At 44.2% G+C, this 144,179-nt stretch overlaps 1 protein-coding gene and 1 long non-coding RNA gene across 2 annotated transcripts; both read right to left on the bottom strand.

Moving 5' to 3' along the window:
- Positions 1-48,217: 48,217 nt before the first annotated feature.
- On the bottom strand, positions 48,218-131,060 carry MYOZ1 (myozenin 1). Its single transcript, XM_077259259.1, has 6 exons — positions 130,874-131,060; positions 99,859-99,961; positions 79,321-79,511; positions 54,132-54,399; positions 52,395-52,578; positions 48,218-48,896 (listed from the first exon to the last, which is right to left on the bottom strand). The coding sequence occupies exons 2-6, from the start codon at positions 99,926-99,928 to the stop codon at positions 48,665-48,667; spliced, it is 945 nt and encodes a 314-aa protein (XP_077115374.1). The 5' UTR covers positions 99,929-99,961; positions 130,874-131,060; the 3' UTR covers positions 48,218-48,664.
- A 5,538-nt stretch (positions 131,061-136,598) lies between these two features.
- Positions 136,599-139,741, bottom strand: LOC143768510 (uncharacterized). The gene is made up of 3 exons (XR_013213908.1): positions 139,586-139,741; positions 139,035-139,076; positions 136,599-136,662 (listed from the first exon to the last, which is right to left on the bottom strand). It is a non-coding gene; the product is annotated as an uncharacterized LOC143768510 (long non-coding RNA).
- Between the last annotated feature and the right edge of the window lie 4,438 nt (positions 139,742-144,179).

The raw sequence follows: 144,179 nt of genomic DNA, 5'->3' as shown, positions 1-144,179 counted from the left end.
CAACCTCCCTGTAAGCAGAAGGTACTGATGACTCCGTAGCGCTGCGGGCCCCAGTCCTCCTCAGCCATCTGTCTGGCCTGGGCTTTAGCTTGGAGGTCTTTTTCCCGTTCAGCCTGACGTTGGAGTTCCTTCTTTCTGGCCCACTCCTCCTCCTGCCGCCATAGTTGTTGGCGATAGTCCCGCTGGTGGATGACCTCAATGCTCTCTCCTTCCGACTGGGCCTCTCCGGGGAACCCGATCAGGTTGGTGGTAGTGCGGGTCCACTTAAACGTCATCCACTCCCCCTGGAGATTTACAGGCTGCTTGGTGGGCTGCAATGGGACGTCGGCGGTCTTTAGAGTCTCCCAGGGCCTCTCGCATTCGATGCGGCTACACACCCGTCCGGGTGGTCGTGGCGGGGCTGAGTCCACGTCTATAAGCAGGGGTCCGTCGGTCAGCCGGGCAGGGTCAATGTCGTTACCTGCCTCCGCGGTGTCTCCGGCGTCGGCCTCCTTTTCCGCAGACTGAGGTGCTGGCGACAGGTGATGACGTGGCTCCTCGCTGGTGGCGGCCGCACGCTGACACAGGCTGTGGAGCTGACGGCATAGTTCCTCCACTTCTGCCCCGAGGATCTCCTGGTCCACGTGGCCTGGTAAGGGTTCACTCGGCTCCCATTGGCTGGGACTGGTGCAGGTTTTCTCCCTGTTGTGAATTTGGATTCTGGGCTCCCCCGGTGGCTACTGGTGGAATTGAACTGGTGTCTTCATCTTCTCTGTTCACCTGTTCCCATCAAGATGTGGGAGTCGCTATATAACCTTGCTGCTCTGTTAGTTGCTTGCCGGTCAACAATGTTATCAGAAGCCTCTCTGTGCTTGTTCCTGCTCCTAGACAACTACTAGATAAGTTGGACTCTTGTCCATGTTTGTTTTTGCATTTTTGTTCCAGTTCACAGCTGAAGTTTCGTTACTGTGTCTGGAAAGCTCTTGTGAACAGGAATTGCCACTCTGGTGTTATGAGTTAATGCCAGAGTTTTAAAGTAATTTCTGGATGGTGTTTTTGATAGGCTTTTCAGCTGACCATGAAAGTGTCCTTTCTGTCTTCTGCTATGTAGTAAGTGGACCTCAAATTTGCTAAACCTATTTTCATACTACGTTTGTTATTTCATCTCAACTCACCGCCAATACATGTGGGGGGCCTCTGTCTCCTTTCGGGGTATTTCTCTAGAGGTGAGCTAGGACTAATATTTTCCTCTGCTAGTTTTATTTAGTCCTCCGGCTGGTGCTGGGCATCTAGAATCAACGTAGGCATGCTACCCGGCCACTGCTAGTTGTGCGTTAGGTTTAGTTCATGGTCAGCTCAGTTCCCATCTTCCAAGAGCTAGTTCCTATATATGCTTATGCTATGTTCTCTTGCCATTGAGATCATGACAGTTTGACCGGCCTTCAAAGTGTTAATTGTTTGGGCTGAAGCAGGAGAAAAAGAAGTGTTGAAGGGAAATTTTTTTTTTTTTTTTTTTTTTCCCCCTCAGAGTTTTGCTGCCTAGCCCTTAATTGCTGTCTAGCTGCTTCTTACCTCCTCTTAACCCTTGAATGGCTCTGTGTCCACCTGTTTGTAATGGATCTTCAGAGTGTAACTGCAGGTTTGAATAATCTCGCCACGAAGGTACAAAATTTGCAAGATTTTGTTTGTCATGCACCTGTATCTGAGCCGAGAATTCCTTTGCCGGAATTTTTCTCGGGGAATAGATCCGGGTTTCAGAATTTTCGAAATAATTGCAAATTATTTTTGTCCCTGAAATCTCGCTCTGCCGGAGACCCTGCACAGCAGGTCAGGATTGTGATTTCCTTGCTCCGGGGCGACCCTCAAGACTGGGCTTTTTCATTGACACCAGGGGATCCTGCGTTGCTCAATGTGGATGCGTTTTTTCTGGCCTTGGGGTTGCTTTATGACGAACCTCATTTGGAGCTTCAGGCAGAAAAAACTTTGATGTCCCTATCTCAGGGGCAAGATGAAGCGGAAATTTACTGCCAAAGATTCCGTAAATGGTCTGTGCTTACTCAGTGGAATGAGTGCGCCCTGGCGGCGACTTTCAGAGAGGGTCTCTCTGATGCCATTAACCCCTTCACCCCCAAGGGTGGTTTGCACGTTAATGACCGGGCCAATTTTTACAATTCTGACCACTGTCCCTTTATGAGGCTATAACTCTGGAACGCTTTGACGGATCTTGGCGATTCTGACATTGTTTTCTCGTGACATATTGTACTTCATGTTAGTGGTAAAATTTATTCGATATAACTTGCATTTATTTGTGAAAAAAACGAATATTTGGCAAAAAATTTTGAAAATTTCGCAATTTTCCAACTTTGAATTTTTATGCCCTTAAATCACAGACATATGTCACGCAAAATACTTAATAAGTAACATTTCCCACATGTCTACTTTACATCAGTACAATTTTGGAACCAAAATTTTTTTTTGTGACGGAGTTATAAGGGTTAAAAGTTGACCAGCAATTTCTCATTTTTACAACACCATTTTTTTTTAGGGACCACATCTCATTTGAAGTCATTTTGAGGGGTCTATATGATAGAAAATACTCAAGTGTGACACCATTCTAAAAACTGCACCCCTCAAGGTGCTCAAAACCACATTCAAGAAGTTTATTAACCCTTCAGGTGTTTCACAGGAATTTTTTGAATGTTTAAATAAAAATGAGCATTTAACTTTTTTTCACACACAATTTATTTCAGCTCCAATTTGTTTTATTTTACCAAGGGTAACAGGAGAAAATGGACCCCCAAAGTTGTTGTACAATTTGTCCTGAGTACGCTGATACCCCATATGTGAGGGTAAACCACTGTTTGGGCGTATGGCAGAGCTCGGAAGGAAAGGAGCGCCATTTGACTTTTCAATGCAAAATTGACTGGAATTGAGATGGGACGCCATGTTGCGTTTGGAGAGCCCCTGATGTGCCTAAACACTGAAACCCCCTACAAGTGACACCATTTTGGAAAGTAGACCCCCTAAGGAACTTATCTTGATGTGTGGTGAGCACTTTGACCCACCAAGTGCTTCACAGAAGTTTATAATGCAGAGCCGTAAAAATAAAAAATCATATTTTTTCACAAAAATGATCTTTTTGCCCCCAATTTTTTATTTTCCCAAGGGTAAGAGAAGAAATTGGACCCCAAAAAATGTTGTGCAATTTGTCCTGAGTACGATGATACCCCATATGTGGGTGTAAACCATTGTTTGGGCGCATGGCAGAGCTTGGAAGGGAAGGAGCGCCATTTGACTTTTCAATGCAAAATTGACTGGAATTGAGATGGGACGCCATGTTGCGTTTGGAGAGCCCCTGATGTGCCTAAACATTGAAACTCCCTACAAGTGACACCATTTTGGAAAGTAGACCCCCTAAGGAACTTATCTTGATGTGTGGTGAGCACTTTGACCCACCAAGTGCTTCACAGAAGTTTATAATGCAGAGCCGTAAAAATAAAAAATCATATTTTTTCACAAAAATGATCTTTTCGCCCCCAATTTTTTATTTTCCCAAGGGTAAGAGAAGAAATTGGACCCCAAAAAATGTTGTGCAATTTGTCCTGAGTACGCTGATACCCCATATGTGGGTGTAAACCATTGTTTGGGCGCATGGCAGAGCTTGGAAGGGAAGGAGCGCCATTTGACTTTTCAATGCAAAATTGACTGGAATTGAGATGGGACGCCATGTTGCGTTTGGAGAGCCCCTGATGTGCCTAAACACTGAAACCCCCTACAAGTGACACCATTTTGGAAAGTAGACCCCCTAAGGAACTTATCTTGATGTGTGGTGAGCACTTTGACCCACCAAGTGCTTCACAGAAGTTTATAATGCAGAGCCGTAAAAATAAAAAATCATATTTTTTCACAAAAATGATCTTTTCGCCCCCAATTTTTTATTTTCCCAAGGGTAAGAGAAGAAATTGGACCCCAAAAAATGTTGTGCAATTTGTCCTGAGTACGCTGATACCCCATATGTGGGTGTAAACCATTGTTTGGGCGCATGGCAGAGCTTGGAAGGGAAGGAGCGCCATTTGACTTTTCAATGCAAAATTGACTGGAATTGAGATGGGACGCCATGTTGCGTTTGGAGAGCCCCTGATGTGCCTAAACATTGAAACTCCCTACAATTGACACCATTTTGGAAAGTAGACCCCCTAAGGAACTTATCTAGATGTGTTTTGAGAGCTTTGAACCCCCAAGTGTTTCACTACAGATTATAACGCAGAGCCGTGAAAATAATTTTTATTTTTTTTCTCAAAAATGATTTTTTAGCACCCAGCTTTGTATTTTTACAAGGGTAACAGAATAAATTGGACCCCAAAATTTGTTTTCCAATTTGTCCTGAGTACGCTGATACCCCATATGTGGGGGGGAACCACTGTTTGGGCGCATGACAGAGCTCGGAAGGGAAGGAGCGCCATTTGGAATGCAGACTTAAATGGATTGGTCAGCAGCCGTCACGTTGCATTTGCAGAGCCCCTGATGTACCCAAACAGTACAAACCCCCCACAAGTGACCCCATATTGGAAACTAGACCTCCCAAAGAACTTATCTAGATGTGTTTTGAGAACTTTGAACCCCCAAGTGTTTCACTAAAGTTTATAGCGCAAAGCCGTGAAAATAAAAATTCTTTTTTTTTTTCACAAAAATGATTTTTTAGCCCCCAGTTTTGTATTTTCACAAGGGTAACAGGATAAATTAGACCCCAAAAGTTGTTGTCCAATTTGTCCTGAGTACGCTGATACCCCATATGTGGGGGGGAACCACTGTTTGGGTGCATGACAGAGCTCGGAAGGGAAGGAGCGCCATTTGGAATGCAGCCTTAAATGGATTGGTCTGCAGGCGTCACGTTGCATTTGCAGAGCCCCTGATGTACCCAAACAGTACAAACCCCCCACAAGTGACCCCATATTGGAAACTAGACCTCCCAAGGAACTTATCTAGATGTGTTGTGAGAACTTTGAACCCCCAAGTGTTTCACTACAGTTTATAACGCAGAGCCGTGAAAATAAAACATCTTTTTTTTCCCACAAAAATGATTTTTAGCCCCCCAAATTTTTATTTTCCTAAGGATAACAAGAGAACTTGGACCCCAGAAGTTGTTGTTCAATTTGTCCCGAGTACGCTGATAACACATATGTTGGGGTAAACCCCTTTTTGGGCGCACGGGAGAGCTCGGAAGGGAAGGAGCACTGTTTTACTTTTTCAACGCAGAATTGGCTGGAATTGAGATTGGACGCCATGTCGCGCTTGTAGAGCCCCTGATGTGCCTGGACAGTGGAAACTCCCCAATTCTACCTGAAACCCTAACCCAAACACACCCCTAACCCTAATCCCAACGGTAACCCTAACCACACCCCTAGCCCTGACACACCCATAATTCTAATCCCAACCCTAATCCAAACGTAAATGTAATCCAAACCCTAACCCTAACTTTAGCCCCAACCCTAACTTTAGCCCCAACCCTAACTTTACCTCCAACCCTAGCCCTAACCCTAACCCTACCCCTAACCCTAACCCTAAACGTGACTGAAATACGTGGCACTGAAATACGTGGCACTGAAATACGTGGCACTGAAATACGTGGCACTGAAATACGTGGCACTGAAATACGTGATACATGGCACTGAAATACGTGGCACTGAAATACGTGGCACTGAAATACGTGGCACTGAAATACGTGGCACTGAAATATGTGATACGTGGCACTGATACGTGGCACTGAAATACGTGGCACTGAAATACGTGGCACTGAAATACGTGGCACTGAAATACGTGGCACTGAAATACGTGATACGTGGCACTGAAATACGTGGCACTGAAATACGTGGCACTGAAATACGTGATACGTGGCACTTAAATACGTGGCACTGAAACACGTGGCACTGAAATACGTGATACGTGGCACTGAAATACGTGGCACTGAAATACGTGGCACTGAAATACGTGGCACTGAAATACGTGGCACTGAAATACGTGGCACTGAAATACGTGATACGTGGCACTGAAATACGTGGCACTGAAATACGTGGCACTGAAATACGTGGCACTGAAATACGTGGCACTGAAATACGTGGCACTGAAATACGTGGTACTAAAATATGTGGCACTGAAATACGTGATACGTGGCACTGAAATACGTGATACGTGGCACTGAAATATGTGATACGTGGCACTGAAATACGTGGCACTGAAACACGTGGCACTGAAATACGTGGCACTGAAATACGTGGCACTGAAATACGTGGCACTATGACTGTCAGAAAATGTTCATTAAACGGTTAGGGGTGAGGTTAGGGGTAGAGTTAGGGTTAGGGTTTGGATCCCTTTATCACCTTGATGGTGGTGGGTGGCTTTTCAGTGTGTTTAAATGCATGCGTTTTTAACGCAAACAAACGCATGTGCTTAAAAACGCAAGAAAATACTGCAGGTTGTATTTCTGAAAATGAACGCATGCAGAAAAAAAACGCATGCGTTTGAAAACGCGACCAAACGCGTACAAAAAAACCGCATGCGTTTTCAATGTTAAATATAGGGAAAAAACGCATGCGTTTTTTTGTGCAAAAAACGCTGCAGACAAAAACGCAAGTGTGAAACCAGCGACGCTTTTTATAGCAAAAAAGTTTTTGCGTCTCCACATTTTGAGACCTATAATTTTTCCACATTTTGCTCCACAGAGTCATGTGAGGTCTTGTTTTTTGCGGGACGAGTTGACGTTTTTATTGGTAACATTTTCGGACACGTGACCGTTTTTGATCGCTTTTTATTCCGATTTTTGTGAGGCAGAATGACCAAAAACCAGCTATTCATGAATTTCTTTTGGGGGAGGCGTTTATACCGTTCCGGGTTTGGTAAAATTGATAAAGCAGTTTTATTCTTCGGGTCAGTACGATTACAGCGATATCTCATTTATATCATTTTTTTATGTTTTGGCGCTTTTATACGATAAAAACTAAAATATAGAAAAAATAATTATTTTCGTATCGCTTTATTCTCAGGACTATAACTTTTTTATTTTTTTGCTGATAATGTTGTATGGCGGCTTGTTTTTTGCGGGACAAGATGACGTTTTCAGCGGTACCATGGATATTTATATCAGTCTTTTTGATCGCGTGTTATTCCACTTTTTGTTCGGCGGTATGGTAATAAAGCGTTGTTTTTTGCCTCGTTTTTTTTTTTTTCTTCTTACGGTGTTTACTGAAGGGGTTAACTAGTGGGGCAGTTTTATAGGTTGGGTCGTTACGGACGCGGCGATACTAAATATGTGTACTTTTATTGTTTTGTTTTTTTTATTTAGATCAAGAAATGTATTTATGGGAATAATATATATTTTTTTTTTATTATTTATTTAGGATTTTTTTTTTTTTTTTTTTTACACATGTGGAAAAAAAATTTTTTAACTTTTTTACTTTGTCCCAGGGGGGGACATCACAGATCATTGATCTGGCAGTGTGCACAGCACTCTGCCAGATCGACGATCTGCTGTGCAGGGCTGCAGGCTTACCAAGTGTCTGCTCTGAGCAGACACTCGGTAAGCCACCTCCTTCCCTGCAGGACCCGGATGCCGCGGCCATCTTGGATCCGGGACCTGCAGCCAGGAAGGAGGTAGGAGACCCTCGCAGCAACGCGATCACATCGCGTTGCTCCGGGGGTCTCAGGGAAGCCCGCAGGGAGCCCCCTCCCTGCGCGATGCTTCCCTATACCGCCGGTACACTGCGATCATGTTTGATCGCGGTGTGCCGGGGGTTAATGTGCCGGGGGCGGTCCGTGACCGCTCCTGGCACATAGTGCCGGATGTCAGCTGCGATATGCAGCTGACACCCGGCCGCGATCGGCCGCGCTCCCCCCGTGAGCGCCGCTGATCGGTGATGACGTACTATCCCGTCGGCGGTCATACGGGCCCACCCCACCTCGACGGGATAGTACGTCAAATGTCGGGAAGGGGTTAAGGATGTTATGGTGGGGTTCCCTGTGCCTGCGGGTCTGAATGAGTCCATGACAATGGCTATTCAGATCGATAGGCGTTTGCGGGAGCGCAAACCAGTGCACCATCTGGCGGTGTCCACTGAGAAGTCGCCAGAGAGTATGCAGTGTGATAGAATTCTGTCCCGAAGCGAGCGGCAGAATTTTAGACGGAAAAATGGGTTGTGTTTCTATTGTGGTGATTCTACTCATGTTATATCAGCATGCTCTAAGCGCACTAAAAAGCTTGGTAAATCTGTTTCCATTTGCACCTTACCGTCTAAATTTATTCTATCTGTGACCCTGATTTGCTCTTTGTCATCTATTACCACGGACGCCTATGTCGACTCTGGCGCCGCTTTGAGTCTTATGGATTGGTCCTTTGCCAAACGCTGTGGGTATGATTTAGAGCCTTTGGAGACTCCTATTCCTCTGAAGGGGATTGACTCCACCCCATTGGCTAATAATAAACCACAATACTGGACACAAGTAACTATGCGTATTAATCCGGATCACCAGGAGATTATTCGCTTTCTGGTGCTGTATAATCTACATGATGATTTGGTACTAGGATTGCCTTGGCTGCAATCTCACAACCCAGTCCTCGACTGGAGAGCTATGTCTGTGTTGAGCTGGGGATGTAAGGGGGCTCATGGGGATGTACCTGTGGTTTCCATTTCATCATCCATTCCCTCTGAAATTCCTGAGTTCCTGTCTGACTATCGTGACGTCTTTGAAGAATCCAAGCTTGGTTCGTTACCTCCGCACCGAGAGTGCGATTGTGCCATAGATTTAATCCCGGGTAGTAAATACCCAAAGGGTCGTTTATTTAATCTGTCTGTGCCTGAACATGCTGCTATGCGAGAATATATAAAGGAGTCCTTGGAAAAGGGACATATTCGTCCATCGTCATCTCCCTTAGGAGCCGGTTTTTTCTTTGTGTCAAAAAAAGACGGCTCTTTGAGACCATGTATTGATTATCGGCTTTTGAATAAAATCACTGTTAAATATCAATACCCATTGCCGTTGCTGACTGATTTGTTTGCTCGCATAAAGGGGGCCAAGTGGTTCTCTAAGATTGACCTTCGTGGGGCGTATAATTTGGTGCGAATCAGGCAGGGGGATGAGTGGAAAACCGCATTTAATACGCCCGAGGGCCACTTTGAGTATTTAGTGATGCCTTTTGGTCTTTCTAATGCTCCGTCAGTTTTCCAGTCCTTTATGCATGATATTTTTCGCGATTATTTGGATAAATTTATGATTGTGTATCTGGATGATATTCTGATTTTTTCGGATGACTGGGACTCTCATGTCCAGCAAGTCAGGAGGGTTTTTCAGGTTTTGCGGTCTAATTCTTTGTGTGTGAAGGGTTCTAAGTGTGTTTTTGGGGTACAGAGGATTTCCTTTTTGGGATATATTTTTTCCCCCTCTTCCATTGAAATGGATCCTGTCAAGGTTCAAGCTATTTGTGATTGGACGCAGCCCTCTTCTCTTAAGAGTCTTCAGAAATTTTTGGGCTTTGCTAACTTTTATCGTCGATTTATTGCTGGTTTTTCGGATATTGCTAAACCATTGACCGATTTGACTAAGAAGGGTGCTGATGTTGCTGATTGGTCCCCTGATGCTGTGGAGGCCTTTCGGGAGCTTAAGCGCCGTTTTTCCTCTGCCCCTGTGTTGCGTCAGCCTGATGTTGCTCTACCTTTTCAGGTTGAGGTCGACGCTTCTGAGATCGGAGCTGGGGCAGTGTTGTCGCAGAAAAGTTCTGACTGCTCCGTGATGAGGCCTTGTGCCTTCTTTTCCCGTAAATTTTCGCCCGCTGAGCGGAATTATGATGTTGGGAATCGGGAGCTTTTGGCCATGAAGTGGGCTTTTGAGGAGTGGCGCCATTGGCTTGAGGGGGCCAGACATCAGGTGGTGGTATTGACTGACCACAAAAATTTGATTTATCTTGAGACCGCCAGGCGCCTGAATCCTAGACAGGCGCGCTGGTCATTGTTTTTCTCTCGGTTTAATTTTGTGGTGTCGTACCTACCGGGTTCTAAGAATGTTAAGGCGGATGCCCTTTCTAGGAGTTTTGAGCCTGACTCGCCTGGTAACTCTGAGCCCACAGGTATCCTTAAGGATGGAGTGGTATTGTCAGCCGTTTCTCCAGACCTGCGGCGGGCCTTGCAGGAGTTTCAGGCGGATAGACCTGATCGTTGCCCACCTGATAAACTGTTTGTTCCTGATGATTGGACCAGTAGAGTCATCTCTGAGGTTCATTCTTCTGCGTTGGCAGGTCATCCTGGCATTTTTGGTACCAGGGATTTGGTGGCAAGGTCCTTCTGGTGGCCTTCCCTGTCACGAGATGTGCGAGGCTTTGTGCAGTCTTGTGACGTTTGTGCTCGGGCCAAGCCTTGTTGTTCTCGGGCTAGTGGATTATTGTTGCCCTTGCCTATTCCTAAGAGGTCTTGGACGCACATCTCGATGGATTTTATTTCAGATCTGCCTGTTTCTCAGAAGATGTCTGTCATCTGGGTGGTGTGTGACCGTTTTTCTAAGATGGTCCATTTGGTTCCTCTGCCCAAGTTACCTTCTTCTTCCGAGTTGGTTCCTCTGTTTTTTCAAAATGTTGTTCGTTTGCATGGTATTCCTGAGAATATCGTTTCTGACAGAGGGACCCAATTCGTGTCTAGATTTTGGCGGGCATTCTGTGCTAGGATGGGCATAGATTTATCTTTTTCGTCCGCTTTCCATCCTCAGACGAATGGCCAGACCGAGCGGATTAATCAGACCCTGGAGACATATCTGAGGTGTTTTGTGTCTGCTGACCAGGATGATTGGGTTGCTTTTTTGCCATTGGCGGAGTTCGCTCTCAATAATCGGGCCAGCTCTGCCACTTTGGTGTCCCCGTTTTTCTGTAATTCGGGGTTTCATCCTCGATTTTCCTCTGGTCAGGTGGAATCTTCGGATTGTCCTGGAGTGGATGCTGTGGTGGAGAGATTGCATCAGATCTGGGGGCAGGTGGTGGACAATTTGAGGTTGTCCCAGGAGAAGACTCAGCTTTTTGCCAACCGCCACCGTCGTGTTGGTCCTCGGCTTTCTGTTGGGGATTTGGTGTGGTTGTCTTCTCGTTTTGTCCCTATGAGGGTCTCTTCTCCTAAGTTTAAGCCTCGGTTTATCGGCCCGTATAAGATATTGGAGATTCTTAACCCTGTTTCCTTCCGTTTGGACCTCCCTGCATCCTTTTCTATTCATAACGTTTTTCATCGGTCATTATTGCGCAGGTATGAGGTACCGGTTGTGCCTTCCGTTGAGCCTCCTGCTCCGGTGTTGGTTGAGGGTGAGTTGGAGTACGTTGTGGAGAAGGTCTTGGACTCTCGTGTTTCCAGACGGAGACTCCAGTATCTGGTCAAGTGGAAGGGATACGGCCAGGAGGATAATTCTTGGGTGAATGCATCTGATGTTCATGCCTCCGATCTGGTTCGTGCCTTTCATAGGGCCCATCCTGATCGCCCTGGTGGTTCTGGTGAGGGTTCGGTGCCCCCTCCTTGAGGGGGGGGTACTGTTGTGAATTTGGATTCTGGGTTCCCCGGTGGCTACTGGTGGAATTGAACTGGTGTCTTCATCTTCTCTGTTCACCTGTTCCCATCAAGATGTGGGAGTCGCTATATAACCTTGCTGCTCTGTTAGTTGCTTGCCGGTCAACAATGTTATCAGAAGCCTCTCTGTGCTTGTTCCTGCTCCTAGACAACTACTAGATAAGTTGGACTCTTGTCCATGTTTGTTTTTGCATTTTTGTTCCAGTTCACAGCTGAAGTTTCGTTACTGTGTCTGGAAAGCTCTTGTGAACAGGAATTGCCACTCTGGTGTTATGAGTTAATGCCAGAGTTTTAAAGTAATTTCTGGATGGTGTTTTTGATAGGCTTTTCAGCTGACCATGAAAGTGTCCTTTCTGTCTTCTGCTATGTAGTAAGTGGACCTCAAATTTGCTAAACCTATTTTCATACTACGTTTGTTATTTCATCTCAACTCACCGCCAATACATGTGGGGGGCCTCTGTCTCCTTTCGGGGTATTTCTCTAGAGGTGAGCTAGGACTAATATTTTCCTCTGCTAGTTTTATTTAGTCCTCCGGCTGGTGCTGGGCATCTAGAATCAACGTAGGCATGCTACCCGGCCACTGCTAGTTGTGCGTTAGGTTTAGTTCATGGTCAGCTCAGTTCCCATCTTCCAAGAGCTAGTTCCTATATATGCTTATGCTATGTTCTCTTGCCATTGAGATCATGACATCTCCCCCTCTTCCAGGCGACCTCCGCTCTCCATGTTGCCAACCAGGTTCAGCCTCGTGGCGTCCAGTGATCCTTGCTCCTCCTCGTCCGGAGGATGGCTCCTCCTTCCTCCACCATCCCAGACTAGGAGGCAGACTTTCCTTGTCGATGGGCATATCTCTCAGACATAGTAGTATCTGTGAGGGGCTGGCTCTACTTTCGTGCCGTTTTTCCAAGCTACTCCCACGACGACACACCCCACTCCTCCTGCACCCAACATGGTGCTGTAATGGCGGCGGTTTTGGCGGGAATCTCGGCGGTAAATGGCAATACACAGTTCTTTAGGCAAATCACAGTTCCAATCACAATTCTGGCACAGTTCTTAGGCACACATGACCCGATTTTCGGGCTTAAGTAGAACCTGTTCATGACGCCAAAGAATTGCAGCGCCCCCACGTGCAAGGGCAACGGGGTACTCGGTACCAGGTCTATCTCTCTCAGTTCTGGGGTTGTGACGGTGGCCCGGTCCGTGGCCCTTCTGAGGGGCGCCCAATTAAAGGTGTAGTTTGTACGGTGTTCGTGACGCCACCTGTGGTATTCGGTCAGAGTGACCGACGCTGCTTAGGGGTCCGCTGGGGTGATGGAATGGCAGCTTGATGGTGTACCTTCCTACAGGTGAAGTGTATCCCCAGGGCTTCCCAGATGTGTAGGTGGTGATGGTGAACGACGTAAGGCGCAATGAATAACGAGGACACAAAAGTTGCAGTCTCTTTACCTTTTACTGAAGACTTCAGCGTCCACAGTCCAGAGTACCGTTCGCAGGGCAGGCAGAGTCCGGCTGGTCCAGAGTTCTCTTAACCAGGTGGAAATCAGTAGCGTTCCTACTAGCGCCTGTGTGTTGTAGTACCTCCCTGCTGAGCACCACGGGATAGTCCTCACAACTTTCGTAGATGTTTCTGATGTTCTCTCTCTCTCTCTGTCCCCCAAATGGTATGGATAGGACAACCCGTATGACTGGGATAGCCTGGGGCTTGTTTGTAGGGACCCTAGAGACGCCCCGACCCCCACAATTTGCCACCGTGTCTTCTTAGGTATTAAGGTCGGGCAGCCAACTTGGAATTGACTGTCCTGCCGGTCTCTGAAGTAATGCGTAGAGTCAATTACTCCCTCAGTGTTCCGGCCACCGGCTACGCGCCTCAGAAGGAGGCTGCCGATCTTGGGGCAGAACTCCTCCCGGTATTATCTCCTTGTGCTGTGACTTCGTTTCTCACTCTCCACAATACAATTCCTTTCTTGTCCTTTCTTAGGATGCTGCCACACGTAGGGGCAGGCGCAGCTCCATAGCTTTCTATCTCGTGCTAGGCCTCTGTCAGGATCCCACCCCTGACAGGGACTCTCTGTCTGCAGCTCAGATGTTTCTCCTTTCCCCCTGTCTGCCTGACAGGTCCTCTCTGGGTCAAACCCAGGCAGCTTCTGACTGACTTTCTATCCAACCCACCAGTTTTACCCGTATGTGAGGAGTGCCCTAATAGATAGGAGCAAGGCTCCCCCTGGTGGACTGGAGTGTGAAGTGTAGTGTGTGACGTGTGATACCTGGCAAGATGAACTCCTTTAGTACCATCAGACGTAATATCACTCCCCCTGGTGGAAGAGCGACATTACTGCAACGACCAGGACTCTGGGGCGCTGCATATATATACACTGCTCAAAAAAATAAAGGGAACACTGAAATCCCACATCCTTGATATCACTGAATGAAATATTCCAGTTTTAAATCTAAAACATAAAAATGATCAACGTACATCACAACTAATATCTCACGGAGGTCTGGAGTTGGAATGATGCTCAAATTCAAAGTAGAAAATGAAGTTACAGGCTGATCCAACTTCAGTGGAAATGCCTCAAGGCAAGGAAATGATGCTCAGTAGTGTGTTTGGCCTCCACATGCCTGTATGACCTCCCTACAATGCCTGGGCATGCTCCTGATGAGGCGGTGGACTGTTTCCTGAGGGATCCTCTCGCAGACCTGGACTAAAGCATCCGACAACTCCTGGACAGTCTGTGGTGCAACAGGATGGTGCAAGGCACGATGTCCCAGATGAGTTCAATCGGATTCAGGTCTGGGAATGGGCGGGCCAGTCCATAGCTTCAATGCCTCCATCTTGCAGGAACTGCTGACACACTCCAGCCACATGAGGTCTGGCATTGTCCTGCAATAGGAGGAACCCAGGGCCAACTGCACCAGCATATGGTCGTACAAGGGGTCTGAGGATCTCATCTCGGTACCTAATGGCAGTCAGGCTACCTCTGGCGAGCACATGGAGGGCTGTGCGGCCCTCCAAAGGAATGCCACCCCACACCATTACTGACCCACTGCCAAACCAGTCATGCTGAAGGATGTTGCAGGCAGCAGATTGCTCTCCACGGCGTCTTCAGACTCTTTCACGTCTGTCACATGTGCTCAGTGTGAACCTGCTTTCATCTGTGAAGAACATAGGGCAACAATTGCGAATTTGCTAATCCTGTGTTCTGTGGCAAATGACAAGCATCCTGCCGTTGTTGGGCTGTGAGCACAACCCCCATCTGTGGACATCGGGCACTCAGACTATCCTCATGGAGTCAGTTTGTAACAGACATATGCACATTTGTGGCTTGCTGCAGGTCATTGTGCAGGGCTCTGGCAGTGCTCCTCCTATTCCTTCTTGCACAAAGGCTGAGGTAGCGGTACTGCTGCTGGGTTGTTGCCCTCCTACGGCCCCCTGCACATGTCCTGGTGTACAGGCCTGTCTCCTGGTAGCGCCTCCAGCCTCTGGACACTACGCTGATAGACACAGCAAACATTCTTGCCACAGCTCGCATTGATGTGCCATCCTGGATGAGCTGCACTACCTGAGCCACTTGTGTGGGTTGTAGAGTACGTCTCATGCTACCATGAGTATGAAAGCACAACCAACATTCAAAAGTGACCAAAACATCAGCCAGAAATCATTGGTACTGAGATGTGGTCTGTGGTCCCCACCTGCAGAACCACTCTTTATTGAGTGTTTCTCGATAATTGCCAATAATTTCCATCTGTTGTCTATTCCATTTGTACAACAGCATGTGAAATTGATTGTCAAACAGTGTTGCTTCCAAAGTGAACAGTTTGATTTCACAGAGGTTGATTTACTTGGAGTTATATTCTGTTGTTTAAGTGTTCCCTTTATTTTTTTGAGCAGTGTATATATACCGTATTTTTCCGACTATAAGATGCACTTTTTCCCCAAAAAAATTGTGAGGAAAATGGGGGGTGCGTCTTATAGCTGGAACGCAGGCTTACCGGCATTGTGGCGGCGACAGAGGTGCGGGGAAGATGTGGCGCGGTGACCGGTATGGCGTGAGCAGGGTCCCGTCCATATTTGAGGTGAATCCGCTGCCCGGTATTGAAGGAGAGCAGCAGAGCTGGGTGAGGTACGGTTTTCCCGGTGGCGGTGGCCATCTTCCTGAGGCCGCACGTGCGCAGATTGAGTTTTCTGCTTCCTGGGGCTTCAGGAAAATGGCCGCGGGAGGCCACACGTGCGCAGATGGAGATCGTGGCGGCCATTTTCCTGAAGCCGAGTTCACAGATTGAGATCTCGGCTTCAGGAAAATGGCCACCGCGATCTCCATCTGTGCACGCGCGGCCTCCCGCGGCCATTTTTCTGAAGCCCTGGGAAGCAGAGTACTGAATCTGCGCACGCGCGGCCTCAGAAAGATGGCCGCCGCCACTGGGAAAACCGTAACTCACCCAGCTCTGCTGCTCTCCTTCAATACCGGGCTGCGGATTCACCTCAAATGTGGACGGGACCCTGCTCACGCCATACCGCTCACCGCGCCACATCATCCCCGCACCTCTGTCGTCGCCACAATGCCGGTAAGCCCGCCGCCACCGGGAAAACCGTGACTCACCCATATACATATATAATGTATTATGACAAAGTCACTGGTAAGGTAATAGAGGGGAGATATGTGTCGCTGCGCTTAATGTCATCAGTGATATGAAACCAGAGTATGTTCCTCCAGCACACTACATGTTGTGAGGATTAAGTTAAAGTTGCATAATCGGCTGGCTTCATGTGGACCTTCGTAGAGCAGGTGGGAGGAGGTCCCCTTTATCTCCATCTGCAGAGCTGCCAGGCCCTCTGTGATGTCATGACCAAGTGGTCAGGCACATGATGGAAAGAGTCACATGGTCTGGGGTTTAAGTAAATGGGCTCTACAGGCAGACTGGGTTCAGCAAGACTAGAGTGTTGCTCTAGAGCGGGGTGCAACCCGCAACGTATGGACTGTGTTTCAACATTTTTGCTTTTTCTTTGTTGTTTTCCTGTTTTAGCCAGAAACGCTGAGTTTATTTCCCCTCATATTGGTTCATCCCACTTAGCAATAAAGCAAGCCAGGATTTAAAGAGATGGTGTTCCTATTTTTCTACCTCCGTATACCGCCATGTGTGTTCAACTACCACTATATACATATATATATATATATATATATATATATATATATATATATATATATATATATATATATATATATATATATATATATATATATATACATACATATATACAACTCTGGCAAAAATTAAGAGTCCACTGCAAAATGTTCAGTTTGTCTGATTTTTCTCTTCATATGTATATTTTTGAGTAAAATGCAAATTGTTCTTTTAGTCTATAAACTTCTGACCACATGTCTCTGAATTTCCAAGCAATACATTTTGTATTTTTTTCTGAAAAGGAGAAATGGCAAAAAAACAAAAAAAAACTGTGCTTTCAGAACTCAAATAATGCAAAGAAAACAAGTTCAGAATCGTTTAGAAACAACAATACTAATGTTTTAACTCAGGAAGATTTCAGAAATCAATAATTTGTGGAATAACCATGATTTTTAATCACAGCTTTCATGCGTCTTGGCATGCTTTCCACCAGTTTTTCACACTGCTTCTGGCGCAAAAATGTAAGCAGTTCTTCTTTGTTTGATGGCTTGTGACTATCCATCATCCTATTGATTACACTCCAGAGGTTTTGAATGTGGTTCAGGTCTTGAGATTGGGCTGCCTATGACAGGGTTTGATGTATAGAATATGTATGTAGTTTATTTATGAAGATTTTAGAATAATACATTGAATACACAGGATTGCGCCTGCTGCTAATTGTTCGCGGCTGGCCACGTAGTATTTAGCACAACCACGTAGTATATAATAGCCCACGTAGTAAATAGCACAGCCACGTAGTACATAGCACAGCCACGTAGTATATTGCACAGCCACGTAGTATACAGCATAGCCACGTAGTATATAGCACAGCCAGCCCACGGAGTATATAGCACAGCCCACGGAGTATATAGCACAGCCACGTAGTATATAGCACAGCCCACAGAGTGTATAACAGCCCACATAGCATATAACACAGCCACGTAGTTTATAACAGCCCATGTAGCATATAACACAGCTCACGTAGTATATAACAGCCCACGCACGCAGTATATAACACAGCCCACGTAGTGTATAACACAGCCCACGTAGTGTATAACACAGCCCACGTAGTATATAACAGTACATTTAGTGTATAACAGCCCACATACTATGTAGCACAGCCCACTTAGTATATAGCACAGCCACATAGTTTATAACAGCCCACGTAGTGTATAGCACAGCCAAGTAGTATATAACAGCCCACGCACGCAGTATATAACACAGCCCACGTAGTGTATAACACAGCCCACATAGTATATTGCACAGCCACGTTGTATATTACACAGCCCACATAGTATATTGCACAGCCCATGTAGTATATTGCACAGCCCACGTAGTATATTGCACAGCCCATGTAGTATATTGCATAGCCCACGTAGTATATTGCATAGCCCACATAGTATATTGCACAGCCCGCGTAGTATATTTTACAGCCCACGTAGTATATTGCACAGCCCAAGTAGTATATAGCAATGTGGGCATCATATCCCTGTTTAAAAAAATAATTAAAATAAAAAATAGTTATGTACTCACCTTCCGTTGGCCCCCGGATCCAAGCGAAGCGTTTACTGATGCTCCTCACGCACTCTGGTCCCAAAAGAGCATTGCGGTCTCGCGAGATGATGACGTTGTGGTCTCGCGAGACCGCTACGTCATCATCTCGCGAGATCGCAATGCATGGAGCGGTCACCAGAGCATCGCGAGGAGTGGGAAAGGCCTGTTCTGGATCCAAGGGGCCGACGGACGGTGAGTATATAACTATTTTTTATTTTTTTAATTATTTTTAACATTAGATCTTTTTACTATTGATGCTGCATAGGCAGCATCAATAGTAAAAAGTTGGTCACACAGGGTTAATAGCAGCGTTAACGGAGTGCGTTACACCGCAGCATAACGCGGTCCGTTAATGCTGCCATTAACCCTGTGTGAGCGCTGACTGGAGGGGAGTATGGAGCGGGCACTGACTGCGAGGCGTAAGGAGCGGCCATTTTGCCGCTGGACTGTGCCCGTCGCTGATTGGTCGTGGCTGTTTTGCCGCGACCAATCAGCGACTTGGAATTTCCGTGACAGAAAGAAAGAAAGACAGAAGGACAGACAGAAAGACGGAAGTGACCCTTAGACAATTATATAGTAGATATACATATATATATATATTGTAGCGTGGCTAAAGGTTGTATAGTCGACGGGAGGTATGTATCACAGAGAAGGCTTGTCGTTGTGATGTAACCCGGAGTGTTTTCTGTTTGCACATAAAGCAATAAGGAATTGCTTAGCATATTTGGGTCCGGCTTACGGGTAGCTATGACAGATGGGAGGGTCTGGCTACCCATATACCTCACCCCTGGGTAAGGGGCATAACCATGCCTATCTATGTTTGTTTCAGGACCTGTGGTGATGTCAGAACCACATGTCTAATCATGTGATGGGTTCCTGGGTGTGGTTTCAGGCTACATAATGGAGGTGTGTTTGGCACATGGCGGTGAGTGTTTGGGAATCCGTCAGTGTGGACAGAGATCCCTGTGTCCAGGCGGGACACTACAGACAGGAGTCTGTGTGTGTGGAGGAGAAAGCCCCCACGATGTGTTAAGGCTCCAGGACTGAGCCTGAAGGACTGGACTCTTGTATTTTCCTTTCCTGAGCTAAAGGCTATTTGTTTACCTGTTGTTCACGCTGTTATGTGGTTTATGGAGCAATAAACCCACTTGAACGCAGAAGAGAATGTGGCTCCTGTTTCCTCCTACGCACCTGAGCGAGTGAACCCCTACAATATATATATATATATATATATATATATATATATATATATATATATATATATACTGTATGTACACAAGTATGTACTAATACTTATTTAGACATGGAGCTTGACTTCTGTGCACTTCAGGGAGCCAGAACAAAAGATTCTGGAAGCTCACAGCAGAAACTAGCTGTGGAAATCTTTTGGCTGTGACAAAGTCTTTTGTGATGTACTTGCTATTTCCTCAGCATGGTGGCTATTCAAGAGAGCAGTAAGAGGTCAAAATACTTGGCACACTGTTGACACAAATGGGCTGAATAATTAAAAGTTTTAAGAATTGTTAACTAGTCATTTAACCCCTTCGCGCCATGCGCCGTACTAGTACTGCGCTGCCGGCACTGCATTTGTGCCAGCAGCAGTACTAGTACGGCGCACCGATCACCGCGGTCTCACGCTGAGCACCGCGGTTATCGGGTGCGGGTGTCAGCTGTATATGACAGCTGACACCCCGCAGCAATGCCCATGATCGGCGCTAGCGCCGATCGCGGGCATTTAACCCCTCTGATGCCGCTGCCAGTAGTGACAGCGGCATAGAGGGGGATCGCGCAGGGACGGGGGCTCCCTGCCCTCTCCCACCGGAGCAACGCAATGAGATCGCGTTGCTCCGGTGATCCGGAAGGAGTCCCCGGATCCAAGATGGCCGCGGGACTCCTTCCGGGTCATGGAATGACCTGGCTAGCCGGCGCCTGCTGAGAGTTGCTGAGAGCAGGCGCCGGAAAGCCTCCTGAACGTCCCTGTCAGATCGTTGATCTGACAGAGTGATAATGCACACTGTCAGATCAACGATCTGATCTAATACAGTGATGTCCCACCCTGGGACAATAGTAGAAAGTAAAAAAAAAAAAAATAGAATGTATAAAAAAAAATAAAAAAAATCCCCAAATAAAGGAAAAAAAAACATTTCCCAGTAAATCCATTTATTTATGTAAATTAAAAAAAAACAATAAAAGTACACCTATTTGGTATCGCCGCGTCCATAACGACCCGCTCTATAAAACTATCCCACTAGTTAACCCCTTCAGTGAACACAGCAAAAAAACAAACAAAAAAAAACAAGGCAAAAAACAACGCTTTATTATCATACAGGCGAACAAAAAGTGGAATAACACGCGATCAAAAAGACGGATATAAATAACCATGGTACCGCTGAAAACGCCATCTTGTCCCGCAAAAAATAAGCTGCCATACAGCATCATCAGCAGAAAAATAAAAATGTTATAGCTCTCAGAATAAAGCGATGCAAAAACAATTATTTTTGTTATATAAAATAGTTTTTATTGTGTAAAAGCGCCAAAACATAAAAAAATTATATAAATGAGGTATCGCTGTAATCGTACTGACCTGAAGAATAAAGCTGCTTTATCAATTTTACCACTCGTGGAACGCTATAAACGCCCCCCCTAAAAGAATTTCAGGAATTGCTGGTTTTTGTTCATTCCGCCTCCCAAAAATCAGAATAAAAAGCGATCAAAAATTGTTATGTGCCCGAAAATGGTACTAATAAAAACGTCAACTCATCCCGCAAAAAACAAGATCTCAAATGACTCTGTGGGCAAAAATATGGATAAATTATAGCTCTCAAAATGTGGTGATGCAAAAACTATTTTTTCCAATAAAAAGCATCTTTTAGTGTGTGACGGCTGCCAATCATAAAAATCCGCCAAAAAGAACGCTATAAAAGTAAATCAAACCCCCCTTCATCACCCCCTTAGTTAGGGAAAAATAATACAATTTAAAAAAATGTATTTATTTCCATTTTCCCATTAGGGTTAGGGCTAGGGTTAGGGTTAGGGCTAGGGTTAGGGTTGGGGTTAGGGCTAGGGTTGGGGTTAGGGCTAGGGATAGGGTTAGGGTTAGGGCTGGGGTTAGGGTTGGGGTTAGGGTTTCAGTTAGAATTGGGGGGTTTCCACTGTTTTGGCACATCAGGGGCTCTCCAAACGTGACATGGCGTCCCATCTCAATTCCAGCCAATTCTGCTTTGAACAAGTAAAACAGTGCTCCTTCCCTTCCGAGCTCTGCCGTGCGCCCAAACTGTGGTTCCCCCCCCCATATACGGGGTATCAGCGTACTCAGCACAAATTGGACAACAACTTTTGTGGTCCAATTTCTCCTGTTACCCTTGGGAAAATAAAAATATGGGGGCTAAAATATCATTTTTTGTGGAAAAAAAATATTTTTTATTTTCATGGCTCTGCGTTATAAACTGTAGTGAAACACTTGTTGGTTCAAAGTTCTCACAACACATCTAGATAAGTTCCTTGGGGGGTCTAGTTTCCAATATGGGGTCACTTGTGGGGGGTTTCTACTGTTTAGGTACATCAGGGACTCTGCAAATGCAACATGATGCCTGCAGACCAATCCATCTAAGTCTGCATTTCAAACGGCGCTCTTTCCTTTCCAAGCTCTGCCGTGCGCCCAAACAGTGGTTCCCCCCAATATATGGGGTATCGGCGTACTCAGCACAAATTGGACAATAACTTTTGTGGTCCTATTTCTCCTGTTACCCTTGGGAAAATAAAAATGTGGGGGCTAAAACATCATTTTGTGGAAAGAAAAAAATTATTTTTTAATTTTCACGGTGCTACATTCTAAACTTTAGTGAAACAATTGGGGGTTAAAAGTGCTCACCACACATCTAGATAAGTTCTTTAGGGGGTCTTCTTTCCAAAATGGGGTCACTTGTGGGGGGTTTCTACTGTTTAGGCACGTCAGGGGCTCTCCAAACGCAACATGGGTTCCGATCTCAATTTCAGCCAATTTTGCATTGAAAAGTCAAACGGCGCTCCTTCCCTTCCGAGCTCTGCCATGTGCTCAAACAGTGGTTTATCCCCATATTTGAAGTATCAGCGTACTCAGGACAAATTGCACAACAACTTTTGGGGTCCAATTTATCCTGTTACCCTTGGGAAAATAAAAAATTTTGGGCGAAAAGATCATTTTTTTTGAAAATTAACATGAAATTTTTTTTACAGCTCCACATTATAAACTTCTGCGAAGCACTTGGAGGTTCAAATTGCTCACCACACATCTAGATAAGTTCCTTAGGGGGTCTACTTTCCAAAATGGTGTCACTTGTGGGGGTTTCCACTGTTTAGGCACATCAGGGGCTCTCCAATCGTGACATGGGTTCTGATCTCAATTCCAGCAAATCTTGCATTGAAAAGTCAAATGGCGCTCCTTCCCTTCCGAACTCTGCCATGTGCCCAAACATTGGTTTACCCCAACATGTAGGGTATCTGCATACTCAGGACAAATTGTACAATGACTTTTGTGGTCCAATTTCTCCTGTTACCCTTGGTAAGATAAAACAAATTGGATCTGAACTAAAAATTTAGTGAAAAAAAAGTTAAATGTTCAATTTTTTTTAAACATTCCAAAAATTCCTGTGAAGCACCTGAAGGGTTAATAAAATTTTTGAATGTGGTTTTGAGTACCTTGAGGGGTGCAGTTTTTAGAATGGTGTCACTTTTGGGTATTTTCTGTCATATAGACCCCTCAAAGTCACTTCAAGTGTGAGGTGGTCCGTAAAAAAAATGGTTTTGCAAATTTTGTTGCAAAAATGAGAAATCGCTGGTCAACTTTTAACCCTTATAACTCCCTAACAAAAAAAATTATGTTTCCAAAATTGTGATGATGTAAAGCAGACATGTGGGAAATGTTGTTTATTAACTATATTATGTGATATAACTCTCTAATTTAAGGGCATAAAAACGAAAAATTGGAAAATTGCAAAATTTTCATAATTTTCGACAAATTTCTGTTTTTTTCACAAATAAATGCAAGTCATATCGAAGAAGTTTTACCACTATCATAAAGTACAATATGTCACGAGAAAACAATGTCAGAATCACCAGGATCCGTTGAAGCATTTCAGAGTTATGATCTCATAAAGTGACAGTGGTCAGAATTGTAAAAATTGGCCCTGTCACTTAGGTGAAAACAGGCTTCGGGGTGAAGGGGTTAATAGTATTTACAGTAAAGCTTATACTGAATGTGCGGTAGCTGGTATAAGTGAATGCAAGTCATAGATGTTTTGTTAAGTGGGAACTGTACTATCCAAACATTTTTCATAAATCAGTAGGACAGGTAAATATACACTCTGTAATATACTTTATCAGTGCCTTCTTTTCCACCCATGAGCCACCTATTTCCCTAATGAACGTGGGCGGGATGAGGGCATGGTTATGTCCACTTGGCCAATTCATGAAAATTTTCGCCACAAAAATTTCATTAGAAATGTACCTGGGGACTAATAATTCTGAAGGTAGCACACGAGGATGATGCACCTTTCTAATAAACCACATCTTACCACTGTGGTCCCGATTGTTAGGACTGGCCTGCACAACACCAATCTTAATGAATTCGACCCTTACTCTTCTGTTACTTTAAATTCAACTTTTTATTGAAAGCCAAGTAAATGCCAGTAAAAGCTATGTTGTAACAAACATGCTTTCTCATTTGCTGTGGTCTGGCTCCAGCAAATGCTTCAATAAGAGGCCTGAGAAGGTGTTCTATGTTCTCATCATTTATGACATTTGGCAAGAAGTTGAACTTGGCAGGACTTTTCAGAGTCTTGACGTAGTTGGTGTGTATTTTCTGACACCTTGAATTTTAATCCCTTTGAACATGTTGTTGATAAAACTCTTGCTTTTGTTTGCTTCCTAATAGAGTAGTCATCTATAGCTGCTTATAAAAAATCATTTTGTTCTTCTTCATGGCATTTCATTATTTGTGTTGCAGGGCTTCTTATCTCCTCTACAATTACTCTTTAGTAAACTAAACTTTAAAAGATTGTACAAAAAGTTGTATGTATGACAATAGTCCAGTGTATTTCATCTTCTCAGAAAAGATGTTAGATTCCTTTTCAGGCATTTGATTTTCTCATAGAAGTCAAAATTGTTTACTACAATGTAACACTGGTGAATGTGGATGGCGCCACAGGCCGAGATTACCCTGGAGGAGCCTGACTAAGCGACTACCTGATGTTCACTAGAGCCTCTGGTGGTGAGGTTAGGCTTGTCCACAGGTAGTCGACAGATACCACTCCAAGTCAGTCCCTGGGTCTGCAGCATCTGGCTGGAGGGTCAGAAGCGTGGTACAGGAGGGCAAAGACAAGGCATGGTCAAACAGTCCCAGGTCGGGGAAGTCAGCACAGGATCAGTATGAATTGCTGTGGTAAGGAGCCGAGAGGTCAGACAGGATAAGTATCTAGCTGGGTCAGTACCGAGACTCAAAATACAGGTTAGCATGCACAGGTACAAATGGGTCTGAAACTAACATTTGGGGGAGGAATGGTGGGAGGAGCTGCCTTAAATAGAACTTGCTCACATGGGATTGGCTGGTGAGCCAGATCTCTGTAGGACACAGCAGGGTTAAATTCCTGCACAGACCAGCCATGCCCTCTAAGGCCAGATGGAAGCACCATGCTGTGGCAGCCGTGCAGAGGAGTGCAGGAGAAAAGCAGTTCACTGGCACGGCCTGTTGCGTGGAGAAACCGCACAGTGAGTGGAGCGGTGCTGAGGATACATGTTAGTTGCCGCTGTGACATACAGCTTTTATTGTTACTTTTTTTCCTGCTTGCTTTCAGGATATTAGGTTCAGGTTGGCTTGTTACCGTGTTTCCCCGATAGTAAGACACCCCCGATAGTAAGACGTAGTGGGGGTTTTAGCGGGGTCGGCTAATGTAAGACGCACCCCCGAAAGTAAGACGTAGTACTGCACATTGGAAAAATATAAGCCGTACGACAATTCAGCTAAGGCTTCACTGGTAACCAGGGTAAACATCGGGTTACTAAGCGCAGGGCCGCGCTTAGTTACCCGATGTTTACCCTGGTTACCAGTGTAAATGTAAAAAAAAAAAAAAAAAAAAAAGTGAGGTGTCATATCTTGTTTTTTCCAGAGGTGATTTTGGAGTTTTTGGGCTGTCAGAAAGATACTGTTGACTTCCATCTCCGAGGGCGCCCCAGTGCAGGCTGCAGTAGGCCGGCTCTGGCGGCGGGTCCATGCGGGGTGGAGTAGATGAAGCTGGCCGCTGCTTGCTGCTCCGGAGCGCACAGTCCGTGCGGGGGATGGTGCACCGGGCCGGGGGAGGACAGGACGTGCAGGTATCCGCCGCCTCCTGCGCCAACCACAGCGCCGCCCCCGGCCACGAACCCCCCGGAGAAGCTGGAGCATTTGTCGGGGAGCAGCAGCTGGTCGTGCCCGAGGTGGCTTCCCTTTCTCATGGTACGGAGCCGCCGCCTTCTCCGCTCTCCTCCTTGTGAGGCGGCTTGTACGGCTGTGTGTGCTCGGGCCCCAGCTCCGACCTTCGCGCGTAAACCGCATCCCTTCATTCATTGTCAGCTTCCTGGAGTCATTTTTCAGCCGCGGCGGTGGCAGGGAGGTCGGAGCTGGGGCCCGAGCACACACAGCCGTACAATCCGCCTCCATATGCCTCCCCCGGTGCTCGATAGCCCTCCGACGAGCTCACCTCAGCACCGAGGGGACCTGCTCTAACTGCAGCCCCGGCTATTTGTAGGGTGCAGGCCGGGCAGTGCGGATTACTGGGGTCACAAGGAGGAGAGCGGAGAAGGCGGCGGCTCCGTACCATGAGAAAGGGAAGCCACGACCAGCTGCTGCTCCCCGACAAATGCTCCAGCTTCTCCGGGGGGTTCGTGGCCGGGGGCGGCGCTGTGGTTGGCGCAGGAGGCGGCGGATACCTGCACGTCCTGTCCTCCCCCGGCCCGGTGCACCATCCCCCGCACGGACTGTGCGCTCCGGAGCAGCAAGCAGCAGCCAGCTTCATCTACTCCACCCCGCATGGACCCGCCGCCAGAGCCGGCCTACTGCAGCCTGCACTGGGGCGCCCTCGGAGATGGAAGTCATCAGTATCTTTCTGACAGCCCAAAAACTCCAAAATCACCTCTGGAAAAAACAAGATATGACACCTCACTTTTTTTTTTTTTTTTTACATTTACACTGGTAACCAGGGTAAACATCAGGTTACTAAGCGCGGCCCTGCGCTTAGTAACCCGATGTTTACCCTGGTTACCAGGGGACTTCGCATAGTTGGTCGCTGGAGAGCTGTCTGTGTGACAGCTCTCCAGCGACCACACAGGTTTTTTTTTCAATGTAAGACACCCCCCCCCGATAGTAAGACATAGTGGGACTTTTGAGTGGGAAAAGAAAGTAAGACGCTGTCTTACTATCGGGGAAACACGGTAGATTGTAGCAGATAAATATCTATATAAATCTTAAGTCAAAGGAGTTGTCACCTTTCAAAAATGTTTGCTACAGAGGATTTAGAGCTGCTAAGCAGTATGAGGCAGTGCTGAACCTTTTTTGCCTCCCTTAATCTGAGGGGTATTTTGTAAAATGGACAAGCACTTTAAAGGAGCTGTAAACTACTTGAACAACCCCTTCTGAATCTCAATGTTTGCCCCTAGTAAAATAATAGCACTTATACTCCCTTCCAGCGCTGAGCCATTACAGTGATATCGGCTTTTGCTCTCCCCTGGATCATGTGATATTGTTGTCACATGATCACAGTGGCCAGTCAACATTAGCTTGACTCTCCCCTCATTCAGACAAATCAAGACATGTGGAGGAAGTAAGAGATGCTGCTGCTCTCTCACTTCCTCCATATGTCAATTACATCCGGTTGGGTAGCTATGAGGTTATACTTATTCATGTATTTTTGGTTCTCTTTAACTTTCCCTCTTTACTCTTATATGAATGTGTCTGTAAGGACTGTCGGAACGCACCAAGTTAATATAGATGTTATAATTGGTGCGTTCGCAGCCCGGGGTCCACCGTGCAGGAGAGAACCTGCTGCTAGAAGATGACGGCACTATATGGCGGTATAAGTGAACTCAGTTACTTCACTGAGTCGCACTGAAAAGAACACGCTGTGCCCAGTTAGCGTCACAGAGGAACACAGCTATCTGCTGAGCTGATGGCAGTCAGTGGTCACGCATACAGAGAAGCACACAAACACTCCTCTCTGGTGGAACCGGAATTCTAGTGGCTATTAGCCAGCCCTGAATACATACATACAAACTCCTCACCAGAGGTGGCGGTATTCTAGGGACTTATTTCAGCCAAACCCTATCCACATACAGGCGCGACCACAAATAGCAAGCTCATAACATGAAGTGATACTAGTGCATGGCCGTGCGGCCATGCAAACCTTTTATAGCTGCAGCAGCTTCAGGACCTTCCTAGAGGACAAATGGAAGCTGCTACAATACCAGAGAAACTTCAGGACCTTCCTAGAGGACCAATGGGAGCTGCAGCAGTACCTGAGCATGTGACCCCTGTCCTCCAATGAGAGGTCTTACCTTGGGCATGCTCAGAAGAGAAAAAGCAGGGCTTCGTCCCAGAGACATCTGCTCGCCTCTGACCAGTACTGGCTACAATGGCTGAGCCTGGAAAAGCAGCAGAAACCATCCACACAGTATCAGGCTGAGCCAGACACTGGGACTGACGTCTCCGCTGAGCAGGCTCCACTGTGGCTGGAGAAGAATGGGAGACCGCAGTGGAGATGGTTTGAGATTCCCCCTGTGCACAGGTGGGAACTTGACCCCTAACATGGCCCCCCTCCTTTGGCGTCGCTACGCTCGAAGGCAGCAATGAGCAGCGGAGCTCGAATATTCTCATCAGGCTCCCAGGACCTGTCCTTTGGGCCATGACTCCTCCAGTCCACCAAATAAAACTTTTTCCCACTTATCACCTTGCACCCCAAAATAGCGTTTACCTCGTAATCGTCCAAAGACGAACCCGATGTCCCGGCAGATGACTCGGAAAACTGGGACATGTGTACGAGCTTTAAGAGGGACACATGAAAGTTGTCGGTGATACCTAGGCATGGAGGAAGGGCCAGACGGTAGACCACAGGGTTAACCTGTTCGAGGGCCTTGAAAGGTCCCAAGTAGCGAGGAGCAAGCTTAGTGGACTCAACTCGCATTTAACTCAATGCTGAGTAAACGACAAAGCTCTCTCCCGAACCGAGACGCAAACTGGGGACCCAGATCACTGACAACTTTGTCCGGCATACCGTGTAGGCGGAAAATGTGTCTTATAAACAACGCTGCCAAGGCCCGTGCAGAAGGTAACCGTGGAAGCGGCACCAGGTGCACCATTTTAGAAAAATGGTCGGTGATTACCCAAATGATGGTGCATCCACGAGACTTGGGTAAGCCCACCACAAAGTTCATCCTGACCATCTCCCAGGGCTACTCTGCCACCGGCAGAGGATAAAGTAACCCAGCCGGCCGTTGTCGAGGAGACTTATTTTTGGCGCAGGAGACACACGCCCGAACATAGTCTCCGACATCACGGGCCATATGTGGCCACCAGTACGTCCTCGCCAAAAGCTCAGATATCCTCTTGGTCCCAAAATGTCCACCCACCCTGGATGAATAAGCCCAAGAGAGAGGTACAAAAGTCTTGCCCGGGGGTACCGACTCTAGCGAAACCGGAGCCACGGTTCTCAGGCTCTCAGAAGGAACAGAAGGCTCCTCTTCCTCCTCCTCAGAAGACACAACGGATTGAGAGAGAGCATCAGCACGAATGTTCTTCTCCCCAGAGAGATAATGGAGGGTGAAATAGAACCAGGAGAAGAATAAGGACCATCTGGCCTGGCGAGAATTTAGCCGCTGAGCTGTTTGTAAGTACACCAAATTTTTGTGGTCGGTGAAGACTTGGAAGGGAAAGCGAGCCCCTTCCAGGAGATGTCTCCACTCAGAGAAAGCCAAATTCATAGCTAGCAACTCTCTGTCCCCGATGAAATAATTCCTCTCTGCTGGTGTGAAGGTCTTGGAAAAGAAGAAGCAGGGATGCTTCCGACCTTGAGCATCCTTTTGGAAGAGGACTGCACCAGCACCAACAGATGAGGCATCCACCTCCATTATGAATGGCTTACCTACATCGGGGCGATGTAGGATGGGAGCGCTAGCAAAATGAGATTTTATAGAGAGGAAGGCCTTGGAGACTTCCTTCGACCAAAATTTGGGATTTGTTCCCTACTTGGTGAGGGCTACCAAGGGAGCTACCAAAGTCGAGAAATGTGGAATGAACTAACAGTAATAATTAATGAACCCCATAAAATGCTGCACCGCTTTGAGAGAATGCGGTTCCTGCCAGTCCATCACAGCCTGTAGTTTGGCAGGATCCATAGCCAATCCCTGGGTGGAGATGATATAACCAAGGAAAGGCAAGGACTCCTGCTCAAACACACATTTCTCCAACTTGGCATAAAGAGAATTTGCCATAAGAGGTCGAAGACCTTGTGAACCTCTCTCCGGTGGGAGTCAATATCTGGAGAGTAGATGAGTATATCATTCAGATAGACTACGACCGAGGTGGAGAGCATATCCCGGAAGATGTCATTCACAAAGTCTTGGGAAATGGCTGGGGCATTACAGAGCCCGAAGGGCATCACCAGATATTCATAATACCCATCCCTGGTATTAAAAGCCATCTTCTATTCGTCCCCCTCACGGATGCGAATCAGGTTATAAGCACCACGCAGATCTAAATTGGTAAATACCCTTTGCTCCCCGTAGCCTATCGAAGAGCTCAGATATCTGGGGCAAAGGGGTACTTATTCCTAACAGTGATGGCTTTAAGACCCCTGTAATCTATGCATGGACGTAGTTCTCCATTCTTCTTCTGCACAAAGAAGAACCCTGCCCCTGCAGGTGACACTGACTTCCTAATGAACCCTCTTGCCAAATTCTCCTGGATGTATTGGGACATAGCCTCCGTCTCCGGGAGAGAGAGGTGATAGACCCGTCCCCGAGGAGGTTCAGCTCCAGGCATGAGGTCAATAGGATAGTCATATGGGCGGTGAGGCGGAAGGGTCACCGCAGCCTTCTTGGAGAACACGTCTGCATAGGACCAATAGCACTTGGGAAGAGAAGTAAGATCTGTGGGTATCTCTGTAGTGGAAAAAACGAACGGTAATGGATCGATATAACAACTAAAGGTCATAATAGTTCAATGTGGTAATACACCAAATCCATACCAAAACAGGGGTAAGCAATAAATACAAAGTTTATGGAATAAACTTTGTATTTAATGCTTACCCCTGTTTTGGTATGGATTTGGTGTATTACCACGTTGAACTATTATGACCTTTAGTTGTTATATTGATCCAATACCGTTCGTTTTTTTCGGTTTACATGCATGGGCTCTGGGGGTTGTCCTTTGGTAGCTCTTAGGACTTCTTTGTAGGTTTCATCTCTGTAGTGGAAACCTGAATGGACTCCCTCACACATCTGCCCTTACAAGATTCACTCCAACCCAATATCCTCCCTGTGATCCACTCAATATGTGGGGAGTGGAAACGGAGCCAAGGTATTCCTAGCAGAATCTCGTCTATTCCCTCGGGAATGACAAGAAGGGAGATAATCTCCTGATGGGAAGGAGACATAGATAATGAGAAAGGGATGGCTTGATGTGTGATTTGTGAGGGCAGTGTCGACCCATTCACTACTCAAACAGTCACCGGTTTGGCGAGCATCACCAGGGGTATTGCGTGGTGCTGAGCAAAGGCAGAGGACATGAAATTCCCTTCTGCTCCATAGTCCACACAAAGCTCAACTGTTAGAGTGGACGAGCCTAAAGAGATTGTCTCTTTAAAGGACAACTTGGAGGAAAATGCAGCTGTGTCTAGTGAACCTCCTCCAATGGTTACTAGACGCAATTGTTTCCTGACCGCTGAGGACATTTATTGGCATAATGTCCTAACTGTTGGCAAATATTACAAACCACGGGTACTCGAGTGGACCAGGACTTAGGTCCCGCTCGAGAAACCTCCATGGCCTTATGGGCGTCAGATGCCTGAACAGGAGAGGGCTGGCGTAGGTAGGAGCCAACCAGAACCTCTGCCTACACTGGGTCCGCTCTAACCTCCGCTCTTTAAAACGGAGGTCGATGCGGGTAGAGATTGTAATGAGCTCCTCCAGTGTGGCAGGAATCTCCCTGGTGGCCAAGGCGTCCTTCACATGGTCTGCCAGTCCTTTCCAGAACACTGGAATAAGGACTTTATCCTGCCACTCCAGCTCTGATGCCAGAGTCCAGAAATGGACGGCGAACTGGCTGACCATGGACGAACTCTGTGTTATTGCCAACAGTTGGAGCGCCGTATCGTGGGTGACACGAAGTCCTAAAAAGACCTGTTTCAAAGTGTCCAGGAAGCGAGGAGCACTCTGCACCACACGATCATCACGCTCCCACAGCGGCATTGCCCACTCCAACGCCCTGCCCTGACAAAAGTGATATGATAAATCCCACCTTAGCCCGTTCTGTAAGAAAACGTGCAGCCAGAAACTCTAGATGTATGGTGCACTGGCTCACGAATCCCCGACATAGCTTACTGTCACCAGCAAATTTGTCTGGTAGCGGGAGACAAGATAAAGTCGGAGCAGGGGTGGCAGAGGATAAACTGGCTGCAGCTACACTAGCAGCCTGAACAGCGACCGCGGTAACATCCACAGCTGAGGTTGTGCGCTCAAGAGCCGCCAACCTACCCTCCAGCTGCTGGATGTACTGCTGTAGATGTTGATCGTCCGCCATTTTCTAGCCAGACCCTGGCGCTAGTATTATGTAAGGACTGGCGGAATGCACCAAGTTAATATAGATGTTATAATTGGTGCGTTCGCAGCCCGGGGTCCACCGTGCAGGAGAGAACCTGCTGCTAGAAGATGACGGCACTATATGGCGGTATAAGTGAACTCAGTTACTTCACTGAGTCGCACTGAAAAGAACACGCTGTTCCCTGTTAGCGTCACAGAGGAACACAGCTAACTGCTGCGCTGATGGCAGTCAGTGGTCACGCACACAGAGAAGCACACAAACAATCATCTCCGGTGGAACCATAATTCTAGTAGCTATTAGCCAGCCCTGAATACATACATACAAACTCCTCACCGAAGGTGCCGGTATTCTAGGGGCTTATTTCAGCCAAACCCTATCCACATACAGGCGTGACCACAAATAGCAAGCTCATAACATGAAGTGATACTAGCGCATGGCCGTGCGGCCATGCAAACCTTTTATAGCTGCAGCAGCTTCAGGACCTTCCTAGAGGACAAATGGAAGCTGCTACAATACCAGAGCAACTTCAGGACCTTCCTAGAGGACCAATGGGAGCTGCAGCAGTACCTGAGCATGTGACCCCTGTCCTCCAATGAGAGGTCTTACCTTGGGCATGCTCAGAAGAGAAAAAGCAGGGCTTCGTCCCAGAGACATCTGCTCGCCTCTGACCAGTACTGGCTACAATGGCTGAGCCTGGAAAAGCAGCAGAAACCATCCACACAGTATCAGGCTGAGCCAGACACTGGGACTGACGTCTCCGCTGAGCAGGCTCCACTGTGGCTGGAGAAGAATGGGAGACCGCAGTGGAGATGGTTTGAGATTCCCCCTGTGCACAGGTGGGAACTTGACCCCTAACATGGCCCCCCTCCTTTGGCGTTGCTACGCTCGAAGGCAGCAATGAGCAGCGGAGCTCGAATATTCTCATCAGGCTCCCAGGACCTGTCCTTTGGGCCATGACTCCTCCAGTCCACCAAATAAAACTTTTTCCCACTTAGATTCCCCCTGTGCAGAGGCAGGAACTTGACCCCTAGCTGTCTCTTACTTTCTCACCTTGGGTTTTCATATAATAATCTTTATTTTTATATAGAGCTAACATATTCGGCAGCGCTTTACAGTTTTGCACACATTATCATCACCGTCCCCGATGGGGCTCACAATCTAAATTCCCTATCAGTATGTCTTTGGAATATCTCTCCTCACACTTTCTTTATCCCTTGTTGGCAGTGTGTTGCATCCTCTGTTCTGTCCCCACATGAGGTGAATGGAGGTGTGGTTGATTAATGAGAGTTGTGAGAGAGATAATCGTACCTTCAGTATTTTCCTCGCTATAGGGCAGACAGGACCGATGCTGTTCAGCGTCCTGGAGAGATGATGCACACCAGGGATTGTGCAATCCAGACTTGTTTATTTTGTAAATCTGGACATACAGCGTATAACTGGTAATACAGTACTGCAGAAATGCAGGTGTAGACCAGGTACAGTAAGATGTAGCACCAAGTATGACTGGAAGTGTGAGCAGCAAGAGAGGTCGAAAGACTGATGCCTTCCTAAGCCCGGTTAAAGCGTGTCCTCTCACAACAGCATGAAACTGAAATGGCTGCCAGAGGAAGAGAAGACTTGACCCCTGAACCGGAAGTGAAAGACATGCCCACAAGAATAAATAACAAGCTGCCATACAGAAAAAGGCCATTGGGTGGCAGCAGAGTAAAATATAACAACATACATAGCATGAAGATACATACAGCACATCCTCCCTCTGGTTCCTTAGGTGGTATGAGAAACACCTCGACAGCTTTTTAGGGAGTTAGGTCCAAGGTGTTGTTTTTAGTTGTGTGGCTAGGGTCTTTCTAGTCAGTTGGGTGTAGGTGTGGCAGGTCCTGTGTGTGGGTGTATGCTTGTTCATTTCAGTCAGTTAATTACTGATTAGGTTTGCTCCTGTCTTGTTTCCCCGTTTCTTTCACGCATTAGAGATTCAGTCAATTTTACATTTCTACAAGTTCTTCCCTGTTGCTCATTGATCCATGTCACACAAGGGAATGAACCGAGGATTTAAAAGAAGGCCACAGCTTTGAAGAAGAGGAAAGGCAGAAAATCAGCTTCTCGCCCCACACTCCCCTTTTGTATTGGTAAAATGTTTGTTAATAGGGTTTCTCCCCCAGCTTTCCCTAGGCAAATAAAGTAGTCTGCTGACATCTTTGAAGATTTAACTTAGTATGGATGACTAAGCAATGTGTTAGTTAACTGAATCAGAATTATCTTAGCTGAATTATCAATCTGTGCGAGTTGTAAAGAAGCGCTCCCATGAAATGTGTTATTTATTTAATATATACAGTATGTTTATGTAGCGTAGTTTGAGATTATCAGTATACTCACCTTCAGCTGTGGTCTCCGGGATCCAGCGCCATTCTGCTCATATTCACTGTGATGTCACCGCTCTTCAGACGCTCCAGATGACACAGCACTCCCCATGACCCGGACGTGCCTTTTACAAAGCGAAAGAACGATGCCCCTAAGGCTTCCATTCTAAAAGGGACTTCCAGCTCATGCATAGAACATAGAGTGACCTGGTAATGTCACTGTGAAGAAGAGCAGAACGGTGCTGTAGACAAGAGAAGACAAGAGTAGGTAAGTATATTAAGACACTCAGACTGCACTAAATACACATGTACACAGATTTAGAAAAAAAACTTCAAGGGAGGACTTCTATAATAAACACTGCATATGTTTGATCCCTAGTTGGTGTTTCTCATTAAGTATGATTGTTTGAATGTGAATTGTGATTAATTCATGTTGTCCCGTGTGAGTGATACAAGGCTACTTTGGTTGCACAATTATGTACTTTTTTTGGATATTTATAAACACTTTTCTGTTTCCAGAAAATTGGTTCTTTGGACAGGACCCAGTAAATAGACCCAGGGGGACATTCATTCGCTCGTAATAATACTGTGCTCAGTATTGTGAAACGTATTGAACTAATATCTAATAAAATGACTATGTCACGGAGTTACCACGACAGAGCAATGCCAGAATACCGCAGCGTCTGATGGCTCCTGCTTTGCCGCTGAGAGCAAGCACTTCTTTGGTGTATTAAATGTGTTTGTTTTCTTTCAGCAGGATAGAGGTTAATCCTCCATGTGGAAATCCCTGCATTCAGCTGTGCTCGGTTAGCCACTCCTCTCTCGTATAAAAGCTAGGCCTTCTGGCCAGATCCTTGTCTGAGTTAGCATTTGCTAGATAGACCTGGAGAGTGAGGAGCTGGTGTCTGGAGAGCTGGAGGAGTTTATTGTCCGACCGTTGCTTGGTTTGTACGCTTGGAAATTCCTCATCCTTACCTGCCTTATTTTCTTCCCTCGTCCTTCACATCCTGATGAATACCTCTGTTATTTGTGAGAGTATATTTGTGTGAGTGAAATTTTCTTTTACCCTTTGTCTTTGTTTCCTTGTCTGTCAGGTTGGTGTACTGCGGGATGCAGGGCTGCAGCTAGGAGATGGCAAGGGTGGAGGCCCCGGCATCCTCACCATCTGAGGTATCCCAGGGCCATGACTTATGGCTACAGGTGGGGGCCATACACTCTGAGGTGTTGAACTGCTATATGCTTGAGGGCCTGCCCTCACCTGTGGTACTGGGACTTCCTTGGCTCACTCTGCACAATCTGGTAATTGATTGGCAGACACAGAAAGTGGTAAAGTGCAGTACATACTGTCAAGGACACTGCTTGGGTACCCAGTTGGCAGAGGTGGATGCCCAGTCCGTGCCTCATTACCTGTCAGACTTCAAAGATGTGTTTACTGAGCAGGGGAGCCAAGAGATTCTCCCCTCATCGTCCTTATGATTGTGCCATTAATGTTATGGTTTCCAATGGCAAGGAAACATCAGAAGCATAGAATAAACGGACAAGCTCTCGGGTGATGGAAACTAGAGCTGACCGCGATGCTAAACCTACACACCACACTAGAAGTAGCCAGGGGGCATTCCTGCGTTGTCTCTAGATGCCGCGCGCCAGCCGGAGAACTAACTACCCCTGGTAGAAGAAAACACAGTCCTGGCTTGCCTCCAGAGAATGTCCCCACAGGAGATAGCAGCCCCCCACATATAATAACGGTGAGAGCAGATGAAAAGACACACGTAGTATGAAAGCAGATTTAGCACAGAGAGGCCCGCTAACTAAATAGCAGAAAGATACAACAGAGGACTTCGCGGTCAGCTGCAAAACCCTTCAAAACACCATCCTGAAATTACCTTAACTCATGTGACAACTCATGCCACTGGAGTGGTAATTTCAGCCCAACAAGAGCTTCCAGCTGCAGAGATTCACATAAGTGCAAACTGGACAAAACATACAAAAATAGACTTAAGGACTAAAGTGTCCAACTTAGCTGAGCAGAAAACTGGGAGCAGGAACATGCAACAGAATCACTCTGGATACATTGATGGCCAGCATTAGAATGACTGAGGAGCAAGGTTAAATAGGATACTCCCACATCCTAATAGGAACAGGTGAACTGAGAAGGCAAAGCTTGCAGGACACCAGTACCACAAGAGACCACCGGGGGAGCCCACGAACCGAATCACAACAGTACCCCCCCCTTAAGGAGGGGGCACCGAACCCTCACAAGAACCACCAGGGCGATCTGGATGAGCCCTATGAAAGGCACGGACCAAATCAGAAGCATGAACATCAGAAGCTGTAACCCAAGAATTATCCTCTTGACCATAGCCCTTCCATTTCACCAGATATTGAAGTCTCCGTCTGGAAACACGGGAGTCCAAGATTTTCTCCACCACGTACTCCAATTCACCCTCAACCAGCACAGGAGCAGGAGGCTCAACAGAAGGCACAAGTGGTACCTCATACCTCCGCAATAATGACCGATGGAAGACATTATGGATAGCAGAGGATGCTGGGAGGTCCAAACGAAAAGACACAGGGTTAAGAATTTCCAAAATCTTATAAGGACCGATGAACCGAGGCTTAAACGTAGGAGAAGAGACCCTCATAGGGACAAAACGGGAGGACAACCACACCAAGTCCCCAACACGAAGACGAGGACCAACACGACGATGGCGATTAGCAAAACGTTGAGTCCTCTCCTGGGACAACTCCAAATTGTCCACCACCTGCCCCCAAATACGATGCAACCTATCCACCATGGTATCCACTCCAGGACAATCCGAAGACTCCACCTGACCAGATGAAAAACGAGGATGGAACCCTGAATTGCAAAAGAAAGGGGAGACCAAAGTGGCAGAACTGGCCCGATTATTAAGGGCAAACTCAGCCAACGGCAAAAAGGAGACCCAGTCATCCTGATCAGCAGACACGAAACACCTCAAATAAGTCTCCAAGGTCTGATTAGTACGTTCCGTCTGGCCATTTGTCTGGGGATGAAATGCAGACGAAAAAGACAAATCAATGCCCATCCTGGCACAAAACGCCCGCCAAAATCTGGACACAAACTGGGATCCCCTGTCGGAAACGATATTCTCCGGAATACCATGCAGCCGAACCACATTCTGAAAAAACAGGGGCACCAACTCAGATGAGGAAGGCAGCTTGGGCAAGGGCACCAAATGAACCATCTTAGAAAAGCGGTCACACACCACCCAAATGACGGACATCTTCTGAGAAACAGGGAGATCAGAAATAAAATCATAGAGATGTGTGTCCAAGGCCTCTTAGGAACAGGCAAGGGCAACAACAACCCACTAGCCCGAGAACAACAAGGCTTGGCCCGAGCACAAACATCGCAAGACTGCACAAAAGTACGCACGTCCCGAGACAGGGAAGGCCACCAGAAGGACCTAGCCACCAAATCTCTGGTACCAAAAATTCCCGGATGACCTGCCAACACAGAAGAATGAACCTCCGAGATGACTCTATTGGTCCACTCATCCGGCACAAACAATCTACCAGGCGGACAACGATCAGGCCGATCCGCCTGAAACTCTTGTAAAGCACGTCACAGGTCTGGGAAGACAGCAGACAATATCACCCCATCCTTAAGTATACCCGTAGGTTTAGAATCACCAGGGGAATCAGGTTCAAAACTCCTAGAAAGGGCATCCGCCTTCATATTCTTAGTACCTGGCAGATACGAAACCACAAAATTAAACCGGGAGAAAAACAACGACCAGCGCGCCTGTCTAGGATTCAGACGTCTGGCCGACTCAAGATAAATCAAATTTTTGTGATCAGTCAAGACCACCACCTGATGTTTAGCACCCTCAAGCCAATGACGCCACTCCTCGAATGCCCACTTCATCGCCAAAAGCTCCCGATTACCGACGTCATAATTTCGCTCGGCGGGCGAAAATTTTCGAGAAAAGAATGCACAAGGTCTCATCACTGAACAATCTGAACTTTTCTGCGACAAAACCGCCCCCGCTCCGATCTCGGAAGCATCAACTTCCACCTGAAAAGGAAGAGAAACATCAGGCTGGCACAACACCGGAGCAGAAGAAAAACGGCGCTTAAGCTCCCGAAAGGCCTCCACAGCAGCAGGAGACCAATCTGCAACATCAGCACCCTTTTTAGTCAAATCAGTCAAAGGCCTGACAACGCTAGAAAAACCAGTTATGAATCGACGATAAAAGTTAGCAAAGCCCAAAAATTTCTGAAGGCCCTTAAGAGAAGTCGGTTGCGTCCAGTAACAAATAGCCCGAACCTTCACAGGATCCATCTCAATAGAAGAGGGGGAAAAAATGTACCCCAAAAAAGAAATCTTCTGAACCCCAAAAACACACTTTGAACCTTTAACAAACAGAGAATTGGTCCGCAAAACCTGAAAAACCCTCCTAACTTGTTGAACATGAGATTCCCAGTCATCCGAAAAAATCAAGATATCGTCCAAATACACAATCATAAATTTATCCAGATATTCACGGAAAATATTGTGCATAAAAGACTGAAAGACCGAAGGGGCATTTGACAGACCAAAAGGCATCACCAAATACTCAAAATGGCCCTCGGGCGTATTAAATGCGGTTTTCCACTCATCCCCCTGCTTAATTCGCACCAAATTATACGCACCGCGAAGATCAATCTTAGAGAACCACTTCGCCCCCTCAATGCGAGCAAATAAATCTGTCAGCAATGGCAAAGGATACTGATACTTGACTGTGATCTTATTCAAGAGTCTATAATCAATACAAGGTCTCAAAGAACCATCGCTTTTAGCTACGAAAAAGAACCCCGCTCCAAGAGGAGACGAAGAAGGACGAATATGTCCCTTTTCCAAGGACTCCCTAATATACTCTCGCATGGCAGCATGTTCAGGTACAGACAGATTGAATAGACGACCCTTAGGAAATTTACTGCCAGGGATCAAATCTATGGCGCAATCGCAATCTCTGTGAGGAGGAAGAGAATTAAGAGTAGATTCCTCAAAAACCTCACGATAATCAGACAAAAACTCAGGAATTTCAGAGGGAATAGATGAAGCAATGGAGACCAAAGATGTGTCCCCATGATTTCCTTGACATCCCCAGCTTAGTACAGACATTGTTTTCCAGTCAAGGACTGGGTTATGAGTTTGCAACCATGGCAATCCCAGCACCAACACATCATGTAGATTATACAGTACAAGGAAGCGAATCACCTCTTGATGGTCTGGAGTCATACGCATAGTCACTTGTGTCCAGTATTGTGGTTTATTACTAGCCAATGGTGTAGAATCAATACCCTTTAAAGGTATAGGAACTTCCAGAGGCTCTAGATCAAACCCACAGCGCCTGGCAAAGGACCAATCCATAAGACTCAAAGCGGCGCCAGAATCCACATACGCATCCGCAACAATAGAAGATAACGAACAAATTAGAGTTACAGACAAAATAAACTTGGACAGCAAAGTGCCAATAGCAGAGGATTTATCAACTTTCTTTGTTCGTTTAGAGCATGCTGATATAACATGAGTAGAATTTCCACAATAGAAGCACAAATGATTTTTGCGCCTATAAATCTGTCGTTCGCTTCTGGACAGAAAGCTATCACATTGCATACTCTGTGGTGCCTCTACAGAAGACACCGCCAACTGGTGCACAGGTTTGCGTTCCCGTAAATGCCGATCAATCTGAATTGCCATTGTCATGGACTCATTCAGACCAGTAGGCGCAGGAAACCCCACCATGACGTCTTTTACAGCATCAGAGAGACCTTCTCTGAAAATTGCCGCCAGAGCGCACTCATTCCACTGAGTAAGCACAGACCATTTTCGAAATTTTTGGCAGTATATTTCGGCTTCATCTTGCCCCTGAGAGAGGGCTATTAGGGCTTTCTCAGCCTGAATCTCCAAATTTGGTTCCTCATAAAGCAACCCCAAAGCCAGAAAAAACGCATCCACATTGAGCAACGCAGGATCCCCTGGTGCCAATGAAAATGCCCAATTTTGGGGGTCACCCCGCAGTAAAGAAATAACAATTTTTACTTGCTGGGCAGGATCTCCAGCAGAATGAGATCTCAGCGAAAGAAACAATTTACAATTGTATTTAAAATTTAGAAAACAAGATCGATCTCCAGAAAAAAACTCCGGTATAGGAATTTTAGGTTCAGACCGAGGAGCATGTAACAAAAAATCTTGTATATTCTGAACTTTAGAGGCAAGATTATTCAAATTGGTAGCCAGACTCTGGGGATCCATATTTCAACAGATAAAGTCTGAGCCATTCAGGGGTTAAGAGGAGAGGAAAACAGGAGACTGCAATTAGAGCTGAAGTGCAACTTCAGAGGAAGGAAAAAAAAAAAAAAAGGTTTCACACAGTTCCTTTTCTCTCCTGCTTCAGCCTATAGATTAAACATTTGGGCTGGCCATACTGTTATGGTTTCCAATGGCAAGGAAACATCAGAAGCATAGAATAAACGGACAAGCTCTCGGGTGATGGAAACTAGAGCTGACCGCGATGCTAAACCTACACACCACACTAGAAGTAGCCAGGGGGCATTCCTGCGTTGTCTCTAGATGCCGCGCGCCAGCCGGAGAACTAACTACCCCTGGTAGAAGAAAACACAGTCCTGGCTTGCCTCCAGAGAATGTCCCCACAGGAGATAGCAGCCCCCCACATATAATAACGGTGAGAGCAGATGAAAAGACACACGTAGTATGAAAGCAGATTTAGCACAGAGAGGCCCGCTAACTAAATAGCAGAAAGATACAACAGAGGACTTCGCGGTCAGCTGCAAAACCCTTCAAAACACCATCCTGAAATTACCTTAACTCATGTGACAACTCATGCCACTGGAGTGGTAATTTCAGCCCAACAAGAGCTTCCAGCTGCAGAGATTCACATAAGTGCAAACTGGACAAAACATACAAAAATAGACTTAAGGACTAAAGTGTCCAACTTAGCTGAGCAGAAAACTGGGAGCAGGAACATGCAACAGAATCACTCTGGATACATTGATGGCCAGCATTAGAATGACTGAGGAGCAAGGTTAAATAGGATACTCCCACATCCTAATAGGAACAGGTGAACTGAGAAGGCAAAGCTTGCAGGACACCAGTACCACAAGAGACCACCGGGGGAGCCCACGAACCGAATCACAACACATTAATCTATATGTCCATAGAAAAGAAAGCGGATTGGCACATACCGTCCCGTGCAACAAAATCCTTAATTGTGGCATCATAATACCAACAGCAGGCAGATAAAACAGTGGAGCAAATACAGACAATGATGGTGTCCTGTTGAAGCGCAATGTAAGCGTGAAACGATCATCATCTGCCTTTGCTCCACTGTTTTATCTGCCTGCTGTTGGTATTATGATGCCACAATAAAGGATTTTGTTGCACGGGACGGTATGTGCCAATCCGCTTTCTTTTCTATGGACATATAGATTCTTTTTCTTTGGAAGTGGCACCCGTAATCCCTGGTGTGTGTGCAGCTTCATCAACCCGAGGTCACACAGCTGTGCCTTTGTCCTGCTTCTCTTCTATGGTATGTGAATTGTGCCATTAATCTGGTTCCTGGTGCCAAGCTGCCCAAGAGCAGACTCTATAACATCTCAGGTCCAGAAAGGCAGGTCATGAAGGACTATATTACGGAAAGTCTGTCTAAGGGTCATATCTGACCATCCTCTTCTCCCCTTGCTGTGGGGTTCTTTTTCGTCACGAAGAAGAATGGGGTTAGTTCCTTGCCTGGATTTCCGGGAACTTAATGCGATTACTGTTTGTGATCCGTATCCGCTATCTCTGATCCCTGACCTCTTTAATCAAATTGTTGGGGCAAAATGGTTCTCTAAGATGGACCTCGGGGGCGTACAACCTCATCCGCATTAAGGAGGGGAATGAGTAGAAGACTGCGTTCAATACGCCGGAAGGACACTACAAAAAATCTAGTGATGCCTTTTGGGTTGACAAACACGCCCACCATCTTCTAACACTTTATTAATGACATCTTTAGTCACCTAGTAGGCAGGTTTGTTGTTATTTACCTGGATGATATTCCTGTTTATTCACCTGACCTTGAGTCACACCAGCGACATGTCAGACAAGTCCTACACATATTAAGTGGCAATAAATTGTATGTCAAACCTGAGAAGTATATGTTCTCGGTTGAGGAGATCCGTTTCCTTGGGTATGTATTATCTGCCACCGGTTTTTCACATGGATCCGGCGAAAGTCCGGGCGGTATTGGAGTGGGATCATCCTGAGGATTTGAAGGCCTTACAAAGGTTTTTGGGTTTTGCCAATTACTACTCTAAATGCATAAAAAATAGTGATGATCGAATATACTCGTTACTTGAGATTTCTCGAGCATGCTCGGGGGTCCTCCGAGTATTTTTTAGTGCTTGGAGATTTAGTTTTTCTTGCCGCAGCTGAATGATTTTCATCTTTTATACAGCATAAGTACATGTGGGGGTTGCCTGGTTACTAGGCAACCCCTACATGTACTTATGCTGGCTAACAGATGTAAATCATTCAGCTGCGGCAAGAAAAACTACTCCGAGCACTAAAAAATACTCGGAGGACCCCCGAGCGTGCTCGGGAAATCTCGAGTAACGAGTATATTCACTCATTACTAATAAAAAACTTTTTGGTAGTAGCCAAACCGCTCACTGATATGACTAAGAAGGGGACGGACGTCTCCAGGTGGTCCAGTCCTGCCAGGGAGGCATTTGACACATTGAAAAGGTGTTTTGCTTCTGCACCAATTCTTATTCAGCCTAATGCCACTCAACCTTTCATTGTGGAAGTGGATACATCTGAGGTGGGAGTGGGGGCTGTATTGTCGCAAGGTGTGTCTCCTGGTAAATGGCAACCATGCGCATTCTTTTCTAGGACACTTTCGCCAGTTGAGAGAAACTATGATATTGGTAATAGGGAACTCTTAGCTATCAAATGGGCACTTGAGGAGTGGCATCATTTTTTGGAGGGAGTGGTTCACCCAGTGATAGTTATCACTGACCATAAGAATCTGGTTTACTTGCAGTTGGCAAAACGTATTACACATTGTCAGGCAAGATTGGCATTACTCTTTACCAGGTTTAACTTCTTTGTTCCTTTTAGGCCAGGGAGCAAAAATGTTAAGGCAGATGCTTTGTCCCTTTGCTTTCCTGGGGGAGGCGATAAGTGCAAACCGGTACCTTTTTTACAAAAAGGGGTAGTGATGCCGTCTATATGCTCCAATCTTGAAACAGAGGTTACTGATGCTCAGGGGGACGCCCCTGTTACCTGTCTACCTGGTAAACTGTTTGTACCAGTCAATCTCTGTCTTAGAATCCTCAGTGAACATCATGATACGGTGCTGGCTGGACATCCGGGGAATAAGGCCACAGCGAATCTACTTACTCAGTGTTTTTGGTGGCCAGGTGCTTATAAGGATGTTCAGGAGTATGTGGTCGCCTGCAATATCTGTGCGCATTCTAAGACTCACATACTCATCCATCAGGGGCTCTCTAACCATTGGAGATTCCCAGCAGACCTTGGACTCATTTGTCATTCGATTTTATTACGGATCTACCTGTGTCGGAAGAGAACACTGTAATCCTGGTGGTGGTGGACTGGTTCAGTAAAAAGTCTCATTTTATTGCTTTGCCTAATGCCAAAAGTCTGGCTCAAATCTTCATCAGGGAAATAATCAGACTGCATGGGATTCCTACCGATATTGTTTCGGATCGGGGGGGTGCAGTTTATCTCCAAATCCTGGAGGGCGTTTTGCACCCGTCTGGAGATCCATTTGTCTTTTTCTTCGGCTTTTCACATGCAGTCTAAAGGGCAGACTGAATGGTTAATCAGAATTTAGAGACATAGCTTAGATGTTTTGTGTCTGAGAATCAGGAGGACTGGGTGACCTACTTACCGTTGGCTGAATTTGCAGTTAATAATCGCTGTGAGGAATCAACCGGTAAGTCCCCATTTTTTTGAGCATATGGGTTCCATTCACAGTTTAGTTCATTCAATGGTGATCGCCCTTCTGGTTTACCAGAGGAGGAACGGTTTTCTTCTTCTATTTCTACTATATGGCAGGGGGTGATTAATAATTTGCAAAAGATGGGTTCCAAATATAAGAGTGTGGCTGATCGGAGTCATTTGGTGGGTCCGGACCTCTGTGTTGGTGACTTGGTATGGCTGTCCTCAAGGAACATTAAGCTGAAGGTTCCGTCTTGGAAATTGGGTCCCAGGTTTATTGGTCCTTATAAGATCTTAGCCGTCGTCAATCTGGTAATATTCCTCCTTGCTCTGCCACCTACTTTTAAAATCAATAATGTTTTTCACCTTTCACTTGTCAAGAAGTGCGTGGCATCTGCAGAACCTTCACCTCTGCCACCTTCTCCTGTCGTTCTCGATGGTAATCTGGAGTTCCAGATAGCTAATGTCTTAGACTCTCGTCTTGTTCGTCGGTCACTTCAATACATGGTACATTTGAAGGGGTACGGTCCTGAGGAGAGTTGTGGGTTCCAGCTTCTGACGTCCATGCGGCCAGACTGGTTCTGGCCTTTCATGTGGCACACCCAGATAAACCAGGCCCTGAGGTTCCGGAGGTCCCTTGTAGAAGGGTGGTACTATGATGGAGTTACTGCAACAGAGTTGTGCCAGAAAACCGCAGTGTCTGTTGGCTCCTGCTTCGCCGCTGAGAAGAAGCACTTCTCCGGTGTATTAAATGAGTTTGTTTTCTTTCAACAGGACAGGGGTTAATTGGCCATGTGGAAATCCCTGCATTCAGCTGTGCTCGGTTGGCCACTCCTTTCTCCTATAAAAGCTAGGCCTTCTGGCCAGATCCTTGTCTGAGTTAGCACTTGCTAGATAGACCTGGAGAGTGAGGAGCTGGTGTCTGGAGAGCTGGAGGAGACTAAACTTTGTTTTAGATTTATATTGTAAGGCCCAAAAGCATCTAACATGAAATTGTATTTTTACTCAATATATTAAAAGGGGTATTATATCTACCAAGTTATGATATGTGGATGTCCAACTACCAGAACCACCATGAATCCTGAAAATGGCTTAGCTTTGGTATAGAGAGTAACACTTCACAGTTTTTCATTACGCAATGGTGCTTACAGACACCTGCTATTTAGGGAACGGCAGTATAGCTCCTTCCAGAATAATTGGTGTCCTGTCAGTAGGATCCCCATAGATTAGAATGTAATAATGTATGTTTTGAATATGCCATCACTTTCTATGATGGGAAAAATGTTATTGATGTCTATGTAAACGGAATGACCCTGTCCACAAGCTATATTGACCTAATTGTTCTTGCCCTGTGCAACTAGTCACATTTCCGCTTTCTTTTTGCAAGATCTTAGACTAAAAGCAAGTGTTTCCGTTGAATGAGAAAAGCTTTATTTTTACTAAGTGCTCATTTTCTTTGTGATGATACACCATATCCGTTATATAATCAAGTGATATGACATTCATCATACACAACAAGGCCCATTTCTGTGCCCCATGAGGGTTCTTAACCCCTTAATGACCGCCAATACGTCTTTTAACTGACCTGAGATATAAGAGAATAGTGTCCCCATACAGAAGACAATCCAGCAGCTGTCGGCTGTACACTATTGCTGACAACTTGCTGCATCAGCCACGATCAGTGTTGGCACCGTTCAAATCTGTTTAACCCCTTAGATGCTGCTTTCAATAGTGACTACATCATTATAAATGGTTAACAGACTGTGGGGGCTTCCTCCTAATCCCAATTGGTGCCCTCAGATCATGATTTTGTGGTCCTGATGTTTGCGATTGGTAATTCTGCCGGCTGTTGTAACCTGTTCAGAAGTTAGAGGCATTTAGGTGGTAAAAATGCACATTTTCATTTCTGTCATGTCACTTTGCATTAATTCCTGAAAAGCACCTGAAGGGTTAATAAATTACCTGACAGCAGTTTTCAATATGTCAGGGGGTGCTGTTTTTAAAATGGTATCACTTTTGGGGGTTTCCCATTATATGGGACCCCTAAAGGCACTTCAAACATGGCTAAGTCCCTAAAAAAATAAATTTTGTAAATTTCCTTGAAAAAATGAAAAATTACTGCTACATTTTTAACCCCTTACTGACATCGGACGGGATAGTACGTCCGACGTCAGGTCCCCTGCTTTGATGCAGGGCTCCGCGTTGAGCCCGCATCAAAGCCGGGACATGTCAGCTGTTTTGAACAGCTGACATGTGCCCGCAATAGCGGCGGGTGAAATCGCGATTCACCCGCCGCTATTAACTAGTTAAATTAAGTTAAACTAGTTAAATTAACTACCGCATCCGGCCGGGCGGCCGGAAATGACGGCATCGCCAACCCCCGTCACATGATCGGAGGTCGGTGATGCTCCTCCATTGTAACCATAGAGGTCCTTGAGACGTCTATGGTTACTGATCGCCGGTAGCTGTGAGCACCACCCTGTGGTCGGTGCTCACAGCACACCTGATTTTCTACTACGTAGCAGTGAACAGCAGATCCCTGCTATGTAGCAGAGGCGATCGTGCTGTGCCTGCTTCTAGCCTCCCATGGAGGCTATTGAAGCATGGCAAAAGTAAAAAAAAAAAGTTTAAAAAAATGTGAAAAAAATAAAAAAAAATATAAAAGTTTAAATCACCCCCCTTTCGCCCCAATCAAAATAAATCAATAAAAAAAAAATCAAATCTACACATATTTGGTATCGCCACGTTCAGAATCGCCCGATCTATCAATTAAAAAAAAGCGTTAACCTGATCGCTAAACGGCGTAACGAGAAAAAAATCGAAACGCCAGAATTACGTTTTTTTTGGTCGCCGCGACATTGCATTAAAATGCAATAACGGGCGATCAAAAGAACGTATCTGCACCGAATTGGAATCATTAAAAACACCAGCTCGGCTCGCAAAAAATAAGCCCCCAACCGACCCCAGATCATGAAAAATGGAGACGCTACGGGTATCGGAAAATGGCGCAATTTATTTATTTTTTTTTTTAGCAAAGTTTGGAATTTTTTTTCACCACTTAGGTAAAAAATAACCTAGTCATGTTAGGTGTCTTTGAACTCGTAATGACCTGGAGAATCATAATGGTAGGTCAGTTTTAGCTTTTAGTGAACCTAGCAAAAAAGCCAAGCAAAAAACAAGTGTGGGATTGCACTTTTTTTGCAATTTCACCGCACTTGGAATTTTTTTGCCGTTTTCTAGTACACGACATGGTAAAACCAATGATGTCTTTCAAAAGTACAACTCGTACCGCAAAAAATAAGCCCTCACATGGCCAAATTGACAGAAAAATAAAAAAGTTATGGCTCTGGGAAGGAGGGGAGTGAAAAACGAACACGTAAAAACGAAAAATCCCACGGTCATGAAGGGGTTAAACCTCCTAAAATGCTAACAAAATAAAAGAATATTTTATAAATGGTGCTGATGTAAAGCAGACATGAGGGAAATGTTATTTATTAATGTTTTGCTGTGGTATGACTATCTGGATTAAAGGGATAATCATTCAAAGTTTGAAAATTGCTAATTTTTTTACATTTTTCTCAAATTTCTGATATTTTTTATAACTACACACAAAACATATCGACCAAAATTTATCATTATCATAAAGTATAATGTGTCACGAAAAAACATTATCAAATTCACTGGGATTTGTTGAAGCGTTCCAGAGTTATTACCACATAAAGTGACACTGGTCAGATTTCACAAATTTGGCCCCGTTAAAGCAAAGACTCCAGGATTTTGTAGATACTGTATGTGTTTATTGAGTCACACTAATGGAAAATTGTAAATCAAGAGCATGGATTGTGAATACATAGAATACATTTTACAGACTGCCCTTTCTGCCACAGTGCATATAACATTAAGCATTCAGTGTTCATTGCCTTCTGTCTTTTTACATTTTCTAAACCCTCTTACTGACTTCTTTAAACTTTTCTTATTTTCCATTAAACAAAACCATCGCGAAAAGCTATAGTTTACATCAACATACATAGGGAAGCCTGGCTGCTTTATAGAGAGCACATTAGGATATGGCATCGATGTGACCTGTACCATTGGCTGATAAGTAGTCACACCTCATTGCACATTTCCTTATGAGGTTTAGTGGCCATTGGAACAGGTCATATCTTTAAATTGTCATACCTACAGGCTACAGATTTTTTTTCTATTTTGGAAATCTACCACTTTACAGTTCTTCCGTTTCAGCATCAGCGGGAACGTTTAGTTCAATGTTGAAGTGTGCACCATCACCAGATCCCAACCATCCGATGGGTGTCCTGTTGAAGGATGGTCTGTTGATGACATTAGGGTTGAAGGCAGTTTCAGGCTCTGGTTCCACGGGCCCAGCATCAAATTCAGGCATCTGAAATGTCATCAGTTTGGATGCTTTCTCATACCCTCCGAAGGGCATTGCTGTCCTACAAAGATTGATAACCATAATTGGTGAAATGAGAAGTACAAAATCTTTTTTATTACCTACAATTTTATTAATTCTGCTCTTATTTAAAGGTATAATTATACTCTAAAGTACTTAATAATTATGCTCCTATTAAAGTCTTTTATTTACAAGGAACTTATCAGGAGCTTTAGGTTCACAATATTGATTATTTTGATGATTAGGGTAGTTGTAGTACGTTGTACTTGGAACATGGGGCATAAAAGTATATACTATATCCATTCTTTGTATGCATTTGGTGCGTTTACTAGGTAATTAGATGTGATGCATATGTATGTATGCATGTGCATGTATATATATATATATATATATATATATATATATATATATATATATATATATATACACATGGTGCTGCTTTTACTCCTTTTTGTCACACTTCAATTATTTTCTTATATATGAATGCACATATATATTATAGCACCTTTAAGTCTTTTACACTGCCTTTTACGGTATTTTTTATAACAAAATATTTATCTATACTTTTCTTAGACACTTTTTTCCTTTTTTGCACACCTTTTATAAAGTTACATTATTTATGAATTGGTTATATATGCACACCATTGTTATCCTCTTGTGATTAGTTTGTTTCACATTATTAGTATTTTTTTATGTTGTATATACATAATATACAGTACAGACCAAAAGTTTGGACACACCTTCTCATTTAAAGATTTTTCTGTATTTTTATGACTATGAAAATTGTAAATTCACAATGAAGGCATCAAAACTATGAATTAACACATGTGGAATTATATACTTAACAAAAAAGTGTGAAACAACTGAAAATATGTCTTATATTCTAGGTTCTTCAAAGTAGCCACCTTTTGCTTTGATGACTGCTTTGCACACTCTTGGCATTCTCTTGATGAGCTTCAAGAGGTAGTCACCGGAAATGGTCTTCCAACAATCTTGAAGGAGTTCCCAGAGATGCTTAGAACTTGTTGGCCCTTTTGCCTTCACTCTGCGGTCCAGCTCACCCCAAACCATCTCGATTGGGTTCAGGTCTGGTGACTTTGGAGGCCAGGTCATCTGGCGTAGCAGCCTATCACTCTCCTTCGTAGTCAAATAGCCCTTACACAGCCTGGAGGTGTGTTTGGGGTCATTGTCCTGTTGAAAAATAAATGATGGTCCAACTAAACGCAAACCGGATGGAATAGCATGCCGCTGCAAGATGCTGTGGTAGCCATGCTGGTTCAGTATGCCTTCAATTTTGAATAAGTCCCCAACAGTGTCACCAGCAAAGCACCCCTACACCATCACACCTCCTTCTCCATGCTTCACGGTGGGAACCAGGCATGTAGAGTCCATCCGTTCACCTTTTCTGCATCACACAAAAATGCGGTGGTTGGAACCAAAGATCTCAAATTTGGACTCATTAAACCAAAGCACAGATTTCCACTTTAGGCTAAACAAGTCTCTTCTGCTTGTTGCCTGTCCTTAGCAGTGGTTTCCTAGCAGCTATTTTACCATGAAGGCCTGCTGCACAAAGTCACCTCTTAACAGTTGTTGTAGAGATGTGTCTGCTGCTAGAACTCTGTGTGGCATTGACCTAGTCTCTAATCTGAGCTGCTGTTAACCTGCGATTTCTGAGGCTGGTGACTCGGATAAACTTATCCACAGAAGAAGAGGTGACTCTTGGTCTTCCTTTCTTGGGGTGGTCCTCATGGGAGCCAGTTTCTTTGTAGCGCCTGATGGTTTTTGCAACTGCACTTGGGGACACTTTCAAAGTTTTCCCAATTTTTCAAACTGACTGACCTTCATTTCTTAAAGTAATGATGGCCACTCGTTTTTCTTTACTTAGCTGCTTTTTTCTTGCCATAATACAAATTCTAACAGTCTATTCAGTAGGACTATCAGCTGTGTATCCACCAGACTTCTGCTCAACACAACTGATGGTCCCAACCTCATTTATAAGGCAAGAAATCCGACTTATTAAACCTAACAGGGCACACCTGTGAAGTGAAAACCATTTCCGGTGACTACCTCTTGAAGCTCATCAAGAGAATGCCAAGAGTGTGCAAAGCAGTCATCAAAGCAAAAGGTGGCTACTTTGAAGAACCTAGAATATAAGACATCATTTCAGTTGTTTCACACTTTTTTGTTAAGTATATAATTCCACATGTGTTAATTCATAGTTTTGATGCCTTCAGTGTGAATTTACAATTTTCATACTCATGAAAATACAGAAAAATCTTTAAATGAGAAGGTGTGTCCAAACTTTTGGTCTGTACTGTATATGCGCACCATTGCATGATTGTATAATACTTTATATTTATTATTCCTTGACCTTTTTACCTTTGTCCGTTTTATCATTTCTATTATTGGAAAATATATATTTTTTTTTAACCCTTGTGGTAATACTCCCAAGTACATGCACAGTTGTGCCATTGTTTGTCATAGTATATAATAAAGGCCTTTTTTTTATACCTATTATACTTTGTCTTATATTAATTTGCATATAATTTTTTTTTTTTTTATTCCCATATGACAGTTTTCTGTTTGTTGTACAAATTCCGAGTGGTTAGCCACTCTCTCTCTTTTTAGCAAACGTCAATTTCCTATGTCTGTTTTTTGAGATACACACACACACACGCACACGCACACGAACACGCACACACACATTTTTTTTTTACTATTATTATTGGCTGAGAAATAGGGTGCTATTATAACTAATGATTAGTCTCAAACACACCTTCCAATATGCTAAATTTAATAAATTAGGTAATGGATCTGAAATAAGATTTAGCCTCTTTTAGATCCCTCTTGATGGTATTTTGTGTTATAATTGGACATTCTGTTCAATGAACAAATAAACATAGATAAATGTGCCTACAAGATTGCGGAAAAAACACTGGCTCAGATACTCAAAGTGCCCTATGGATTTTATTTTGCTTCTTTGAAATAAAGTCCAGGATATTTACATTTAGCGCTGTTTTTGAAGCACTGATTATCTATTATAATATTATATTTATTATATGTGAGACCTCAAAGAACTAAGCTCTTGGGTTCAAATCCAACCAGTGTTAACATCTATGTAAAGCTTGTATGTTGTCTCCATTTACATGTGGATTTCCTCCCACATCCCAAAAATATTTCAATGGGTCAATATCTTCATATGGTGTATTTCATGGAGGGAATTTAGATTGTGAATCCAAAGTGATGACAGAAACTAATGTCCAATTTTTTCAAGGCATCAATCTTTGCGCAGATCTGGCTCTGCGGAATATGTTATTGTTAATAACAGTAGTAATAATAATAATAATAATAATAATAATGATATTAGTAAAACCTTTTTATTTTTTTTATTTTTTTTTTTATACAAAAGACACTACTCCTAATAACTTTCCAGTAAGGCAGTAAGGTCACTTACTTAATCTTGATCATTTCAATAGATATGATCCAATGACTCTTGAGTTATTCTGAAAACAAGCAGAACTGTTGATGGTTAGCTACTAACCTGTTGAACGATTTGTAACCGCAAAGTTCGGCCTTGCTACCAAAATCCAATAGATTAATGCTTAGTTTTGTTGCTTGCTGCGGGTCCACTCCCAAAGCTTTGTCCCAGGGAGAGAGGTAAGTCTTTATGACAGTGATCTGCTTTATACCTTCACCGCCAGGTTGACTAGACTGAGCATTGGAAACTATATATTAAGTGAAACAAGACAAAACATTTTCAGCCATAAATTATTGTGTAATTAAAAAAATATTAACGATACGCTGTTTCTCAGACTAATTCATATATATGTATAGTTGATATAAAAAGTTAGGTAACTTTGTGAATATACTGCATTTCTTAAGTTGTGTTAGCTACATCAGCCGCTATAGCTCGACTGTTGGAAACAGTTGACAAACTTGTTGTCAGTTGCATGGCTAACATTTAGCTATCATAGTGAAGTTCTACTGCTGGCTGACCTATTTCATAAGATTGTATAAAACAGAGTGAAGAATGCATTTCCTATAATGCAAATCATATAAATATGCTCTATGCAGTCAATGAATCTACAAAGTGTACTGGTTAATGATGAGCATATCCATTCAATGCTAAACAAATTCATTTCAAATTATTAAGACCTTGCTAAACACAGCAAATTTGAACAATTTATTATTTGTTTCATGTACAAGGCATGTACAGGTTCTTTCCATAAGATGTCCTCAAATCATGACCTGTTGAGAATCACATGGCATAGCCAATCAGAAGGGACTGTCATAAACTGTATAAAACAGAAGTAGCAGCACCCATTTTAGGGTGAATATGGTTAATGAGAGGATGTCGCAACTCACAGCTTAGCCATAGAGAAATGGAGAGAAAACAAGAACACAGATGGAACTATACAAAAAGTGTGTGTGATAGTACAGCAATGAAGACAATTAGTGTCTGAAGATCAGGCTGTTTATTACCACTGGTCACCATCCTTTCATTCATAGCCATATACCAGTATGTTGTGATCACTTTGAAATGACTAAATTTGTATTTTGAGCTAAATAGCTTGAAAAGGGCCGTTTACATCCTAGGAGGCAACAGGGTGTTACAGGCATCAATTTGCTGTGAACGGTAATTGGAAAAATGGTCAAAGCTGGCGAATTAGAATTTCAAAAGATTTGCTCATCTCTGATATTGGATAATATGGACTTTACACCTGCATAAATGTGAATGCAGCTCTTGAGTTTGCTGTAGACTATAATTCAGGATCTATACAAGGTGACTAATAAGTATAATTTAAATTATGTTTATTGATTTTATACAGATTGTGACATAATATTGTGTTAAACTTCCATTTGATAGAAATATGACTGATGAAAATGGCAATGCTTTATTTGATAAATGAATATTTGTTATCCGTATGTATTCTTCTGTTTCTATTTAGCAATAGCTACATATATATGTTTGACAAAAGGGAACATTATACCAAAGTCCTCGATTCTTGCCTTCATGCCACACAGTCTGATATTTTCCTTAATGGTATGCATGCCAATATAAGATAAAGTCTTATACTAAATGTCATGAAGATTTATTCTGAGAAATGCAGTCGCTGAGAGGATGATTTAGATGTCCTTATACTTTCCTTTTTTTCAGGACTGGATTTCTCAGTTCTGTTATTAAGTTAAAAGGCTAGACAGGTTAGATTGAACTTATAAAGTGATTTTATTTTTCAAATGTTTTTCAATAGAGTACATTTACTTTTGAAACAATTACCTTGTCCTCCTGCACCATCAACGCCCACAGAGCCCCCTTGTCCTCCACTGCCACCGATGCCTTGCTGACCTCCTGCAACACCTTTGCTCCCTGGTTTTGGTGGAGGAACAGGTGGGTGTTGACCTCCAGGCCCATGTTGTCCTCCAGACAGACTAGACACAAATTGTCCGCTGCCTTGTATTAACCCATAACCACCTCCTCCAACACCTGCTTGTCCGCCGACACCTAACTGTCCTCCAACAGATGGTATAAACTTCTGGAAGTGGTCCTACAGAAGACAGAAAGATAACCATTGACTGTTCACTCTTTAAACCATGCTTAACACCTATCTGTCCTAGATCTATTTTCACCCCAGTACTTAGAGAGGTATTAACTCATATTGAGTGTCGCTATATCACATTTTAACAAACTAAATACAATTATCTCACTTTTTAAATTATGACCTTTCAGCTTGGCAGTACATAATGGTTATTGCAACATTTATTCATTCTGTAATCATCGAAGTAAAACCTCAGATTTAGTTACAGCTATTAGCAGTGTGTCACCCCCCTACTCCACTGGTGTTACTGTGCCAGTCATTATTTGCACTTTCCCATAAGATCCATAAGACTGCAACCTAATGGGTTATCAAATTAGTTTGATTTATCATAAAGTGCCACTGCCAACAAGTTATGAGGAGCTCTACTTAGGTGTTGTCCTGCTGTACAGGTGTTTTCACAAGAATGAGGCCTAACAGAGGCATGAAAAATGTTATTAAAGGTCTACTGACAATTCAACATTTATTAAAGTAGACTGGTAGTGATGTATTGTGAGAGTCAAAAGATTCTGTTTAAGAGCTCAGACGCATATAAAAAAGGAAATAATTGATACTTGCCCTGGCCGATCACCTGCAGCCCCCTTTGATGCTTACCCAGAGCCTGCTGATCTTAGCTTGCTGGTTTCATCTCGAAACACTTGAAATGCCAGCTCTGCCATTCACTGATCAAAGGGGTGGCACAACTCAGCCAGTATATGGCAAAGTGGGCATCTCATACCATGTTTGGTATGTTGAAGCGGGACCTGGAAGCAGAGGCTATTGTAAACCAGGTGTCTGCACAAGAAATGTAGGATGTCAGTGAGAGTGAGTACTGATTCTTTTTTTATGGTAAAGAGAACCTATCAACAGGTCAAAAGTCACCAGTTTTTGTTCTTTTATTCTCGTTGCTTCCTTGACTATTGCATTTTTTTTAGGTCCACCAAATGATTTCAGAGACACTGGTCTTTTTATCTGGTGCTAATTTTGTGGTCTTTTCCAAACGGGCATTACTCACAGGGTAATTATGCAAAACTGCCTAAAGACACACCCTGAAGAATCTTGTGAGTGATATCCCCTCGGTAAAAAACAATAAAAATTAGCACTACATGAAAAGACCCATATTTCAGAAACCGTATGACATTAAAAGAACAATACTCATGGGAGCAAGAATAAAGCATAAACTGGCAATTTTGGATATGGTGACAAATCCTCTTTAAGCCCCTTTAAAAACATTTTTCATGTACTGGACAACTGATGTATAGATATGTAACATAGAACTTTTCCTTGCTGTTTCCTTGTATTTATCTATGTTGTATTTTGTACATTAATGAGGTTTACAAAATGCATTGCAATGTGGTTAGATTACTGCTTTATGTGTAAGTGACCCATAAACTAGTATTTTATCCCAGACAGTGTAAGTGCATGCTCTGCAGAGAAAATCTGTAAACCAGCTCCTACAACAGCTGTTCCAAAAGCTAAATATAGACAGAAATGTAAGAAGTAAAAACCAGGAGACTCACTGGGATTATATAACCCCATGTGCTTGGAGGCTTAAACAGCAGTATAGACCTTACCCCCGAGATAAGAAAAAGGTTCACTGGGTGTATAACCTGCACACAGCACCAGCAATGATGTTAATATCCTGCTTACACTAAGAATTCTTTATCTTCTAATATTCTGAATATTACTATAATGTGATATTAGTGTGAAAAAAGAAAGAAAGTGAAATATAATAGCTTCCAATATTTCAAATAATTCTTACTGGTGGCATTTTAATACCAGTATTAAGATGTTAATGCCATTGGGCAACAAAACCAGAACATTTTATGATGATTATTAACCACATGCATATGGCAGAGCCGCGTAGGTGCGCCAGTGTATCATGCTCTGTAAGGGAATATTCTCCCATACCAGCAATTCTCCAACATATGACATCTGGTAGCGTATGACACTTTTTCTGTAGGGTTCATATGGAAAAAACTCTGTATGCTCCATGTCAAATCAGACATATACAGATGTTCAGTCTTTTTATGCACTTCTACGATGCCCTGTTATGGCTTTGTACAAAGCAGAGCCAATGGATAATTATGGCCATATGCGTGAGGCCTGATGCCGGTTTCATGTATCTTTGTATCACAGTCCAAGTATGAACTGCGATTTACACACCAACCATAGGTTTCCTCACCCGAACCATGAGGTAGCTGAGTTCTGGTCAAGAGACCTACTGCCAGTCCGCAAATCGCAAATCGTGGACTCTCACAGATGTGTGAAGCCATTGTATAAATGAGACTGATAAGGGACAGTGCATCAGTTCCACTTATTAAACTGAGCTGTCAAACATAATTATTCCCTACAGTTAGGAAATATTTGCACTTTTTTCATAGTTTAGAAATTGCTCTGATTTTCTGAATACATGTTACATTTCATGAAAAATAGTACAATGTAATATATGACAACTGCCAGCAGTACTCATGCGCTCCATTCTGCACATAATCTAAGACGACTAAAATCCTCCATAATGCAAACCTCGCATCTCCGTCTCCAAGACTTCTCTTGTGCGTCACCAGTGTTCTGGAATGCACTACCCCAAATGATCCAACTAACATCTAGCTCTCTTTAGACAGGCCTGTCACCTCAACTCACTACCCTAACTCCCCTGTTCCTTCCTATTACATGTTAACCACAATCTGCTCCCTCCTATTCACCTGTCTCCACATCCTCTCTGCACCCAATAGCACTTGGTAACTGCACTAGACAGATCCTGGGTGATGACCGGATCATGCGGTTTCATATGAAAACCCCTATTTATTATAATGATGGCTGGACCATACATAACAAGCACTTTCTACCTATTTTGTCCCCTATTGGCTTACAGGTTGTAAGCTTGCATGCGGCCCCTATTCCTCCTGTAACTGTTGAACTATGTGTTACTTTGTATTGCTTCTTTTGTCTGCATGTGTCCTGCTTAATTGTAAAGTGCTGAGGAATATGTTAGCACTATAGAAATAAAATTTTATTATACAGTACAGACCAAAAGTTTGGACACACCTTCTCATTTAAAGATTTTTCTGTATTTTCATGACTATGAAAATTGTACATTCACATTGAAGGCATCAAAACTATGAATTAACGCATGTGGAATTATATACTTAACAAAGTGTGAAACAACTGAAAATATGTCTTATATTCTAGGTTCTTCAAAGTAGCCACCTTATGCTTTAATGACTGCTTTGCACACTCTTGGCATTCTCTTGATGAGCTTCAAGAGGTAGTCACCGGGAATGGTCTTCCAACAATCTTGAAGGAGTTCCCAGAGATACTTAGCACTTGTTGGCCCTTTTGCCTTCACTCTGCGGTCCAGCTCACCCCAAACCATCTCGATTGGGTTGAGGTCTGGTGGCTGTGGAGGCCAGGTCATCTGGCGTAGCACCCCATCAATCTCCTTCTTGGTCAAATAGCCCTTACACAGCCTGGAGGTGTGTTTGGGGTCATTGTCCTGTTGAAAAATAAATGATGGTACAACTAAACGCAAACCGGATGGAATAGCATGCCTCTGCAAGATGCTGTGGTAGCCATGCTGGTTCAGTATGCCTTCAATTTTGAATAAATCCCCAACAGTGTCACCAGCAAAGCACCCCCACACCATCACAAATCCTCCTCCATGCTTCACGGTGGGAACAAGGCATGTAGAGTACATCCATTCACCTTTTCTGTGTCGCACAAAGACACGGTGGTTGGAACCAAAGATCTCAAATTTGGACTCATCAGACCAAAGCACAGATTTCCACTGGTCTAATGTCCATTCCTTGTGTTCTTTAGCTCAAATAAGTCTCTTCTGCATGTTGCCTGTCCTTAGCAGTGGTTTCCTAGCAGCTATTTTACCATGAAGGCCTACTGCACAAAGTCTCCTCTTAACAGTTGTTGTAGAGATGTGTCTGCTGCTAGAACTCTGTGTGGCATTGACCTGGTCTCTAATCTGAGCTGCTGTTAACCTGCGATTTCTGAGGCTGGTGACTCGGATAAACTTATCCTCAGGAGAAGAGGTGATTCTTGGTCTTCCTTTCCTGGGGCGGTCCTCACGTGAGTCAGTTTCTTTGTAGCGCTTGATGGTTTTTGCCACTGCACTTGGGGACACTTTCAAAGTTTTCCCAATTTTTCAAACTGACTGACCTTCATTTTTTAATGATGGCCACTCGTTTTTCTTTCCTTAGCTGCTTTTTTCTTGCCATAATGCAAATTCTAACAGTCTATTCAGTAGGACTATCAGCTGTGTATCCACCAGACTTCTGCACAACACAACTGATGGTCCCAACACCATTTATAAGGCAAGAAATCCCACTTATTAAACCTGACAGGGCACACCTGTGAAGTGAAAACCATTCCCGGTGACTACCTCTTGAAGCTCATCAAGAGAATGACAAGAGTGTGCAAAGCAGTCATCAAAGCAAAAGGTGGCTACTTTGAAGAACCTAGAATATAAGCCATAATTTCAGTTGTTTCACACTTCTTTGTTAAGTATATAATTCCACGTGTTAATTCATAGTTTTGATGCCTTCAGTGTGAATGTACAATTTTCATAGTCACGAAAATACAGAAAAATCTTAAAATGAGGTGTGTCCAAACTTTTAGTCTGTACTGTATATTAAGTAAATGCTTCTGAAATAACAATTCTGGTCCATTCCTTCTTATAACTCTGCATTGCATTGTTCCTCTCTAATATATATAAATAATAAAACTGAATGTTACCATTCTCTTTGTCAAATGGCTGTGTCCCTCTCAGCACAGATTGGATAGTGTCAGAGTGAGTTGGAACATCCCTCTACTAGTAACGCCTAGTTGTCATTTAAGAAACAAAATGCTTAAGAGAAATTCTAGAGGAATGGCACAAATTCTAATAAAGAAAGCTATAGAGTTGGTATTTCAATACAAATATTTAATAAGCTAGGTGTTAGGAAAGCTCACTACTCCATTTTAATTAGATCTATACAGCTATTTCTTTTCAGCTTGGGATGATTGAGGAGGCCATATGTGTTTCTATTTCCACCATGCTGTTGAACTGTGTCTTAAAGCATTGCAGAGCCTCTTCTAAATGTTACTGTCTCTCAGCAACAGATGCCAGTAAAGTTAGTCAACTTTCAAGTAGCACCTTGTGGTCATGAACCAAAACTTAGTCTCTACGCAATACACATAAGTCATTACTGTTCAAAACAAAATGCCATTGCCTAATATGACTGAGTACTGTCACTAATGCCACATCTCAGCCTCATCAATTATTGCCAATTATTGTTTTTTTTTGCCAGACATGGGTCTAGGAATTACATTAAAATGTGGTCTGAAGAGCTCAAAAATAAAGACAAGTCCAGCAATACTTTTCGAAGGCCAATGTAATCTTCCATTACAGAGAAATTAGTGTTTGAAATTGATATGTAAATGAGGCTGTAGATCTGCAGCCCCTGTCACTGCAGCTCTATACCCTGCCCAGCAACACCTCCTCCTGTTAACTGTCACCCTCTATGCTGTGTGACTTAAGGCATAGGAGACATCAGTCACGTAGAAGGAGGCGACACTAAGCTGGAGTGACAGAGGCTTGAGATCTACCTTAGTCCATCAGTCTCTTTGCATATAATTTGACATGTCAATTCTTAGTAATGGAGGAATGGCCTGGCATGTAAAGGTATTGCAGAAGTTGTCTTTGAAAGAGCTACATGCACGTATAAATAGTTTGGGGTGTAAAATCCAGGTGACAGATTCCCTTTAATACAACAAAGTAACCACAACATATTGGGAACCAGTGTCTCCTGAGACTCATCATGGGATAGGTTCTTCTGGAAGTTTTTTCCTGATTATACAGCGGCATTTAAAAGTTTGGGCACCCCTGGTCAAAATTACTATTATTATGAACAGTTAAGCTAGTTGAACATAAAATGATCTCTGAAAGGCCTAAAGTTGAACAGGACACATTTCCTTTGTATCTTATGCAAAAAAATTGTCTTTTTTTTTTTTCATTTTAAAAATTACAAAAAAGGAAAGTGGGAAGATGCTAAATTTTGGGCGGTTAGTACCTAGCAGCACTCCATTTTGAAAGTGTTACAGCTTGTAAAAATTTTTATAGCCATCCAAAAGTCTTTCAATTCTTGTTTGAGGGTTTTTCATAGATTCTTCCTTGGAAAATTCTTCCAGTTCTGCGAGATTCCTGGGTCGTCTTGCACTCACAGCCACAGATTTTCAATGATTTTCAGATCAGGGGACTGTAAGGACCATTGTAAAACCTTCAGCTTGCGCCTTTAGAGGTAGTCTATTGTGGATTTTGATGTTTGTTTAGGAACATTATCCATGTGTAGTAGTCATCCTCTTTTCAACTTCAGCTTTTTTTACAGATGGTGTTATGTTTGCATCAAGAATTTGTGGAAATTTCATTGAATCCATTCTTCCCTCTACCCGTGAGATGTTTCGTGTGCCATTGATTGCAACACAACCCCAAAGCATGATTGATTCAGCCCCATGCTTAATGGTTGGTGATATGTTCTTTTCCTGAAATTCAATGCTTTTTTTTCTCCACACATACCATTGTGGCCAAAGAGATTTATTTTAACCTCATCGGTCCACAGGACTTGTTTCCAAAATGCATGAGACTTGTTTAGCAGCGGCATGCTATTCCATCCGGTTTGCGTTTAGTTGTACCATCATTTATTTTTCGACAGGACAATGACCCCAAATACACCTCCAGGCTGTGTAAGGGCTATTTGACCAAGAAGGAGAGTGATGGGGTGCTACGCCAGATGACCTGACCTCCACAGTCACCAGACCTGAACCCAATCAAGATGGTTTGGGGTGAGCTGGACCGCAGAGTGAAGGCAAAAGGGCCAACAAGTGCTAAGCATCTCTGGGAACTCCTTCAAGATTGTTGGAAGACCATTCCCGGTGACTACCTCTTGAAGCTCATAAAGAGAATGCCAAGAGTGTGCAAAGCAGTCATCAAAGCAAAAGGTGGCAACTTTGAAGAACCTAGAATATAAGACATATTTTCAGTTGTTTCACACTTTTTTGTTAAGTATATAATTCCACATGTGTTAATTCATAGTTTTGATGCCTTCAGTGTGAATGTACAATTTTCATAGTCATGAAAATACAGAAAAATCTTTAAATGAGAAGGTGTGTCCAAACTTTTGGTCTGTACTGCATATATATGCACAGTGGGGGAAATAAGTATTTGATCCCTTGCTGATTTTGTAAGTTTTCCCACTGACAAAGACATGAACAGTCTCTAATTTTAAGGGTAGGTTAATTTTAACATTGAGAGATAGAATATCAAAAATAACATCCAGAAAATCACATTGTATAAATTATATAAATTTATTTGCATTTTGCAGTGAGAAATAAGTATTTGATCCCTCTGGCAAACAAGGCTTAATACATACTTGGTGGCAAAACCCTTGTTGGCAAGCACAGCAGTCACATGTTTTTTGTGGTTGATGATGAGGTTTGCGCACATGTCAGGAGGAATTTTGGTCAACTCCTCTTTGGAAATAAAACATAACTTTTACTAGGATAATATAAAAGTACAAATCAAAAAAATAAATAAAAAAAAGCCACCCAAAAGTGATCTAAAAACACATGGGGTAAGGTCTCAACAAAGGGACCCCGCAAAAAAAACCCTGAAAGGATTCAAAAGACACCGCCTGCAGAGGCGCTTGCAGATGAAAAGCAGACCAATATATGATTCACAAAATAGCTACCAGAAACAAATACATATGAGTCATAAAGCAATAATACATATAATTGGTTGCATGTAAATAGACAAATATTGCACAATGGCAAAAGACATGGCACCTATACCACGGTGTCATTAATAAGAGTCAGGGTAAAGAAAATGGAACATCCTCACCAACTCCAGGATAAATAGGCAGGAGACCCGGAGCACCTCTTGTATAGGCCACAGTCCGGAATATGAAGAAGGGAACTGACAATACCCTGTCATTCCCTATGGGGCTAACAATAGTCTATCCCCAAAACTCCTGCCCTTACAAGGGCAGTCTACAGCTACCCCTGCACAAACATGCCCTGCACTCTCCCTGTGGTCAGTCCCGACGCGTTTCCTCCAAGCTAATCATCAGGGGACCTGCTTGATTGTAGAGATAAGTGCTCAAAAGGGAGACATAAGTTGCTGCCACCCCTTATGCTATCCTGCAGAGGATAGCATGGGGGGTGGCAGCAACTTATGTCTCCCTATACAAGAGGTGCTCCGGGTCTCCTGCCTATTTATCCTGGAGTTGGTGAGGATGTTCCATTTTCTTTACCCTGACTCTTATTAATGACACCGTGGTATAGGTACCATGTCTTTTGCCATTGTGCAATATTTGTCTATTTACATGCAACCAATTATATGTATTATTGCTTTATGACTCATATGAATTTGTTTCTGGTAGCCATTTTGTGAATCATATATTGGTCTGCTTTTCATCTGCAAGCGCCTCTGCAGGCGGTGTCTTTTGAATCCTTTCAGGGTTTTTTTTGCAGGGTCCCTTTGTTGAGAACTTACCCCATGTGTTTTTAGATCACTTTTGGGTGGCTTTTTTTGATTTTTTTTTTTGATTTGTACTTTTATATTATCCTAGTAAAAGTTATGTTTTATTTCCACTTGCGCTGTATCTAGTTAATTGTTCTAGTGGGTACATCTGTGTCGTTCATCTACATACAGAGTTTTTGCTATTTTTATCAACTCCTCTTTGCAGCTCATCTCTAAATCATTAAGATTTTGAGGTTGTCGCTTGGCAACTCGGAGCTTCAACTCCCTGACAAGAGAAAGCTGCCCACCAAAACTCTCAGCCCGGGCAAAAGGAGGGCATTAATCAAAGAAGCAGCTCAGAGACCAAAGGTAACACTGAAGGAACTGCAGACTTCCCAAGCGGAGACTGGAGTATTTGCCCATATGACCACAATAAGCCGTACACTCCATAGAGGTGGCCTTCATGGAAGAGTGGGCAGAAAAAAACATTTACTTACATACAAAAACTGTAAAGATCATTATGAATTTGCCAAAAGACATGGGGAAACTCCCCAAATGTATGGATGAGGGGCTGTGGTCAGATAAGGCCAAAACTGAACGTTTTGGCCACCAAGCTAAATGATATTTCTGCCATCAAACAAACACAGCTAATCACCCCAAGAACACCATTCCCATAGTGAAACACGGTGGTAGCAGCATCATGCTGTGGAGTTGTTTTTCAACAGCTGGGAAAGGAGAAATGGTCCAAGTCGAGGGGACGACGGATGGTTAGAAATACAGGGATATTCTTGAGCAAAACCTATTTCTGTCTGTCAGTCATTTGAAACTGGGACAGATGTTTACCTTCCAAAAAGACAATGACCCAAGCATACTGCTAAAGCAACACTCAAACGATTTAAGGGGAAACGTGTAAATGTTTTGGAGTGACCAAGTCAAAGCTCTTACCTTAATCCAACTGAGAATTCGTGGTCAGACTTGAAGATTGCTGTTCATCAGAGGAAATCATCAAAACTTGAAGGAGCTGAAGCAGTTTTACCTTGGGGAATGGGCAAAAATCCTAGTGGCAAGATGTGGAAAGCTCATAGAGACATCCTAAGTGAATTGCAGCTGTAGTTGCCACAAAAGATGGCTCTACAAAGTACTGACTTTAGGGGGGTGAATAGTCATGCATACTGATGATTTCAGTTATTTTGCCCTATTTGTTTGCTTCACTAAAAAAAGAAAACAGAATGTTCACAGTTGTAGGCATGTATTTTACATGAACTGATGCAAACTCTCAATAATTAGTGTAAATCCAGGTTGTGAGGTAGCAAAACATGGAATATGCCAAGGGGGTAAATACTTTTGCAAGACACTGTGTGTATGTGTATAGTCATGGCCGAAAGTCTTGGCACTCTTAAAATTGTCCCAGATGCTAAGGTATTTCTCCCAGAAAATTATTGCAATTACACAAGTTTTGTTACACACATGTTTATTTCCTTTGTGTGTATTGGAAAAACACAAAAAAACTGAGAAAAAAGGTAAATTGTACATAATTTCACACAAAGCCCCAAAAATGGGCCAGATAAAGTTGTTGGCACCTTTCCAAAATTGTGGGTAAACAATTTTGTTTCAAGCATGTGATACGAATATGAAATATGAAAATCCAACCTGAAACCAGATAAAAAGGGGAGAAGTTGTCTCATTCTTTGCATTGTGGGTCTGTGTGCCACACTAAGCATGGAGAACAGAAAAAGGAGAAGCAAACAGTCTGAAGACTTGAGAACCAAAATTGTTGAACAATATCAACAATATCAAGGGTACAAGTCCATCTCCAGAGATCTTGATGTTTCTTTGTCCATGGTGCTCAACATACAGTGGGGCAAAAAAGTATTTAGTCAGTCAGCAATAGTGCAAGTTCCACCACTTAAAAAGATGAGAGGCGTCTGTAATTTACATCATAGGTAGACCTCAACTATGGGAGACAAACTGAGAAAAAAAAATCCAGAAAATCACATTGTCTGTTTTTTTAACATTTTATTTGCATATTATGGTGGAAAATAAGTATTTGGTCAGAAACAAACAATCAAGATTTCTGGCTCTCACAGACCTGTAACTTCTTCTTTAAGAGTCTCCTCTTTCCTCCACTCATTACCTGTAGTAATGGCACCTGTTTAAACTTGTTATCAGTATAAAAAGACACATGTGCACACCCTCAAACAGTCTGACTCCAAACTCCACTATGGTGAAGACCAAAGAGCTGTCAAAGGACACCAGAAACAAAATTGTAGCCCTGCACCAGGCTGGGAAGACTGAATCAGCAATAGCCAACCAGCTTGGAGTGAAGAAATCAACAGTGGGAGCAATAATTAGAAAATGGAAGACATTCAAGACCACTGATAATCTCCCTCGATCTGGGGCTCCACGCAAAATCCCACCCCGTGGGGTCAGAATGATCACAAGAACAGTGAGCAAAAATCCCAGAACTACGCAGGGGGACCTAGTGAATGAACTGCAGAGAGCTGGGACCAATGTAACAAGGCCTACCATAAGTAACACACTACGCCACCATGGACTCAGATCCTGCAGTGCCAGACGTGTCCCACTGCTTAAGCCAGTACATGTCCGGGCCCGTCTGAAGTTTGCTAGAGAGCACTTGGATGATCCAGAAGAGTTTTGGGAGAATGTCCTATGGTCTGATGAAACCAAACTGGAACTGTTTGGTAGAAACACAACTTGTCGTGTTTGGAGGAAAAAGAATACTGAGTTGCATCCATCAAACACCATACCTACTGTAAAGCATGGTGGTGGAAACATCATGCTTTGGGGCTGTTTCTCTGCAAAGGGGCCAGGACGACTGATCCGGGTACATGAAAGAATGAATGGGGCCATGTATCGTGAGATTTTGAGTGCAAACCTCCTTCCATCAGCAAGGGCATTGAAGATGAAACGTGGCTGAGTCTTTCAACATGACAATGATCCAAAGCACACCGCCAGGGCAACGAAGGAGTGGCTTCGTAAGAAGCATTTCAAGGTCCTGGAGTGGCCTAGCCAGTCTCCAGATCTCAACCCTATAGAAAACCTTTGGAGGGAGTTGAAAGTCCGTGTTGCCAAGCGAAAAGCCAAAAACATCACTGCTCTAGAGGAGATCTGCATGGAGGAATGGGCCAACATACCAACAACAGTGTGTGGCAACCTTGTAAAGACTTACAGAAAACGTTTGACCTCTGTCATTGCCAACAAAGGATATATTACAAAGTATTGAGATGAAATTTTGTTTCTGACCAAATACTTATTTTCCACCATAATATGCAAATAAAATGTTAAAAAAACAGACAATGTGATTTTCTGGATTTTTTTTTCTCAGTTTGTCTCCCATAGTTGAGTTCTACCTATGATGTAAATTACAGACGCCTCTCATCTTTTTAAGTGGTGGAACTTGCATTATTGCTGACTGACTAAATACTTTTTTGCCCCACTGTATTTATTTAAGTTTATAACCTATGGCCCTGTAGCTAATCTCCCTGGATGTGGAAGGCAGAGAAAAATTGATTTGAAGGTTGCAACGCAGGATAGTCCAGATGTTGGACAAGCAGCCCCAATCAAGTTTCAAAACAATTCAAGTTGTCCTGCAGGCTCAAGGTGAATCAGAGTCAACGTGAACTATTTGTTAACATTTGAAAGAAATTAACTGCTATGGTAGGAGACCCAAGAGGATGCCACTGCTGACACAAAGACATAAAAAAGATAGACTGCAGTTTTCCAAAATGTACATAAGCTAAAATCCTTCTGGGAAAGCATCTTGTGGCCTTTTGGTAAAGCACATCATTATGCTGTTTACCGAAAACTGAATGAGTCCTGCAAAGAAAAGAACACAGTACCTACACTCAAATATAGTGGAGGTTCAATGATGTTTTGAGGTTGATTTGCTTCCTCTGGCACTGGGTGCCTTGACGGTGTGCAAGGCATCATGAAATCTTACCAATGGATTTTGGGTCGCAATATAGTGCCTAGTGTCAGAAAGCTGGGTTTGTATCTTAGGTCACGGGTCTTCTAGTAGGACAATGAACTCAACCAAAGTTCAAGAGACACCCAGATATGGATGGAAACAAAGCACTGGAGAGTTTTGAAGTGACAAGCAATGAGTCTGGATCTAAGTGCCATTGAACACCTGTGGATAGATCTTAAAATTGCTTTTAGGAAAATGCACCCTTCAAATATGGGAGAACTGGTGCAAAAGAAGAGCGGTCCAAAATTCCAGTTGAGAGCTTGATGATGGTTGTAAGAAGTGATTGATTTCAGTTATTCATTCCAAAGGGTGTGTAGCCAAATATTAAATTGGGGCTGCCAACAATTTTGTCCTGTCCATTTTGGTGTTTTTTTGTGAAATTTTGTCTAATTTGCCTCAGATTTTTTGTGTCGTTCACACGAAGGAAATAAACATGTGTATAACAAAGCAACTGTAATTGCAATAATTTTCTAGGAGAAATACTTAATTTTCTGGAACAATGTTAATGGTGCCAAAACTTTCGGCCATGACGGTATATATATTATATATATCTACCATATAATCCTCTAATTCTGTTAGTCTGTAATGGAAATCCCGTGTCGCTGATTGGTCGTGCCAGCCGCCCGCGACCAATCAGCGACAGGCGCAGTCCGGCTGCAGGATTTGAACCACGCTTCGCTGATTGGTCGCGCCTGGCCGGCCACGACCAATCAGCCATATTGGCGCAAAATTTAACCCCCACTCACAGTGCGACGTAGTTCACTCATGTTTACTGAACAAGTTCTGTTAGTCACAGTGTGATGTAGTTCAGTCACGTTTACTAGATAAGTTCTGTCAGTCACAGTGCCACATAGTTCACTCACGTTTACTGAACAAGTTCTGTCAGTCACAGTGCCACGTAGTTCAGTCACGTTTACTGAACAAGTTCTGTCAGTCACAGTGCCACGTAGTTCACTCACGTTCACTGAACAAGTTCTGTCAGTCACAGTGCCACGCAGTTCAGTCACGTTTACTGAACAAGTTCTGTCAGTCACAGTGCCACGTGGTTCAGTCACATTTACTGAACAAGTTCTGTTAGTCACAGTGCCACGTAGTTCAGTCACGGTTACTGAACAAGTTCTGTCTGTCACAGTGCCACGTAGTTCAGTCACGTTTAATGAACAAGTTCTGTCAGTCACAGTACCATTTAGTTCAGTCACGTTTACAGAACAAGTTCTGTCAGTCACAGTGCCACGTAGTTCAGTCACGTTTATTGAACAAGTTCTGTCAGTCACAGTGTGATGTAGTTCAGTCACGTTTACTAGACAAGTTCTGTCTATCACAGTGCCACATAGTTCAATCACGTTTACTGAACAAGTTCTGTCAGTCACAGTGTGATGTAGTTCAGTCATGTTTACTAGACAAGTTCTGTCAGTCACAGTGCCACATAGTTCACTCACGTTTACTGAACAAGTTCTGTCAGTCACAGTGCCACGTAGTTCAGTCACGTTTACTGAACAAGTTCTGTCAGTCACAGTGCCACATAGTTCACTCACGTTTGCTGAACAGGTTCTGTCAGTCACAGTGTGATGTAGTTCAGTCATGTTTACTGGACAAGTTCTGTCAGTCACAGTGCCAAGTAGTTCAGACATGTTTACTGAACAAGTTCTGTCAGTCACAGTGCCACGTGGTTCAGTCATGTTTACTGAACAAGTTCTGTCAGTCACAGTGTGATGTAGTTCAGTCACGTTTACTAGACAAGTTCTGTTAGTCACAGTGCCACATAGTTCACTCACGTTTACTGAACAAGTTCTGTCTGTCACAGTGCCACGTAGTTCAGTCACGTTTACTGAACAAGTTCTGTCTGTCACAGTGCCATTTAGTTCAGTCACGTTTACTGAACATGTTCTGTCAGTCACAGTGCCACGTAGTTCACTCACATTCACTGAACAAGTTCTGTCAGTCACAGTGCCACGCAGTTCATTTACGTTTACTGAACAAGTTCTGTCTGTCACAGTGCCACGTAGTTCACTCACGTTCACTGAACAAGTTCTGTCTGTCACAGTGCCACATAGTTCAGTCACGTTTACTGAACAAGTTCTGTCAGTCATAGTGTGATGTAGTTCAGTCACGTTTACTAGACAAGTTCTGTCAGTCACAGTTCCACATAGTTCACTAACGTTTACTGAACAAGTTCTGTCAGTCACAGTGCCACTTAGTTCAGTCACGTTTACTGAACAAGTTCTGTCAGTCACAGTGTGATGTAGTTCAGTCATGTTTACTAGACAAGTTCTGTCAGTCACAGTGCCACATAGTTCACTCACGTTTACTGAACAAGTTCTGTCAGTCACAGTGCCATGTAGTTCAGTCCCGTTTACTGAACAAGTTCTGTCAGTCACAGTGCCACGTACTTCACTCACGTTCACTGAACAAGTTCTGTCAGTCACAGTGCCACGTAGTTCAGTCACGTTTACTGAACAAGTTCTGTCAGTCACAGTGTGATGTAGTTCAGTCATGTTTACTGAACAAGTTCTGTCAGTCACAGTGCCACGTAGTTCAGTCACATTTACTGAACAAGTTCTGTCAGTCACAGTGCCACGTAGTTCAGTCACGTTTACTGAACTGGTTCTGTCAGTCACAATGAGATGTAGTTCAGTCATGTTTACTGGACAAGTTCTGTCAGTCACAGTGCCAAGTAGTTCAGACATGTTTACTGAACAAGTTCTGTCAGTCACAGTGCCATGTAGTTCAGTCCCGTTTACTGAACAAGTTCTGTCAGTCACAGTGCCACGTAGTTAACTCACGTTCACTGAACAAGTTCTGTCAGTCACAGTGCCACGTAGTTAACTCACGTTTACTGAACAAGTTCTGTCAGTCACAGTGTGATGTGTTGTGAATTTGCTTTTTGCTCCCTCTAGTGGTTACTAGTTTTTTGACTCTGGTTTTTCTGTCATTCCTTTTATCCGCACCTGGGTCGTTAGTTAGGGGTGTTGCTATATAAGCTCCCTAGACCTTCAGTTCAATGCCTGGCAACGTAGTTATCAGAGCTAGTCTGCTGTGCTCTTGTCTACTGATCCTGGTTCCAGTTATATCAGCTAAGTCTGCCTTTTGCTTTTTGCTATTTGTTTTGGTTTTGTATTTTTGTCCAGCTTGTTCCAAATCTATATCCTGACCTTTGCTGGAAGCTCTAGGGGGCTGGTGTTCTCCCCCCGGACCGTTAGACGGTTCGGGGGTTCTTGAATTTCCAGTGTGGATTTTGATAGGGTTTTTGTTGACCATATAAGTTACCTTTCTTTATTCTGCTATCAGTAAGCGGGCCTCTCTGTGCTAAACCTGGTTCATTTCTGTGTTTGTCATTTCCTCTTACCTCACCGTTATTATTTGTGGGGGGCTTCTATCCAGCTTTGGGGTCCCCTTCTCTGGAGGCAAGAAAGGTCTTTTGTTTTCCTCTACTAGGGGTAGCTAGATTCTCCGGCTGGAGCGTGTCATCTAGAATCAACGTAGGAATGATCCCCGGCTACTTCTAGTGTTGGCGTTAGGAGTAGATATATGGTCAACCCAGTTACCACTGCCCTATGAGCTGGATTTTTGTATTCTGCAGACTTCCACGTACCTCTGAGACCCTCGCCATTGGGGTCATAACAGTTTGCCAGGCCAGTATTAAATGTTTAATGCGTTGCAGAAGAGGGATTATAAGAAAGAAGATTCTGAGGTTTTTTTTGTTTGTTTTTTTTCTTTCTTCTTCCCCTTTACCTCAGAGTGGCTATGCTTGCTGCAGACATGAATGTCCAGACCTTGATTACAAGTGTGGACCAGCTGGCTACTCGTGTGCAGGGCATACAAGACTATGTTATCAGAAATCCTAGGTCAGAACCTAAAATACCGATTCCTGAACTGTTTTCCGGAGACAGGTTTAAGTTTAGGAATTTTGTGAATAATTGTAAATTGTTTTTGTCCCTGAGACCCTGTTCATCTGGAGACTCTGCTCAGCAAGTAAAAATAGTTATTTCGTTCTTACGGGGCGACCCTCAGGATTGGGCTTTTTCGCTGGCGCCAGGAGATCCGGCATTGGCTGATATTGATGCGTTTTTTCTGGCGCTCGGTTTACTTTATGAGGAACCCAATCTTGAGATTCAGGCAGAAAAGGCCTTGCTGGCTATGTCTCAGGGGCAGGACGAGGCTGAAGTGTATTGCCAAAAATTTCGGAAATGGTCCGTGCTGACACATTGGAACGAGTGTGCACTGGCCGCTAATTTTAGAAATGGCCTATCTGAAGCCATTAAGAATGTTATGGTGGGTTTTCCCATTCCCACAGGTCTCAATGATACTATGGCACTGGCTATTCAAATTGACCGGCGGTTGCGGGAGCGCAAAACCGCAAATTCCCTCATGGTGTTGTCTGAACAGACACCTAATTCGGTGCAATGTGATAGAAAAACCGCAAATTCCCTCATGGTGTTGTCTGAACAGACACCTGATTTAATGCAATGTGATAGAATCCTGACTAGAAATGAGCGGAAAATTCATAGACGCCGGAATGGCTTGTGCTACTACTGTGGTGATTCTACACATGTTATCTCAGCATGCTCTAAACGTATAGCTAAGGTTGTTAGTCCTGTCACCGTTGGTAATTTGCAACCTAAATTTATTCTGTCTGTAACTTTGATTTGCTCACTGTCGTCTTATCCTGTCATGGCGTTTGTAGATTCAGGTGCTGCCCTGAGTCTTATGGATCTGTCATTTGCTAAGCACTGTGGTTTTACTCTTGAACCATTAGAAAATCCTATTCCTCTTAGGGGTATTGATGCTACGCCATTGGCAGCAAATAAACCGCAGTATTGGACACAGGTTATCATGTGCATGACTCCTGAACACCGCGAGGTGATACGTTTCCTGGTTTTACATAAAATGCATGATTTGGTTGTTTTAGGGCTGCCATGGTTACAGACCCATAATCCAGTCCTGGACTGGAAGGCTATGTCAGTCTCAAGTTGGGGCTGTCGTGGTATTCATGGGGATTCCCTGCCTGTGTCTATTGCTTCTTCTACGCCTTCGGAAGTTCCGGAGTATTTGTCTGATTATCAGGATGTCTTCAGTGAGTCTGAGTCCAGTGCACTGCCTCCTCATAGGGACTGTGACTGTGCTATAGATTTGATCCCAGGCAGTAAGTTTCCTAAGGGAAGACTGTTTAATCTGTCGGTACCTGAACATACCGCTATGCGTTCATATATCAGGGAGTCTCTGGAGAAAGGACATATTCGTCCGTCTTCTTCCCCCCTTGGTGCGGGATTCTTTTTTGTGGCAAAAAAGGACGGATCTTTGAGACCTTGTATTGATTATCGGCTTTTGAATAAGATCACTGTCAAATTTCAGTATCCTTTACCGCTGTTGTCTGACTTGTTTGCCCGGATTAAAGGTGCCAAGTGGTTCACCAAGATAGACCTTCGTGGTGCGTACAACCTTGTGCGCATTAAGCAAGGTGATGAATGGAAAACCGCATTCAATACGCCCGAAGGTCATTTTGAGTACTTGGTGATGCCTTTTGGGCTCTCCAATGCGCCTTCAGTTTTTCAGTCCTTTATGCATGACATTTTCCGGAAGTATCTGGATAAATTTTTGATTGTTTATCTGGATGATATTTTGGTTTTTTCTGATGATTGGGATTCGCATGTGGAGCAGGTCAGGTTGGTCTTTAAAATTTTGCGTGAAAATTCTTTGTTTGTCAAGGGCTCAAAGTGTCTCTTTGGTGTACAGAAGGTTCCCTTTTTGGGGTTCATTTTTTCCCCTTCTGCTGTGGAGATGGACCCAGTCAAGGTCCGAGCTATTCTTGATTGGACTCAGCCCTCGTCGGCTAAGAGTCTTCAGAAGTTCTTGGGTTTCGCTAACTTCTACCGTCGTTTTATCGCTAATTTTTCTAGCATTGTGAAACCGTTGACGGATATGACCAAGAAGGGCTCCGATGTAGCTAACTGGGCTCCTGCTGCCGTGGAGGCTTTCCAGGAGTTGAAGCGCCGGTTTACTTCGGCGCCTGTTTTGTGCCAGCCCGATGTCTCACTTCCCTTTCAGGTTGAGGTGGATGCTTCAGAGATTGGAGCAGGGGCCGTTTTGTCGCAGAGAGGCCCTGGTTGCTCTGTTATGAAACCTTGTGCCTTTTTCTCCAGGAAGTTTTCGCCTGCCGAGCGAAATTATGATGTGGGCAATCGGGAGTTGTTGGCCATGAAATGGGCATTTGAGGAGTGGCGTCATTGGCTCGAGGGTGCTAAGCATCGTGTGGTGGTCTTGACTGATCACAAAAATCTGATGTATCTCGAGTCTGCTAAACGCCTTAATCCGAGACAGGCCCGCTGGTCATTGTTTTTCTCCCGCTTTGATTTTGTTGTCTCATATTTACCAGGTTCAAAGAATGTGAAGGCCGATGCTCTTTCTAGGAGCTTTGTGCCTGATGCTCCTGGAGTCGCTGATCCTGTTGGTATTCTTAAAGATGGAGTTATCTTGTCAGCTATTTCTCCGGATCTGCGACGTGTGTTGCAGAGATTTCAGGCTGATAGGCCTGAGTCTTGTCCACCTGACAGACTGTTTGTCCCGGATAAATGGACCAGCAGAGTCATTTCCGAGGTTCATTCCTCGGTGTTGGCAGGTCACCCGGGAATTTTTGGCACCAGAGATCTGGTGGCCAGGTCCTTTTGGTGGCCTTCCTTGTCAAGGGATGTGCGGTCATTTGTGCAGTCCTGTGGGACTTGTGCTCGAGCTAAGCCTTGCTGTTCTCGTGCCAGCGGTTTGCTCTTGCCCTTGCCTGTCCCGAAGAGACCTTGGACACATATCTCCATGGATTTCATTTCTGATCTTCCGCTATCTCAGGGCATGTCCGTTATCTGGGTGATATGTGATCGCTTCTCCAAGATGGTCCATTTGGTTCCTTTGCCTAAGCTGCCTTCCTCTTCCGATCTGGTTCCTGTGTTTTTCCAGAACGTGGTTCGTTTGCACGGCATCCCTGAGAATATTGTGTCAGACAGAGGATCCCAGTTCGTTTCTAGGTTCTGGCGATCCTTTTGTAGTAGGATGGGCATTGATTTGTCGTTTTCGTCTGCTTTCCATCCTCAGACTAATGGACAGACGGAGCGAACCAATCAGACTTTGGAGGCTTATTTGAGGTGTTTTGTCTCTGCTGATCAGGACGATTGGGTGACATTCTTGCCATTGGCTGAGTTTGCCCTTAATAATCGGGCTAGTTCCGCCACCTTGGTTTCGCCTTTTTTCTGCAACTCTGGTTTCCATCCTCGCTTTTCTTCGGGTCATGTGGAGCCTTCTGACTGTCCTGGGGTGGATTCTGTGGTAGATAGGTTGCAGCGGATCTGGAATCATGTGGTGGACAACTTGAAGTTGTCACAGGAGAGGGCTCAGCGCTTTGCCAACCGCCGCCGCGGTGTGGGTCCCCGACTACGCGTTGGGGATTTGGTATGGCTTTCTTCCCGCTTTGTTCCTATGAAGGTCTCCTCTCCCAAATTTAAACCTCGTTTTATTGGGCCTTACAAGATATTGGAAATCCTTAATCCTGTATCTTTTCGTCTGGATCTTCCTGTGTCGTTTGCTATTCACAATGTATTTCATAGGTCCTTGTTGCGGCGGTACATTGTGCCTGTAGTTCCTTCTGCTGAGCCTCCTGCTCCGGTGTTGGTTGAGGGCGAGTTGGAGTACGTGGTGGAGAAGATCTTGGATTCTCGCCTCTCCAGGCGGAGGCTTCAGTACCTGGTCAAGTGGAAGGGCTATGGTCAGGAGGATAATTCCTGGGTGGTCGCCTCTGATGTTCATGCGGCCGATTTAGTTCGTGCCTTTCATGCCGCTCATCCTGATCGCCCTGGTGGTCGTGGTGAGGGTTCGGTGACCCCTCACTAAGGGGGGGGTACTGTTGTGAATTTGCTTTTTGCTCCCTCTAGTGGTTACTAGTTTTTTGACTCTGGTTTTTCTGTCATTCCTTTTATCCGCACCTGGGTCGTTAGTTAGGGGTGTTGCTATATAAGCTCCCTAGACCTTCAGTTCAATGCCTGGCAACGTAGTTATCAGAGCTAGTCTGCTGTGCTCTTGTCTACTGATCCTGGTTCCAGTTATATCAGCTAAGTCTGCCTTTTGCTTTTTGCTATTTGTTTTGGTTTTGTATTTTTGTCCAGCTTGTTCCAAATCTATATCCTGACCTTTGCTGGAAGCTCTAGGGGGCTGGTGTTCTCCCCCCGGACCGTTAGACGGTTCGGGGGTTCTTGAATTTCCAGTGTGGATTTTGATAGGGTTTTTGTTGACCATATAAGTTACCTTTCTTTATTCTGCTATCAGTAAGCGGGCCTCTCTGTGCTAAACCTGGTTCATTTCTGTGTTTGTCATTTCCTCTTACCTCACCGTTATTATTTGTGGGGGGCTTCTATCCAGCTTTGGGGTCCCCTTCTCTGGAGGCAAGAAAGGTCTTTTGTTTTCCTCTACTAGGGGTAGCTAGATTCTCCGGCTGGAGCGTGTCATCTAGAATCAACGTAGGAATGATCCCCGGCTACTTCTAGTGTTGGCGTTAGGAGTAGATATATGGTCAACCCAGTTACCACTGCCCTATGAGCTGGATTTTTGTATTCTGCAGACTTCCACGTACCTCTGAGACCCTCGCCATTGGGGTCATAACAGTGATGTAGTTCAGTCATGTTTACTGAACAAGTTCTGTCAGTCACAGTGCCACATAGTTCACTCACGTTTACTGAACAAGTTCTGTCAGTCAGTGTGATGTAGTTCAGTCACGTTTACTGAACAAGTTCTGTCAGTCACAGTGGCACGTAGTTCAGTCACGTTTACTGAACAAGTTCTGTCAGTCACAGTGCCACGTAGTTCAGTCACATTTACTGAACAAGTATCTGTCTGTCACAGTGCCACGTAGTTCAGTTACGTTTACTGAACAAGTTCTGTCAGTCAGTGTGATGTAGTTCAGTCACGTTTACTGAACAAGTTCTGTCAGTCACAGTGCCACGTAGTTCAGTCACATTTACTGAACAAGTTCTGTCTGTCACAGTGCCACGTAGTTCAGTTACGTTTACTGAACAAGTTCTGTCAGTCAGTGTGATGTAGTTCAGTCACGTTTACTGAACAAGTTCTGTCAGTCACAGTGGCACGTAGTTCAGTCACGTTTACTGAACAGGTTCTGTCAGTCACAGTGTGAAGTAGTTCAGTCATGTTTACTGGACAAGTTCTGTCAGTCACAGTGCCACGTAGTTCAGACATGTTTAGTGAACAAGTTCTGTCAGTCATAGTGCCATGTAGTTCACTCACATTCACTGAACAAGTTCTGTCAGTCACAGTGCCAAGTGGTTCAGTCACATTTACTAAACAAGTTCTGTCAGTCACAATACCATTTAGTTCAGTCACGTTTACTGAACAAGTTCTGCCAGTCACAGTGCCACGTAGTTCACTCACGTTCACTGAACAAGTTATGTCAGTCACAGTGCCACGCAGTTCAGTCACATTTACTGAACAAGTTCTGTCAGTCACAGTACCATTTAGTTCAGTCACGTTTACTGAACAAGTTCTGTCAGTCACAGTGTGATGTAGTTCAGTCACGTTTACTGAACAAGTTCTGTCAGTCACAGTGCCACGTAGTTCAGACATGTTTACTGAACAAGTTCTGTCAGTCACAGTGCCACGTAGTTCAGTCACGTTTACTGAACAAGTTTTGTCAGTCACAGTGCGACATAGTTCAGTCACGTTTACTGAACAAGTTCTGTCAGTCACAGTGCCACGTAGTTCAGTCATGTTTAATTAACAAGTTCTGTCAGTCACAGTGCGATATAATATAGTTCACTCACTTTTACTGAATACGTTCTGTCAGTCACAGTGTGACGTAGTTCACTCACATTTACTGAACAAGTTCTTTCAGCCACAGTGCCACCTAGTTCAGTCGCGTTTACTGAACACGTTCTGTCAGTCACAGTGCGACATAGTTCACTCACGTTTACTGAACACGTTCTGTCAGTCACAGCGTGCTGAACAGATACTTCTTTACTGTACGCTATCATGATTTACGCTTCCTGTCTTCCAATGGGTCGTAAGCAAAAATACACCAATGAGGATGACAGAAAAGCAGCAGCGGCAAGGCAACGACAACGTCGAGAGCAAGAGACACTTCAACAAACTGCCGCCAGACAAGCCCAGGATGCGGAATCTCACAGACAACGTCGCCAACAGGAGACACCACAAGAAACTGCCACACGACGATGATAATGTATATATTTTACCCAGAAAATCCTGTGTATTCATTTGATTATTCTTAAATCTTCATTGTTAAACTACATACATATTCTAGAATACCCGATGCGTTAGAATCGGGCCACCATCTAGTATATATATATATATATATCACTTGTGTAAATGAGAAGTAAAAGGAAGGCACTCACCGATCTGTTAAAAATCTTCGTTAAAAATCCATGGCCGGGAGAGTGAGAAACGGACTGACTGACCCGTAGAAGTGCTTACACAGCACGAAACGGCCGTCGTCTACACCTGCTCATTTTAGCTCCGTTACTCACTCTCCCGGCCATGGATTTTTAATGAAGATCAAATAAAGCAAGGAATTTTTAACAGATCGGAGAGTGCCTTCCTTTTACTTCTCATTTACACAAGTGGACTACAATGTCATTTTCCCAAGAGCACCCGAGATCATGAAGCACAGTATGTAACCGCATGGTTAAAAGACACACCTGATAATTAATAGCTTAGCAGCCTAATGGTGTTGGCAGTGCCGTCTTCTGTCTCCTTTTCTATATTGATATATATATATTTATTTATATATATATAGTGACAGTGTCACTGGAGCTGTATGTGAGGGAAGATAAGTGTCATGAAGGTTGTTATCCTGCTTGACGTGAATCCCATAAGTTTCTATCCAGCATGTGCTGAGGGGTTAATCAGCAATTACAAAGGTTTGTTTTTTTGTGAGTAGATGTAAGAGATGGGCAGAACGCCTACTCACCATATCTCCACCTCAAGGGTGTGGTTGGGGAAGTTTAAATGTCAAGCTGCTGTTTTGTTTTTTTCTTTGCTGTGTGTTAGGAGGAAGGAAGTCTCGAGGCCCAATCTCTGATGGGAGCTAAAGTGTGTTGTGTCCCAGAAAGCTGCAACCACGTTGTGGAGGACTTTTGTATGAACTTTTTATTTTCATTTGTGCTAGAAATGCCATTTTGTGTTACTATTTTGCTTTGTAGTTTATGAAGTAATAAACCATCCAGAGACTTTAATGCAAGTGGTCCTGTGTCTACCTTGGGGAGCAGCTGAGTGAGCCGACCTACCACAATATATACATACTGTATATATATATCTCTTGAACAACTGTAGTCCTTCCTTTTGTTGTAAGTTTCTATTGTTTCTAGTCTCTTATGTTATGTTGATTTCTTTTTGATTGCACGTTTAGTCTCATGAAGTTACAGACAGAAATGTCACATTTGTTAGATTGCATTTCCTAATAAATCATGTTTTCCACTTGCATCATGCGACTGCCAGATAGGATACCACTCCACTAGCAATGTCGAAACACTATCTAAGCCCCGCATTCGCAAAGTGATGTATATCCTTATTCATTGCCACACTCATCTAGTTGGCACAAATCTGCAGTCACGTAGAGTGACAAGCCAGACAACCCCCTTTATTAAAAGAGTCTCCTCTGTCTTTGCTGTTTCATCTTTCTTGACTACTAGAACATGACAGGTAGCAGATCCTTCTGTTTGTCTATGTAGTCAAAGCCATTTTCATCTCACTTTTTTTGCACCACCTCAGTTTTACTCCTTATGGCAGTACTATACAAGTATTCCCATCACCCAACCATCACCACCAGGCACTGCACAGGACTATGCTGATGCCCACCTACTTTCAATTAGGAGCCAGTTACTAGATCGCTGGTGAGTCCTGACTATTCAGGTTTAGCCATCTTATATCTGAAATTTATGAGCACCTCAATTATCATCTGCACTTCCATAATGCACTACTCCTTGGTATAAAGAAACCATTATAACTGAATTTAGTGCAGAATAAATGGTCATATAATTATGAAGCTGTACAAGAAAAGTAAAGGATTTTCAAATATATTCAACATTTTATATAAATGTAAACTTTGAATTCTGTAAATGTTTTGTGACGGTGGTTTCTCACTGACTTTAGTGCATTTGTGCTTTGAAAATAATACAGTTAATAATTTCAAGCCCTGTTATCATTGACATTCCATATACATTTGCTGGATCTTCAACTTTACCAGAGATTTTTCCAAAATTGCAGTTTGCAGCATTTTTTTTAATGTATTCCTTATGTCGAAATGGAAATGATCAAATATGGGACTATGTTACCACCTTGGGATAATAACAAGCCTCTCTGCTTATAATAACTAAGACATATCTTTTCATCAACTTACCAATGAGTTGTCAGAGAACACGTCAGGATTGTTCTCATAGATGAATTTTTCCACTCTCTTTTGACGCAGTTTAAACATCTTGGAGCCTTTATTGCTTAATAAAGATAGCTCCTCCAGCATGATGTCCCTGGGAACGCTGATCTTCTTCCCTAAATTTAGCCTGGAGACCTCCTGCTCCCCTTCTCCTGATGCTAAAATGATAATAATAATAATATGTTAAACAGTTTTGACATCTTAGATGTTAAAGCTTTTTCCCAATGAATGTACTTAGCACCCATGTAGGGTTGAGTTGTGCCATGGACAGTACTTCTATTAATGCCATTGTCTTCGGATGTAACATAAATGCTTGAATTATTGGTCATACAGTGATGTAAGTAATATCATCCACTCAAAAACCTAGGGAATTCTGTGTAGCAGCCTTTCCAAAAAAATATGTTAAGAGTCGCAGAGGATGCAAGCTCCATGTGTCCTCCAGAGACTATTAGGCTCAATGCATGTTCAAGAGTGACAGGTGAAGAGTTGAGTGCAACTGCTTTGATCATGGTCCTGCCCTAAATTAACTATTAATAGTGCATTTATTTAGTTTAGATAACAAAATACTATAGGCACCCCTCAGCAAGTCTACTAGCAAAGATAGTTACATGGACAGACAAACAGATACTTGTTTTGTAGATTATAACCCATATCTTGGATACAATTATAGTGGTTTCATGCAGAACCCTATATTTCTCCCAATTTGCATTAAATGCAGATGTCCAAAATTAGGCATCACTCACTATTAGAAGTTCTCAACCAAAGTCCATCATGAATGAAAGCTGAACATGTGTTACAGTTATGCTTTATCCTAGAAAGTCATGTCTGCAGAATTCCGCATGAGAAGCAGCCATCTACCAGACAGCAAGATATACATACACAGAGAGTTGGTACGAATCAATTTGTTTGTCTCATTACATCGGCCAAGGCAGTGGTCTGCTGCCACTGGAAAGGAGAGGGGTTACTGCCTTTTACTTGACCTGCGCCACTTATTTTAATTAGCTGGCCTAGCTAATCACAGGAAGAGCTGCGAACATCGTCAGGTAATAGCCAGTACCCCCTCTCAATTTCAGCTGCCACAGACCACTGCCATGGTTGATGTGATGGGATATATAATATACAGTATATACTGTAGCAATTCCTTTATATAATTAGATTCTGCGAAGAAAACTAACACTTTTTTTTCTTTATATAGACAATGTACTGTCAGCAGGGTGGTGGTATTTAAAGCTGAGCTTCACAACTTAGGGTACATGCCCATGATCTGGAATAGCAGCGTTTTGGATACAGATCACCTGCGCTGCATCTAAAAAGCTGTGTTCTAGGTTACAAGCACAGTGGATGGGATTTATAGAAATCCCATGTCCACTGTGCTTTTATTTGACGCTACTGAAAGTCACCCGCAGTGCGCGTTTACGAGCCTCAGCATGTTAATTTCTGCAGTGGAGACGCTAGTCTCCAGTGTGTAGTCTCAAACATAACCATTCATTAGATGCGGTAAATCTGTGCGGTAAATCTGTGCGGTTCAATGAACACATGCGGATTTACGTGCATGATTAGAACGCAGTTTTGGAAGCAGGGAAAATACGTTGCGCCCAAAATGCTGCTATTACTTTACATTGTAGAGGGGACTTGTACAGACAATAGACTTTGCAGCATAACAATAAGCACAGTTCAAAACAGGTACCAAGAGGAATGAGGGCCCTGCTCACAAGCTTCCAAACTATAAGAAGAGCGAGCCAGTGATCGGATGTGGGGAATGAATGAAAGCTCGGAATCAAGTATGACCCCAAGGCAGCGGGCATGTTGCTTGGGGGTAATGGTGGAACCACACACAAAGATGGCAATGTCAGGCAAAGGTAGGTTAGTAGAGGGAGAAAACACGAGGAGCTCACTTTTTGATAGGTTCAGTTTCAGAAAGGGGGAAGACATGATGTTAGAGACAGCAGTAAGAAAATCACTGGTGTTTTCTAAAGAGGCAGGCGTGATATCAGGAGAAGAAGTATATAAATGGGTGTCATCAGCATAGAGATGGTACTGGAAACCAAATCTACAGATTGTTTGTCCAATAGGGGCAGTATACAAAGAGAAGAGGAGGGGGCCTAGGACTGATCCTGGAGGAACCCCAACAGTAAGGGGAAGGTGAGAGGAGGAGGAACCAGCAAAAGATACAGTGAAAGAGCGGTCAGAGAGATTGGAGGAGAACCAGGAGAGAGCGGGTGTCCTTGAGGCGGATGGAGTGTAGCATAGTGAGGAGGAGCTGATGTTCCACAGTGTCGAATGCTGCGGAGAGACCCAAGAGAATTAGCATGGAGTAGTGACTATTAGATTTAGCTGTTAGTAGATCATTAGAGACTTTAGTAAGGGCAGTGTAACGGGGTATACTGTGCTGTAGTACCTCTTTAGGTACCACCCCGTGTTTCAGGAGGTCCACTCTGCCTTGGCTGGATTCTGAATGAAGGACGCTGGCTGGAATTCCTTGATTACATGGGTGCATATAAAATCTCACTGCTTCTCCACGTATTTACAGTCTAACAACACTTTATTCACAGCACACAGAATATAGAAAAACAGCAGGCCAGACATACATTACAATAGCCGCAGGTGGCCGGAGCCTGCCGATATTTACTGTGGGAATTACAAAGGTGGGGAAGGTCAGAAAGAGAATATCTTGTCCAGAGGCGCAGCCTGTGGACGGATGCATTTCACATGGAACCTATTATACATACATATACTGCATACATATTCTTGGTGCTGGGGGGTTTTGTAACACGGCTCTCCTTTTCAGCGACGCGATCGGCATACACAGTCTGATCCTTAACGGATCGGTTTGGGGATGACCGAAGTTTATGGGTTGGTACAAGTTCTGGTTGTCGACTTAGGCAATCGGCGTTACCGTTTTGTTTGCAAGGTCTGTAGTGGATGGTGAAGTCCAGAGGTTGTAGGGCTAAACTCCACCGCAGTAATCAGGCGTTGTCTCCGGAGACCCGATTAAGCCAGACTAGGGGATTATGGTCCGTTAGGAGGGAAAACTGTTGTCCATACAAATATGGTTGTAACTTTTTGAGTGCCCATACTATTGCCAGGCACTCCTTCCCGATGGCCGCATAGCTCACTTCACGGGGCAGTAGTTTCCGACTCAGGTAAGCTACCGGGTGTTCTTGGCCGTCCGGCCTGACTTGGCTTAGTACTGCCCCCAATCCAAACATAGAAGCATCCGTGTGAACAAGAAAACGTTTAGTTGGGTCGGGTGCAGCCAATACAAGGGTATTGGTGAAGGCGTCCTTTAGCTGGCGGAAGACTTCCTCACACTCTGAGGTCCAGGTTACCTGGCGGGGTTGGTTCTTATGGGTCAGATCAGTGAGGGGCTTGTGTTATGGTTCTCAATGGCAAGAGAACATAGCCCAGCAAACATAAGAACTAGCTCTTGGAAGGATGGAAACTAAACTGACCATGAACTAAACCTGCCGCACAACTAACAGTAGCCGGGTAGCGTAGCCTGCGTTTTATCCCTAGACGCCCAGCACCGGCCGGAGGACTAACTAATCCTGGCAGAGGAAAATATAGTCCTGGCTCACCTCTAGAGAAATTTCCCCGAAAGGCAGACAGAGGCCCCCACAAATATTGGCGGTGATTTTAGATGAAATGACAAACGTAGTATGAAAATAGGTTTAGCAAAATTGAGGTCCGCTTTCTAGATAGCAGGAAGACAGAAAGGGCACTTTCATGGTCAGCTGAAAACCCTATCAAAACACCATCCTGAAATTACTTTAAGACTCTAGTATTAACTAATAACATCAGAGTGGCAATTTCAGATCACAAGAGCTTTCCAGACACAGAAACGAAACTACAGCTGTGAACTGGAACAAAATGCAAAAACAAACAAGGACTAAAGTCCAACTTAGCTGGGAGTTGTCTAGCAGCAGGAACATGCACAGAAAGGCTTCTGATTACAATGTTGACCGGCATGGAAGTGACAGAGGAGCAAGGCTAAATAGCGACTCCCACATCCTGATGGAAACAGGTGAACAGAGAGGATGATGCACACCAGTTCAATTCCACCAGTGGCCACCGGGGGAGCCCAAAATCCAATTTCACAACAGTACCCCCCCCTCAAGGAGGGGGCACCGAACCCTCACCAGAACCACCAGGGCGATCAGGATGAGCCCTATGAAAGGCACGGACCAAATCGGAGGCATGAACATCAGAGGCAGTCACCCAAGAATTATCCTCCTGACCGTATCCCTTCCATTTGACCAGATACTGGAGTTTCCGTCTGGAAACACGGGAGTCCAAGATTTTTTCCACAACGTACTCCAACTCGCCCTCAACCAACACCGGAGCAGGAGGCTCAACGGAAGGCACAACCGGTACCTCATACCTGCGCAATAATGACCGATGAAAAACATTATGAATCGAAAAAGATGCAGGGAGGTCCAAACGGAAGGACACAGGGTTAAGAATCTCCAATATCTTGTACGGGCCGATGAACCGAGGCTTAAACTTGGGAGAAGAAACCCTCATAGGGACAAAACGAGAAGACAACCACACCAAGTCCCCAACACAAAGCCGAGGACCAACCCGACGCCGGCGGTTGGCAAAAAGCTGAGTCTTCTCCTGGGACAACTTCAAATTGTCCACTACCTGCCCCCAAATCTGATGCAACCTCTCCACCACAGCATCCACTCCAGGACAATCCGAAGACTCCACCTGACCAGAAGAAAATCGAGGATGAAACCCCGAATTACAGAAAAAGGGAGACACCAAGGTGGCAGAGCTGGCCCGATTATTGAGGGCAAACTCCGCTAAAGGCAAAAAAACAACCCAATCATCCTGATCTGCAGACACAAAACACCTCAAATATGTCTCCAAGGTCTGATTCGTCCGCTCGGTCTGGCCATTAGTCTGAGGATGGAAAGCAGATGAGAAAGACAAATCTATGCCCATCCTAGCACAGAATGCTCGCCAAAATCTAGACACGAATTGGGTACCTCTGTCAGAAACGATATTCTCCGGAATACCATGCAAACGGACCACATTTTGAAAAAACAGAGGAACCAACTCGGAAGAAGAAGGCAACTTAGGCAGGGGAACCAAATGGACCATCTTAGAGAAACGATCACACACCACCCAGATGACAGACATCTTCTGAGAAACAGGAAGATCCGAAATAAAATCCATCGAGATGTGCGTCCAGGGCCTCTTTGGGATAGGCAAGGGCAACAACAATCCACTAGCTCGAGAACAACAAGGCTTGGCCCGAGCACAAACGTCACAAGACTGCACGAAGCCTCGCACATCTCGAGACAGGGAAGGCCACCAGAAGGACCTTGCCACCAAATCCCTGGTACCAAAGATTCCAGGATGACCTGCCAACGCAGAAGAATGAACCTCAGAAATGACTTTACTGGTCCAATCATCAGGAACAAACAGTCTACCAGGTGGGCAACGATCAGGTCTATCCGCCTGAAACTCCTGCAAGGCCCGCCGCAGGTCTGGAGAAACGGCAGACAATATCACTCCATCCTTAAGGATACCTGTAGGTTCAGAATTACCAGGGGAGTCAGGCTCAAAACTCCTAGAAAGGGCATCCGCCTTAACATTCTTAGAACTCGGCAGGTAGGACACCACAAAATTAAACCGAGAGAAAAACAACGACCAGCGCGCCTGTCTAGGATTCAGGCGTCTGGCGGACTCAAGATAAATTAGATTTTTGTGGTCAGTCAATACCACCACCTGATGTCTAGCCCCCTCAAGCCAATGACGCCACTCCTCAAAAGCCCACTTCATGGCCAAAAGCTCCCGATTCCCAACATCATAATTCCGCTCGGCGGGCGAAAATTTACGCGAGAAAAAAGCACAAGGTCTCATCACGGAGCAATCGGAACTTCTCTGCGACAAAACCGCCCCAGCTCCGATTTCAGAAGCGTCGACCTCAACCTGAAAAGGAAGAGCAACATCAGGCTGACGCAACACAGGGGCGGAAGAAAAGCGGCGCTTAAGCTCCCGAAAGGCCTCCACAGCAGCAGGGGACCAATCAGCAACATCAGCACCCTTCTTAGTCAAATCAGTCAATGGTTTAACAACATCAGAAAAACCAGCAATAAATCGACGATAAAAGTTAGCAAAGCCCAAAAATTTCTGAAGACTCTTAAGAGAAGAGGGTTGCGTCCAATCACAAATAGCCTGAACCTTGACAGGATCCATCTCGATGGAAGAGGGGGAAAAAATATATCCCAAAAAGGAAATCTTTTGAACCCCAAAAACGCACTTAGAACCCTTCACACACAAGGAATTAGACCGCAAAACCTGAAAAACCCTCCTGACCTGCTGGACATGAGAGTCCCAGTCATCCGAAAAAATCAAAATATCATCCAGATACACAATCATAAACTTATCCAAATAATCACGGAAAATGTCATGCATAAAGGACTGAAAGACTGAAGGGGCATTTGAAAGACCAAAAGGCATCACCAAATACTCAAAGTGGCCCTCGGGCGTATTAAATGCGGTTTTCCACTCATCCCCCTGCTTAATTCGCACCAAATTATACGCCCCACGGAGATCTATCTTAGAGAACCACTTGGCCCCCTTTATGCGAGCAAACAAATCAGTCAGCAGTGGCAACGGATATTGATATTTAACCGTGATTTTATTCAAAAGCCGATAATCAATGCACGGCCTCAAAGAGCCATCTTTCTTAGCCACAAAGAAAAAACCGGCTCCTAAGGGAGATGACGAAGGACGAATATGTCCCTTTTCCAAGGACTCCTTTATATATTCTCGCATAGCAGCATGTTCAGGCACAGACAGATTAAATAAACGACCCTTAGGGTATTTACTACCCGGAATCAAATCTATGGCACAATCGCACTCCCGGTGCGGAGGTAATGAACCAAGCTTAGGTTCTTCAAAAACGTCACGATATTCAGTCAAGAATTCAGGAATCTCAGAGGGAATAGATGATGAAATGGAAACCACAGGTACGTCCCCATGCGTCCCCTTACATCCCCAGCTTAACACAGACATAGCTTTCCAGTCAAGGACTGGGTTATGAGATTGCAGCCATGGCAATCCAAGCACCAACACATCATGTAGGTTATACAGCACAAGAAAGCGAATAATCTCCTGGTGATCCGGATTAATCCGCATAGTTACTTGTGTCCAGTATTGTGGTTTATTGCTAGCCAATGGGGTGGAGTCAATCCCCTTCAGGGGTATAGGAGTTTCAAGAGGCTCCAAATCATACCCACAGCGTTTGGCAAAGGACCAATCCATAAGACTCAAAGCGGCGCCAGAGTCGACATAGGCATCCGCGGTAATAGATGATAAAGAACAAATCAGGGTCACAGATAGAATAAACTTAGACTGTAAAGTGCCAATTGAAACAGACTTATCAAGCTTCTTAGTACGCTTAGAGCATGCTGATATAACATGAGTTGAATCACCGCAATAGAAGCACAACCCATTTTTTCGTCTAAAATTCTGCCGTTCACTTCTGGACAGAATTCTATCACATTGCATATTCTCTGGCATCTTCTCAGTAGACACCGCCAAATGGTGCACAGGTTTGCGCTCCCGCAGACGCCTATCGATCTGGATAGCCATTGTCATGGACTCATTCAGACCCGCAGGCACAGGGAACCCCACCATAACATCCTTAATGGCATCAGAGAGACCCTCTCTGAAATTCGCCGCCAGGGCGCACTCATTCCACTGAGTAAGCACAGCCCATTTACGGAATTTCTGGCAGTATATTTCAGCTTCGTCTTGCCCCTGAGATAGGGACATCAAGGCCTTTTCCGCCTGAAGTTCTAACTGAGGTTCCTCATAAAGCAACCCCAAGGCCAGAAAAAACGCATCCACATTGAGCAACGCAGGATCCCCTGGAGCCAATGCAAAAGCCCAATCCTGAGGGTCGCCCCGGAGCAAGGAAATCACAATCCTGACCTGCTGAGCAGGATCTCCAGCAGAGCGAGATTTCAGGGACAAAAACAACTTGCAATTATTTTTGAAATTTTGAAAGCAAGATCTATTCCCCGAGAAAAATTCAGGCAAAGGAATTCTAGGTTCAGATATAGGAACATGAACAACAAAATCTTGTAAATTTTGAACTTTCGTGGTGAGATTATTCAAACCTGCAGCTAAACTCTGAATATCCATTTTACACAGGTGAACACAGAGCCATTCCAGGATTAGAAGGAGAGAGAGAGAGAAAGGCTGCAATATAGGCAGACTTGCAAGAGATTCAATTACAAGCACACTCAGAACTAAAGGGAAAAAAAAAAAAAATATCTTCAGCAGACTTCTCTTTTCTCTCCTTTCTCTGTCAATTAATTTAACCCTTTGTGGCCGGTCAAACTGTTATGGTTCTCAATGGCAAGAGAACATAGCCCAGCAAACATAAGAACTAGCTCTTGGAAGGATGGAAACTAAACTGACCATGAACTAAACCTGCCGCACAACTAACAGTAGCCGGGTAGCGTAGCCTGCGTTTTATCCCTAGACGCCCAGCACCGGCCGGAGGACTAACTAATCCTGGCAGAGGAAAATATAGTCCTGGCTCACCTCTAGAGAAATTTCCCCGAAAGGCAGACAGAGGCCCCCACAAATATTGGCGGTGATTTTAGATGAAATGACAAACGTAGTATGAAAATAGGTTTAGCAAAATTGAGGTCCGCTTTCTAGATAGCAGGAAGACAGAAAGGGCACTTTCATGGTCAGCTGAAAACCCTATCAAAACACCATCCTGAAATTACTTTAAGACTCTACTATTAACTAATAACATCAGAGTGGCAATTTCAGATCACAAGAGCTTTCCAGACACAGAAACGAAACTACAGCTGTGAACTGGAACAAAATGCAAAAACAAACAAGGACTAAAGTCCAACTTAGCTGGGAGTTGTCTAGCAGCAGGAACATGCACAGAAAGGCTTCTGATTACAATGTTGACCGGCATGGAAGTGACAGAGGAGCAAGGCTAAATAGCGACTCCCACATCCTGATGGAAACAGGTGAACAGAGAGGATGATGCACACCAGTTCAATTCCACCAGTGGCCACCGGGGGAGCCCAAAATCCAATTTCACAACAGGCTTGACTACGCTGCTGTAATTGGGAACGAATTTCCTGTAATACCCCGCTGTCCCTAGAAACGCCATGACCTGGGTTTTAGTGTGTGGGGTGGGCCATTTGGCTATGGCCTCAATCTTGGCTGGTTCTCGTCTCTGTTTCCCACTTCCCACCCAATGCCCTAAATACTGAACCTCTTCTTTGCTCACGTGACACTTGTTTGGGTTCAGGGTGATTCCGGCCTTGTGGATCCTGTCTAATACTGTCTCTAGGTGATTTAGATGCTCTTCCCATGTCGCGCTGTAGATGGCGATGTCATCCAGGTAGGCACAAGCCTCTGGAAGGTCGCCGGGGCAGTCTTCATCCCGAATGGCATAACTCGAAACTGGAATAAGCCGAACGGGGTGACAAATGCAGACTTGGGAATAGCGTCAGGACTAAGGGGAATCTGCCAGTAGCCTTTGCATAGATCGATGGTGGTCAAATACTTTGCCCCTGCCAGCCGGTCTAACAACTCATCCACACGCGGCATGGGATACGCATCCGTCACTGTTTTCTCATTGAGCTTACGATAGTCTGCACAAAACCGTGTAGTCCCATCCTTCTTGGGCACTAACACTACGGGGGATGCCCAGGGACTATCTGACTCTTCAATGACCCCTAAATGCAACATCTCCTGTATCTCTTGTCGCATCCCTTCTCTTACAGACTCAGGGATGCGGAAGGGGGGTTGTCGCAGGGGGGTCTGATCCTGGGTCTCAACCTTGTGTTGTGCCAGGCGAGTGTACCCTGGTCTCCCTGAAAACATCCTCTGTTGCTGCCTCAACAACGCCTCCGCCTGCTGTCTTTCCCGGGGACCTAGGTCTTCACCCAAGTGAACCTGGTCCCATGTTTTAGTCCTTTCCCCTAAAACATCAGGCAAGGGAAGTCCGGCTAAATTCTCTGCTTCAGGTGCACAGATGGCCACTACCTCTTCAGGGCGCTCCCGGTAGGGCTTCAGCATATTCACGTGGAACATGCGGATAACCCTGGGTCGTCACAATTGGTGACATTATAGGTGGTGTCGGCTATTTTTCCCACTACCTGGTAGGGCCCCTGCCATGCAGCTTGGAACTTGTTCTGCCTAGTGGGCTCTAACACCAGGACCTTCTGTCCTATTTCCAAGGTGCGCTCTCTAGCCTTCCGATCGTACCATACACGCTGGCGCCGCCGAGCCTCCTGCATGTTCCCACGTACACCCTGGTTCAGCTCCTGTAGGCGATCCCGGAATTCCAGCACATAGGGTACAATAGGTACTCCTTCTATGATGCCCTCCCCTTCCCAGTGTTCTAGCACTAAGTCTAGGGGTCCCCTTACCCGTCTCCCGTATACCAGTTCGAACGGGGAGAACCCCGTGGATTCTTGGGGCACCTCCCGATAGGCAAACAGGAGGTGAGGCAAGAATTTCTCCCAGTCCCTGTAGGTCCTGGTAAAAGTCCCAATGAGTTGTTTTAACGTCCCGTTAAAGCGTTCACACAACCCATTGGTTTGCGGATGGTACGGGGCGCTTCTAATGGACTTTACGCTGCACAGCTTCCACAGTTGGTTGGTCACCTCTGCTGTAAACTGGGTACCCTGGTCTGAGATAATCTCCCGGGGAAATCCAACCCGTGAGAAAACCTGGAGCAGGGCAGCCGCCAGCGTCTCTGCCAGTATGTTTGGTAACGCAACCGCCTCTGGATACCGTGTGGCATAATCTACCACTGTCAATATATACCTTTTCCCTGACGGACTGGGTTTGGCTAACGGCCCTATCAGCTAAATGGTTCCTCCACAATGGGGAGGGGGCGTAATTTGGCCTTGCATCGATATCCCCTCTTGCCAATGCGCTGGCAACTGTCACAGGTCTGGCAGTACTGACGAACATCATAGGTTACCCCCGGCCAAAAGAAGTTTTGTGTCAGACGATGCCTGGTGCGACTGACGCCGAAGTGCCCGGCCAAGGGTATGTCATGAGAGATTCGCAGTAACTCCTGCCTGTACTTCTTGGGAACTACCAGCTGTCACTTTGTAGTGGGGCTCGTCCCTGTGTGGTATACATACATATACTGCATACATATTCTTGGTGCTGGGGGGTTCTGTAACAGGCAGATTCAGTAGAGTGTAACGAGTGGAAACCAGATAGAAGAGGGTCGAGAAGAGAGTTATCTGAGAGATAGCGGATGAGACGTGAGTGGACCAGGCGTTTGAGGAGTTTGGAGATGAAGGGAAGATTAGAGACAGGTCTATAATTAGTGGCCACTACTAGTGGCACAGTTTTTGTCGAGGGATGGTTTTTTTAAGTAATGGATGTATGATGGCATGCTTAAATGAGGAGAAAAAGATACCGAGAGAGCGAGAGAGGTTGAATATTTTGAGAGGTGACAGCAGGGGAATGTGGTTACTGGTGCAAGTGGTCTGGCGAGAAGATGCAAGGAGCCTGATTACTTCTTCTTCTGTGACTGGTTCAAAGTCAGAGAGTGAGCTAGATGCAGTGGGAGAGTGAGGACAGTGCATGGTATGAGGGGATTGGGAGATAATTTCCTGTCGGATGTGGTCAATTTTTTCTTTGCAGTAGTTGGCCAGATCGTCAGCGCGGAGATCCATGGTTGGGGCCTGCACTCTTGGGTTGAGTAGGGAATGAAAAGTGTCAAAGAGACGTTTAGGGTTATTGGACAGTGAGGTGATGAGGGTGTTGAAATAAGTTTGTTTGAATATAAACCCACTTCTTTATACTAACCAGTGAGAAATTATAATACACAAATGAATCAATTAAATTCCTGATATATCTTAAGGCACTTTACATACTGCATTAAAGGCTTCTAAACCCACTGATTTGGGCGAGCCCAGCTGACCATTTAATGAGTATTAGGGCCTCTCAGCACTCTCCATCAGATGTCAGGATCTGGAAGTTTAACTTTAAATCAGGGCCGGGACAAAATATTTTGGTGTCTTAGGCAGATTAAGCCAATGGTGCCCACCCCACCCCAGAGCAAAGGAATGGTTCAGAGACTAGGATTAGGTAGCAAACTCTGATGACCACTTCCACTAGAATTGTTACCTTTTTCACACAAAAAATGTTATCAAAAGAAAAAAAAAAGTGGTATACTCTAGGGATGTGACTTAACAGGGGGTGCAATTTCAAAATTAGAATCAATAATTTTTTCTGACCATTTACACAAAATGGGAAAAAATAGCGGTATTCATCCCTGACATCGTATATTTTTAATGTAGAAGCCAAGGATAGTTACGGAAATTAATAAAGTGTAACTATATAATAGGGGCTGTTTGGTGTCAATTAAAGTGTCCAGCATTTGACAAATATCCTAATGGAAAATAAACAGACCCTCATTTAAAATAAAGGGATATGTCTGATGGTTTTTACATCCATCATGCGACAAATACAGCTTGCACAAAACTGATAATGGTTCTGGTGATGCATTCCAGTTCTGGTGACATATTCATGCAGGGATGGTTGTTCTGATGCTATATTCATTAATAGAACCATCATCAGAACATGAATATGAAGCCAAAATCATCATCAGAACATAATTAGAGCACCAGAGCCATCAATATTAAATGAATATGGCACCAGAAACATCACCAGTAAATAAATATATCACCAGAACCACCACCACTACAGGAATGTAACCAGGCCCACCATCAATACATGAATACATCCCCAGAACCACCATTAGTACATGAATGCATTGCTAGAACCACTATCAGTACATGAATACATAAACAGATCCACCATCAGTGCTTTATCAATACATCATCAGAACCAAGTACATTAATACATAATCAGAACCAAGTGTACTTGAATACAAGAACCAAGCTTAGTACTATGATCAATTGCATTATCAAGTCAGCCCCATAAACTATTGTATTGCATGAACTTACAACCCCTCAACTCCCAGCATGTTCTTAATAATGCTAAAGAGATACTGGGAGTTGTTATTAACAGCCATCATCAGACTACGGACCACACAGCAATCATAGTACTGATGAAAATTAGTCAGCTTCACAAATAAATATTTATATCCAGGTACCTTATAGATTACATCTTCTCTGGAGTTGTCTCTTTCTTTTCATCTCCGTCTTGTCTAGATGTCATGATGAGTTTTTACATCCACAGCTGTTCTCTGCTGATCTCCCTCATCTTCAGTCTTTTGCAACTCATCCCAACACATTGCCCTTAAAAAAAGAGTGTTATTGACATGCCGTCTGCATAAAAATATATTTCCATACTGTACCTTAAATAAGTCTCCTATGGTATATGACCTCCACACTGTCAACCATTCTCAGCTATAACCGCCACACCGTTCGCCCTTATGAACCACAGACTATACCATGGCTGTCCTTTTTGCAATTTTCCATAACACTTTCTATATCTCCACACTGTCCCCCCAACATACTAACCCCTCTCCATATTATGCCTTCATTTCACACTATCCCCTCTCCATATCCATTCTTTGCCCTTTTTCACATTATACCCTCATACTGCCCACCGCCCTGCCCTTTTCAAACTATAACCCCTCCTCACACTGTCCCCTACACAGTATGATGGTTACCACAGACATACCTACTGTATGATGTCCAAACCACCCCAATATATAGTATTGTCACCACCACAGCTCCCCATATATAGCATGATGTCCAACCACAGACCCCCATAAATAGAATGATGTCCAAAACAGCCCGCATGTATACTATGAAGATACCCACAACACCCCATAATTATGGCCCACACACAACACCCCAAACAGTCTGATATTCACTACATCCCCGTATCTAGTATGGTCACCACAGCCCCCAGTATAATGACTGCCACAGCCCCATATACAGTACGGTCACCACAGCTCCTCATATACTTTGTTGTCTCCCTTCATAGCTACTCATTTCATGGTCCAAACACACATCCCCTCATTTCATGGCCCTCCATACTGCTTCTCATTTCATGCCCCCCAGCACAGTCTTGATTTTATTCCCCTCATCAGCACAGCACCTCCACCCATTTTATCCCCCCATCTGTACAACCCCCCCTCTCATTTTATGATTTCATGCACAGTAATATAAGATTTAAAATAAATAAATTTAAAAATACTCACATCACCTAATCCCGGTTCTTGTCCACCATCACCTCTGAGCAGCAGTTGGCTCTGAATGGGGTGATGACATCACTGCACTGCTCCATCCAATCTCCCCTGCATGCACCTTCTCCAACAAGGAGAGGGCCGGAAGTGGCCTGCATCTTGCTAGAGATCAACGGCGGAGCAGGGGAGATAACTACCCTTCTGTCCCGGGATGAGCACAATGCAAGTGCATTCGCGTCTGATAGACATGAATTTAATTGAGAGCAGGGAGGGAGCAATGGCCTGGGTGCAGGACAGAGAGATGGGTGAGCTGTGTCAGTGACTAACATCACTCACCTCCATGTCCACGCATCGACTGTCACTATGATGAATGTGTGCGGCCGCAAGAAGATGTCGGGCAACCGCAGGCATTAATATTTTGTTCAAAGTGTGCCCCTCGGGTAGGCAGGAGGTGTGTCCTAGGCAGGTGCCTACCCTGCCTACTCCTTGTCCCGGCTCTGCTTTAAACACGTTATACTTTTACTCTCAAGGAAGAAAAGTCTATAGCAGCAGCTTTCTCCTTTTTCCCCATTAAAAACAAATAAACGATCTACAAAGCTGAAACCAGTAGGGAAAGAATCTTACATAAAAAGAAAAGTTCTTTGTATTTTACAGTTGCCTGCAGCTGCAGAATTTGCTGCAGAATGGCAGGAGATTGACTGTATAAGTATAACAAGGTGGAACGGGGTGGTAGTCATAGTCAGAGTCTCTCAAAGCAACAGTCCAGAAGCACCCCGGCCCCTTGCACAAAAAATTACAGTTCTAATCCCAGCCCTGGGTCACAGTGGGTTACCTCAGTCCTGTAGCTGTTCTCCACAATAGGACGACATCCTCCGGATGAACCACGCTTCACATTGTATAGGGCCCAACAGTGGCAACTTGTATTTTAATAATAAAGGTGTAGAAATGAAGAAGAGATGAATGGTTCCTATTCTGTCCCTAGACACAGAAATGGCTGCAGCAGCAAAGTTCATATGCCAGAATCTGGATGCTTATAGTCCCTTCGGCGGGGCAGCTATGTAGTATTGGTGCCCGTTTCACTGCCCATGGGTCCGGGGCAGCAGTTTCTGTCCCCTTCCTGGGGTATGGTGTGGCACCCCAGGAGTTCGGTTGCCACAGTGGCATTGCCTCCCTCATAGGGGTTGATGTCATGCCTGGAAACAAGGAGGCGTCCCCTTACCAGGTAACACCAGCATCCAACACATTCCTGACTACAGACCAGAAGGGGGAGCTCTAGCACCTGGTTTCAGGGGAGCTTCCCTATAAGTTCTGGCTTGGAGGCGGAGTTAGTTAGTCGGTAGTCTGAGTCTGAGAGGAGAGGAGGGAAGTCAAGGAGAACCTTGGGAGTGGAGCTGTAACAAAGCTCACCCCAGAACAGAGCGCTGACAAAACAGGAAGCCAGAGTCCTTGGCTGTGTGAGTGCTGTACGCCCCGACAGCTGAATCTGGAGGGCAGGGAACTGCAAGCTACCTGGCCACACTGTACACCCGGAGGCACCACAGCAGACCTAGAGCACGGGGCTGCCAGTGAAAAAGCAGTGCTCGTGATAGGCTCACGCTGTCTGTAATACAGGCTAGAAGCAACACGCAGGAGAGGAATTTGAGCAGAGCTTAAAGCATCAAGGACCTAAGAGAACAGTGCAGAAGGAAAGCCTCCAAACCCACCTGGTTAGGTGGATCCTAAGTTGCTTCCAGGCTGCCTGGACCCCATCATCACCTGTTAGCCGTGCCCCGGACTGCACCTGCAACTAACAAGTAAAGGTAAAGGAAACTGCTGTCCTTGTGTCCTCCAGTCATTTCCCACACCCTCAGTCCTGCACCCCAACGTCTACGATCCCTTACCAACGATAATGGTAGCCCTGTGGCCTCGCTCCACCTGTGGGGAGCAGAACCATCCCAGCTACATCACCATCGGTCCCAGCGGTCCCATTAAGCAGCGTCGGCCACTCATTGCCAAACACAGCTATAATGCTGTAGATAAGCCCCCGGTCCGACCTGCAATTGAACAACAATAAATTATATTATACTCACCCGGGGGGCGGTCCTGTGCGGTTCGGTCCCATGGGTGTTGCAGGTCCGGGTCCAGCACCACCCATCTTCTTAGTGGTGGTCTTGATCTTCTTCGTGATGCTGCCCTCCTGCTTCTTCCTCACTCCCTGGCATCAGCGCTCCTACACAAGCATACTTCTCTGCCCTGTTGAGGGCAGAGTAAAGTATTGCAGTGTGCAGGCGCTGGGCCACTCTGACCTTTCCTAGCACCTGCGCATTGCAGTATTTTACTCTGCCCTCAACGGGCAGAGAAGTATGCCTGCGCAGGTGCGCAATGTCGGAGAGCAAGGAAGCAGCAGGAGGGTGGCGTCTCAAGAAGATGGGAGGCATCGGACCTAGACCTGCGACACCCATCGGACCAGAACGCCCTCCCAGGTGAGTATAACAAAACTTATTTTTCTTCACTTGCAGGTCAGACCGGGGCTTATCGACAGCATTATAGAATGCTGTAGATAAGCCCTGAAAGGCAGTGGCCGCATCTTATAGCGGCAAAATCTGCTGACAGGTTCCCTTTAAGGAGAATATGTCTCCTGATTTCACAATACAAACTGCATGCATTACTGTATAGATCACAAAAAACACAAAATATTTGTAAGGGGGCACCACAGACCGTGGGATGCCACCAGGACCTATACAGAGATGAACATACACAAAGAAGAACAGACTAGGTCCTATAAATTACTGTATAGATCCCTTGCACCTGATGCTACAAGTGTACTTACACATTGGAATAGCTCTATAATCCTTTATGAAAATCTAAAAGTTACCTGATTGATCGGTCTTCTGTGTTTCTCTTCCCTGCTGCTCAGCGCAATCTGTAGCTGTCAGTCAGGTTGGAAAGGCGGAGGCTCAAAACACTTGGATTCATGAGCATTCTCACTCATTAGCTGTACTAGTAAAATGCTCATTTTAATATCATGATTATACAGCCATTCTGACATGGACGTTTAAAGTAAATATGCTAGCCTCATCAGGTTATTCACGGCAAAAATCACAGCAATTTACTTTTGTCACAGACATGGAATGGGTCTTGGAATCGAATACAAGTAGCTGTCAGTTAATGACAGCAGCAATTAAGGCTAGGTTCACATTAGCGTTTGAGTCCGGGGCGTATCATCCGCATGCGCAAACGCACGCAAAAACGCATGCAAACACATGCTTGGACAGCGATTTTTATCTGCATCAGCTTACACATGACGGCAAAAAAACGCTGCGAGTGCATACGTTTGTATGCGTTTTTTGCCTGCGTTTGCATTTTTATGCGCATGCGTTCAATATTTCCAGGTGGGGTCATCTCAATGGGCGTGTCTCAATCACTTCCTGGACATGCGCAGTCCGAAGTACGCAAGCGCATCGAATGCATGCGTACGCAAGGACATGTGTACGTATTTGTTCCCATAGACAGTAATGCGGTTTTTTAAAGCACTTATCCGCATGCGCATGCCTGCGCATATTTGAGGAATTTTTGACACTTTCAAAAATGCAACATGTTGCGTTCGCCGGACCTCATCATGGAGCATTAAGGCTACTTTCACACTAGTGTTTTTTACATACGTCGCAATGCGTCGTTTTGGCGAAAAAACGCATCCTGCAAAGTCGTCTGCAGGATGCGTTTTTTCCCCATAGACTAATATTAGCGATGCATTGCGACGTATTGACACATGACGCAACCGTCGTGCGACGGTTGCGTCATGTTGTGGCGGACCGCCGGCAGCAAAAAACGTTACATGTAACTTTTTTTGTGCTGATGGTCCGCCATTTCCGACCGCGCATGCGTGGCCGGAACTCCGCCCCCACCTCCCCGCACCTCATAATGGGGCAGCGGATGCGTGGAAAAACAGCATCCGCTGCCCCCGTTGTGCGGCGCTTGCACAGTATGCGTCGGTACGTCGGGCCGACGCAGCGCGACGGCCCCGTACCGACGCCAGTGTGAAAGTAGCCTAAGAGGTTAAAAAGTACATGTCACAAGATTTTACAATATAAGCAGCTTACGTTATTATCTCTTAGACCTCATGAGACTGGGGTATCTGAATGGCCAAATAATTGTTTTTGAAAGTCTAAATATAATTTCCGCCCATCTAGTTTGATTGATAGCTCCTCAGTGTTCCTCCTCCCTGCAGCTCAATACACACTGTAGCTGACTATTTGGCTGAGTGGGTGGTTGGAGACTAAATACACTTGGACTCATAAGCTCTCACTCTTTTTCTGAACTCATGAAATGCTCATTTTAATATCAAGATTATACAGCCGTTCTGACATGGATTCATAAAGTAATTACAACAGCCTCATCAGTTCCATGAGATCTATTTAACAATGTATATGGATCGTATTTCAAAATCCGATGACCAATCTGCTTTAGTTGTTCAAATCTGAAACAGTTATTGACTTGCTGCAAAGTAAAAAATCTGCACCGCATTCAGATTTCTGCAGTGAAGGTACAGGTGCATCTCACAAAATTAGAATATCAAAAAGTTAATTTATTTTAGTTCTTCAATACAAAAAGTGAAACTTAATTATATAGAGTCATTACAAACAGAGTAATCTATTTAAAGTGTTTATGTCTGTTAATGTTGATGATTATGGCTTACAGCCAATGAAACCCCAAAGTTATTATCTCAGTAAATTAGAATACTTTATAACACCAGCTTGAAAAAATTACTTTAAAATCCGAAATGTTGGCCTACTGAAATGTATATTCAGTATTGGCACTCAATACTTGGTCGGGGCTCCTTTGGTATCAATTACTGCATCAATGCGGCGTGGCATGGAGGCGATCAGTCTGTGGCTCTGCTGAGGTGTTATGGAAGCACAGATTACTTTGATAGCAGCCTTCAGCTCCTCTGCATTGTTGGGTCTGGTGTCTCTCATCTTCCTCTTGACAATACTCCATAGATTCTCTATGGAGTTAAGGTCAGACGAGTTTGTTGGCCAATCAAGCACAGTGATACTGTTGTTTTTAAACTAGGAATAGGTACTTTTGGCAGTGTGGACAGGTGCCAAGTCCTGCTGGAGAATGAAATTTCCAACTGCAGAAAACTTTTGGCAAAGGGAAACATGAAGTGCTCTAAAATTTCCAGGTAGATGGCTGCGCTGACTTTGGTCTTCTTGATGAAACACAGTGGACCTACACCAGCAGATGACATGGCTCCCCAAACCATCACTGATTGTGGAAACTTCACACTAAACCTTAAGCAGCTTGGATTGGGTTCTCTCCACTCTTCCTGCAGACTCTGGGACCTTGATTTCCAAGGTCTAGTGTGAAGTATCCACAATCAATGATGGTTTCGAGAGCCATGTCATCTGCTGGTGTAGGTCCACTGTATTTTTATCAAGACCAAAATCAATGCAGCTGTCTACCAGGAAATTTTAGAGCACTTCATGCTTCCCTCTGCCGACAAGCTTATTGGAGATGGAAATTTCATTCTCCAGCAAGACTTGGCACCTGTCCACACTGTCAATAGTACCAATACCTGGTTTAAAAACAACAGTATCATTGTGATTGATTCGTGAGCAAACTCGCTTGATCTTACCCATAGATAATCTATGGGGTATTGTCAAGACTAAGATGAGAGACACCAGACCCCACAATGCAGACGAGCTGAAGGCTGCTATCAAAGCAACTTGGGCTTCCATAACACCTCAGCAGAGCCACAGACTGATCGCCTCCATGCCACGCCGCATTGATGAAGTAATTGATGCCAAAGGAGCCTCAACCAAGTATTGAGTACATTTACTGAACATACATTTCAGTAGGCCAACATTTCGGATTTTAAATTAATTTTTTCAAGGTGGTGTTATAAAGTATTCTAATTTACTGAGATAATGACTTTTGGATTTTCATTGGCTGTAAGCCATAATCATCAACATTAACAGAAATAAACACTTGAAATAGATCACTCTGTTTGTAATGACTCTATATAATTTATGAGTTTCACTTTTTGTTTTGAAAAACTGAAATAAATTAACTTTTTGATGATATTCTAATTTTGTGAGATGCACCTGTGTTTGTAATGCATGGACAAGGTTGTTCAGCTTTCATCCATGTGATGCTATTGTATTCCCATACCTTATATCTTAAAAGCATGTCTGATGATAATATTCTAAGCTCTCTACCTCCACACTATCCAGAGCCCACGTACCCACTTATTTTAGTAAAAATAAATATTTACATAAAATATATATATATATTGTTGATTTAAATAAAAAAAGTACATCTGCTTTGGATCTACTCACGGGTTATCTCCATGATGACCTTTGTTGCCTTTTTCCTCTTGTTTGGGGCTGGAGTTCCAGACAATGGCATTGCAGCAAAGACTTTATTAGGTTTTGTGTTTTTCTGTTAAAAAAAAACATACTTTATTATTAATTACAAAGAAAAAAACTCAGTAATGCAATAATAAGTCAGATTGTTTTTCCTAAGCATTTACAAAGTTCAGATAAGTCTTTAAAGGCAATCTCTCAGTAGGAACAACCCTCCAAAGCCATTTATTTGGGCATGTAGGTCATAGAAAGTAGAATAAAATATATATGGTACATTTACTTCGGCGATCATTTGTCTTATTCCAGAGAAATACAAATTTGTCTTAATATGTAAATGAGCCGTTAAGATCTATGGGCCGGACACTGATCTGTATGAGAATCTGCCACCAGAGCTTATTGTAAATGAACGGGGGAGTTACTACTGTGAGACATGTAGCTCAGGACAGCAGACTGTCAGTCATTAAATGTCTCACACTGGTAATTAAAATAAGCTGTGTATGCAGAGTCTTGGGTATATATATATGTGTGGATCATAGATCTTAACAGCTCATTTACATATTAAGAATAATGTGGATTTCTCTGGAATAAGACATCAGATCACAGATATCAAGGTATCATTTGATTCAGCTTTCTATGACCTGCATGTCATAAAGATGGCTTAGGAGGGTGATCCTACTGACAGACTCCCTTTTATGAATTTTATGAAAACTACAGCAAGCAGCCCAGTAAGTGACACATAGCTGGAATCAAGATCTCTGCCTCTACAATTTGCTGCTCTCAGATTATGTAGTGAAAACTTAGTGAAGAATTCCCTTTTAAAATACATATCATAAATTATATTCTTTCATATGGAAGCATATTTTATATAGTGTTACCAATATATGTTATGACACATCTTGAATAAACACTGTAATCCAAAAAGGATTGTTCAGTATTGCAAAAAGACATCATTTTTTCACAGATACTGACCTATGTTTTGTTTAAGGGCTGTATCTCTATTGAATCTCAGCCCTATTCAAGTGAAATGGAAATTAAACCTGCAAACTTTTATTAGCAAAATCATTTAGCACTGTATGCCTAGGTAGGCCTTATTAGATTAATGTTGGTCTATGTGTTACTGTTGTGCATCGTTGGGTGCGAACTTTGAAAAGGGGCCTGGCATGCAGAAACAGAGGCACGCTGGCCAATGAACGCTATCAGACTGATGAGAGTTCTCTCTGGCTGCCATCTCTGTCCTCCGCATGGTGCTTCCCAATGAGTGTTCCATCTGTAACATAAGTGTTTTTATCTAATATATAAAGCAGAATGTGTGTATGTATGTGTGTGTGTGTGTATGTCCGGGATTGGCATCCGAACCGTCGCAGCTACAGCCACAAAATTTTGCACAGTCACACGTCTGGACCCCGAGAGCGTCATAGGCTATATTGTGAGGTGAAATTTTAACCCCGCGCTTTCCAATTCACCAAACAATTTTGCCCCTATCTACATAATGGGGAAAAAATGAAAGGAAAAGTGTTGGAGGCAAATTAACAGCTGCCAGATGTGAACAAGGAGGACTTAAAGAATGAGAGCGATGGCGCCAAAGAGTATATACTGTACAGTTGCTAAGGTGGGGCCCCGACATGGGATAATCACCACACCACCACGGGGATATGAACACACACAGAAAATGCGCCACACACTACCACGTGCTCGAACACATATACCACCCTCAGCGCACATTTCACCACACATACACCAACCTCGCCACATAAAAGTCGAAACACAAAACTCGCCGCTCAAAACTCGCCATGTGCAAAACTCTCCACATGCAAAACTCGCCACACGTGCAAAACTTGCACACGCGGAAAAATTGCCACATGCACAAAAGTTGCAACACATGCAAAAGTTGCCTCACACAAAACTTGCACATACTCAAAAGGCACCACACATAATACTCGCCACGCGCAAAACTCACCATGCGCAAAACTTGCTGCACACAACTTGCTACACTAACCTGTCATATGCAACTCGATACACAAAAAGTTGCTACACGCATGTCGCCACACAAAACTCATCTCACAAAAGTCGCTACATGCATGTCGCCACACGCAACTCAACACACACAACTTGACACACGAAACTCGCCCTAAAACACACACAAGTCTGGTATTATCCTTCAAAAATAAAAATCTGATTAATAAGCTGACAAACTACAAGAGCAACAAATGTACCATATAGGAATCCGGCAGCTGTCAGTCACATGACCAGTCTATTATGTGTATGTGTGAGCTAATATATACTGCCAGGGGGTGGGCTTACTGTTGGCTGGGGATTTATCAGGCTGCCAATTTAGCTTACAAATACTGAGGTAAAAATACTGACCAAATAACGTGTGAATGATGTCTAATACAGGAGGAGATGACATACAGATATATACTATATACGGGAGGAGATGACACACAGGTATATACTATTTACAGGGGAGATGACACAGGTATATACTATATGCAGGAGGAGATGACACACAGATATATACTATATACAGGAGAGATGACACACAGGTATATACTATATAGAGGAGGAGATGACATACAGGTACATACTACATACAGCAGGAGATGACATACAGGTATATACTATATACAGAAGGAGATGACACACAGGTATATACTATATACAGGAGCAGATTACCTACAGGTATATAGTATATACAGGAGGAGATGACATACAGGTATATGCTATGTATAGGAGGAGATGACATACAGGTATATACTATATACAGGAGGAGATGACACACAGATATATACTATATATAGGTGAGATGACACACAGGTATATACTATATACAGGAGGAGATTACATACAGGTATATACTATATATAGGAGGAGATGACATACAGGTATATACTATATACAGGGGAGATGACACACAGCAGGTATATACTATATACAGGGGAGATGACATACAGGTATATACTATATACAGGAGATGACATACAGGTGTATACTATATATAAGGGAGATGACAAACATGTATATACTGAGGTGAAAATGAGAGGTGTGAGGTGAAAATGAAAAGGTGTGAGTGCAAAATGAGAGGAGTGAGGGAAAATAGTGGAGTGATCGGAAAATGACAGATGTGAGGTCGAAATGACAAGTGTTAGGGGGGAATGAGAGGAGTGAGGGGGAAAATAAGAGGAGTGAGGGGGAAAATGAGAGGTGTGAGGGAGAAAATGAGAGATGTGAGGGGGAAAATGAAAGATGTGATGGGGAAAATGAGAGGCGTGATGGGAAAATAAGAGAAGTGAGGTGCTATAACTAACCACAGATATTTACTATGCCCAGGCAACGCCGGGCTCTTCAGCTAGCTTAGATTTACAATCTCCATGCTTTTCTCATGGTCAACTTTATGTGGCCTGTTCAAGAGTTGGAACAGCCAAAAATTTGTTTGTCTTTGCACCTGAAGGAAAAACTAAGAATGTAGTTTATCAAAAGGCTCTCGATTAAGTAGTAGAAGATTACTTCACATTACTTGGCCAATTTAGTTAAATCTGTGTGGAATATCTCTGGTGTTGAAATATATGTTGTAAAATGCTTCTATTAGCTTAGTTTTTGCCTTTTAATAATTACATTTCTATCTATTTGTTTTGTGGTTTTTTGTGCAGAATAAATTATTGTTAACACATTCTATTTTGCTAACAGCAGTTATTACCCCGGGCGAAGCCGGGTAGTACAGCTAGTATATATATATATATATATATATATATATATATATATATATATATATATATATATATATATATATATACACTGTATGTGTGTGTGCGGATATTTGTTTTTGGCTATGTATGATACTGTAATTGTAAAGAGAAGAAGAATAAACTTGACTCTTTAAAAGGGTTATTCCCCCCAACATCCCCCCAAGCCCCAGTGATCCTTAAAAGGGGATGTCCACTACTTGACAACCCCTTCTCCTTCCCCATGTTTGGTCCCAATAAATTAAAAACACATACACTCACCTCCCATGTCAGTATTTGCATTCCTGGGGCTCTCTGGTTATTGTTATGATATTTGACCATGGTGACCAATCAGCTATGGCGTCACTGAGTCCTCTTTTGGACATATAAGTAATCAAGAGAAAGTCAGGGAGGTGGCTGCAGCTCACTCCCTCTTAATTACTTATACGTCCGAAGGAGGAGACACTAACGCAGTGCTGATTGGGCACTGGGCTCAAATGTCACTGGCACAGGCGGTGAGTATAAGTGTTTTTATTTTATCAGGGCCAAACATGGGGAATGAGAAGAGGTTGTCCTAGTAGTAGAAAACACCCTTAAAACAGGGCTCTGTAGTCCCATCCTAAATGGAGCAGAGGGGTGCATGCTTTGCCTCTGCTCTATTCATTATCTATAGAACTGCTGGGTGCTGCACTCAGCTATTTTTATCAGTCTTATAGAAAATGAATAGAGCAGAAGTTGAACATGCGCACCTCCATTAAGGACTCCTCTACAGAGCTCTAGTCTCAGGATCACTAGGTATTAGTGATGAGCGAGTATACTCATTGCTTGGGTTTTCCCGAGCACGCTCGGGTGGTCTCTGAGTGTTTGTGACTGCTCGGAGATTTAGTTTTTGTTGACACAGCTGGATGATTTACAGCTACTAGCCAGCCTGAGTACATGTGGGGGTTGTCTGGTTGCTAGCTGTCTATCAGCTGTAAATCATGCAGCTGTGGCAAGGAAAACTAAATCTCCGAGCAGTCACAAATACTCGGAGACCACCCGAGCATGCTCGGGAAAACCCGAACAACAAGTATACTCATTCATCACTACTAGGTATCCCAGTGTTTGGACACCCAGCAATTAGCAAGTTATCCCGTATCCCGTGGATCGGTGATAACTTGATTTTTGGAGGAATAACCCCTTAAAGCACCCCTCCAGCATTTTTTTTTATTTCAGAGATGGAGTGGCGCCATTTTCATAAGGTTCCTGCACCTAATATTATAGTTTACAGCTGATATCTTCAGCTGTTCCCAGTGCAGATCAGGTCCCGATCCGCTATCTTGTGACTGCAACTTCTGACTGATCGGAAGTCAGAGCAAACAGTAACAAGCACTCAATGTAAGTCATTGAGAGCCCGAACAAGGTTCTCATAGACTTACATTGACTTGTGACTTCACAAACACTGGAGTAATCCAGCACGTCACAACCTGCAGAAGATTGACTGGAGCGGCACTGAAAACAGATGAAGATGGCGATGGGTAAGTATTAGACTAGAAGCAGGGAACTTAGATTAGTGGCACCACTCCAGCACTGCAATAAAAAAAAACACTGGAGAGTGCTTTAAGGCTAAATGGCCTTTGTTTAGCATATACAGTAGGAGGCATATGTTAGAAAATTGCCTCCTATGGATTTTTTACAGTATAAAAAGTGCAGTCTACTACATTATTCCATACTTTTATTTGTAGTATACTATCAGATAACAGATAGACACATGTACAGCTCTGGCAAAAATTAAGAGACCACCACATCAAAACCCTGTCATGGGCAGCCCAATCTCCAGACCTGAACCCCATTGAAAACCTCTGGAATGTAATCAAGAGGATGATGGATAGTCACAAGCCATCAAACAAAGAAGAACTGCTTAGGCCTCTTTCACACTTCTGTCTTTTGTCTCACGTCGAAATCTGTTGAGTTTTGAAAAAACAGGATCCTTCAAATTTTTCTGCAGGATCCTGTTTTTTCCCATAGACTTGTATTAGGCTACTTCCACACTTCCGTTTTCTGGGGTCCGTCGTGGTGCAGTTAAATGACGTATCGATGGACGTCATGAAAATAGGTAAAAACATGTGCGATCCAGTGTAATGACGGATCCGTCATACATAAATTCCGGGAATTAAATGTCTGGGGACGAGAGAGAGAGAGATTTTTCCGGACTTGAAAATCATTCTGGGCATGCTCAGAAGGGAAAAACTGGATCCGTCGCTGGATTCCTGTGTGTGACGGTCCATAGGCTTCCATGGCCATCCATCACAATCCGTCGCTAAGGCTACTTTCACACTTCTGTCTGGAAGCCTATGGATGCACGATCCGTCGCTGACCGTCACACACAGGAATCCAGCGACGTATCATGTTTTTCCCCTCGGAACATGCCCGGAAGGATTTTCAAGGCAGGGAAAAACTCTCTCTCTCTCGCTCTCTCTCCCCACCCCCACCCCCAGAATCTTATATTATAAAATTCAGCCAGGAACTCAGTCGACGCATCCGTCATAATACTGGATGCGTCACACACATTTTCCTCTATTTTTCACAACGTCCGTCGATGCGTCATTTCACTGCACTATGACACACAGCCAACGACGGAAATGTGAAAGAGGCCTTACATTTTTGTGCCAGAAGCAGTGTGAAAGACTGGTGGAAAGCATGCCAAGATGCATGAAAGCTGTGATTAAAAATCATGGTTATTCCACAAAATATTGATTTCTGAACTCTTCCTGAGGTAAAACATTAGTATTGTTGTTTCTAAATGATTATGAACTTGCTTTCTTTGCATTATTTGAGGTCTGCAAGCACTGGGGTTATTTAAAATTTTGACCATTTTTCTTTGTCAGAAAAACAATACAAAATGCAATGCTTGGAACTTCGGAGACATGTTGTCAGAAGTTTATAGACTAAAAGAACAATTTGCATATTACTCAAAAATATACCTATAAAGAGAAAAATCAGACAAACTGAACATTTTGCAGTGTTAATTTTTGCCAGAGTTGTATATATTAAAGAGGGTTGTCTACCCCTGGTGAAGTTTTCGGCAAGTCCGTCAGCTTGCTGAATCCTAGCAGTTAGTAATGCACACACTGTTAGGATTCGGCTCTGCCACTTCCATCAGTCATCACGTGACCACAAATATGCCCTTTTACATGATTTCTATTACTTGCCAACTAGAGTCGAGATGAATCCTAACTTTGCTTGCTGAAGATTTCTTCACGGTTAGAGATTATCAAAAATATTCGTAGGACCATAGTCTAGTGGCCATGTTGCTAGTCCATAGCTGCCAGACCAGAGCACTGCAGACTTGCTCTGTCAGAATCTCCGATTAGTTGGCCTGATGGCAACTATGTCATGCCTGGTGTGTACATCATGATATGATAGTTATAAGGGGAAAGAGAGTGAGGATGGGAGGCACCATTGCCCGATCTGCATAGGGTACCAAAACACCTTGCCCACACCCTAGTCCTAGTACTAATGTACTGCAGGATGCAGAAGGCCTCCATGATAGAAGGTAGAGGCATGTATTAATTGAGCAGAACCTAAAGGTACCCATGCAATTAGCTCAGTGGAAAATCTATTCACACAGATAAACATAGTCACAGTCCATAGAATTGCAAATCTGCTTTACTATGACCAAAACAAAGCCTTTTATTACATAGAAAATTAATGATCAAATACAGCTACAATTGATAGCGCCTCTGTAGGGAAAGTGCAACCAATCCAAAGCTGCAAGTAAACTATGTGTCAAAGTAAAGAATAAGTCATTGCCTACAAAAAACGAAAACATTTGACAACATTAAGTAAGTCAATCTGAAATAGCCATTGATGTGCACATGTACAGTTTTTTGTAACTTCTTTTAACTACCGTACTTCAGGGTTTGGAAATCGTGAAACCATTAAAAGAAGTAACATATTCATTCTCTGATCGGCTTCATTTGGAAGCTGCCAGGCTCTTTATAGTTGAAAGTATAAGGAAAAGATGCCGATGAGGGAGCAAAATAGTGCCATAAAAAACAATGGCAAAACTACCAGCGATGCGGTTTCAGGAAAAGACCATTGGCTAGGAAAACTTTGGCGGCTCAGCTGATAATTTAAAGATTTTGTTTGCACACACCCTTAGGCTACATTCACACATCCGTGTTAGTATTACCATCCAAGATAAATGGAACAATTTTTTATCAGGTGTCATTTTAGTTGTTTCCTTGTTTCTTTTGTATTTTTCTCATCCCTTTTTTTCACTGAAGCAGGTTGACTGTCTGAACTTTTTTTTCTCCATTGACTTTTAGTAATAGGTCAATTAAAAATAGATTAAACTTTGATGGGAAATTGAAGAAGAAAGTCTGTCTTCCTAGTTTCATCCAGGTCTCATGGATCTCCATTGACTTCATAGAGTCTCAATGACAGAGTCTGATCTGCAAAAATGGATGCAAGTAGGATCTGATCTGAGTGTTATGGACTCGAGACATGGACCTGTTTTTAAAAATGATGTGTGTAAAGCTGAATGAAACTTTATGGGTCGGTGTGCTATGGAAGATAAAAACGGACGGTAACAAGTATCTGTTGATCTTATGTGGAAAGAAACTATGGTCCCTCCCCAAAGCGTTAGCAAGAAAAGTGTGTGGAACAGGCCAAAGGGTTATAAAGCAAATTACAGTCATGTCTGACTTGGTTTGCAAAATCCATGACCAGTATGTAGGACACCATTGATCTGTGTAATAACGCTGTCTCTCTTCAGTGTATTACCTGACTGTGGCGGTAAAGTCTCTACATTTGCAGAATATTTTGAGCCAAGAATGGGATTGGTTCCTATCAGAACACAGGAGGGAAAATGTTCAGCTCTTCTTTGGGAAGGGTTTTCCAATCTGCTTCTTGACACAAAATATCCAGCTCCCACATGGAGCCACATTATATTCACCTAAAAGTTGAACTGAAAAGAAACAATGGAGGAACTGTAACAAGATGGATAAATTTAAAAAAATAACATTTATCTGGAATAATTTGTGAATAAACCTGGAAACAGAAGAGAAGACATTTTTATAAGAACCATGTATTATAATCATCAAGTGTTGAAATAGTGTATATATGACTGCTCTCAGGGACACAGAGTCCGGACAGTTCCAAGGTCATTCTTAAGATGAGATCCCTGCTCATGTGCTCTCCACCCTTTACAATAGAGGATGATACGATCAATACCCCCATAATAGCCACAAGAAACACAATAGACAGAAGGTCGTTATTGTTTGGCCGAAAAGTTTGTATCATTTGTACTATTTCTTGGATTTATACCTATCTCGGACTACGTTTTAATCGAGTATTTTGGCGTGCTTGAAAAAAATGCTCGAGTCGCCGCAGCTGTTCAACAGCTGCAACCCATACAGGAAATGCCTGTTTGTTAGGACATCCCTTTATGTGTTGCAGCTGTTGAACAGTGGGGAGACGTTCAGCCGCTGCAACTCAAGCATCTTTTTCAAACATGCCGAAGATACTCTATTAAGACACGACCATGCTCAGATAGCACCTTATGCAAGCACGCTCGCGCTTCGCTATTCCTTTTCACATATATACAAGCACAGCTAAGATGAATTTTCACATAGCCTTAAACCTTCATGTATATATGCTCATAGGATTAACATTTGCTCTGTTCTCAAGCCAACCTTTAAGTCTTACTAAGTCTGCAAATACCGAGAATCTTATTATGCAGTTCACAGTACAGTCTCATGCCCAGTTATAGGGCCAGAGAAGCTGAGCAAACTGATGTATATTTTTGACAGAAAAGACTTCCTATATCTTGTGTTTTCTCTGCATAAATCCCTTCTATTTCTCTGCTTTCATATCCAGTGGAAAGTCGCTGTATGACTATATACAGTATACAGAGATACTGCAGTTGCCAGTCACTAAGTTGGCCCACTTGATTCTTAAGCATAGAAAGAGGATGGATTTAAATAAATGAACTGCAAGATAAACTATACACTTCCCTGTAACATGCTGCTCACAGACTACAAATAGAGCATGACAAATTTTCTTTAAAGGGAAGAATGTCAGTCAATTCATGCTGCCCAAACCACGGGCAGCATAAATCAGAACCTGGCAGCACAATTGCAGTCTGGCATGTTTTTTTCAGAGGCATTTCAGAACAAAACTAGTTTAAAGATCTGACTGCGGACCATAGGCAGAAGGAGACTAGTTTATTCTGTGCGTGTGCCTAGGACCTCCGACCAGACCTTTAACTGATTTTTCTCAGAAACACCAGATCGTCAGCAAAAAAACATACCCGTCTGCAGTCATGCTGCCATGCTCTGATTCATGCTGCCCAAACCACGAATCAGCTGACAGGTTGCCTTTAAAATAGCATTTATTTTGATATTTTCTTTTTGCAATAGCATCTCTAGTCGTCAAACTAGCAAATACTTTTGTAATTTGGTGAAATTGTAGATAATATTTTTGGTAATGCCAGTGGCCTGCAACTCTAATACCCCAATAGTCTGTACTACTGGTGGGTTACAAATAGTGATGAGCGAGTGTAGTCGTTGCTCGGGTTTTCCCAAGCACGCTCGGGTGGTCTCCGAGTATTTATGACTGCTCGGAGATTAAGTTTTCATCGCCTCAGCAGCATGATTTACAGCTATTAGCCAGCTTGATTACATGTGGGGATTCCCTAGCAACCAGGCAATCCCCACATGTACTCAGCCTGGCTAATAGCTGTAAATCATTCAGCTGCTGTGATGAAAACTAAATCTCCAAACAAATACTTGGAGGTCACCCGAGCGTGCTCGGGAAAACCCGAGCAATGAGTACACTCGCTCATCACTAGTTATAAACTGAAGAACACTGGTTTTAGCCAAATGTGTTCAGACAGGAAATTCCACAATTCAATAGGATTAATAGTAAACTACTAACCCTAAACTAAATCCTAACGTAAACTAAAACGCCTCCTCATTGGCAGGACAGGACAGGACATGTGCTGCCTAGAACAATGACAGTCTATGTGCCGAGAACAATCTATTACTGCTCATTTTGTGAGTGTCGGAAGTGTGATCTGCCTGTCTATAAAAGCTTTTAAATGAGTGTTGATCAGCAAACAGTGTAAACCTACCCTTAGAGTATCACAGAGTGGGACACTCTTTGGTTCATACTATAGAGCAGACCTACACAACATATGGCCAGCGGCAGCATGTGGCCCACCAAACGATGTTGTGAAGCTATTGTAGCTGTCCGGGAGACTCTGCTCCTTCTTCCCATATTCAAATGTATTCGCGTCCATCAGATGCAAATACATTTGAATGCTGTGGAACTGGGATTGAGGCAGAGAAAGCACTAACTTGCAGCAGAGTGATGAGGTAAACACGCTGATGTGTCAGGACTCTGAACATTTTTTACCTTTTCTGCATTACTGCCCTTTTCCAAGATGGTGTCTTTGGTCTCATGTGCACTGTGTCTTCCTGTTATAAAACTCCACCCCAGCCTTCAGTCTGTGCTAGAGTATTCTGCCTTGCATCCAGCTCCTGACCTCTGATTACTCCCTGGCTATATACCTGCTCCTGTGACCTGTGTGGTGATCCTGCTACTCTGCTCTGAGTTCCTGCTGCATACACCAGTTTCCAGTAATCCTCCTTCATCTGCTGCTCGTGTTTACTTCCATCTGCATTTGCTGGACATGTAAGCTGTTTCTGCTCTGCAAAAACCTGAGACTATTAACCAGGCCTCCCTGGTTGAGCTAAGATATGATTTGAACTGCCTTATAAGCTTATCTATCTGTGTTTGGACTAAGACAAGGATTTATTCGTGTCAAGTATCCTCAAGAATAACTGTGCTTCATAGACTTTCTGCTTGATTGCATTTTCCTCTGAAGTTTCCTATAGACTGCTAAGCTGCGTTTAATATTTACACCAAGTGTTGTGGACTTGAGTTTCTCTCTGCACCTGTTTGAATCACCATGTGATAATATAGACTTTACCACTTATAAAACTGTGTCCTGTAGTTGTCTTATTCCACGCAAAGAGTCTCCTGAGTTATCCCCTATAATTATTACATGATGACGTCATCACACTGCTGCCGGGGCCACACAGGCAGAGGAGACATGAGGCACTGGTAAGCGCTCCAAGAAGGAGACAAATATTAAATATCATGTTATTTTAGATGAGGGGCCTGGGAAAGGAAAGGGTGGTGTTACTACGAGGGCACATAATGTGGTAATTTGGAACATTATGGGCATTTTGGGACATTATGGGGGACATTATAAGCCAATTTGGAACATTATGGGGGACATTGTGGAGAAATTCAGACATTATGGAGCGATTTGGGACACTATGGAGCAATTTGGAACATTAAGGGGGACATTATCAGTCAATTTGGGGGACTGTGAAAGGGGGCATAGTATAGTGAGGGCAGTGGGGTGGGGATGACTTGGAAAGGGGCAGTTTGGATGAGATATGAAAATGGGCAGTATGTGGGGGGACATGATGGAGAGGGGTTGTGTGAGGGATATTATGTGGGGAAGATATTATTCTGGAGAAGAGCAATGTGGGGTGATATTATCCAGAGAGGCAGGATATTTTGGAGAGGGGCAGTATAGGGGGATATCATACAGATGGGCAGAATGTAGGGTATTTGGGGGTGAAGGGCATTTGTGGGGTATATTATAGAGGGGCAGTATGGGGAAGCATTTTGGAGAGGGGCAGTGTGGGAGATTATTTTGAAGATGAGCAGTGTGTGGATGGGGGTGTTTTAGAGAGGGTTGAGGGGGGTATTTTCGAGAGACAGTGTGGGTGGAATATTTTGGAAGGGGTCAGTGTGGGGGGATATTATAGAGAAGTTCGGTATGTGAAAGTTATTTTGTGCAGGAAGCACATTGAGGGGAAATAATTTATTCAGGGGAGATATTTTTATTTATGAAGCAGTATAATAATGCTTTTACTTTTAAGGGCATTGTGTCAGGATGTGCTCCTGAAGACAAAGTAGAGGCAAGCCTGGAGAGAAAACCTCTGGGCATGGAATCATGGAGTCTGCGCTATATCGAGACAAAATGATAGGAATAACTCCAACTAGAGAAGATATCACTTATAAGGTACCTGGATGTAAATGTTTTTTGTGATACTGACTACTAGGGTTGAGCGAAACGGATCGTTCATTTTCATAAGTCGCCGACTTTTGGCAAAGTCGGCGTCTCATGAAACCGAGCCGATCCCTGTGTGGGGTCTGCCATGCGGTACGCGACTTTCGCGCCAAAGTCGCGTTTCAATGACGCTAAAAGCGCCATTTCTCAGCCAATAAAGGTGGACGCAGAGTGTGGGCAGCGTGATGACATAGATCTCAGTCCCCACCATCTTAGAGAAGGGCATTGCAGTGATTGGCTTGCTTTCTGCGGCGTCACAGGGGCTATAAAGGGGCGTTCCCGCCGACCGCCATCTTACTGCTGCTGATCTGAGCGTAGGGAGAGGTTGCTGCAGCTTCTTCGGAAGCAGGGATAGTGATAGGCAGGGTACATAAAGCCACAAACCGCTTGTGCTGTAGCGATTTCCACTGTCCAATACCACCTTTTGTTTGCAGGACAGTGGAAGCTACATTTTTTTTTCCTCAGCGCTGTAGCTCATTGGGCTGCCCTAGAAGGCTCCCTGATAGCTGCGTTGCTTTGTGTGTACGCCGCTGTGTAAACCAACTGCTTTTTTCAAAGCACAAATCCTGTTTTTCCTTCCTTTCTGCACAGCTATCTTGTGTGTTTGTCCACACTTTTGTGTGCAGCAGTCCTTTTACAGCTGCCTGCCATACTTTTCTGAGATAACTGCAGGGAGATAAATATTGGCAAGTCTGCCTCCGTGCCATTGCTGTGTGTGGCATCTCTCTCTCATTGTGTGCCACTGAAAACACTGTGTAATACTTGTCCTTTTTTTTTTTTTTTTCTAAATTCTCCCTTTTCCAAAAAAAAAATTAGTGGGAGATAAATATTGTCAAGTCTGACTCCGTGCCATTGCTGTGTGTGGCATCTCTCTCTCATTGTGTGCCACTGAAAACACTGTGTAATACTTGGCCATTTTTTTTTTCTAAATTCTCCCTTTTCCAAAAAAAAAATTATTGGGAGATAAATATTGGCAAGTCTGCCTCCGTGCCATTGCTGTGTGTGGCATCTCTCTCTCATTGTGTGCCACTGAAAACACTGTGTAATACTTGGCCTTTTTTTTTTTTTTTCTAAATTCTCCCTTTTCCCAAAAAAAAATTATTGGGAGATAAATATTGGCAAGTCTGCCTCCGTGCCATTGCTGTGTGTGGCATCTCTCTCTCATTGTGTGCCCCTGAAAACACTGTGTAATACTTGGCCTTTTTTTTTTTTTTCTAAATTCTCCCTTTTCCCAAAAAAAAATTATTGGGAGATAAATATTGGCAAGTCTGCCTCCGTGCCATTGCTGTGTGTGGCATCTCTCTCTCATTGTGTGGCACTGAAAACACTGTGTAATAGTTGGCCTTTTTTTGGGGGGGGGGGGTACATTCTCCCTTTTCAAAAAAAAAAAAAAATATTGGGAGATAAATATTGTCAAGTCTGCCTCCGTGCCACTGCTGTGTGTGGCATCTCTCTCTCATTGTGTGCCACTGAAAACACTGTGTAATACTGGGCCTTTTTTTTTTTTTTTTCTAAATTCTCCCTTTTCCAAAAAAAAAATTAGTGGGAGATAAATATTGTCAAGTCTGACTCCGTGCCATTGCTGTGTGTGGCATCTCTCTCTCATTGTGTGGCACTGAAAACACTGTGTAATACTTGTCCTTTTTTTTTTTTTTCTAAATTCTCCCTTTTCCAAAAAAAGAAATTAGTGGGAGATAAATATTGTTAAGTCTGACTCCGTGCCATTGCTGTGTGTGGCATCTCTCTCTCATTGTGTGGCACCGAAAACACTGTAATACTTGGCCTTTTTTTTTTTTTTTCTAAATTCTCCCTTTTCCAAAAAAAAAATTAGTGGGAGATAAATATTGTCAAGTCTGACTCCGTGCCATTGCTGTGTGTGGCATCTCTCTCTCATTGTGTGCCACTGAAAACACTGTGTAATACTTGGCCATTTTTTTGGGGGGGTACATTCTCCCTTTTCAAAAAAAAAAAATTATTGGGAGATAAATATTGGCAAGTCTGCCTCCGTGCCATTGCTGTGTGTGGCATCTCTCTCTCTCATTGTGTGCCACTGAAAACACTGTGTAATACTTGGCCTTTTTTTTTTTTTCTAAACTCTCCCTTTTCCAAAAAAAAAATTAGTGGGAGATAAATATTGTTAAGTCTGCCTCCGTGCCATTGCTGTGTGTGGCATCTCTCTCTCATTGTGTGGCACTGAAAACACTGTGTAATACTTGGCCTTTTTTTTTTTTTCTAAATTATCCCTTTTCCAAAAAAAAAATTATTGGGAGATAAATATTGGCAAGTCTGCCTCCGTGCCATTGCTGTGTGTGGCATCTCTCTCTCATTGTGTGCCACTGAAAACACTGTGTAATAGTTGGCCATTTTTTTTTTGGGGGGGTACATTCTCCCTTTTCAAAAAAAAAATAAAATATTGGGAGATAAATATTGTCAAGTCTGCCTCCGTGCCATTGCTGTGTGTGGCATCTCTCTCTCATTGTGTGCCACTGAAAACACTGTGTAATACTTGGCCATTTTTTTTTGGGGGGGGGTACATTCTCCCTTTTCAAAAAAAAAAAAATATTGGGAGATAAATATTGGCAAGTCTGCCTCCGTGCCATTGCTGTGTGTGGCATCTCTCTCTCATTGTGTGCCACTGAAAACACTGTGTAATACTTGGCCATTTTTTTGGGGGGGGTACATTCTCCCTTTTAAAAAAAAAAATTATTGGGAGATAAATATTGGCAAGTCTGCCTCCGTGCCATTGCTGTGTGTGGCATCTCTCTCTCATTGTGTGCCACTGAAAACACTGTGTAATACTGGGCCTTTTTTTTTTTTTTTAGGGTAAATTCTCCCAGAAAAAAAAAAAATAGTGGGAGATTAAGATTGGCATTTCTGCTTAAGTGCTGGGCCTGTGTGTGCCATCTGTCTCAAATTATTGGGCCACAGAAAACCTAGTGTGTAACATTGGGCCTGATTTTCCTTTCAGTGTCAGGCACCTATAAAGGTATATATAAATCCTACAGAAGTTTGAGTTCACCTTATAAGTTGTTTTACAGTAACAAATAGTGTTACTTTGGTTACATTTTGCAAGCAATGAGGAAGTCTAGTGGAAGAGGTCGTGGCCGTGGGCGGTTATTGTCAGCTGGTAATGATGGTAGTGGTGGTGGAGCATCAGGTGGTCGTGGTAAAAGCAGTACAGCACCTAAGTCTCGAGTTGTTGAGCCAGGTTCCTTGTCTGGCTACACAAGGCCTCGAACGCTCTCTTTTCTGGGAGTAGAAAAACCACTTTTGAAGCCGGAGCAGCAGGAACAAGTATTGGCTTTCATTGCTGACTCTGCCTCTAGCTCTTTCGCCTCCTCCTCGGAAAGTGCCAAATGTCAGAGCAGTGCATCGTCAGTGGATGCTCCCGGTCAGGGACAAGTCGCTTCCTTGTCTTCTTCACCCAGAACAAGAGAGAAGGATGCGTCAGGAGACACAACGGGTTACTCCATGGAGCTCTTTACACATACCGTTCCTGGGTTAGACAGTGAAACAGTTAACAGGCCATGTCCATTAGAAGTTGAATCGGACATGGAGTGCACAGATGCACAGACACAGCCAGATTACTATGCTGTTCCTTTGACTCAGACCAGAACATTGCCCTCACAGTGTACTGAGAAGAATCAAACCCAGCGGAGACTATGGTGCCCCGTCACGGACGCTATACCGCCGGCTTACACGGTGACACAGACGAAATCGCACACGACATAGAAGAGGAGGTCATAGATGACCCAGTTGTGGACCCCGATTGGCAGCCATTGGGGGAACAGGGTGCAGGCGGCAGTAGTTCTGAAGCGGAGGAGGAGGAGCCGCAGCAGGCATCAACATCACAACAGGTTCCATCTACCGGGCCCGTATCTGGCCAAAAACGCGTGGCAAAACCAAAACCAGTTGGAGGACAGCGTGGCCATCCAGTTAAAGAAGCTCAGTCTGCAATGCCTGAAAAGGTATCCGATAGTAGAAAGAGTGCAGTCTGGCATTTTTTTAAACAACATCCAAATGATCAGCGCAAAGTCATCTGTCAAAAATGTTCAACGACCTTAAGCAGAGGTCAGAATCTTAAAAGTCTAAATACAAGTTGCATGCATAGACATTTATCCACCATGCATTTGCAAGCCTGGACTAACTACCAAACGTCCCTAAAGGTTGCAGCACCCTCGGCCAATGAAGCTAGTCAGCAACGCTACATCCCTTCCCTCCCTGTAAGCCGACCATTTCCCACACCACCTGCAGTATCTGTGCAGCTTTCGTCGCCAGGCCAAAGCAGTCAGGGAATCACCAGGTTAGTAGTAGGAAACACTGCATGTAGGGCACCGGCAAGAATACCATCTCCAACCCTCTCTCAGTCACCCATGTCCACCGGCACCACCGCTAGTTCCACGATCTCCAGCTCTCCAGTCCAGCTCACCCTACATGAGACTCTTGTTAGGAAAAGGAAGTACTCATCCTCGCATCCGCGTACACAGGGTTTGAACGCCCACATTGCTAGACTAATCTCATTAGAGATGATGCCCTACCGGTTAGTTGAAAGCGAAGCTTTCAAAGCGCTGATGGACTACGCTGTACCACGCTACGAGCTACCCAGTCGGCACTTCTTTTCTAGAAAAGCCATCCCAGCCCTCCAACAGCATGTTAAAGACCGCATCGTCCATGCACTCAGGCAGTCTGTGACTACAAAGGTGCACCTGACAACAGATGCATGGACCAGTAGGCATGGCCAGGGACGTTACGTGTCCATCACGGCACACTGGGTGAATGTGGTGGATGCAGGGTCCACAGGGGACAGCAATATTGGGACAGTTTTGCCTAGTCCACGGTCAAGGAAAGAGTTGGCTGTAGGCATTCGCCCCCCTCCTCCTCTTCCTCCTCCTCATGCAGAAGCGAGAGCTCGTCCACACACCCCAGTCGCACATCCACTCCATCCGCAGCTGCCACTGTTGCACACCAGGTGTGCCATTATGGGACAGCTAGTGGCAAGCGTCAGCAGGCTGTATTGGCAATGAAGTGTTTGGGCGACAACAGACACACCGCGGAAGTTCTGTCCGAGTTCTTGCAGAATGAAACTCAGTCATGGCTGGGCACTGTACATCTTGAGGCAGGCAAGGTTGTGAGTGATAACGGAAGGAATTTCATGGCTGCCATAGCCCTTTCCCAACTGAAACACATTCCTTGCCTGGCTCACACCTTAAACCTGGTGGTGCAGTGCTTCCTGAAAAGTTATCCGGGGTTACCCGACCTGCTCCTCAAAGTGCGCAGACTTTGCTCACATATCCGCCGTTCGCCCGTACACTCCAGCCGTATGCAGAACTATCAGCGGTCTGTGAACCTTCCCCAGCATCGCCTAATCATCGACATTTCAACAAGGTGGAACTCCACACTGCACATGCTTCAGAGACTGTGCGAACAGAGGCGTGCTGTTATGTTTTTGTGGGAGGATACACATACACGGGCAGGCAGTTGGATGGCAGACATGGAGTTGTCAGGTGTGCAGTGGTCGAAGCTACAAGACCTGTGTCAAGTCCTTCAGTGTTTTGAGGAATGCACACGGCTGGTTAGTGCAGACAACGCCATAATAAGCATGAGCATCCCCCTAATGCGTCTGCTGATGCAAAGTTTGACGCACATAAAGGAGCAGGCGTCTGCAGCCGAGGAAGAGGAAAGCCTTGATGATAGTCAGCCATTGTCTGGTCAGGGCCGTGTAGAGGACGCGGTAGCGGGCAAAGAGGAGGAGGACGAGGAGGATGATGGGGATGAGTACTTTTTTAATGAGGAAGCTTCTCCTGGGCCAACAGAAATTAGTGGCGTTGCAAGGCCGGGTTCTGTTTTTTTAAGGGAGACAAGTGACGTAGATTTGCCTGTAACTGCCCCTCAAACCAGCACAACCGCAGATTTGCCAACAGTAACTTTGGCCCACATGGCGGATTATGCCTTAAGTAACCTCAAAAAGGACCCACGCATTACTAAAATGATGAGCGATGACGATTACTGGTTGGCCTGCATCCTTGACCCTCGCTATAAAGGCAAATTGCAAAATATTATGCCACATGAGAACCTCGAACAAATCTTAGCAACCAAACAAGCTACTCTTGTAGACCGTTTGATTCAGGCATTCCCAGCACACAGCGCCGGTGATGGTTCTCACACAAGCTGCAGGGGGCTACATGGCAGAGGTGTTAGGGGTGCACAGATCAGAAGTGGCGTTGGACAGAGGGGTTTTCTGACCAGGTTGTGGAGTGATTTCGCAATGACCGCAGACAGGACAGGTACTGCAGCATCTATTCAAAGTGACAGGAGACAACATTTGTCCAGTATGGTTACTAACTATTTTTCTTCCCTTATCGATGTTCTCCCTCAACCGTCATTCCCATTTGATTACTGGGCATCAAAATTAGACACCTGGCCTGAATTGGCAGAATATGCGTTGCAGGAGCTTGCTTGCCCAGCCAGCTAGTGTGCTATCAGAAAGAGTATTCAGTGCTGCTGGTTCAATATTAACCGAAAAAAGGACTCGTCTGGCTACCCAAAATGTGGATGATCTCACCTTCATTAAAATGAACCACTCCTGGATTTCAAATTATTTTGCCCCACCTTTCCCGGCTGACACCTAGCTTTCCTATAAAAAGGTCTTGCTTGTGGACTGGTCTTACTGAGTGTTCCAATCTGTTAATTTGCAGCAGCTGTTTGTCCAGCATACGACATGTTTACACCTCCCCCAATGGGAAAAATCCCCCCACGGGGCCGTTGTCTCGCCACTTGGCGCAAGCACCCGTTACAGTGCTGATTGTCTGAAGAGGCGGGTGTGCCCGCTTTTGGTCGACGGCATTGCCACTGGGTCCCTCATAGTACAATGTAGTGTCTCTGGCGGTGGTGGTGCGCACCCAACGTCAGACACACCGTTGTAACATGAGGGGCCCTGGGGCGGTACCGCCGGCCACAAGAGAGTTCCCCCCCCCAGCTCAAACTGTGCTGTACCACGTGCAAAATTATCTCGCACAGCTCCACCAATGTTTAGTCTATGCACTGACATCATTCAATGCCTGGCACTGACAAACAATACCAATTTGTATGCATCTATGATGCTAGTTAAAGTAGTCTGGGTCAGTGTCCTATATTGACACCAGTAAATACTAATTTAATGCCAAATTACTTTGTCATAAACTCTGCAGATGAGCTCACCCCTGTACCTAAGCATGCCACCCTTTTTTTACTTATAGTTGTTTTGCGAGACATTAACATCTATTTATTTTTTTGGAGTACTAACTGTGTCAGACACTCCTTGCAATACTCCTCCACTGACCACAATGCTGCCTACCTGTGTATCCATGTAACCGATGTAAAACTGCCATGAGCCTATTGTTGGTTATTTTAGGCCTTTGTGAGCCTGTCTGCGGCCCCTACTTGCAATACTCCTCCACTGACCACAATGCTGCCTGCCTGTGTATCCATGTAACCGATTTCAAACTGCCATGACTGCCTACTGTTTGTTATTTTAGGCCTTTGTGAGCCTGTCTGCGGCCCCTACTGTTGTGGATTCTGTTTTTGGGCTCCCTCTGGTGGTTACAACTGGTACTGGGTGACTTTGGTGGGTTGCGGTCTCTGGTTTCCACCTGTCCATCAGAGGCTGGGTGTTTCCTATTTAACCTGGCTTTCCTGTCATTCCCTTGCCGGCTATCAATGTATCAGTGTGTCTCTGTTACCTTTGCTACCTGCTCCTAGGCCTTCAAGACAAGCTAAGTCTGGATTTCCCTGTTTCATGTTTGCTTTCATGTTTTTAGTCCAGCTTGCAGATATGTAATTCTCTGCTGCTGGTTGCTCTAGTGGGCTGAAATTACCACTCATGTACCATGAGTTGGCACATGAGTTCAAGTAATTTCAGGATGGTATTTTGAAGGGTTTTAAGCTGACCGCGCAGTTCACCTTTTGTATCCTCTGCTATCTAGCTTAAGCGGGCCTCATTTTGCTGAATCTGTTTTCATAACTACGTTTGTGCCTTCCTCTCATTTCACCGTCATTATATGTGGGGGGCTGCTATTTCTGTGGGAATATTTCTCTGGAGGCAAGATAGGTCTGTGATTCTTCTGATAAGGGTAGCTAGATCTCCGGCTGGCGCGAGACGTCTAGAGTCCCCCCAGGAACGTTCCCCGGCTGCTGTTAGTTGAGTGTTGAGGTTCAGGATCGCGGTCAGCTCAGGTTCCATCACCCTAGAGCTCGTCCTGTTTTTGCCCGTGTTATGTGTTTAATTCCCTGCCATTGGGAACATGACACCCTACTTGCAATACTCCTCCACTGACCACAATGCTGCCTGCCCGTGTATCCATGTAACCGATATAAAACTGCCATGAGCCTATTGTTTGTTATTTTAGGCCTTTGATAGCCTGTCTGCGGCCCCTACTTGCAATACTCCTCCACTGACCACAATGCTGCCTGGAGTGCCTGCCTGTGTATCCATGTAACCGATGTAAATCTGCCATGACTGCCTACTGTTTGTTATTTTAGGCCTTTGTGAGCCTGTCTGCGGCCCCTACTTGCAATACTCCTCCACTGACCACAATGCTGCCTGCCTGTGTATCCATGTAACCGATATAAAACTGCCATGACTGCCTACTGTTTGTTATGTTAGGCCTTTGTGAGCCTGTCTGCGGCCCCTACTTGCAATACTCCTCCACTGACCACAATGCTGCCTGCCTGTGTATCCATGTAACCGATTTCAAACTGCCATGACTGCCTACTGTTTGTTATTTTAGGCCTTTGTGAGCCTGTCTGCGGCCCCTACTTGCAATACTCCTCCACTGACCACAATGCTGCCTGTCCGTGTATCCATGTAACCGATATAAAACTGCCATGACTGCCTACTGTTTGTTATGTTAGGCCTTTGTGAGCCTGTCTGCGGCCCCTACTTGCAATACTCCTCCACTGACCACAATGCTGCCTGCCTGTGTATCCATGTAACTGATTTCAAACTGCCATGACTGCCTACTGTTTGTTATTTTAGGCCTTTGTGAGCCTGTCTGCGGCCCCTACTTGCAATACTCCTCCACTGACCACAATGCTGCCTGGAGTGCCTGCCTGTGTATCCATGTAACCGATGTAAAACTGCCATGACTGCCTACTGTTTGTTATGTTAGGCCTTTGATAGCCTGTCTGCGGCCCCTGCTTGCAATACTCCTCCACTGACCACAATGCTGCCTGGAGTGCCTGCCTGTGTATCCATGTAACCGATGTAAATCTGCCATGACTGCCTACTGTTTGTTATTTTAGGCCTTTGTGAGCCTGTCTGCGGCCCCTACTTGCAATACTCCTCCACTGACCACAATGCTGCCTGCCTGTGTATCCATGTAACCGATATAAAACTGCCATGACTGCCTACTGTTTGTTATGTTAGGCCTTTGTGAGCCTGTCTGCGGCCCCTACTTGCAATACTCCTCCACTGACCACAATGCTGCCTGCCTGTGTATCCATGTAACCGATTTCAAACTGCCATGACTGCCTACTGTTTGTTATTTTAGGCCTTTGTGAGCCTGTCTGCGGCCCCTACTTGCAATACTCCTCCACTGACCACAATGCTGCCTGCCCGTGTATCCATGTAACCGATATAAAACTGCCATGACTGCCTACTGTTTGTTATGTTAGGCCTTTGTGAGCCTGTCTGCGGCCCCTACTTGCAATACTCCTCCACTGACCACAATGCTGCCTGCCTGTGTATCCATGTAACCGATTTCAAACTGCCATGACTGCCTACTGTTTGTTATTTTAGGCCTTTGTGAGCCTGTCTGCGGCCCCTACTTGCAATACTCCTCCACTGACCACAATGCTGCCTGCCCGTGTATCCATGTAACCGATATAAAACTGCCATGAGCTTATTGTTTGTTATTTTAGGCCTTTGATAGCCTGTCTGCGGCCCCTACTTGCAATACTCCTCCACTGACCACAATGCTGCCTGGAGTGCCTGCCTGTGTATCCATGTAACCGATGTAAATCTGCCATGACTGCCTACTGTTTGTTATTTTAGGCCTTTGTGAGCCTGTCTGCGGCCCCTACTTGCAATACTCCTCCACTGACCACACCAATGCTGCCCGTGTACCCCTGGAACCTATTTAAAAGTTCATAGAGCCTAGTTATATATTTTATTTACTATTAATAAGGCCATGATGGACTACGCTGTACCACGCTACAAGCTAACCAGTCGACACTTCTTTTGCGAGAAAAGCCATCCCAACCCTCCACCAGCATGTAGAAGACCGCATTGTCCATGCACTCTGGCAATCTGTGAGTACAAAGGTGCACCTGACAACAGACGCATGGACCTGTAGGCATGGCCACGGAAGATTACGTGTCCATTACGGCGCAATGGGTTAATGTGTTGGATGCATGGTCCACAGGGGACAGCCTACTAAGTCTGTCTGCAGTCCCTAATTCAAATTGTCCTCCACTGTCTAAATCGGAGCTTCCACCTTCTGACTTTGGGCCTATAGTATCAGATATTAAACTGCATTTGGCCTTCAACTTTGGTTACGGCCTACTAACGGTGTCTGCCCCTGCCTGGTGTTTGTCCTCAACTGAATAAAGCTGAGCTTCATCCTTCTGGCTCTCATTAAGTGCTGTGTTTTTAAAAATTGGTGGTTAGGGCCTACTAACGGTGTCTGCCCCTCCCTGGTGTTTTTCCTCAACTGAATAAAGCTGAGCTTCAACCTTCTGGCTCTCATTAAGTGCTGTGTTTTAAAAAATTGGTGGTTAGGGCCTACTAACGGTGTCTGCCCCTCCCTGGTGTTTGCCCTCAACTGAATAAAGCTGAGCTTCAACCTTCTGGCTCTCATTAAGTGCTGTGTTTTTAAAAATTGGTGGTTAGGGCCTACTAACGGTGTCTGCCCCTCCCTGGTGTTTTTCCTCAACTGAATAAAGCTGAGCTTCAACCTTCTGGCTCTCATTAAGTGCTGTGTTTTTAAAAATTGGTGGTTAGGGCCTACTAACGGTGTCTGCCCCTCCCTGGTGTTTGTCCTCAACTGAATAAAGCTGAGCTTCATCCTTCTGGCTCTCATTAAGTGCTGTGTTTTCAAAAATTGGTGGTTAGGGCCTACTAACGGTGTCTGCCCCTGCCTGGTGTTTTTCCTCAACTGAATAAAGCTGAGCTTCAACCTTCTGGCTTTGGGCCTATAGTATCAGATATTAAACTGCATTTGGCCTTCAACTTTGGTTACGGCCTACTAACGGTGTCTGCCCCTGCCTGGTGTTTTTCCTCAACTGAATAAAGCTGAGCTTCATCCTTCTGGCTCTCATTAAGTGCTGTGTTTTTAAAAATTGGTGGTTAGGGCCTACTAACGGTGTCTGCCCCTGCCTGGTGTTTTTCCTCAACTGAATAAAGCTGAGCTTCAACCTTCTGGCTCTCATTAAGTGCTGTTATTTTAAAAATTGGTGGTTAGGGCCTACTAACGGTGTCTGCCCCTCCCTGGTGTTTGCCCTCAACTGAATAAAGCTGAGCTTCAACCTTCTGGCTCTCATTAAGTGCTGTGTTTTTAAAAATTGGTGGTTAGGGCCTACTAACGGTGTCTGCCCCTCCCGGGTGTTTTTCCTCAACTGAATAAAGCTGAGCTTCAACCTTCTGGCTCTCATTAAGTGCTGTTATTTTAAAAATTGGTGGTTAGGGCCTACTAACGGTGTCTGCCCCTCCCTGGTGTTTTTCCTCAACTGAATAAAGCTGAGCTTCAACCTTCTGGCTCTCATTAAGTGCTGTGTTTTCAAAAATTGGTGGTTAGGGCCTACTAACGGTGTCTGCCCCTGCCTGGTGTTTTTCCTCAACTGAATAAAGCTGAGCTTCAACCTTCTGGCTTTGGGCCTATAGTATCAGATATTAAACTGCATTTGGCCTTCAACTTTGGTTACGGCCTACTAACGGTGTCTGCCCCTGCCTGGTGTTTGTCCTCAACTGAATAAAGCTGAGCTTCATCCTTCTGGCTCTCATTAAGTGCTGTGTTTTTAAAAATTGGTAGTTAGGGCCTACTAACGGTGTCTGCCCCTCCCTGGTGTTTTTCCTCAACTGAATAAAGCTGAGCTTCAACCTTCTGGCTTTGGGCCTATAGTATCAGATATTAAACTGCATTTGGCCTACTAGCGTGGTTGGGCCCTTAAAACAGTATCTGCTGCTCCTGGGTTTGCTACTCCACTGAACAAAGCAATGCCGCCTGTTTAGTCCTGTCCTGTTACCAATTTTGAACTGCATTTAGCCTACTTTATTCTTTGGCCCTATATCTGTTTCCTCCTCATCCTGCCCATTGCCCAGCCACTGCTAGATGAGTCTGCTGGTACATTGACCTAGACCACTACATTCCCCTTGCACTCTACACAGCCAGAATCTGACCCTGCTGAAAGTAAGGTTCCCCTTCCCGCATGTTATACCACCTTACACAGGGATAAAGAGGAAGGTGCAGATGAAAGTGCAGGTTCCTTCATCAGGTGAAGGGGGCATACTCGTTGGCGACGTCACTGGCACAGGGCCCCTCAGAGTATGCAAAAGTGTCGCTGCTGGTGGGAGGCGCCCCCGCCGTGCAAACACACCGCTGTACTTTGAGGGGCCCTGTGCCAGTGCCAATGCGAACAAGTGTGCCCCCCTGCTTGCTCAGGATCACAGCACTTGCAACGTTGAAATACTTTCCTCTCCCTGCTCCACCGCCGTGACGTAGTCCACGATTCCTGGGCCCACTAAAACCTTGAACCAGCCCTACCCTCCACAAATTTGCCAAATGACCCCCAAGTTCCATTGAACAACTATTATTATAAAGTTAATTAAGATTGACAAGCTTCAGAAACAAGAATGGATGTTTTTGGCATTAAAATGGGCACTGTAGGTGTTTTCCTTGCCTCCACTCACTGCCGACTATGCTTCCCCATTGACTTGCATTGGGTTTCGTGTTTCGGTCGATCCCCGACTTTTAGCGATAATCGGCCAACTGCACTCGACTCGACTCTGGACAAAGTCGGGTTTCACAAAACCCGACTCGATCTTAAAAAAATGAAAGTCGCTCAACCCTACTGACTACGTCTCATCAGTGCTGTGGTTCCTGTATGGTTTGCATGGTAGCTGCTGACAACAATTCCCAGCATCTCCTTACCATTATTAAGGACATACTGGGAATTGCAGGTTCATGTTCTACAAATGTATATTGGTCTGACCTGACATTAAAATTGATCACTGTACTAAGCTTGGCACTGCATTCATGTACTGATGGAGATTCTTTTGCGAATTCATGTACCAAAGGTGTTTCTGGTGCTGCATTCATGTACTGATGGTGGTTCCGCTGCTGCATTTAATTTCTGCTAGCGTTTCTGGTATTGCATTGCATTCATATGCTGATGGTATTTCTGGTGCTGCATTCGTGCATTGACAGTGGATGTGACGTTGCATTCATGTACTGATGGTGGTTCTGATGCTACATTCATGTACTGATAGTAGTTTTGGTGCTGCATTCATGTAATGATACAAAAAAACTCACAGAGATAACATGAGTCCCATATGACAAATATCTAAATTCTAGTGAATATCCAATTTCACCCATGTAAATGATAAGACATTAAAAGTATACTCCCAATACAATTTAGAAAACAACAAAGAATGGAGTTCCATACAATATAGTAAAATCAATTACAAACTATTTTATTGCAAAAATAAATTCCAAATATCACACAAAATACATACAAGGAAAAAAGAGACCCTAGTAAAAAGCACATAAGTCCCAGGCATAAAGATAAATATTCATAGTATCACCATGGTATTAAGCAGCACCAATCCTATATGCAGTGAAATATGGTGTAAGCCCCATATATTATCACAGGCTTTATTCATATAATCGTATAGTACAAATCACCATACAATCAAACTGCACAGTTGATAGTAAAGTTTCCATACTGACAACGTGTCACCCACATGGGCAGGAAACAAAAAAGAGAGATCGTACATACAAGGTGCCTTAGTTAGCAAGATTTCTTACCCATGATGAGAGTAACCAACTGCCTGGGACCCTGGATAAAGAAAGAAAGCCTACGCGAAACGCGCGTTAGGGGGTTTATCTGGGGTCCCAAGCAGTTGGTTACTCTCATCATGGGTAAGAAATCTTGCTAACTAAGGCACCTTGTATGTACTTTCTCTCTTTTTTGTTTCCTGCCCATGTGGGTGACACGTTGTCAGTATGGAAACTTTACTATCAACTGTGCAGTTTGATTGTATGGTGATTTGTACTATACGATTATATGAATAAAGCCTGTGATAATATATGGGGCTTACACCATATTTCACTGCATATAGGATTGGTGCTGCTTATTAATACCATGGTGATATACTATGAATATTTATCTTTATGCCTGGGACTTATGTGCTTTTTACTAGTGTCTCTTTTTACCTTGTATGTATTTTGTGTGATATTTGGAATTTATTTTTGCAATAAAATAGTTTGTAATTGATTTTACTATATTGTATGGAACTCCATTCTTTGTTGTTTTCTATTCATGTAATGATGGTGGTTTTAATGCTGCATTCATGTACTAATGGTGGCTCTGGCGCTGCACTCATGAGCTAACAGTGTTGTGATCTTGTATACATGTAGCAATCCAATCCACAGCATGGTTCATGGCTATGTTAAAACTTAAAAAGTGTCAAAACTTTTGAGATTTGAGATTATGAGGAGGATTTGGTGAGTTTATGCTCCGAGAAACTCAGTTTAAGCTAGCATGTGTTCACACTGATTTTTTTTAGCAGAAAGTCTCCAAATCCTTCTCAAATACTCAATGTTTGGTTCTGGTGATGTATTCATGTAACTACCCCTTTAAAAAAAATGTGTGTCCCTTGGGATTGGTTCAGTATGGCAATGTTGCCCTTGAACCAAAATTGTTGTGCACACCTGCTATAGAGCCATATGGCATAACTGAAGCACACTATGTTACAGAGGTATTATATGGAATCTGGTGGGGTAATATATGGAAAAACGTCTGTATATCTTCATTTGAAATCAGTGGCATATCCAGGCCTAAAGGTACCTTTACACTAAATGACTTACCAATGATCACGACCAGCGATACGACCTGGCCGTGATCGTTGGTAAGTCGTTGTGTGGTCGCTGGGGAGCTGTCACACAGACAGCTCTCTCCAGCGACCAACGATCAGGGGAACAACTTCGGCATCGTTGAAACTGTCTTCAACGATGCCGAAGTCCCCCTGCAGCACCCGGATAACCAGGGTAAACATCGGGTTACTAAGTGCAGGGCCGCGCTTAGTAACCCGATATTTACCCTGGTTACCATTGTAAAAGTAAAAAAAACAGTACATACTCACATTCTGATGTCTGTCACGTCCCCCCGGCATCCACAGGGTTAAAACTGCTTTCGGCAGGAGCGCTGTTAATGCACGCGCTGCTGCCGAGAGCTTCCCTGCATTGAATGTGTCAGCGCCGGCAGTAACAGCGGTGATGTCACCGCTGTGCTCTGCTTTACGGCCGGCGCTGACACAGTCAGTGCAGGGAAGCTCTCGGCAGCAGCGCGTGCATTAACAGCGCTCCTGCCGAAAGCAGTTTTAACCCTGTGGACGCCGGGGGACGTGACAGACATCAGAATGTGAGTATGTAGTGTTTTTTTTTTTACTTTTACAATGGTAACCAGGGGTAAATATCAGGTTACTAAGCGCGGCCCTGCGCTTAGTAACCCGATATTTACCCTGGTTACAAGTGAATACGTCGCTGGATCAGCGTCACACACGCCGATCCAGCGATGACAGCGGGTGATCAGCGACCAAAAAATGGTCCTGATCATTCCCATCGACCAACGATCTCCCAGCAGGGGCCTGATCGTTGGTCGCTGTCACACATAACGAGATTGTTAGCGGGATCATTGCTACGTCACCAAAAGCGTGACGTTGCAACGATATCGTTAACGATATCGTTATGTGTGACTCAGCCTTAAGACTATCAAGGATTTTTTCGTGTAGGGGACCCTTTAGCAAAGTCTTTAAACTTATTCTGAAAAGATATACTGTCATCAAAAATAAATAGTGTTTATGATAGAAACAAAGCTTAAAAGTACACATTACTTTCTTTACCGATCAGTCAGCACAACTACAATAGATTCAGTTGTTGTCCCTTGAACTAACAGTTCAATCTTCGGTTACCCATTTACATTGGATAAAGATCGCACATCGGATGATTTGTATAAATGGTACCTCCATCAACATGCCAGACTAAACTGACCAATGAGTGGACATTCTTTAACTGAAACGTGCATGAAAAACATGAAGAACAGATGCGTGTGTCAAAGATTTGCCACCCAATTACACAAACTATTCCATTAACATCTGCATATGAAAACTGCAGAAATAAAAAATAAACTAATTTAAAACAAACACTTTTTAAGAACACGCAATATTAATCTATATTAAGCACTTCCCATGATAGAATATACTAAAATCAATATTTAAAAAAACATTGTACTATTTAAAAAGCTAAAATCTATTCCCTGAAGCAATGCCTGGCGCACCTCGAATGGACTCCCTGTAGACTAAATAAAATTGCTAAAATGTTTCATTATTTATTTTCATCTACAGTATATTTCACTGTACAAACCTTTTACAGATCTTAAAACAGTGGGAGAAATGTATAAAGTAAAAAGTCACCCATTTTGGCAAACATCATTATTATGCAAACTGTACAACTTTCTCCCCTTTACTTTTCAAAAGTAAAGGCTGATACAGGCCACATTCTAAAAAAAAGTACTATAATAACATAGAATAATAAAGCAGGTGTATATCCTGGCACACAGAGAACTACAGTTGTATATTCATTAAAAAGATGGCACCTTAATAAATATGGTTCATCTTACTTTACCACTCATCAGTTTTATGGCATATAAAACACCTGTCTAAGTAAGTCTTCCCCAGTGACTTTAAGAGAGGCAAACATGCAGGGTATTTTAGATCAGCTCACGACTATATATACGTCATGCCTGGCACACACCTAGCTTAAAATGTCACAAGAAACCTCAGCTGAGCTTGCCTTGATGTTTGACATGTTTTATTACTGCATTAAAGAACATCACAGTTTCATGTGAAAGAATCTAAACAGCCGATATCACAAAGGTAAATTTGAAGACATTTGGAAAGTCACATGTTGTGGAGTAAATGGAAAAAAGAAAATTTTATATCATTATGATATAATTGTATCAAATCTGTGACAGTACAAAAAAATACCCAAATGGGTAATAGAAGACTCGTTCAAATAAAGCTGATTCTTTAAATGTCATACATGTTTAAGTATGTTATATTAATGCTGTGACAAGAAAGTGTCAAGGACTGCTTGACCAATACCTAACACTAACTACCCTGCCAAGACCTCAAGGGAAGCCAGTAATATTATCCTGCCTAAATGTGAGCTGTGTGGCCATAAAAAGACTCATGTTAAATGTTACATTGTTACTAGTGTAGGGGAAGGCCAATTTACCTATGAGATAAAGCTGAATAATTAAAAAATCCAAAATTAGCAAGGACTTAAAGAATAATCACCCTTAACTATAGACACATGCCTTTTTCAGGAAAAACAATTTAAATTAAAATAAATACTTTTGGAAATGGAGATACATTTTTAACTCCTTGACTTATTATCTTCTTCTTGACCTTGGATGATATAAGTTCTTACAAATGTAACTTTTCAAAGTTAACCAGATACGTGCTAATTTTCCAGACAACTCAGTGTGCAAATCGAAAAATTTTTGTGTTGTAAATATCTGGATATTTTTGGCATCGACTCCAAGCTGTGAAGGTACAAGAAGTTTCCAAAGTTCTAAGGTACAGAGGAGGGAGCCAGCCTAGTAAAAATCTCTGAAGGGTTCTTACGTTACCCATAGAGCATTTGGCTGCAGTCTATATTCATCTAGTTCTCGGGAGGTTAGCCCTGCTGTCTCAGCAGTATTCCCATGCAGACATCTTCAATTACAGTACAAACATTTCATGACTTATAAATAAAATTAATTATTCTATTACTATGTTATAGTAAAGCAAAATGAATTACGATTTCTAATATTTTATAGAATTTGTTACCTGTGCCCAAATAGCGGACATCGTCTTAAAAGTCAGAATAATCCATACCTTGTATGAGAAATTGATAGGCCAATGTAGCGGTCTCCTTTTATAGCTGTCGTGATCTGAATGTCCTTCTCTTGTCTGATTTTTTTCTTGGTTTCTTGGGGTTCTGTATGGGAGAGAGGAGCAGCAGTAAGAAGGACGTGTGTACTGGGGTGTCTGCACAGCACAAAGTGCTGATGCAAAGTGCAGTATATTTGACTCTTGGATGTTGCTTGCAGTGGCATCCTGGAGTTTATTAATAGTAAAAGAAGTAAGGGGGATCTCAGATGGCAAGAGCACAGAAGAGGAAAGGAAAAAAAAGGTGGGTCTCAGCAGTCCTGAGGTCCATGAAGTCTTAGTTTATACTGTGACGTAAATCAGCATATAATATTTTATTCTCTGGGGGATTTATAAAATGGTATAAGAATAAGAAGTGAGCAAAGAAAAATTATATGATGTCAGTGTACCTATTTACTGGATTTCAATTACTGCAAAAGTTCTGAACGGCTAAGTGACTTAAAAGCAATGTCCCAAGATCGCAACTTATCACCTATCCACAGGATAGATGGTAAGTGTTCGAGCCCTCGGAAACACAACATTCACAACAATTTGAGTCCTGATCTCCCAGTTAGACTGGAGTGAGGATCAAGCATGCGTACTGCCTCTCTTTTCATCGTTTATGGAACTTATGAAGATAGCTGAGTGTTGCTCCCAGATATCTACGTCAGTCCCATAACAGTAGTGTACATGCTTGAACCTCACTCCATTCAAACTGGTCATAAAAGAAGAAATTGGACAATACAAGTTATATACATTTGGTAATACCACACGTCCTTAAATAAGATGCTCATTATTAGCCCTATATCACCTTTCGGAGCAGATATACACCTTAAAGTCAGGTGTTTAATTTATTATATTAATCTCTAAGCCAGAGTAACCAATTTTTACAGCTAAATACACCAATTTTTAATAAATCAATTTACAATTTATTTTTAGCTTAAGGCCATTGGCTACTACAGATTGATATAAAATTGTACTGACAAAATAAAGTCAGGCTAACGTGTGAGTAGAGATAAGCAGAGGATCAAATTCAAATTGAATTTCCTAAAAATTGCCATCTGATATCAAACACTATGTAATTCGATTAGCAAGGATTGCCAAAAACAAAAGAAAAAGCCTGCTGCCAATTCACATAGTGCTGATGAGTTAGTCAGCATGCTAATGGCATCAGGCACTTCCACACAAGCTTCCCCATAGTGCGTTGCAGCAATTACTCTGAGCTAGGGCACATATTAAGGTTGTAACAAGGTGGAGGGCAAGGAGCATTGGGCATTTCACACAGAGAGACACTTGTCATGTACAGGTCCTTCTCAAAAAATTAGCATATAGTGTTAAATTTCATTATTTACCATAATGTAATGATTACAATAAAACTTTCATACCGTATTTTCCGGATTATAAGGCGCACATAAAATGTTGAGAATTTCTCAGAAATAGAAAGTGCGCCTTATAATCCAGTGCGCCTTATATATGAACCAAGAGAGAGGTTCATACAGGATCCTTTACCTCTATCGTGGGCGGCAGGGGTCGGCGGCGGCATACCACAGCACCACCACTATTGGTATATATAAGACCAACTGGCTGCGGGCCCGAAGTGAAAGTGAAAGTACAAATAAAGTGCACGCTTATATTACGCCCCTAATTGGCACCTGGTTCCACAGCACAATCTAGCTCCAACAGTATTAAAGGGAACCTGTCACCCCGTTTTTTCAGATTGAGCTATAAATACTGTTAAATAGGGCCTGCGCTGTGCGTTACTATAGTGTATGTAGTGTACCCTGATTCCCCACCTATGCTGAGAAATACATTACCAAAGTCGCTGTTTTCGCCTGTCAATCAGGCTGGTCTGGTCAGATGGGTGTGTTCACAGCGCTCTTTTCTTCCCCAGCTTTCCGTTGGTGGCGTAGTGGTGTGCGCATGTCCAAGTTCCGAATTCCCTGCGCCCACGTGAAGACACAGCGCGCGATCTGCGCTGTCATCCCTTTCATCGGTGGGGGCGGCCATCTTCCTGGGGCCGCGCGTGCGCAGAAGAGTGCTCTGCAGCGTGTCTGCTGCACGGGGCTTCAGGAAGATGGCCGCGGGATGCCGCGCGTGCGCACAAGAGATCGCGGCGGCCATCTTTCCAAAGCCGAGTTTGCATCTCGGCTTTGGGAAGATGGCCGCCGCGATCTCTTCTGCGCACGCGCGGCATCCCGCGGCCATCTTCCTGAAGCCCCGTGCAGCAGACACGCTGCAGAGTTGATGAGGCTGGCGTGCAGGGGTCCCGTGACGTTCCTATACAGCAGGTGGGGCGGAAGAGCTTTGGCCGCAGGGTGGATGTGACCGGCGTGCAGGGTTGCTGTGATACTTACAGCTCTGTGCGCAGGATCCTTGCAATATATCTGTGCTTTAGCGTTAACTATATCCACTACCCCAAAAAATGCCTCCTGTTAAGAGACATGCTTATGATGCAGGTTTCAAGCTTAAAGCTATAAGTTATGCAGTAGAGCATGGAAATAGGGCAGCTGCAAGAGAATTCAACATTAATGAATCCATGGTGCGTAAGTGGAGAAAACAAGAAGATGCCCTCCGCCAAGTAAAGAAGACCAAACTGTGTTTCCGAGGAAACAAAGCAAGGTGGCCACAGTTGGAGGACAAAATAGAACAGTGGGTTATGGAACAGAGAAACGCAGGTAGAAGCGTCTCCACTGTCTCTATTCGACTCAAAGCCACTGCTTTAGCACGTGACATGGAGATCAAGGACTTTCGAGGAGGTCCTTCATGGTGCTTTCGTTTCATGAAAAGGCGTCATCTCTCCATTCGCACCAGAACTACTGTGTGCCAGCAATTACCAAAGGATTATGAAGAGAAGCTGGCCATTTTCCGCACCTACTGCATAACCAAGATAAATGAAAAGAATATCCAGCCAGAACACATTATTAACATGGATGAGGTTCCCCTCACTTTCGATATCCCCGTAAACCGTACTGTTGAGAAAACAGGGACCAGTACAATATCTATACGTACCACAGGAAATGAGAAGTCATCTTTCACTGTAGTTCTCGCTTGTCAGGCTAATGGCCAGAAACTACCACCCATGGTAATTTTCAAGAGGAAGACTTTGCCTAAAGAAAATTTTCCTGCTGGTGTCATCATTAAGGCTAACCCAAAGGGCTGGATGGATGAGGAGAAGATGAGTGAGTGGCTGAGGGAGGTCTACGTCAAGAGACCGGGTGGCTTTTTTCACAAATCCCCATCCCTATTGGTCTGTGACTCGATGCGCGCCCACGTGACCGATACTGTCAAAGCCCAAGTGAAGAAAACTAATTCGGAGCTTGCTGTCATCCCTGGTGGATTAACCAAAGTGCTCCAGCCGCTAGATATCAGCATCAACAGGTCATTTAAAGTTAAATTGCGAGCTGCATGGGAGCATTGGATGACAGAAGGTGACCACACATTCACCAACACAGGGAGGCAACGCCGTGCGAGTTATGCCACTATGTGCCAGTGGATCGTGGATGCCTGGAAGAATGTATCAGTCTCCAGTGTCATCCGAGCTTTCAGGAAGGCTGGAATCACCACTGAAGAGCCTAGCAGCAGCAGCGAGACCGACTCGGATAATGAAGAGGAGGACCCCATGCTTGATTCCGAAATCGCCCAACTGTTCAACTCCGACACTGAAGATGACGGATTTGATGGATTTCTGGTGGAGGAATGAACTGAAAAAGTACGGTAAACGTTTTGATTTGCAATTACAGCTGAACCAGTTTCAAGTTATTGTTAAAAAGTGTAATAAATCTTGACTTGCAGTCTGAGCAATGGTTTATTTAACGGTAATGTGCTGCGCCTTATAATCCAGTGCGCCTTATATATGAAACAAAATTGCTTATGAGGCGCTCATAGAAAGTGCGCCTTATAATCCGGTGCGCCTTATAATCCGGAAAATACGGTATATTATAGATTCATTATCCACCAACTGAAATTTGTCAGGTCTTTTATTGTTTTAATACTGATGATTTTGGCATACAACTCCTGATAACCCAAAAAACCTGTCTCAATAAATTAGCATATCAAGAAAAGGTTCTCTAAATGACCTATTACCCTAATCTTCTGAATCAACTAATTAACTCTAAACACATGCAAAAGATACCTGAGGCTTTTAAAAACTCCCTGCCTGGTTCATTACTCAAAACCCCCATCATGGGTAAGACTAGCGACCTGACAGATGTCAAGAAGGCCATCATTGACACCCTCAAGCAAGAGGGTAAGACCCAGAAAGAAATTTCTCAACAAATAGGCTGTTCCCAGAGTGCTGTATCAAGGCACCTCAATGGTAAGTCTGTTGGAAGGAAACAATGTGGCAGAAAACGCTGTACAACGAGAAGAGGTGACCGGACCCTGAGGAAGATTGTGGAGAAGGACTGATTCCAGACCTTGGGGAACCTGAGGAAGCAGTGGACTGAGTCTGGTGTGGAAACATCCAGAGCCACCGTGCACAGGCGTGTGCAGGAAATGGGCTACAGGTGCCGCATTCCCCAGGTAAAGCCACTTTTGAACCATAAACAGCGGCAGAAGCGCCTGACCTGGGCTACAGAGAAGCAGCACTGGACTGTTGCTAAGTGGTCCCAAGTACTTTTTTCTGATGAAAGCAAATTTTGCATGTCATTCGGAAATCAAGGTGCCAGAGTCTGGAGGAAGACTGGGGAGAAGGAAATGCCAAAATGCCTGAAGTCCAGTGTCAAGTACCCACAGTCAGTGATGGTGTGGGGTGCCATGTCAGCTGCTGGTGTTGGTCCACTGTGTTTCATCAAGGGCAGGGTCAATGCAGCTAGCTATCAGGAGATTTTGGAGCATTTCATGCTTCCATCGGCTGAAATGCTTTATGGAGATGAAGATTTCATTTTTCAGCACGACCTGGCACCTGCTCACAGTGCCAAAACCACTGGTAAATGGTTTACTGACCATGGTATTACTGTGCTCAATTGGCCTGCCAACTCTCCTGACCTGAACCCCATAGAGAATCTGTGGGATATTGTGAAGAGAAAGTTGAGAGACGCAAGACCCAACACTCAGGATGAGCTTAAGGCCGCTATTGAAGCATCCTGGGCCTCCATAACATCTCAGCAGTGTCACAGGCTGATTGCCTCCATGCCACGCCGCATTGAAGCAGTCATTTCTGCCAAAGGATTCCCGACCAAGTATTGAGTGCATAACTGAACATTATTATTGGATGGTTTTTTTGTTTGGTATTAAAAAACACTTTTATTTGATTGGTCGGGTGAAATATGCTAATTTATTGAGACAGGTTTTTTGGGTTATCAGGAGTTGTATGCCAAAATCATCAGTATTAAAACAATAAAAGACCTGACAAATTTCAGTTGGTGGATAATGAATCTATAATATATGAAAGTTTAATTGTAATCATTACATTATGGTAAATAATGAAATTTAACACTATATGCTAATTTTTTGAGAAGGACCTGTACAGATATGGATAATTATGTGTTGGACAAAACCTGTGAACCCGACAGGGCTGACAAGTAGGTAAGGTTATTAGAGGAGATAGTTGCTGGAATCGGCGATACATAGTACAGGTGACCTGCATCAAAAAGATATTCCTGGGTTAAATTAGCTGCACAATCTGTTTGTGTAGGAGGTCCAACATTGCCTGAAAGGTCTAGTCGTGGTGGTGGCAAGTCTTACATGTGGGGTTCTCGTGTGTGTGAGATCTTCTGCAAGTTGCTGGCAGATGATACTTCAGCACTCTGCAGGATCTGTAAGTGGAAAAAAATCCATTGACGTCTCGACTAGGAACTGCGGATCTCTATCTATCAGCACATGAAACAACATCACCTGCTCATTTTACAAAAGTCAAATCGGCTAGCAATCTGAGCAAGCCTCAAATTGCCCTCCTCCCCTTCTCACCGCGTTCATCTTCCTGTCAGTCAAGTCACACCCTTTAGTAGTACTTGGTTGGTGTCATCATTGCCACCATTATTATTATTATCTTGCTCTACTGTGTGTCATACTATGTGTGGCCCCTTCCTCCTTCTCTGTTACAATGGAAAATATCCATTCTCACATGTTTGATGAGAAAAAAACATATGCTCCCAGTGATCCACTGGTTTTTCAAGTAAACTTGCAACTTTTCAAGTCAATGGTGGTGTAATCACTGCCTTAACAGCTAGTGGATTCTTCTGTCTTTCGAGAAATGATGGTGTGCTCTCAGCCTCACTGGAAGTTACCCAACCACCATTATTTCTCACAGAAAGAGGCGCCTGCTATCTGTTATAGTGTGAAGAGGAATGTAGTCCGCTCTCTGGACTCTTTGCAATATAGATACCTGGAGCAGCAACTATGGCCAGGGATAATATTTAAGGAGATGGGCATACTGCCCATGTTCCCCCATTAAAGAACAAATGTAACATTTTATTATGACATGTGAACTGTGACGTGAGTTGATAGTGTTGACATTGTGCTCTGTCCAACAGTAGGGACAGTAAGAATTATGATTTGGACTAATCCAAAGTGATGGTGGCTAAGAAGATGAAAGGACAGAGATAGTTTCCTGTCAGAACGTCAGATAGGGCCATTGTGCATGAAAAGTAGACCTAAGGTCTGATCAGTCAGCAGAACTCTGTGGTTTTGGGTGTCTCTAATGTGAGAGGAGACCGTGACAGAGGATAACGAGATCCTAGTGGAGAGAAGGAGAGAATTGACCAAAAAGCAGAGTGATCATTCGGAGATTGGTCCTGGGAGTACGGCCTTGAGTTTATAATTCAGAGAGGTAATGGGCCAAGACAGGACAGAGTATGAGAGACAAAGAGTGTGCCCCAGTCTGGAGTTCCAGAGCATCAGTAACAGAGAAGCTAAGTACTGGCCATATTGGCTACCTAGTTTCTTTGAGGGTAAAGAAGACACAAAGCCGCTCGTTGAGAATAGGACTCTTGCTAACTGGTAGAAACAATTGTAGACAACAATGCACAGTGTTGAACAAATATGAACACCTGTGCCCATACAGGGATTTAATTAAAGAAAATCCAGTGCAAGGAAATCAATAACCCATACTCAAAAACATTTCCCGGATCCGTACATTCCTTGACCATGAAACCACAAAAACACTAGTACATGCCCTTATCATCTCCCGCCTCGACTACTGCAACCTCCTACTCTCTGGCCTCCCCTCTAGCACTCTGGCACCACTCCAATCCATCCTTAACTCTGCTGCCCGACTAATCCACCTGTCTCCCCGTTACTCCCCAGCCTCTCCTCTCTGCCAGGCCCTTCACTGGCTTCCTATTGCCCAGAGGCTACAGTTCAAAACACTAACAATGACATACAAAGCCATTCACAATCTGACTCCTCCATACACCTGTGACATGGTCTCCCGTTACCTACCTACACGCACCCTTCGATCATCTCATGATCTCCTTCTCTACTCCTCTCTCATCTCTTCCTCTCACAACCGCATCCAAGAATTCTCCCGTGCTTCCCCTATACTCTGGAACTCTCTACCCCAACACATCAGGCTCTCACCTACCACGGAAACCTTCAAAAGGAACCTGAAGACCCACCTCTTCCGACAAGCCTACAACCTGCAGTGATCCCCAGTCTACTGAACCGCCGCATGACCAGCTCTACCCTCACCTAGTGCATCCTCGCCCATCCCCTATAGACTGTGAGCCCTCACGGGCAGGGTCCTCTCTCCTCCTGTACTTGTGTGTGCCTTGTTTTACTCATGTTTATTGTACTTGTCTATATTTGCTCCGTTCACATGTAAAGAGCCATAAAATAAATGGCGCTATAAAAATGAATAATAATAATAATATAGAGAAAAGATTGCGCATAAAGGACCAAAAAGTATTATAAAGAATTTTTATTAAACAACTTATTGTTAAAAAGTTATATCTATTACAATGTTGTGGGATGATAAGACAATGAAAACTACCAATAGTGAAACCACAGATCAGAGGCAAAGAGTTATATAGTAAATCCAATACCCACGCCAAAACATCATTATCATATTATGCCAATAAAGAATGAATTAGAGCCACTAAAAGAAGTCACTAAAAGAAAGTCACCAGTGTCACCAAAAGAAAGTGGGAGCTGGGGGGGTAACTAAAGAATAATAGTAAACCATAATTACCTCAGACCTGCGGTGCCACGACCGTTTCAGCTTGTGTGCCTTCTGCCGGGGGAGAAGCATAGTAGAGAGGAACAGTGGGGATAAAGAATAAACAAGTAAAGAGAAAGGAACGCCATCTACTCTATATTATTCCCACAAAATTATCATTGAGTAAAAGGTTTATTTTTGATGGGTGATCTCCATCATTGAATTCTTCAACATCTGGTCCTGGCCTGCCAATGTCATTGGTAACATGAAGCCTGAAAGGGCATATCGTCCCACACAACACAAGTCCACACACCCAGTCAGGACCCCTACTTTCATGTATCGTGCCTGGGCGTAACAGATGAGCACCTTGCCGTTTACCGCCCTGCACCGCATTAAAAATGCACAAGTTTCACAGCCCATTGGGGAATGTTTTTAATCTCTTACACCCTCTCCAAATCCATGCTTGAAATCTTGGGGAGAAAAGCCACACAGCGAACGAGTTGCTCTGAAGTTGTTACTCTCTTACATATTTTGCTGTGAGAGTAACAAAGTCACAGTTGTGACGGGCACCGTAACAGACTTACCCCCTGAGACTGTATGAGTGTCCGGAGACGTGATGGGAAAGCCAGAAACTCCTGCTGTGACATGAGATGCTGTTGTGAGCATGGCTGCAGGTGAACAGGACCTGCAGCACGTGACCACCGTGGGAGTAGTTGGAGGCAGGGCTAGGTCCTGAACTTCCAGGGATGATGACAGGAGCCGGGGAAGCTGAAAGAAGTGTCCGGCGAGCCAAGATCAGATCAGAGGACAGCACGGTAGCCAAGGGGAGAGACTAATAGTGTGATAAGAGACAAGCAAGGGTCAGAAGCCAGAGAAAGACACGAGGTAGCAGAACGACTAACGAGCAGGAAGTCAGGGATTAAAGCAGAGATCAAAACCAGGAGCATCACGAGAAGTACCGAATCAGGAGCCAAATGCAAAAATGGGGGACAGTCCGGGTCATACACAAGCATGCAAACAGGAATAAGCAATACACACAGGTATTCACGGGGTCAGCTGCTCAGCCGAGATCGGATGTATAACTGACAACAGGCAAAGCACAGGGGCGGGTAAATATAGCCCTCCCCAACCTAAAGAGAGGCCACATAAATTAATCCTAGAATTACTGCCAAAGAAATCCCAGGCTGCTGGACCCCCAGGCTTCTCAGGATGCCTGGCATGAAATGCCCAGACAAGACGGTCAGCATGTACAGAATGGGCCAGGACCCATTACCGATCCTCTGGACTATACCTCTTCCAGTGTACCAAATACTGCAAAGTACGGCGCACCCACCGGGAATCTACAATACGTCCCATCTCGTAATCCATGTGACCCTCCATCAATACTAGGGGAACAGTGGACAAACAGCTTTCCTCTAACAGTTTCCAAGGGTTTCAACAGGGACTTGTGGAACACATCAGAAATTTTTAACGGAGCTGGGAGACGCAACTTACAGGCCAATGAATTTCGGACCCAACTTGGCAGAGGGAACTTTGAGCCTTATATTACAAGTGGACAACCACACCTTCTCTCCAAACTGGAACTTAGGACCCGACACCTTTTCTTGTCAGCAAAAAAACTTTTACCTCCCCTGAACCTTGGAGATGTTATGATGAACCTCAGCCCACAGGACCTTCAAACGCTGCACAGTACCCTCAGCCCCAGGACACCCAGAGTCCAAGTGTGAAAACTCCCCAAAATGAGGATTAAACCCATAGTTCACAAGGAAGGGGAACATAGCAGTGGACTGACTCACACGACTGTTGAAAGCAAACTCATCCAAAGGCAAAACATCACATCAATCATCCTGCCTGGTGGAGGCCAAAAACCGCAGAATTTGCTCCAGGGACTGATTAGTGTGTTCGGTCTGCCCTTTACTCTCAGGGTGATAGGCAGAAGAAAAGGACAATGTGATGTCCAATTTTTTTACAAAATGCCCTCCAGAACTTGGCCACAAACTACACACCTCTGTCAGACACTACATTCATCGGCATACCATGCAGACGGACCACATGTTGCACAAAAAAGCCTGGACAAGGTTTCTGCTGAAGACAACGCAGATAAAGGTACAAAATGGGCTTGTTTCGAAAATCTGTCCACCACCACCCACACAACAGTGTTACCACTGGAAGGGAAATTGGTGATAAAATCCAAGAACAGATGAGTCTATAAGGAACTGGTAGAGGCACCAATTCCCCAGCCGGCCGGCTATGAGAGCTTAGAACCTGCACAAACCCCACATGCTGACACAAATTTTTTGACATCAGTAACCAGCGAGGGTCACCAAAAATCCCTTGTCATGGTCTCCCGGGTGGCTGAAATCCCCAGATGGGCACTTAACACAGACTCATGGAACTCTCGAAAGAGTCTAAGACGAAATTGCTCCGGGACAAACAATCTGTCAATTGGCTTTGAACTGTGAGCAAGAGACTGGGCCTCAAAAATCTCTCTCACCAACACAGATGAGATATAGGCCACAACCACCCCAGGTTGAAGAATGGAGGATGGACGTTTGGGAGGGGACACTGGATCAAAGCTACGGGATAATGCATCAGCCTTAAAAATTTTTGATTCCGGTGAAAGTAAAGGAAAATTGAAACCGAGAAAAAAAAAGGCAACCAATGGGCTTACCTGGGGTCAGTCTTTTAGCAGATTTGATGTAAACTAAGTTTTTATGATCAGTGACAACAGTAATAGAATGAACCGCCCCCTTCAAAAAATGCCTCCATTCTTCAAAAGCCAACTTGACCACAAGAAGTTTTCTATTGCTCACATCATAATTTCTCTCTGCTGAAGAGAACTTCTTAGAAAAGAAGTCACATGGTTTGAGGTTAGTCAGAGTGGCAGGTCTCTGAGACAACACTGCCCCCACCCCCACCTTGGAAATGTCAACCTCCACCACAAAGGGTTCAGATGGATTCGGTTGAACCAATACCGGGGCGGTCATAAAACACTTTTTCAACGCCAAATAAGATTCTACGGCGGATATTGACCAGTTCTTTACATCTGCACCCTTTAACGTGAGATCAGTAAAAGGCTTAACTATCTGCGAAAAACTCTTGATGAACCTTTGATAATAGTTTGCAAACCCCAAGAAGCATTGCAAACCCTTCAAGTCACGGGGCTGAACCCAATCACTAGTAGCCTGCACCTTCTTGGGATCCATGTGAAACCCCTCATTGGAAACAATCAAACCCAAAAATGATAACTCCTGTACAAAAAATGAACATTTTTCCAATTTTGCAAAAAGTTGGTTTTCCCTGAGTCTCTGAAGGACAGTACGCAAATGTTGTAAATGGGCTTGACTGTCAGGGGAGTAAACCAAAATGTTGTTAAGGTAAATAACCACAAAGCAACTGATCAGATCAGCAAACACAACATTAATAAAATTTTGAAAAATGGCGGGTTCATTTGTTAGCCCAAAGGGCATAACCAGATTCTTAAAAAGACATACTGAGGTGAGACATGCTGTCTTCCACTCATCTCCCTCTTGAACCCTTATCAAATTATAGGCTCCTCACAAATCCAACTTAGAAAACCATTTGGCCCCAGACAATTGGTTACACAAGTCAGGAATGAGAGGGAGTGGGCACATGTTTCTCACAGTGATTTTGTTGAGTTCCCGAAAGTCGAGGCAAGGACGCAAACTACCATCTTTTTTCTTTACAAAGAAAAAGCCAGCTGCCACAGGAAAAACAGAAGGGCAGATATGCCCCTTACGGAGACACTCGGCAATATACTCCTTCATGGCCAGCTGCTCAGGACCAGACAGATTAAACAAACAGGCCAAGGGGAGAAACTAATAGCATGGTAAGAGACATGGGCGGACATACCGCCGGTTCAACCAGTGCGTCTGCTCCGGAGCCCGGAGGCTCTGGGGGTACCCTGCAATGCAGCTAATAATGAGGGCAATCTGTCCAGTTTATCTGGCTCCAAGGCCCCGGGGGGGCCCTGGCCGGATTTCCCTCATGTGCGGTGGGCAGGGAGCAATCACTGCAGCTCTGCTGCCTGCAAGAGAAAATGGCTGCAGGGAATGGATCCGTGCTGCTTCCTGCCTGTGCTTCCTGTCTCAGACAGCAGAGCCTGAATTACATCATCATTCAGTGCCATGGCTGTGCGAGACAGGGAGCTGCCGGCGATGGTGCGGCTTCATGATACCATGCACAGAGGTGAGGTGTGTGTGTGTGTAGAGAGGTGAATGGTGCTATGTGTGTCTGTGTGTGTGTGTCTGTATGCAGGGAGGTGAATGATGCTGTGTGTGTATTCAGAGAGGTGAATGGTGCTGTGTGTGTATGCAGAGAGGTGAATGGTGCTGTGTGTGTCTGTGTGTGTGTGTAGGTGGAGGAGAGGGCAATGATGGGGGTGATGGGGCAGAAGGCAATAATAGGGTTGACAGAGAGGGCAATGATGGGGTGATGGGGCAGAAGGCAATGATTGGGTAGACGGAGAGGGCAATGAGGGGGTGATGGGGCAGAAGGCAATGATTGGGATGACGGAGAGGGTAATGATAGGGGTGGTGGGGGAGAAAGCAATGATGGGGTGGTGGAAAGGGCAATAATGGGGGTGGTGGGGGAGGAGGAAATGATGGAGGTGGTGAATGGGCAATAATGGGGGGGGTGGGGAGGAGGAAATGATGGAGGCGGTGTAATGGACAATGATGAGGTTGGTGGGGGAAAAGACAATGATGGTGGTGGTGGAAAGGGCAATGATGGGGTGTTGGGGAGTAGGCAATGATGGAGGTGGTGCAATGGGTAATGATGGGGAGAAGATAATGATGATGGCAGCGGAAAGGACAATGATGGGGTGTTGGGGAGTAGGCAATGATGGAGGTGGTGCAATGGGTAATGATGGGGGTGATGGGGAGGAAGAAATGATGGAGGTCGTGGAATGGGAAATGATGGGGGTGGTGGGGGAGAAGACAATGATGATGGCGGTGGAAAGGACAATGATGGGGTGGTGGGGAGGAGGAAATGATGGAGGTGGTGGAATGGGTAATGATGGGGTAGTGTGGAGAGGGCAATGATGGTGGCAGTGGAAAGGACATTAATAGGGGTGGTGGGGAGAAAGCAATGATGGAGGTGGTGAAGAGGGCAATCATGGGGGTGGGGGAGAGGGCAATAATGGGATGTGGGGGGAGG

Source organism: Ranitomeya variabilis, chromosome 4 (genome assembly GCF_051348905.1).
Source record: "Ranitomeya variabilis isolate aRanVar5 chromosome 4, aRanVar5.hap1, whole genome shotgun sequence".
Taxonomy (NCBI): Eukaryota; Metazoa; Chordata; class Amphibia; order Anura; family Dendrobatidae; genus Ranitomeya; species Ranitomeya variabilis.
The sequence above is the reverse complement of the archived record's forward strand: the minus strand, read 5'-3'. Positions and strand labels throughout refer to the sequence as shown.

Bases quoted from the DNA above. Each gene is read 5' to 3' on its own strand.
- MYOZ1 (XM_077259259.1), bottom strand. From the start codon at position 99,928: ATGCCATTGTCTGGAACTCCAGCCCCAAACAAGAGGAAAAAGGCAACA. The intron at 79,512-99,858 runs GTGAGTAGATCC...TTATCATTTTAG, and splicing joins GGTCATCATGGAGATAACCC to CATCAGGAGAAGGGGAGCAG. The intron at 52,579-54,131 runs GTAATTGTTTCA...CTTAATATATAG, and splicing joins TGATGGTGCAGGAGGACAAG to TTTCCAATGCTCAGTCTAGT.